General features: G+C 44.2%; 1 protein-coding gene across 2 annotated transcripts; it reads left to right on the top strand.

The window, feature by feature from the left end:
- Positions 1-20946: 20946 nt before the first annotated feature.
- Positions 20947-80900, top strand: SV2B (synaptic vesicle glycoprotein 2B). Of its 2 annotated transcripts, none has more exons than XM_054272945.1 (13): positions 20947-21023; positions 54179-55028; positions 64881-65061; positions 65669-65820; positions 67669-67802; positions 68538-68627; positions 70732-70842; positions 71943-72031; positions 72752-72916; positions 75447-75580; positions 76353-76553; positions 79255-79414; positions 80387-80900. In XM_054272945.1, exons 2-13 carry the CDS (start codon positions 54545-54547, stop codon positions 80568-80570), a joined length of 2085 nt encoding a protein of 694 aa, XP_054128920.1. In that variant the 5' UTR covers positions 20947-21023; positions 54179-54544; the 3' UTR covers positions 80571-80900. The 2 variants fall into 2 exon arrangements, with proteins under 2 accessions (XP_054128920.1, XP_054128919.1); XM_054272944.1 differs by lacking the exon at positions 20947-21023 and adding an exon at positions 26263-26525.
- Positions 80901-105430: the final 24530 nt, after the last annotated feature.

Here is a 105430-nt window from a genome sequence, read left to right as displayed (position 1 = left end):
CTTATGAAAACATAATAAAATATATCAGATGTTCTTTCATTGCCTCTTTCAGGTTATATTTTGTCACAAGCTTTGCTGCAGGGCTCCCTGCTTCTTGCTAGGGAACTGGATTGAAGTGCGAGTTGCGCTCATGAATGAGACTGGAATTTGGTTCTGCACAACATAATCTGGACATTTGTGTGTAGTGGCATGAATTAGCAATATGAGCACATTGTTCCTGTTTGCTGGAAATGAGCTGTCCTTGCAACTGAATAGAAAGCAGAGTGCAGTGCAATGATGGAAGCAGCAGCTATTAGAGATTTGTTTTCATCATATCCAAGCAGCTACAAAACTGAGACACTGAGCATTAATGTGTGATGTTTTCTTTGTGTCCCTGCTTGTTTGAAGCCAGTGCCTGGTAGCTGAGAAAAACAGCAGCTACACCTGTAAGAGATTTTAATATAATTTTCCTTCTTGAAACTCTACTCATTGTAATCTCTAAAGTCCTGTAAGAGGTACAATCTTTGCTGCAAAATTATGGACTGTGGCTGAAAGCTGCCTTCAGGAGAAGTTAACCCATTCCTGTGTACTATATAGCTATCCCAGTTAAAATGTAAAAATGGATGGTAGATAGAGCAGAAGGCGGGATGAAAAGTGACTTGCAGGTTGCAAAAACTGTCTTTAATCCTCCTGGGACAGTTTTCTCTTTCACTTGGACTTCATACTTCTTGCTTTGTCAAAGCACACTGCTTACAACCATCTGCTCTGGCCATCCTGTTCTTTTCAATACACGTTTTAATTTAATACAGTTCTATTTGTCTTCAGCAAGTGTTGTCCAGGTACGTGCAAAGCAAGGGATAGACAAATCTGTGCCAAAAGGTTTTATTGAAGTATCAGAAAACATCCATCAAATCAGTTTATGAAATTGAATTATGTAGGACCCCAGGAGTGAAAAATTACAAATACAGAGAGTTAAGTTGGTAGCAGACTAGGATAAAAGCTTTTATCAACACAGGCTATAAAATTAATCAAATGCAGTATACTCCCAAAAAATTAACCAGTTTCCTCATTCCCTACACTCTACTCAATTTCAGATCTAAATAACATACAAAGTAGATTAAAATTAATCAATACAGCAGATCTCACACTAAAGCAACTAATCAAGAAAGCAACACATGCATTTGCAAACAATTATTTATTGCCACCACCATGTGTGGCCAGGATGTGAATGCATGGAGCACCTCTGGCTTCTCTTGAATCCATGCCAGAGCTGATGGGTGTATTTGTTTATTTGTGTGAGGCACCAAGAGAAACTGTCAACATCTAGGTCACTTGACAATATTTGCTTGAGTCTTGTAAATATAATGAAGGGTGAAACAGGATGAAATTGAATATACAATGTGGATGTGCAATAGTATCTTTCTGTAGGACCGAAGTGCTCCATCCTTGACCTGTACTATTCAGATTTTTTCTGCAGCTGTATATGGACTGGATGAGACCTCCCAAACTACAGAATGTGAGAGGAGAGTCCTCCAGCTGCTGGGAACCATGGCAAATATTTCCAGCTTATCCAAACATGCAAGCACTTACTCCCATTCATATCCTTGCATGAAATACCTGCCCAAACTTTTCCTATGGATCTTCTCAAACCTGCCAAATGAAAACTAATTACCAAGAGAGGTACTTGTGCTTCCTCAGGAAGGCAAAGAGGGATGGTGTGTGATTCACAGAGATTCAAGTGCAGGGTGGAAACTGCCATCACAGACCATCCACTTCAGGCACATGAACAAAACCTATGGGTTGAACATGAGCTGCTTTAAGAACTGCTCTGAATTTCCATCATCAGCCGCCCACCAACTGTTTTGCCAACACCTGTGTGTTACAACATGTACCTGTAGCAGACTGTTGTGGTTGGCTTCATGTCTGGAGAACAAAATAGACTCCTTTTATAGAGATTTCCAGTGCTAGACTGCCAGAAAGTTCCTCAGCTCATCTCATGAAGCCTCATTTTCTCACACACAAGTTCTGTACCCATTGCCAGTCAGCCTAGCTCTGCAAGCTGACATGCACCCACCAGATGGTTCTTGTACTTCTGCACCAGAACTGCTGATGTGCACGAGGGTCAGCAAAAATGCACCGTGGTTTTCTTCAGCTTAACACATTTCCAAGTCACAGAAAAGCACAAAAGGACATTGGGCATCTCTGTTCAGCAGCACGAACAGTTGGCCTGTCAACAAGTGCAGATCTCTTGTAGCAGTAGGTTGAAATAAGCTCAGCTCTCAAGAAGGGAAAAGGATGCTGCTTTGTCATGTGCTGTATAAAAATGCTGTGTGGGTTCTAGGAAATCAAAGGTATGCTGGCACAAATCCTAGTGCCAGGAAGGACAAAAGAGATTTTGGACATTCACTGGAGGTTGTGCATGTGTGTAGTAATGGAATATGGATCAGCATAGCAAGATCTGAAGAGTTAATTCTGAATATGCACATGGCTTTGGCAGGATGGTAGTCCTTAGTGCGAAAGGAGGTTCTCAAGGAGAAACCAAGCTCACAGATACTCATCTCTCCAAATTCCCCAGGCCAGGAGAGCCAGCATAAAAAGATCATTTCTCCATTCCCCTCTCTGCCTCCAGTTGCAATGGCTCTGGCTGCTGAGACAGCATGGGCTTGGCTGGCTATTTGTGGGACGTGCTGTGAGATGGACACGCTGCAGGGCTGGCATTCTGGCCTGTCAGGGTCTCCCCTCACTCTGTAACACTAGATTGCCTCTCAATTATTTCTCAGGAGCTAAGAAGCCCATGTCAAGCATGGGGTATGGCATCTTTGGCATGCCAGGCTGAGCAAGCTGTGTTTTGCAGCACTGATGTGCTTTTGTGTGGAAGGGATCTCTTTCCCACCAAGCAGCCGTCACACGGTATTTTTGATCACCACCTGTAAGCAAATCCAAGCACAGCTCATTCCAAGGTCAGCTGGGTATTTCTGCAGACTTATCTCCAGCCTTGCAGGCTGCAGAACAGGCCACTGCACTGGTCATTTAAACCTCTGATAGATCAAACAGAGACAGAGCTGATCCAGACTGGCAAGAAAGAGATTAGGATCAAACAGCCTCCTCCATCCCTGCAGCTCTTCATTGACAGGTGTCCAGGATGTCATTACAGTCAGCAGACAACTTCAGCTAATGAGGTCTTTGTCTTCACAACTATTTTATAATTTTTTTTGTCAACCCAGAGCAGTTAAGCCATCCTCAGTCATATCTGAGTTTGCTGAGTGAAGTTGAAGCAGTGTACCATGGCATACCTGCCCTGGGTAGCAGGGTGGGCTGTGGCTGCCTTGGGTAACCTGCCCGCCCAGAGAATTCATTTGTGACCAATTAAATGGCCATGGCATCTGAGAACTTCAGCAAAACTGTGTTTCCCTTTTTATTAACTTCTCCCTCCTCCCACTGCCTGCCTGGGTTAGCAGAAAGTCACTTGTGTGCTTGCAGTAACAGATCAGAAAGTTGAGAGGCACCTCATCAAGCAAGATCGCTTAACAAAACAGGAGATTAAATGCCTTACATAATTAAGGTCTTAAATATAAAAAACTACCCTTTGATGCTGCACAGATAGACATAAGATTTGGTTCTCGTCCATAACTATGTCCTTCAAAATCCTTTGCTTTGATTTTGACTCTCTCTTTTGCACTAAGTTTTCAAATGTTGGCATCCATTTTCTCATGTTTGTCACAAGCCAAAGCATTGGTGCATGTATATACTCAACTCCAAACCACATCTGAGGGATTAGTGTTACATGGGCAGAGAATCAAGTTAACATCCCTGAAAATAGCCTCTATTTATTGCACCAAGTTGGGAATAAAGGTGCCCATGGCAAACTTTGTCCTGCAAAGCATTAAGTGTCTTGGAGTGGTGTTAAAGTGACACTGTTTCTCATTGAAGATAGTGAAATTAAACTTTTTTTTTAAATTGGGAACAGTTTATTTGATTGGCTTGTGAAGAATTGTTGAAAGCCTATATGAACATAGACAAACAGACCTCTCCCTCTATCATTAATCTGATTTACCCACTAATCCAAATATCAATAAAACTATTTGCAATTCCTTTACGACTGTGTAATTACTAAAACCACAGACACTCCTGCCACACAAAGTGTCTCATTTCGAAAATGAAACAGGAGGTTCATCCCTCTGTGCCAATGTAAGGCCCCATCAGGTTACTCCTGTAATCACATTCGGTTCCTTTTCTGAGCATCTCTAAAATAAAAAAAAGGAACTGACTTACTCTTTCAGCTGTTGTAGTGGGCAGAAGAATAAAGCAAATATTGCAGCTTATGCTGAAATCACTGGGCAAAGAAAATAGCCCGGGGTCAGAAGTTTACAGCTGTGTATGAAGACATCTTGCTGTGCATATATGAGGCTATTTGGAAAAAAATTCTGTAGCTTTAAAACAGTTTTAAAGCTAAGAATTCATAGGCAGACTTTGCCTGCTCATTAACTGTGACTGTATACACCATCTGATAATTACTTCTGCCAATGTTTGTTTAAATATGTTTATTCTCACACACAATTTAATTGTGCAAGACGTGACAGCTAATGATGGAAGAACAATTGCTTTAAAATATCAGGGCCTTTGCTGATATCTGCATCTTTGCAGGGTGCCAGTTTACTCATCCCTCCTTGCTTTCAGATGAATCGAGGTGATCTCCTCTTATCTGCAGCCATTGCATCCTCTCAGCTACTGACATCAGTCAGTATGGAGAATATTTATCTGGACAATAACCTGTGGTGTTTCCTGCTCCTCAGAGCTGAGCATGCTGCTCTCAGCACCCATTTCTTCTAGCACTGGCAGCAAGAACCTGGAAACTCAATGCCCTGCAGGCCCCTGAGGGGTTTTCCTACCAGCAGCAAACATTAACTACTCACCCTGATATAATTTATCAGGAGTCTAGAAGAGAAGAGGAGAGGCAGAAGCTTAATGGACTATGGAGGGTTTCATTCTTTGTGCATAATGCTTTGCTGTGCATTGGAACAGAGCACTGAGATGGTTGTTATAAAAGTGAAAATGAAAATGTAGGCAATCACCTTCCCTTATCTAGAAAGGATGTTGGTTGTTTTATTGGTGGTTTATTGGTATGGTTTGTGCAGTATGGCAGATGGAGAGTGTGCTGAGAGGCTGAGTGAGGAAGGGAGCTGGTTGTGTTGGACAGGGAGAGGCACATGATGTGTCTCATTACTGTGGCTTTGTAGGATCGCACAAGTTGACATCCATTAGATCACATATCAGGCTTTCCCACACCCTCACACTACTTCTTCTACTTCAGTTAGTTCCCCAGCATTTATTTTTAGTGTTTTATCAGTCGGACTTGAGCTATCTCAAGCAATGAAGATTCCGTTCTCTTTTCCCCTTGGAGATTTCTGCCATCTAACCCCTTGCAGAGCTGTGTCTGACTCTCCTGCCTGAAACCCTTTTCTCTGACAGCCATTTGTGTGTGACCCACACTCACTGGATGGAGGGCAGCACTTTATTTCCTTTGCAGCCATTACTGGGCTCTTGTTTGGCTCTCAGCCCCCCAGGGCCAGTCACGATAAAGCCATTACCTCCACACACATGCACACCACATGCCTTCCCTGGGCAATTTCCACTCTAACTCTGCATCAGCTGCTTAACTCAATGGTTGAAACAAATGCAAGGAATTAAAAAAAGAAGTGTTATTAGTCCCCAGGGGGTTTGCTGCCTCCTGGAGCACTAATTCCTAAAGCTTTTAGAGCAGATCTTGCTGCTGTTGCTTTTTTCTCCTCCTGCTGTCCTAAGGATCCCAACATCTTCTGCACTTTCCCCATCAATTACTTCTTGACCCCTGGACTCCCGTCCAAGCAGCCTTTGTCTCTCCTTGCCCTAGAAGATTCTCTAAACCAAGCTTCCACCCCACATTTGTGCCATCTTTTAGCAGTGCAGGTCAGAGGGGTCCTCACAATAAACTCTGGTTGAGTGTGCAGAGGCAGGATTATCACCTCTGGTGCTTTGATGGAACAGAAGCAAAAGCCAGATCCAGTTCCATTTTATAGGTTAGAAGTAGCATTTTAAGGTTGTCTGAGCATTTCAGGCACAGCACAGAGCATGTAGCATCAGTGATTAATGTTAATTCTTCACCCAATACACCCACACCAGTTCTTGATTCAAACTGGAAAAGCAGAGACTGCAAATACACAAATATTCACAAGGAAAAAAGTGTTGATAGTTCTCTCTGGACCTAATTTCCTGTGGCAGGGGACTGAAAATTTGGACTTATTTGCAACACAGCATGCTGGGGATAAACGAGCTAGAGATCGCTTCCAGAAATGAGCTGCTTACACAAAACAATTGAGCAGATAATGCCTGTGCTGCTGCACATGCCCTTTCTATTTAGGGATGGAAGGGAAAGTGATAATTGAGGATGGTTAGCTTCTGTGCTTGGCAGCACCTTGGCAGCAGGTTGTGAAGTCTCACTTTTGAATTTTCAAACTGGGAATGAGACTATGCAGAGTCATAGATGGGAAATGAACAGTGACCCATGTATATTAACAGCAGTTAATTAATACTTGCATTCAGAAATGTTGGAAGAGCTAATCAAAGAGGCTAGAATTACTGAACAGATTGGTAAACTGACAGAAAGTCATAAACCTTATTCTCATTTAGGTTGTGGCTCTGTCCTACAAGTTTGGTCACAAAACTGAGCCTACTGCAGGCTGGGCTGAATCTACACCCACATCTAACAGCTCCTTCGTTAGGCAACACTGCTAATTCCATGTCTGCATCCCAAAGGGCCCCTTGGGAAGGCATCTCCCCCACACATACACACCCTGTGATGACTACATTTCCACTTGGAGAGCAGAAAGAGGTGTAACATCAGCTGGAACAAAGCTGAATGTGCTCAGCCACATTTCATTATGACCAAGACAGTCTGGGGCACAACATTTCCGCCCAAGTACACTATGAGAGAGCACACTGTTCCCCCTGGTACTGGGAGTAACGATATGATAAAGCACAGGCACAAGGAGCAAGTTTGTCTTCATAAATCTGAAAGGCACACATTGAAAACATGCCAGATTTCTGAAAAATTAACACCCTCTTTTATCCTCTAATGAAAAAGGCCCTCTGTGTCATAAAAAAAAACCAAAACTGTACTTCTTAAACCATTCTAAAATTTATTGAAAGCTCTTTAAAAAAATTAAGCTATTCTAGAAAGAACTCTTGACTTTACTGATGGTGCTCTACTTATTTTTCCACATTGCTGCCTTGTTTAAGAGTAGTTACTGGCATTTACAGTCACCTCTCTGTTCATTTCATTAAAGGCACAGCTCAGCTTTCTTTTCCCAGATCCAAGCCATTTCAAGCATCAAAGGCACCTCACATATTGCTCCATCATCACTGGGTATGTACAAACAGACCTGAGCTGTGGAACTGCAGAAAGGCAGCAGTACTTTTATGGATTTTATTGTTCAACCCAATTTGTATTATTTGTATATCACCTAGAGTAAACACATGGAAGGAAGGTTTAAAGTTTTGACAAGGGTCAGCCCAGAGCAACATCATACCAGGAAGAAGGGCAGGTGCCAGGTACAGCAGACAGGAAGGACAGCAGACCATGCCCTGGTAGAAAGTGGCCATGGTTTTGAGGTTACCGTGTCTGAGAGGCTCCAGATTTCATTTTGCTTTCTTTCTCATTAAAAAAAAAAAAAAAAAAAAAAAAAAAAAACAAAACCCAAAAAAAGGAAATAAAAAACAAGTCTTTCTAAGTCTTTCTATCACACTGCCTTAAAGATATCAGGTTTGGCATGCAGTGGCTCCTTGGGGAGCTGCATTTCCTAGCAGTGGTTTCTGATGGTCTGTCTGGTGACGATGGTGAGTTGTTTGGGGGCGAGGAAAGGAGGGATGCAGACACTGACATCAGCCCTTTGCAGAGAGCAGAAAGCATGGATCTGACCCAGAGCTTTGCAACACGCCTGGGGATCCTGGAGCCAAGACATGACACCACAGAGAGGAGAAAAACACACTCTGGAGTGAGGAGCAAGCCTGGGAGTGAAGGCCACATCAGACGCCTCAGCCTGGGGTTATTTTTGAGCTTACAGCAGTGGCCTCTGCTGGCTCCAGTCAGGACATCAGCTCTGCTTTCCTTTCCTGCTTCTCTCCCTGCTCTAACAGGGATGCCTCAGCAGTGACCAGGGCACAGATCCCCATTTTCCAAACTGACCCTGAGAAGAGTCAGTGTGCAGGATGCACAATAGCACTCATCAGGATCCCAAAACTGGACTGAGAAGGGGTTTTGTGAAACTTGGTCCAAGTTCCTGAGCAGAACCTGTGATGTGCTGCCTTTTGGGGCTGCACAGCCCGAGCTGTGGCTGTACAGTTTTCTGTGTCTGAGCCCAGGCTGAGCTCTCCTCTGAGCCTTGCAAGCCGGCCAGGATCAGCACTGTGCCTCCAGGCAGGGATTAGGGTGCCAGCCCTGCTTCTTCCTTATTGCTCGCCCAGCCCGTCTTTGGTAGGAGAGGCTCAAGTGGAGTGGAGATCAAGGGCTGTCCTCCTTCCATCACTGATGGATGGGGCTGGCAGGACCTGGCTGGTCACACCATGTCTCTGCTGAGCTGCCCATGGGCAGAGTGACAGGCCTGCCTGCTTTCACAGGGCAATGGGATGTGCAGGGAAGTGCTTTCACACACATCTTCAATTTCAACATCCATTTGTACCCAGAATTATCCCTCTGATTCCCAAGTCCTTTGGCTGCTGAATTTCAGATGGCTTTCAAAGCTGCTATCACTGACTGACCTTCCTGGCCTTTTTCTGTGGCCCTCACGGGGAGCACCCTGCACATTGAGGAGAGGTACAGGCAGGCAAACACCAGCTGCATCACCCAGGTTGTGTGGAAACAGCACCCAGAGCTCCCAGACCCCCTTTAGTGCCTTGGCTGCTCCTGCCACCATCCACTGTCACTGCTGTCACCCTTTCAGAAGCACAGAGCTGGCACCTTCAGACAGCAGCTACTCTTAAGCCCAGGTTTCTGCTGCATTTATGTATTTATGATCAAGAGCCCAGAGCTGCTGATAAAGCCCAAATGCAAGGGCTGTGGCAGACAGGCCATCCCGTGTGGAAGGCTGCCTACATCTGCTGCCCAGCTGCTCCCTCCCACAGGCCAGCCAGGAGGATATTGGCTAACGTGGCTAAAGGCTTGTGGGAGAGCTGCAGCAAAGCCTCCCCCTCTATTAAACAGCCTTTAATTTGGCCCTGGCTGGGAGGAAGTGACAAGGACAATGCAGAGATCAGACACTCAAAATTTTTGCGCTCAGTGTGAATATTTTACATGCTTGTCAAGCTGTGCAGTAAAGGATGGAGGGCTGTAGCCAGCTGTAATTTAACACAGTGGGATCAATCCAATATGAAGAGCAACAGACTGTATCTTTTCTCCATATGGACATCTAAACAAATGTTTTATTGATTTAAACATTTCTCATCATTTATGGGAACAATTTTCACTGTGGTCTATTAAAGCATCCCACTTTACACTTAAAGCTATAGATGTATTCAAGGATCATACAAGCTTTTTCAACTTAAAATTATTTAAAATTGCAGCAAAAGAGTGGATGGCCCCATTCTGAGGGCATCTGAGTAATTATTGATCTTAACTAGTTGCTTCACACTGAGGTTGCTTTTGGCAACTTGATAGGACAAAATTTGATGCAGCTCCAGATCCAAATAAGTTGCAATACAAGCAGAAGAGCCAGAGCAGATCCCCCATGTGGGTCTGGGGGCTGCAAGCACTGGGGACATCTGTCCATCCCTCAGACAGTTTTGTAGGACTGCAACACATGGAGCAAGTGCTGCAAAAGAGAAGATGCTGATCCCTCTCTCCTTCTAGAGCACTGATATATCAAAACCATCCACCACTCTCACCTTGGGACAAAAGCTTATCTATTGGGCTTAATTCCCTTTCTAGGGAGGCTCAGTCTTAACATTTTGAAATTTAATGTTGGTTTCTTTACAGAAAATGTGCTTTGCCTTAGCTACTGAACCCACATGTTCTCCCTTGGCTGATCTTTCTGACAGGATAAAGAAATGAAAACTCAAGTCTACTTTCCCCCTGCAGCATCTTCTCAGCTGAGACTAATTTATTTTAGCTCTTTAAGGGTCTCCTTTAGCTGCTGACAAGTTCTGCCCTCCAAAATGTTCAAAACTCTTTCTCCAAATAAAAATTTGTTTTAAAAATACCAGATTTTAAGCAGATACTATTATTTATTGTTTCTGTAGGTTTGAACCTGTCCCAGTCAAAAGCTTTTCTTCTTAACAGTGAGGGATAAAAGCTGCTATTAAAATCAAAAGCTGAGTTGCCTGCTTAATCCCATGACTCCAGGAGTTGGGGCTTTAAGAAAGGAAAGCAAACTCTGTGGTGCTTGTGATAAGATTGCAGGAGTTGGCAGCAGCACTGGTGCTTAACCGTGGGTGTTGCTGGGAATACTGGCTGCCATTCGGCTTTGTGTCTCAGCAGGGGATGGAAAATCCAGCAAAGCTCCTTTTATAAGAAAAAAAAAATAATTTATGCCTCTGTCTGTTGTTGCAGAAACAAAGGCATAAATCACAAGTCCTTGGCACCAAGTGGGATTTTGTGCTGCACTGGGTCCTGGTGCTAAGTTACATTCCCTCAGATCATTTGGTCCCTTGTTCATCAGCCAGCAAGAAACATGAGGCTGTGGAGGGTGTCTGCACATTGGAGTGTGTGTCTGAGTGTGGCTGTGTTTGCCTTTGGTCCCACACCCAACGTGGGCAGGTCCAAAACATGTCAGAGGAGTGTTTAAAAATGGTATTGATCACTCCTTTACAATAACACCAGTGTGAGGGGATGACAGCCTGCCAGTCCAACCAAGAGTTAAAGTGTGATGCTGTGTTGTGCTGAAAATTGGAGATAGGCTGTGACCAGATAGCTGTGACCAGAGCTGGGACCCTTGGTGCTTTTAGCTGGGCTGAACTACATCCAGACTCAACACAGATCACAGAATAATAGAATGGCTTGGGTTGGAAGGGACCCCAAAGATCATCTTAGTCCAAGCCCCCACCATGGGCAGGGACATCTTTCACTAGATCAGGTTGTTCAAAGCTCCCTCCAACCTGGCCTTGGACACTCAGTGATGCTCAAAGAGTGTCTGTGGTGTTCAACTGGTCTCTGTGCCAATTTTTAAAAATTACACTATCTCAATACTTGATGTTTCTCCTACTACAACCTACTACTACAACCCTAGGGAGGTTGATGTCCCCTTGCAGCATCCATGTGACATTTCTGTGGGCAAGCATCCCCCCTGACAGGGACAGGCAGCTCCACACCTGCAGCTCAGCCCTGTCTGGGTGGTGACCAAGCTACAGCTCTGATCCAGCCCCACTTTAACCCTGTTATTCACTGTGCCCTTTTTGCCACTTTTGTGTTTGAGCTGTGCTTTAGTCCCTTTTAACATCTGACCACCAGCCAGAGAAGCTGAAATCTAAAAAGGCTCTGCAAGAACCAAGCCCAAACTGGAAGTCATAGGGCTCCCTGTGCTTGAACCAGGTTTTGAAGCAGCCACATTTCTTAGTCAAATGCCTCTGAATGCCTGAAAGCTGAGGAAGGAGCTGAGTGCAAGTCCCCATTGTGCATCACCTCTGCTCCCCTCTCAGTGCCAGCACACCAGAGCAGCAGGGCAGGGTGAGCAATGTGCAGCAGCACTGAGAGAGCACCCCAAATATCACTGCTGGCTGGGGTGAGCCAGAAAATGCTCATCTGCTGATTTTGGTTGTCATTTTGCTGTTCTTTCAGCTCACAGCCCAGCAGTGCCAGGCATGTACCGTCACTGATGCAGGAGCACTCCCAGCCACAGCAGGGAGCAGAAGAGGAGCTTCCCCATGGGCAGGGAAAAGGCAGGATCAGGGATAGCTGGGTCAGCAGAGAGCAGCCCCCTGCACCTGCATTCTGTGCCCCCAGGAAGAGGCTTTTTCAAACAAGAAAGAGCCATTTTTCCTAGTGCCGTTTGAGCAAAATGAGGGATGAATCCCATGTGTTTGACATCTCTGGTTATTGTACCCTTCAGACACCAGCAAGTTTCAGGAGTTTTGGAGTTTAGGTAGCACAGACACAGCTTGTTGGGAGCTCATTCCAAAGTGATATCATTTAGCAACAATTCCTGAGAAATAGGTCCCAACTAGCAGCGAGAAGTTGTGCCTGCAGGCAAACAGATGCTGGTTCAAGGCTGTTATCAGGTAAAATGAGTGGGTGAAAAACCTCTGAAGCTTGTCTGTTGCCATGAGAAGAAGCAAACAAAGCAGGGACAAGGCTGGACTCACACAAATGAGGCTGCTGACTGGCTGGCACCTGATCCCTGATAGAGATGAGGGTGAGATGCTTCCTTCTGGTGAGGGCTGGGGCTGTGTGGCATCGAAGAGTTTCAGCTCTCAGAAGGCAGCTGCTCCAGAAAGAGGAGCAGATTCAGGGAGCCAGCAGTCCCAGGAAGGTAACTGGTGCTAAGATGCTCGCAGAGGGAGTGAAAAGAGAAAAGAAGTTGAGTTTAGATTTGCTGCATGTTTGTCTTCTCCTCACACTGTGCACATGGAGCAGCAGCAGGAGCACTGGGCACTGCCTGTGGTGGACAGACAGTGTCCCCCATCTCCTCTGTGTCCCTGCTCTGCAGCACCATTCCCACCTCTCTGAGCACTGGATTCATGCACTGGATTGCTGGAAGCTCAAAAGAAGGCCAGAAATTCAATCTGCAGTGCCCTGGCAATCCCACCACACTCAGGTGGTACTCAGGCATCTCTTGGCTACTCAGTTTAGGTTTCTGCATGTTGCTGAACAATTCCAGCTCTGTGTTTTCCACTGAACACAGATCTTGGCTGTTGTTCTGTAGTAGTGCTGCACAGCTGTGTTTAGAGAAGCCATCTATGTGAGCTTGGGCCAGGAACAGCGAGCCATTGGATGCTCCAGGAGCTCAGAGCAGGACTGGGCCCTGTCTCCAATGTGATTTCAGATTATGGGATATGAAACAAACAATCTGGAAATCACAAGAGAGCCAGTTTTCTCGTGGGGCATCCAGTCACTCCTGCTTCCAGCTGGACAGCACAAAAGCATCTTTATTAGCATCAAGCAAGCCTGTGTGCCCATCCCTGCTGAGGATAGCTGACCCTGTGTGTCTTGCCAGGGGTGTTTGAGGTCACATGCTGACCTGTCACACAGCCTGGTGAGACCCTCTGACACTGTGGTTTTACATGTAGCTGCAGAGGACACAAACACAAGTCATGAAACTCACAAAGTGTGTGTTTTCTCCATGAACTCCAATAAAGAGCCATCACACACTTTGCAAAGACAAAAGCTTGGGGGTTTCCTTGTTGTTTTACCCCGGGGGGTGTATGAAAGGGGCTCCATCTAATCCCTTCTAGGGAAATTCCTGTTAGGAGGCACACATGCATGTGCAACTGGCATTCAGCTGGATCCTGAGGAGAGGGGAAAAAACTGGGAAAAGGTCAGTAAATTGTAGGGCTTTGGAGATCAGCAAATGCAGAATTGCACCTCTGACTTCCTGAAGGACCTGCAGGTAACAGGAATAACAATTAACAATTCCATCAGAATTGTTAACAATTAACAGTTCCATTCGAATTTGCAGACACAAATACAGATGTATCATCATTATGTTTGCATGTAACATTGATATTATAGAGCATGGACATTATACCAAAACAGGCTGAAAGTAGGAAAGCAAATCTCCATTTTCTTCTATGAAGTAGTTCATCTGCTCTCCCACACTTGCAGATGATCTCCAGGCAGCTTTGTGAAAGCAAATGCAGATCCTCAGGGGTGAGCCCAGGGGACTGTGACACCTGGGTGCTGGGACAGAACTACTGAAATAACAACAGGATAAAATAACTACTAGAATAAAAGATAACCACTTGTGCCTCTCTGCTGCCTCAGTGGTGTGATGCTGCCAGCACATCAGCCAGCTGCCATCTCACCTCTTTACACCAAGGGCTCTGTAGATTTTGTGACTTCTCTGCATTCTTACTCTCTGCATTCTTTTTGTAACTTTTTGCTGGTAGACAGGAGTTATTAGGAGGCTGCCGAATTTTCCGAAGTCTGCGTGGAGTTCTGGGTGCCCTGGCCACGGCAGGGGCCGTCCGTCTGACCGTCGGTCCGTCCATCTGCCTGTCCATCCATCTGTCCACCCATTCGTCCATCCGTCCGTTCGTCCATCTGTCCATCCGTCTGTCTGTCCATTCGTCCGTCCGTCTTTCCGTCCATTCGTCCATCCGTCCGTCCGCCCGCCCGTCCGTCCATTCTTCCATCCGTCCGTATGTCCGTCTGTCCATTCGTCCGTCTGTCCGTCCGCCCGCCCGTCCGTCCGTCCGTCCGTCCGTCCATTCGTCCATCCGTCCGTGCGTCCGTCTGTCCATTCGTCCGTCCATCCATCCATCCATCCATCCATCCGTACGTCCATCCGCCTATCTTTCCATCCATTCGTCCATCCATTCGTCCGTCTGTCCGTCAGTCCGTCCGTCCGTCCATCCGTCCATTTGTCCATCCGTCCGTACGTCCGTCTGTCCATTCGTCCATCCGTTCGTCCGCCCAGCTCCCTGGCGCCCCCTGCCGCAGGCGGCTCCGCACTGCAGCGCGGCCGTTCGCAGCCGCTGGCTCCTCGCTCTCTCCCTGCGCTTTCAGAGCGATGCTCCTCTCTGCTCCTCCTCCTCCTCCTCCTCTTCACCTCTGCTCAGGGCAATGTTCCCCTTTCTCTCCATTTTCACACCTGATTTCTGCCCAGTGACTTCACACCAAGTCTCATCGAGCCTGATGATACCACAAGGTATCATCACCACCGCCCAGTGGTGCAAATACCTGAGGTGTTTCTAGGATCGTCAGCAATTCTTTATTTTCCCACAGGATTTCCAGTTGCATTCTATGGAAACATCTCCCCATCCCTTTCCCCCTGCAGATGCATTGCTGGAAAGCAGCCTGGCTGTGGTGCCTTCTGTCCTGTGCACATTAAACTCACTAAAGTCCCTTTTGCTACAAGCAACCTTGTGCAGAGGATGAGAAGCAAAGACAGGGAACAGCTAAGGTGACTTTGTTTGAAAATAACAAAGCTTCTTTTTTTTTCTGCTTTTTATTGAAGGAGGGAGAGGCCCCTCTGCTTCCCTCAAGGAAATTCCCCAGAAAGCACAGCTTCAAGAATAAAGGCTCTTCCAGACGAGTAAGAAAAAAGCTGAAACCTGAGCCTTTGCATCTGAAATTACAGCTTGGTATTTAATTTCTCTGTAATGCAATATAGCACATTTTCTTATCCCTTAGATGCCCACATCTATCAGAGTGTTCTGAAAAATCACTCAGATCATATAAGTATTGTACACCAGGCTTAGGCCATTTGCTATAGTTACAGAGTAATCATGGAAATATGGAAAGGTTTTGCTAGTGGAGCATTTATGGGCAATTTAAACTGAAGAACAGGCATAGCTCTGCTATATGGAAAAACCCTGCTGATAATCTGTTCTGTATAGGAGAGCAGGATGGAACCATCTGTAACTGGCAGCTCCATCACAGTGGGCGCAGAGGAAGAACAGATTTAAGATTAATATTTGTTTAATATTATATATAGACTTAATATATTTGCCTGTGTATATAAAAGAGAAGAAGTGCTAATCATGCAGGATTCACATCTTTATTTTACTTTGTTGTCTGACTTGTAGGAAATCTAGATAAAAGATGGGAGATAGACTGCGCTATGAATGTGCAAGGTTAATAAACCTAACAATTAATACCTAGACATAAAGAAATCAGGTAATGCAAAAAGCCCCAGAGTTCCATTGCAGCAGTTCCTTGCATGTATTATACACTATCCAGAAATGCAGTTTCCTGACAATTGGGCTGCCACACATAAAAACATCATCTTTTCTACTTTCCATTTTCCACTCAGAGAAATCCCACAAATAATGCTTATTCAATTCCCAGCAGTTTCTGCTCTCCTGACTCAGCCCTCTCTGAATAACAGCCAGGCTTGTACATAACAAAGGACATGAAATATTAATGCTGAGGGGTTTGCTGATGATTGTGCTATTAACATGTAGGCAACCATTCATCCTTTCCACATAAATAAACTCTGACTAACTCATTAGAGCCCTGCAAAGTCAGAGTTAACCTGACAATATATTCCTTCATTTTGAAAGATGAAAACAGGGGAAGAAAAGAGATATGTGAGCTGCTCTTTAATGGTTCACTGTGCTTGTACTTGGGATTTTCAACCCAGAAGAGAACCATTAGAGAAAGAATGGGGGAAAGGGGGACAAGAAAAATGTGTAGGGTGAACCTGGAGGATGCAGCTCTTAGGTTATGTATTTAGTCCAGTGCTGGGGGTCCTGCTGTGCTCATTAGCTTTGTCCTCACACCTAGACCTGCCAAAATCCCATTGCTTTCTCACTCAGGACTGTCTTACAGAATGGTTTCTGCTGGATTAGAGACATTGATCCACTCACGGGCCACGATGCTGCTGGTGGATGGCAGCTGACGTCACATCCCCATCACATTCTGTCACAGCAGGCACCAGTGGCACCTTTTAAGAACTCTTTTTTTAAGAATTCTTTGGAAAACTGAAGTTTTTATGCCACAAATAGTTCTCAGCAAAGTGTTTACCACGATGTTAATTTCTTGTTTTTCTGGTGTGGTGCAGCCTCTCCAGCTCAGCTTTCCAGCTCAGGCAAGTTGATATCACCACGGTGACTGCACTTTTGCCCTGAAATCTCAGCATCAGTGGTGCCATGTGGGTTTTAGATAGTTCAGGAGCCCCTTTGGCTTGGAGGGCACAAATGCAGGTTGTGTTTTGCATCCTGAACCGCCTCTCTGAGAAGGCAATGGGGGCAGCATTCAGAAGCACAGGTGGTGCTGGCATTTCCTGGTCTTCCAGGAGCTGTGCAGCCCTTTGGGTTGCCATGATAATCAGGAGCTCCTCTCAAGCAGAAAGTAACAGGCTAATTTAAGGAATAAAAGTATTATTATGCTTTGTGGAAACAGAGCCTTAATTAGAAAAGCTCAGAATTTTGGAGGAAAATATGGAATGCATTGAGGTGTTCCCCCCATTTCTCCTATGTTCAGTAATTGATCTCTCCTCTTCTGCAGCTCATTGGGGACAGGGTGGGTGGCAGGGCTGGAGTGACAGCAGCCAGCCAGGGCTGTGCTCCTGAGCAGCACTGAGCAGCAGGGCCCAGCCTGTGGGGGCTGTGTGTGAATATCCACACACCCCACCTGAACTGGGGGATGGAGACCTTCCACAGAGCCAAACCCTGACCTCTGCAGATTTCACATTGCAGTGTATTCAGTGTAAAACTCTTTCTCCCCCACTTCACTTTCCCCCAGACCAGGTAGCAGCCATGTCCCTTTCTGGCAATGTGGCATGGTGTGGCTCTGGCCCTTTGCCCTGTGCTCTCTCCTCCTAATTTGTTTTTGGGTCTTGCCAACACAATCCCTTCGTAGCAAACCCACAGAACAGAGGACATACAGCTATTTTTTTGATAAGACAGCTATTTTTTTGATATCCATATTGATTCCATAAGCATTTTATCTATACCTGCCAGCAATCAGGCAGCAACACCAATAATTACACTTAATACCTGTAGAGCTCTTTACATTGTATTTGTTATGTGCATTACTAATCCTGTTTATCGGGTATAATTGAAGGTGCAATCAAATATTGCACTTTCCCTTCTATTAGGGCCAGATTCTGGCTTTTGTAAGCAAATTTCATTAGCAGAAGTGGTGGAAGGAGGGGGAGGTTAGGGCTGTTTGTGGCTGGCCAGCTGTCACCAGCGGGGAGCAGCAGCCACCAGCCTGCTGTCACTGCACTCCTTGGAGAGGTGGCACTGCCCAGCCAGACTCAATCCTCACCCCTCAGACTTGTTTAACTCCTGACAGACGTTAAAGTAGATCCCTCCTGGCTCCTGCTAGGACATGGACACCTCCATGGACAGATCAGCTGGGGCTCCTCATGCAGACAGTGCAGGAGGGATCAGGGGGACACTCGAGTGTGTGTGAGTGCTGTGTGTGCCCCCCATTCCTGTGTGTCTGTGTGTGGAGGGAGCCCTAAAACCACCCTGAAAGCTCTGAGTGACCCTCCCCTGATCCCACAGCACCCCGTGGTAGCGAGTGCCTCTCACAGTAAGTGCCAGGCGTGTAAGCCTGGCTCTGGCAGAGCCATGAAATATGCATTGTTTGTGTATTTTTAGAGCCCTGCTTTCCCTCTAATTACCTTCCTTTCACTCCAAAGCCTGTGAGCCATCCCAGAGGCTGCTCCTTCACCACCTGACTCCTTGTTTTGCTCTGTGCACCTTCCCCATAGCATCTGAGCACTGCTGAAGGAGGGTACCCTGCTTTTCCCAGCTCTGCACCTCACTGCAAGGGTCCCTGGTGTCTGCTTCATGCAGGGAGGCAAAAGAGAAACTGCTGAGGTGGAATACAAGAGGAAAATGGCTTGATTTTGACTGTGGGGCTCTGCTCCATTCACATGGATTGGCCAGATCTCCCATCCCACCCTGCTTCACAGCAGATCTGTGAGCTTTCCACTGTGCTCAGTGAGTTTGTGGGGTTAGATCAAGCTCTCTTTGCCTGTGAATTCCTGTTGGTTAATACACCTTCATGATCAGCCTTTGCACAGCCCCCTATTTCCCTGGGACATAAGAGCTTATATAATTTTACCCATCTCCATGCCAGGCACTTATTCATTGCAGCTCTGCTTTGTTTTCCATTTGCTCCTTGCGGCTCCGAGGCAGGCGGATTGCTGCAGATTTCATTAATGTGCTCTCCTGAACAGAAAGATGTGAGGCCTCCCCATCCTGCTGCCTTGGATGTCAGGCAGCCCACGAGGGTCCCTGCTGGCACCATCTGGCACCAGGGAAAATGGCTCAGACTGGCTGAGGTACCTGGATACGGGCAGCAGTGATTAACAGAGCGAGCACAGGAGGGTGCAGAGGTAATTAGAAACTCTGATAATCACAATGCATTAGCAAAGAACACCTCCCAGCTTTATTGCCTCCTTCTCTGCCTATTCTGCAGTGAGGTTTAATAGGAGTTTACCTGAATTAGATCTCCGCTGCATGGGAAACAGTAGGAAGATGTAGAGACTTTGGAAGGGAAACAAGCCCCCATTGTCCCTGCCATGTCCCTCCTCTCTTCCAATCCTTCCTGCAAGTGGAAAGGGAGAGCAGCCTTCCTGCAACAAGCCCTGGGATGGATCTGGGACTGCCCCAAGCCCTTTCCACCCCAAGCCATTTCCAGGACTGCCCCAGCCCTTTCCTTCCTGAGCATCACCCAGGCATGGATCTGACGCCTGCAAACAGAGCTCCTGTGATTAGAGGAATTTGAACTATTAATGAGCTGGAGGACCCACAGAAGCAGTGACAGGCAAGCAAGCAGTGCTCAGTGGCATGGTGATAGACGGGCTCTTTTTAGCTCTGCCAAGGCCTTGATACTTGGCCTGTAATGTGCAGGAGTTCTGGTAATAATTTGACTTCTGAAGTGCTCCCACATCAAAGTGATTGGTGTGCTGTACCAAACACAAAATGCAATTAAGCTAATGTACTGTGCAAGGGAGAATAAAGCTGAACCTCAGATTAGAGTTCCAATTTTTATGAGTGGGTGTAAAAAAAAAAAAGGTCTGAATTAATCACCTACTGCTTTTTCCTTATGGAAGCGATGACACCAGTGCAGTCATAGGAATTGTATCAGCAAGCCATCAGATAAACAGAGAATTTACAGGCCCCATTTGGAATGCTGTCAATTAGTACAAGCACAGCTGAGCTGGAGATTCACATCAGGTGGGCTGAGGGGGTGCAGTAACATACAGGTCAGGGAGGAAAGGTGGGATATGTGTCTGGAGGAACCCTGGAAAGAGGCAAGGGAGTGACAGTGTCTAGTGCTTATACAGCCTGGAGGGGCCAGTAGTGCCAGTGCTGGCTTACAGGTGGGGAAATTGAGGCACAGAGTTGGAAATTGGCTGTCGCCTGCTGACAGAGGCAGGGTGGCTGGCTGGGGTTTCACTTCCACTTCTCTGCTCAAGCACAAGGAATTCATGCTGCCCTGTAAATCTGCCCCTGTTTAGTTTCTGAAAAGCCTGTGGAGCCATGCTGCTCTGTAGTTTTAGGTTAGGAGAAGCAGCAATGAAAATCTGTCAGTGAAAAATATTGCTCTTATTATCTGGACTAATTTGGGCACCTCTGCTTGGAGAGATGTTGCTGGGTGTGGACATGCCCCCCATGTGCACTGGGAAGGTTTTCTTAGGAGCTACATGCTTTGCTCCTCAGTAAGACACCTCCTCATGTTACTGCTTATCTCTTTTAATAACACAGAATGGTGGGGATGGATTTCCAGGGCAGACTGTGCTCCATGCTGCTGTGTCCACATGGTCTCTTTCCAGCAGGAAATTGCATGGACAGTTGGATATTTCCCGCTACTCTCCTGACAATGAGCTCACAAATTATAAACACAAGGGAATTTTAAACAGAACAGGCTTTTCTCAGAATTTTGTCTGAATCATGGCCCGGGGAGATGAGAGGGGTCTCAAATGTAGCAATAGTCTAATAATAAATGGAGAGATGAAGGATGCTCAGTCATGCTGGGATTCCCCTCTGCTTCCAGCTAGAAACATTCCTGCATGTCAGCAATTACACACACACAAAAAAAAAAAAAAAAAAAATCCCTCGTGTAATGAAGAACTCTGCTAGAGAGTTGCAACACTTCGACTCTGGGCTGGATTTTATTACCGTGATGAAATTACACAAGCATTGCCTCTCCCTCCCTGCCCGCTGCGCAGCTCCTCGCTCTCTCCGCTGCCTCCCCTCGCTCCGCAGCCGGGCTGGGGAGCCCAGGGAAGCAGGTGGGACACGCTGGGCTCCCTCCCTCCCATCGCTGGGGCTCCTGGGCTGGCATCCCCGCGGCTGCATCATCGGCATGCGGCGCTCGGCAGGACTGCATCAGCGCTAGAGGAGATGCGAGCGCAGAGCCGCGCACCGCCCGCAGCGCCCCGGGGCCGCGCCAGGTGAGGGACAGGAGCTGCTCTGGCCCCCGGAACGCGGGGACAGCCGGGAGAGGGAAAGAAACTCAAACAAAAGGTGAAAAAGAGATGCGCAGGGGCGCGGAGCGGGTGGCTGATTTGGGATGGATCGGTGGGAGCTGCAGGGGCTGGGTCAGTGCGATGGGATCGGTGGGAGCTGCAGGGGCTGAGTTGGGATGGATCGGAGGGAGCTGCAGGGCTGAGTTGGGATGGATTGGAGGGAGCTGCAGGGGATGAGTTGGGATGGATCGGTGGGAGCTGCAGGGGCTGAGTTGGGATGGATCGGAGGGAGCTGCAGGGGCTGAGTTGGGATGGATCGGAGGGAGCCGCAGGGGCTGGGTCAGTGCGATGGGATGGAAGGGTCGGGGCAGCTGGGAATGATTTAAAGCAGCCCCGTTGTGCTGCCTTCGCTCTCTGCCCGGAGCTGCTGCGCTGTAGAGTTTGAACTTGAGCAGTTTGAACCCGAGTGCTCCTGGTGTGTGCTGTGTCCGGGATGCACTGTCAGGGACAGGGAGAAGCTGTTTGCCTGGGGACAGGGCTGTGCTGTCCCCATGGAGCCATGCAGGGCTGTGGTGGTGGTGGTGGCACCCCAGGCTGTGAGTGTGAGTGTGCCACACCTGTGTGCACAACCCGAGCTGTCCTGCACCCACTGCCATCATCCTCCTCCCTTCACCCTCCTCTCCACCAGAGCCCAACTGCAGCTAAAGATAAAAACTGCAGTCAGTCTCCCCTCTTGGGAAGGGTTAAATGGACCCACAGAGAGAAAGCAGGGCTGGCTCTCTGCTCTCTGGCTGTAGTGGGATGCAGGTGCTGTGGTGACAAGTTTCCATGCATGTGTGCATGCCCGCAGCACACCCAGGCACACATCTCTGCAGGGATTGTTTTTCTTTTGGAGGACAAGTGTTGTTCAAGGGAAAATTTTATTACACGTGTCAAGCTGCAGCAATATGATCCGTGACACCAAGATCCCATTAAAATAATGGGCAAAAAGTGGCCCTGCAAGGATATTACTTGTCAGGGATGACCTCATCTGGAGAAAAAAAGGAAAAGAGTAACAGCTTGATGGTGATAATGTTCAGGGGAGGAGCATGCAGTGCTCCGTGTGTGCTGAGGGGGATCCCTGACTGTGGTCAGGTTGGAAACTTGTAAGCACCCACTAGAGCTAAGGGGGGACTCCTGCCATGAGGAGTCAGAGTAGAAGCTTCTGGTAGGCTGAGAGAAAGTCAAGTGTCTGACATGGCATAAAAATTGCTGTTTCATGTCTCCTCTGTGTCCCTGGTGTTATCACTTGGGGGAAGGGAGAGGAAAAGGGTTAATTCTCTGGTTTGCTTACCCAGGTACTGAACATATAACAGCTCTGCACTGATCACACCAGACACTGAGCCCAAGTTCTGCTGCTCATTTGGGAATACACCTTAGTGCCCTACCAGGGCACTAACACTCCATGCAGTGGGATATCTATGGTCAGACTCCTAGAGGACAGCCTGGAGCAAGGAGTGGGAGCAGAGGCAGCATCCATGGCTTCTTCTGATCCACAATAGAAAAGCCTTCTTCCATCAGAAAGAGGAGGGGAATTTTCCCTTCACTGTAAGAGAGCCACCACAGGTAGCAGCACCCACACTGGGGCCCTGGGTCTCAAGAGGTCCTAAATGACTCCTGTTGCTGCTCCTCCTCCTTGTAGCCCTGCTGTCAAAAGCATGTCCACTGTCAGATGGACTCAGCTGGAGATCAGATCTGCAAGGACACCTTGGGTTTTCCTAACACAACTTTGCAGTTGTGCAGTGTGGGTGCTGGGGAACCCTTTGGGAGCATCAAAGCCAGGACCAGAGAGCAGCTGACAGGGGACAGCCTTCCACTTCAGCTTGCCAAATTCTGGGAGGTGTGCCCCGTGAAGCAGCTTTTTGCACCTATTTGTGTTCTGGAACATCTTTAAATGCAAGTCTCTGGTACCTGACAACTTCTGATTGAAGGATCTGAGCTGAGCTGGGGGTGGAAGCCCACTCAGGTTCTGAGGCAGCCCCCAGCCTGCAAGCACAGAGCTGCATGCTTCCCCAAAGTCAGCCTTGCACCTGCAGATGATTCCTGCCAACCTGGCTGTGTGCCTGCAGGCAGGGTGAGGGCCCCAGCTTCTGACAGCACAAAGTGTGAATAATTCCGTGAGGGGAGGAAGAGCACATGAGCAGGTACCTGGTACAGGAGGTGCAAGAGTCTAGTTCAGCCTGTAACTGCAGGGAAAAGGCAGAGGATGCTTGAGATGCATCCCTTCCATGCTCTGAGCTGGGAGCACCGCTTTGGGGAAATGAAGTATGAGAGATGAAAAAAGGCAGGGAAATTCCCCGTGACCCATGGTGATGCTGTCCCACCTGTGCTGCACAATGTTGGGCAAAACCTGGTGGGACAGGGCTGGTTTTGAGGCTCATCCTGCAATTGCTACAGCTCCCTTCCTTCTCTGAGCCAAATGACAGCCCCAGGTGCTGCCACCTCCCCTCAGAGCTGCTGTGGGTGGCCTCTTCCCGGCCACCAAGCCCCAGGGTTGATAACAGTCCTGCTGGGGAAGCCAAAGCCAGCCTTGAAAAATCCTCTTCCTGCATCGTCAAGCTGGCAAATTGATTTTCCAGCTGAACCTCTGAAATTGTTCTCTTCTGAAGAGATTATGGAATTACTCCTGTGCTAATGAATGCTTTAATGTTACGGTGACTAAAGTCCCCATAAGGACTTTAACTGCCAAAAAAGAAAAAAAAAAGGCATTGTAGGAAAGGGGAGCCTGTGGTGGCTGGGTCAGACCTCATTTCACCATCTGGGGGAGAGGAGAGGAGGAAAACGAGAGGCAGGTGAGGAGACACGCTCAGGAAAATGAGGAGAGAGAAAATGAGGAGGGAGGTGAGGCTTACTGTGGTCTCCCAGGAAGCTGCTGAATCCATCAGGAATCTCTCCTGCATCAGTTTATCCCTCCATCTCTGCATGGAGGAAAGGTAACATGTTAAATATTCCCTTTTCACCATCTCTCTGGCTGTACCCTGTGGCAGCAGGGATAACTCAACTCCTGGTGAGCCAGAGCCCAGTCCTGGGGCAGGACCCCACCAAGGAGTTTGCCTTTTATTAGGGAGAGAATGTGCTTCTGGGGATGAGTCTGCACTGATGCTGCTGCTGCTCACAGAGCACAGTCTCACCTCTGGTTACAAAACCCAGTTTTGTTTCACTGTAACTCCATGGGTTGTCCCAGGTTGTCCCAGATTTGAGCAGGAGCAGAGTTAACCCCTAAGATGGATGGGATGGGGAAGCAGTGCAGGGAAAACACCTCCATGCCACAGGAGCTGCAATGCAAGGGGAAGGCTGGTTTCTATTTAGGTTAAGGGCTGTGCACAGAATGGGTAATCCTCTTTTCATGAATTATCCAGGGGATTAGACAGCTCTAAACTCCCTCAGGCCTCTCTGGCTCGGTGGGAGCCAGGGGGGCCATGGCTGGATGGAGGGAGGGAGGGAGGGAGGGAGGGAGGGAGATGCCAGCAGGTTGCTGATGACTCATTTGGCTGCTGCCAGCCTTGCCAAGCACTCCAAGAGGTCACCAGGGGCCCAGACACAGAGTGACACAGGAGTGACGTGCAAGGGGGAAAGGGAACATCCCAATTAGGAAAGAACACGGAGCTTTATAAATAATTGCAGAGACAGGGAGCGTGGCAGCAGGCAGGAGGAGGGACAAGAGACCCGAGGCAGCAGTTTTCCAAAGTGTAATATCCTTGCTAGACTTTTCCAAGCTGTTCCTCTAACCAGAAAAAGGGATGCTTTTGGAGCTGCAGCTGATCCATCCAAAGAGATGCTCCAAACCCTCCTGCTCGGGCTGGCTCAGCAAATGGGAACCTGGGCATGCAAGTCAGGCTCATCTGTTTGGAGGGGGAATGGATCACTGTCAATACTCCATTAAAATGTTGAAGGGAGGCCAACAGCACAGCCCAGGGACAGTGAGGGGGTGGGGAAGAATGGCATGCAAACAGGGAGGCAGGCTAGATTGCACCAAAACCTGAATGTTTCACTCCATTATGGAGCAAGTGCCCATAGCAGATTCTGTTCTTTACCTAATGCACTGACAGCTGCTAGAAAAAAATGGAGTCCTGTCACTAACCTCACCCTGAGAGCCCATTCATGCCACAGAAGAGATGTTCCTGACCCTCTGCATTTGGGTCTAGGGACAAAGTTTTGGTGGGGAGATGAAGGAAAAAGGCTCAGCTGTGCAGGCTGGGCTGTGGCTGACACCCAGCTCTGCAGGGATGACAAGGGGGTTCTTCCTCCTTGTGCCAAAAACAGTGGAAAAAGCCAGCAGGGAGGACCAGCTCATGAAACAGGAACAGAGTCCTTGTGTCCTAGCTGATTTTCTGTCCATGGGTTTGTGGTGGTGACACTCTCTTCCTCCCCTAACCTCTAGAAGCTGGGCTCTAGCTCTAAGCCAGAGTGGTTTGCCTTCCTTCACTTGGTTTTCCAGGCTGTAGCTAAGAAATCAGTGGGCTTTGATTTCCCCAATTCTCTTCACATTTACTGCTGCCTAGACATGTAGCCACCTTGCCCTGGAGTTACTGTGAACCCTCACAGTACAGCTCTTATCCCCCAGACTCAGCCTGGTCACCCTTGTCTGGTCTGTAGAAAAAAATCAAGTTTATTCATGGGGAAGCTGACTGCACCAAGTCACTTTATTTCCCTTGCATTTAAATCAATTTATTCCACTCTCTGCTGCTTATCCTACATAAGCTAAATCAGGATTTTGACCCTGTGTTTTCCCCTGCCCAGAACTGGGACAAACTGAAAGCCTTGTTCTCCTGTTCAGCATTTCCTCTTTTACTCATATCATCTAGAGGATGCTGTTTAAATAATGTCAGGGGAGCTTGAGTTGAAGAGGGAATTAAAGAACAGTCTGGGGAACAGGATGGGGAATTCTGTGTCAACTCCTGCCTTGCCCAGACACACAGGCTGGGTATCAACTGTGGCTTTTTTCTGCCTGGAAACTGGAGAAAGCCTGGGTGAAAGAGAGAAAGCAGAGAAGTGAAAGACCATGGAAAGTCTTTGCCTTTAATGTGAGCTAATGTCTTTCCTCCTGCGTTGAACATCCTCAATTTCCTGTTTAACTTAAAAGTCAACACATCTGTCACGTTAGCATCGCCCGCTGCCTGGTTTCCCCAAGCCACCCCCTCCCATCTGCTCTCCTCTCCTCTCCTCCTCCCTCCCTGCCTGTCTCCCATTGCTCCTCAGAGCCTGGGGGTGTGTGTGTGTGCCTGCACTGGTGTTTTCTGCTGGCTGAGGGGCTTTTCCATCGCTCCTGCCTCAGTCCCTGGGCGTGCTGGCAGCGGGATGATCGGCTTGGCTTGCAGAGCATTCGCTTCTAATCTCCGGCTTGTGGCATCCCAGCAGAGAGGGGCAAAGCTTGCAGGAGCAGCACTGCGGGCTGGGCAGAGGGGAAATGGCTGGTGAATGGATGTGCTGAGAGATTTCCTAGTTCTGGTAAGCAATGATGCTTTTCTCTCTTTGGTCCTGTTCTGGGCGATCAGTGCAGATGCAAAGAAATAGGGTTTAAAGGGGTGGAAAAGCAAAAGGAGGGAGCTGGAAAGAGACAGGAAAAAAATACCAGTGGAGCTCGTTTGGTTTGTAGTGAAGCTTTTCCAGGGGTCAGTGCTAATCAAAGCAAATTAATTACTGTTAAGTGAGAGGCTGGGAATCAAGCACATCAATGTGTGAGCCTGGGCAGTCCAGCTCTTGCTCACAGGCAGATCCATTGCCCACCCTGTATCTTTTTTCCCTTGTGATTTCCAGCTTGGTCTGATATTTTCCATGTAGTCCTATGTGAGCCCCTAGCTGAATGCTGCTTTTTCTGCCCTGTGCTTGTTATTGCAGGAGTTGTGGGAAGCAATTCATAAATTGCTGCCCCTGAGCTGATACATAAATCCTCTCAACTTTCCTAGCTGATCAACTATCTCCATCCTAAAGTCTGCATTTTTCACTGAAGCCAGTCCCTAAATTCTGCCAAGAGGTGCAGATAAAGATGTTTGGAAGGCAGAGGGTCTCACTGGACACTCGGTTGGGACCATGGGCTGTCTGATGTCCTGGACGTGGGATTATTCCAAATGAGAGGTTTGCATGTCAGTGTCTCGCAGGATTCTCAAAATAGGTGTCCTGCATCTCAGCTGAGTGACAGCAGAGCTCTTATACCAGGGATGAATTTAGGGCCCTTGTTTAAAGAGGATCAGGGAATAATAAACCTAAGAGCAGCCTTTGCAATCTGGCTGTATTGAATCTGCAAAGATCTGTACACAACAGAAACAAAAGGAGAAATGTAGCGGGGGAGCTTTAGCAATTTTTCTATCAGGTTCAAAGATATGACCTTCTTGACAGACCTGTGTTTCACACAAAAACTGATGCAGGATTTGGGCATACCAAACCATTTTTTTTCTAGATTTATGTATGACAACCAGAATTAGAACTAGTTCTGGAGAACATTTCAGAGCTGACTTGTTTATAAAAATATTCCTCTCATGATGTATTCATGCAGAAACTTCCACTTGCTGAAAACTCACACATTTCCTACTCTTTGATGTTAGATGCTGTGGCAATGAGAGTAAGTCACTTTGGGGTTTGTGATTATTTTAGAGCAACCTAGACATTTCAAGCACCAGTTTTATTATATTTAAAGAAAAAGATCCTCCTCTCTTCAGCAGCAGGTTTTGACTTGGAGTTTTGTTTCAAGTGTGCAGGGGGACAATCTTTTGAGTAAATCTGTGTGGTTAGCAGAGGGTGAAGAGAACACAGGGAACTGGAAGGGGCTTTGCATGACCAAATCCCAGCACAGGGCAAGAAGGAAAGAGTGCAGGTGCAGAAATTGCCCAATTTGTTGTATTTGGGGGTTGATAATGTGAGGAAATCAGAGAGGGCAGCTTTTGTGTCCTTTAACCAAAATACCATGGTTTGAAATTCCTTCATGTTACCTGGAACATTGCTTCTGAACAACAGTAATGTCTGTAAATTATTTTTCTTGTTGAAATATCTTCTAAAACCTGCAGTAATGTTGATGCCAGAGTGTCTCTGCTGTCAGTTTGGTGTTGTGAGCACTCATTTAGTCTTAGGTGCTGGCCAATGGTGACTGTGCTTTCCTGTCCCTCTGCAGTGCTGCCTGGCACAGTTAATTTCCCCTGTTTAATTAATGGCTCGATAATATTTATGAAGAAAAAAACCTCATACCCATGTGCGATAACTTTGGTGCTCCTGCCAAGATGAAATTCTAGGGCCAAATGAATATTACAATATGCTGGATATAGAGATGTTTATAAAGTTCCAAATTTCCTGAGCCATCCTGATTTGATAATGGGGAAGTGAAGGACTGATCCTAAGCTCTGTCTCTGGACATAAACAGGATGGAATGTGGTACAGAATTAATGAATTTTATGACTTTAATTGAGTTTTAGCCTTTTCTTATGGACATTTGGGTTATAAAGGATGGATTTCCCTTGTGAAAAAAAAAAATCCATTTGGTGAGGGCAGGGAGAAATATGGGATCTTAAATGAAGAATACTCCAGATCACTCCTGTGATGGCACTTGGCATCAGTCATCATCTCTTCAAGACAAGGCAATCAAGAAGATGGAAGATGAAACCTTTCCTTGCCAAGGGAGACTTGCGCATTATTTGATTGAAATTGGAATCCTGTCACCTCATGCTTGTCTCTCCAGGTTTTTCTTACCACATCTGCTAAATTCCCAGCAGCTATTTGTGCTTGAAGTGCACCCTTCCTCCCTCACAGCCCATCTGCTCAGCCTGTGTGTTCTCCCCCTGCAGTCACGACTTAGTGAGCAGGGTTATGGCAGAGGAAACTCACTGGTGTAGGGGAGAAGGAAGGTGGGATTGGCTGAGGTGGCCTTGACTGTGCTGAATTTGAAAGAGGAGCTGGGTTAAAACTGAGGGAAGAACCTGTTATGAATGAGATTTTAGTCAGAGAAAAGGAGCTGAGGAGCTCAGGCCACTTTGAGGACAATTCTTCTCTTTTTCTAGTACTGTCCCAGGGAATCTTTACAAATAGATGTCAGAGAGTCTCCAATATCTAAGGTGACAACTCACCTGGGCATGTTCCTGACTGCTCTAATGCCAAGGAGGGAGAAGAAATTACAGCTTCTCTTGCTTGGAGGAGGTTGAAATGTGAGAGCATTGTAGGTATTCAGAGATGTTTTCTGCTCACCTTCATGTGCCAGAGGAGATACCTTCATATCTGGAGATATGACTGCAGATAGAGAGGGATGCAATCAAGATCTACAAAGTTGTGAAGTGGAAGAGACAGTGTGGCTGCTGACTTCTCTTCTCAAATCCCAGACCCAGGCAATGTCAGAATTGCCTAAGAGAAGCCAGGTACAGCTCCAAGACACCTTTTGGCATGAGGAGGGTGTCAGGTCTGATGCTGGGCAGGCTCCTCCAGGAGCTGCTGCAGGGCTGTGAGGGCTCATTTCTCACTGATCCAGTGTTTCCAGCCAAACTTGGTGTTTTGCTGGGCTTCACAGCAGCTCTTGTGGAAGATGAGTTTGCAGAATCTGGAATTCAGCAGCTCCCAGCTGGGTGTTGGATGGATTTGTCCAAGCCTTTATTCCCAGCACAGCAGCTGCCTCTTTGGCCTCTAGGCTGGGAGTAAGGCATGGTGTGCTCTGAGCAGCACTGCAACGTGGAGATTTTCCCATTCCTGCCCTGGAGATAACCCCTGTGGGGTGTTCTGTAAAATGTGGCAGGTGAACAGATCCCTGCAGGATGTTTTTCACCCTGGGGAAAGGGCTGTGGGAGCCAATCTGCTTGTGCACACGACAGGCTCCACAGTCCTCCTGCTCTCTGCAGGTGAACTGAAGGCAGCTCCTCTGCCAGGACACAAGTGGTGTCTCAGGGTTTGCTCCCACCACATCCCTCCGGCAGCAGGGAAAATCCTGCCTCCTCCACGGGACACTTCTCCTGCCCTCTGTGGCAGGTGGTCAGGCTGCTGCAGATTAACTGCTGTAATTATTGCAGCTTACAGGTTCCTGACCTCCTGAACTCATATCCGAGCCCTTCTCAGGCATGCAGGGCTCTTCTGGTGTCTCCTCTATGCTTTGACACTCAGAGGAGAGCCCATAGAGGAGGTGGTGGTGACATTTTTGAGGAACATCACTTATTTTGCAGTTCTTTAGGCAGTCATGATCCTCCATCCTTGTCCTGCAGCTCCTGTGAGTCACACTCCCATGGGGAGCAGCACATCTGGGGAATCAGGTTAGAGGCAGATCAGATTTGATGCCTCCCAGGGGATGATTGAGCGTTTGGGAGACAAGAATGGAAGCCTGCAAGATTCTTCTCCAGCTGTACTTGGCACAGAGGGTGTGTTGTGCAGAATGGATGAGAGTTCCTACTGAGGGATAAAAGTTCTTTTAGATTTATAAACTATCCTGGGTGAGTGGATCCTGATGTCATTCTCAGGGCTGTAAATCCAGTAAAATAAGTAAAATTTCTCTGGCCTTATACCAGAACAAGACCTAGATGGGCTACTATGAGAGATATAGCACCTTCTAATGCAGTAAAACAAAAAGTGACAATTCTGCTCTGTACACAAAGTCCAGGGCTCTCTCTCACCTGATAGATGGGAAGCAAGAGAAGATGTGTGGCCACAAGAGGTGTGGGCTTTTTACAAAATGGCAATTGGTTCTCAAATGCTTTCAGCACACTACAAAGGAGGAAATCTGACCCAAATTCCTCTGATCTGCTTCCAGTGACAGTGGGAGCCAGTGGGATCTGCCATTTCTTGGGGGGGTTCATTTGTCCTTCTACACCCCCAAACCAATGCACTTGCAACCCAGTGCATTTCAGATGTTTCATCAGGACTGTTTCATTGCAGCAATCTAGTGTGCATTAATTATAAGCCTGTGTAAATGAGGTGTTAAATGATTTATTCCTAGACCCAGATTGAGAAATCCCAGTGGTTTCTTCTCCTGATGTGTAGCTGCTGTTGAAAAAGTCAGACTTGCTGGCATTGAGGAGGAGATGAGGATTGCAATTCAGCCCCAGAATTGCTGGGCTTGGTGCGGGCTGAGCCTCCCTGGTGAGCCAAGGCAGGCTGGGACCAGCATGCAAGGAGCAGGGAGCCCATCTCCAGCACATGCATGAAAATCCTGCTGTCACCCCTTCCAGACCCTGGCTCTTGGGGACTCTGGTGATGCCCTGACGTTGGGACACCCTTGGGAAGATGGGGAATGCCTTTTTACATTCTCAGAGCCAGAGGATGGGAATTAAGAGTCATTTTAATTAATCTTGTACTTACTATTTATCACTAATTTATCAGTAATTTACTATTTATTAATAAATAAATAATAAATTTATTTATTTTATAAATATATTTATAAATATATCTATATATAGCATATAACATATAACATATAATATATAATATAATATATATTATATATAATACATAATATATAATATATAATATATTATATATTATATATTATATATTATATATTATATATTATATATTATATATTATATATTAATGTGTTATGTATTATATACTAATTATATTATATCTAATTATAATATTTAGTTTATATTTATTTATTTTATAAATAAATTTATAAAATTTATTTCTATAAAGCATATAATGCTTTATATGGTGATAAAAAGCATTTATCACCATATGCTTTTGGGGTTTTTTTTCTTCTTCTTTTAAATAAGGGTGTTTAGGATTGGTTATTAGCATCTATTTTATAGTTCTAGCAAGAGAGGATCCTTTGTTCTTAGGAGTTAAGACAGCGCTGGGTACTTGCAGAGATCAGGGGCTCTTGGAAACATTTATAGAACATTTCTGACCAAAAAGCATTTGGTTTTGTGACATGATTTTGTAAAGTCAGGCATGACTACAGCAGGTCACTTTGGAGTCTCTCCTTAAGGCTTTATTTCCAAGCTATCCTCCTAAAGCATCTATAAAATAGACATTAATAACCAATCGTAAACACCCTTATCTAAAAGAAGAAGAAAAACACCACCAAAAGCATATGGTGATAAATGCTTTTTATCACCATATGAAGCATTATGTGCTTTATATAAGTAAATTTTATAAATTTATTTATGCTTCCAACAGAGTCTGTGCTGAATGCTGCACAGCCAAGCCACGACAGATGATGTCCTTTCTACTCCTGTAATCCCTCTGACACACACAGGACAGGCACTAAGGGAATGAGGAAGGATTAGGAAAAGCCTAATTTTACCCCCACACACCCCCTGCAAATTCTGCAAAGCCTTGTCTGTAGCTGAAGTTTACACCCTGCCTGCCTTAAAACCTGAAATAAATGGGAGAGAGCTCAAATCCTGCTGACTCACAATTACAGGGGGCTGAGCACAGCAATTTCCCAGCCATCAGTAGGAAAGGAGGGAATATTTACACCTGGGAAGATTTACATCAGGGAATTTGGAAGGGAGGAATGAAAAATAAGGTGCCTCAAAGCCATGCTGTTTGAAAGCTGTCACAGCTAGAGCAGAGGGCTGAAACAGGGCTCACATTTGGCTTTCTCCAGAGCAAATGTGTAGAGGAGGCAAGTTCTGAGGATGGAGACAGGCTTGGTGAGGATGACAGCCCTCATCCCCCCTCACCCACTCTGTGCCAGGCAGCTGCTGCTGGTCCCTGCTGTTCCAGGACATGCAGCTGATTAAATATTGAAAGGGTTTCCTTGCTGCTGCTTGAAAAGCTTCTGTATGGATGAAAATGAAGTGATGTGAGGACAAGTTTGTGCTGGTGAAATTATCTCTGTTTGAATACATCTGGCCATCCCATACAAACAGACCCAAAACAGCTCTGTGGGTTTCAATGAAAAGGCACCATCAGGACGTGGGTTTGGGCTCCTCATTTCCAGAGCCAAGGTGTGGGCGTGCTCAGGGAGGTGGGGATGCAGGTGGGGGTCAGGCTGAGCTGTCACAGACCTGGTGGCATCCAGAGGCTGTTGCAGGTGCTCCAAGGCTGGCTGTGATGGGAGAAAACACCTGAGGTCTGTGTGAGCACACAGCAGCTCCAGGCTCAGCTCCCAAACCCTGGGACAGACCCAGGGATGGTGGAAATGCAGGCAGAGAGAGGGGAGGGATTTGCGATGGGTTATTGGATAAAGGTAGAGGCAGGAGGAGAGCTGGGATTAGAGGCCAAAAGTGTGAGAGGTTGAGAGGGTTGATCTGTGGGCTGTGACTGCAGGGACTGTCTCTTGGCCTGCAAGACTGCAGCTTGGCCTGAGGCATTCTGTCACTTTATACTGTCAGAAAAGACACATCTCAGCAGGAAAACTGCCCTCATCGTCTGAGTGTCCAAAACAGGCATGCAAATCTGTCCTGTGATCAAAGGAAAACTTTGGGGAAATGTCTCTGATCTCGTTAGTGTAAGTATAAACAGAGAAAAGATATCAACTTGATTAAAATGCTGCTGTAATCTGCAGAGATGGGGGATAATCTGTCCTGAAAGCACCAGGCAGCCCTGGCAGGGAGGACATCCAGCCTGGAGGAGCAGGACAGGATGGGTAAAGGGCTGCTGATCCCTCTGGGTCATGTAGAGGTTCAGACAGGGGAAGAAGACAGGATTTCCATCTTTCCTGCAAAGGGAATTTCGCCCTTGCACTGGACTGAATTTATTTTAATACATAATCATCACTGAGAATTGATTTCTGCTTGTTTTATCTATAAATTAGGTCAGATTTTGTCATCATTTTCTGAAATATTTCGAGAGTTTGATGGTTGCATCCTATGGGAGAGAAATCTAGAAATGCCTGTGAGTAAACATGCCAGCAAAGCTTTGCTTACTCACAGCCTGAGTGCACTGGCCAACATTTGCTACACAAAAGAAGGCATTTAGCAGCTATTTTTTTTTTCCAATGATAATGAAAAAAGAGCTATTTATCTTCCTTGCTCAGACCGAGGTGATATGTCCACAGCAGAATGTGCATTTTCATTATTCTTTGGACCTAATTGAAATTTGATTTCAAAAATTACATGAATCAGTTCAGTTTATGGGAGTCATTAAGCAGTTTGTAAGTGGTTTTTTAGTGTTTCACGACAGTTGTTAATTGCATTTGATTAGAAGAACATAGTCACAGCAGGGCTGATGGATGGGTTCTCATCTGAGCAAATCTGGATTAATCTATAGCCCTAAGGAAGTGGTCCATAACATAATTGAAATCAAATTAAAAATCAAGATTTCTATTAAAATGGGATGTGTGTTCATAGTGCAAGTCGTTTGCTATGATTTTGGCATCTTCTCCATTCTTTCAGAGCAACTAGTGCTTCAATTTCAATTATTTTTTCATAATTATAAGAAAAGTTTTTGCACTGGGAAATATTCCACCTGGAAGATTTCCAAAAGAAAATATTTCTTTTGACATTTAAAAATCAAATTCTGAAATGGTTTTGTATTCCTACTAGATTTAGATAAGCTGTTTGATTAAAAAAACATCCAGAATTTCCATCTCCCAACAGTGTACTGAAAAATGCAGGACCTCACTGTAATTATTTAATTAACTGTTGTCGAGGGGTTTTTCCTCTCCTATGTGCTATGAAATAATACCCTGATTTTTGGCAGGCTCACAGCATCTGAGCCTGTGTGGCTCAGCAGAAATGCACAGTAACTAAGGAAGCAAATGAAGTTTGTGCTGCACAACTTTTCACTCAAATGGGAAGGAATGCCCAGCCTGATGTGATGGAGTTCACAGGGGTCTGAGGATGAGGGAAGAGATGAGGATCTGACTCCATGTTTCAGAAGGCTTGATTTATTATTTTATGATATATATTATATTAAAACTATACTAAAAGAATAGAAGAAAGGATTTCATCAGAAGGCTAGCTAAGAATAGAAAAGGAAAGAATGATAACAAACGTTTGTGGCTTGGACTCTCTGTCCGAGCCAGCTCACTGTGATTGACCATTAATTAGAAACATTCAACATGGGCCAATCACAGATCCACCTGTTGCATTCCACAGCAGCAGGTAATCAATGTTTACATTTTGTTCCTGAGGCCTCTCAGCTTCTCAGGAGGAAAAATCCTAAGGAAAGGATTTTTCATAAAAGATGTCTGCGACAACCCAGGGACACCCAGGGAGCTGCAGGGGCTTCAGTGGCCTCTCACAGCAGCAAAACCAGCAGCTCCTTGCCCTGCCTTTCACAGCAGCTCCTTGCCCTGCCTTAGCAGCACGTGGGAGGTGGCAGCTGGTGGATCCCTGCCCTGTGGGGGCACTGGGGATAATGGAGCTGCTTCCCTGATTAACTCTGGCAGCGGCTGCTGAGTTAATTAGTGGGCAGATATGGGATACTAGGCATTAGTAATTTGTCCACAGATGCAGCTTGGAGCTGAGTGGGTTTGGGAGGAATTTCGTCCCTGCTGAAATAATTAGCAAAAAAATAATTTTCAATATCTGTTTTGAAATGTTTCAAATTCCAGTTTGAGCAGGAGATGCTTCTGCTGTTTCCACTGTGAGACTCCATCATGAGGTTCAATCTACATGAGATTTCAGTTCAGAATCTTCCTGCATGGCTGCATTTCACATCCATCCGGCTCATGCTTGGACTTGTGCCTTGCCCTTGACAGGCATGGTCATTCAGGTTTCATCTTCTCACTAGGAAGGGGAAATCTTGCTTGCTCCAAGTGAGGAAGATCAGTTAAACACAAGAGGCTCCTGAGAGTTGCCTAGAAGTAATTCATTTACTGTGGTTGCAGAAGCAGTGGCTTGTTCTGACCAGTCATGTGTGGATAAAAACATCAAGGCAGAGATCTCCCAGGATCCAGCTGATGTAGAAAGGAGAGGCAGGAGCCTCAATCAAAGCCTTTAGTAATTTCACAGGTTTGCATGAACTCAGGGCATCCCAGTGAGAATTCCTGTCCTTGCAGCTGGAAGAGAGCTGTGACCAAATGTTCATTATGGCAGTGGCCATGGTATGATCTGTGCATCAGCAACTCCATTTCCTGCTGGTTCCAGGTAGGCAGATGTTTTCTTTGGAAGTGTTTTGGATTGGGATTTTGTGTCCCTGCTGCATCTGCTTTCATCAGATTCTTCTTCTATAGGACATCAGAGATAGAATCTTCTGAGTGGATGATAGAATAGGTGGAGTAAAGAGGCAGAAAGGTTGAAAATGCAGTTACCTGTTAGTTACTACTCAGTTAATCATCACAGAGGAGGGGTTTTCTTCCTTTTTTCCTCAGTGATTGCTGGATCAAATGTGCATATCACACTTTACCAAGCAAGCTTGTTTTGCATGCTTATGCAGAACATTTCTTGCTCAAAGATGGAGTCAATTACTGTGCATGTGTTTACCAAGCCCAAGGAGCCTGCCAGGCTCCCATCTATATTTCATCAGCCTCAGCCCTCCCTGAGGCTTGCAGCACTTTGCTCTGCCTGCAGTGAAGGGCTCCTGCACTGCAAAAGCAGCAATGACTCAAGAGAAACACACAGACAGATGAAGTTCCCTGGATTTAACATCTCCTGGCAGCCTTGGCCTTATCCCCTTAATGCTGGGTGGCATTTGGATGCTCTTTTTCAGCAGCCAGGTACCACCTGATGTTTAATTTACCTGCCACTGGGCTGATGCAGAGAACAAGCTGCTCCTCACACCCTGTGCAAGTTGGAAGCCAACAGCAGCACTGACCCCCTCCTGCCATGCTGTGGTGTCTTTTTCATCTTTAATTCATAGAAGGGTTAAAGAAAGGTCTCTTAAAACTTCTGGCTCAGTGGTACATCCAGTGCAGGCTCACACTTGCAGGTTTCTGCCAGCAATTTGATTTTCAGCAGCCCTGCTGGTGAGGTTTCTGTCTATCCCTTCAAGATGCTGCCCTTCAGCCCCAGAATTGTTGTTGTTGGGAAGCTTTGTCTAAACTTAAGCATCAGTTTGAATTTCAGGCTTTAGCATCCGCTGCAAACGTCCCAACAGAGCTGGGTCCGGCTGCAGAGTCCCTTTGTACCACCCAGAGAATCCAATGGGTTCATGGAAAAGAGAAATTCCCCATCTCTCTTTGAAGAACCTGTTCCTTCCCTCTGGTCAAAGAATGTTCATCCAAAAATTTAATTCTCAGAAGAAAAGGGATCTGTTCTGGACAAATTAAAAATGTTTGAGAAGCAAACATTTGCCTTTGTCCATTGACAATAATTACTTGTCCATTGACTAATAATTACTGAAGCCCCACAGAACTCTGAATCAGGGAAAACCAGCCAAATTCTCAAGTATTACTCATGTAAAAAAAAAAAAAGCATTATTAGCACCTGTTTTTTTCATAGGAAACACCTCTTTTTTCATAGAAAACCAGTCTATTTTTTGATGCTTCTTCCTATGTTATTAGCCTGATGAAACAAACAAGCTAAGACTAGAAAACAGATTGATTTTTTTAACCTTCAAAGTTATTCCCCTGATTTCTAATGGATTCCCCATTTTCTGGGCTCTTAGTCAGAATCATGTGGAGGAAACAATATCTGTTCCTCTCACCAGGGATGCAGAAGGGATTGGGGATTTTTGGAAGGGATGCAGAAAAGAGAGGTAAAGTGGTTTTTCTTCAAGTAACACATGGGTTTTCCAATAGTGACCATATTTTTTTATTGTTTTGATTTTACTTTAGGATTGAAATTTGGTGAGTCTTGATGGTATTTGAGCCCATCTGTGTTCATGTGTGATTTCTTTACATTGCTTTTATCAGGGAAAGAATAAATGACACATTAGAGTTAAATTTTTAGTCACTGATAGTGCAGTTGGGCTCAAGCCAAAGGAATAATTGTGTGTATCTATGCACTGCATATCTCTGAAATCTCCACCTCACATTGCTCTGGGATCCCAACAAAGGTGATTTTATTGTAGTTAATACCTGCTGTAATTAGGAACCTAATTAAATATCCTCTGATCTTACCCCTTCACAGAGTCAAACAGCTCAGGGGGCTGACTCAGATTCTCCAACTCTCTCTTTTTCTTCACATGGTCTCCTACAGCCAAGCACAGGTGATTTTTAGCACCCTTTGAATATAGACACTGCTCAGGGGCAAAGAGACCAGCATCATGAGCCAAAGTCGCTGGTAAATTCCTAAAAAGTATATGTAATGTGTAAAAAAAGAAATAAATCCCACAGAATGATTGAGCTAGAAAGGAGCAGGGAGGGCAGGAAAGCTGGAAACCATGGCCATGTTTAGCAGAGAAAGCCAGCAGTGCTGAGCCATCTGTGGCAGCACAGTGGGTGATGGTTAGAGTGGGAACCAGCCTGGGCAGGAGCTCTCTGTGGCTGGGGCAGGTGCTGAGGGTGCTGAGCAGGAGGATCAGCAGCTCTGCCTTCACTTGGCAGCCAGGGTTACTCTACCTGAAGAAATCAGCCCTGTCCCCGAGCCAAGGGAGCTCTGTGCGTGATGTCATGCTGCAGGGGAACCCCTTGCTGCAGAGACCACAGCCAGTGCTTGTGGTGCTGTTTGCAGGGGTCTCAGGATGAGGGAAGAGATGGGAATTTTGACTCTGTGTTTCAGAAGGCTGATTTATTATTTTATGATACATATATTATATTATATTATTATAGATAATATAGTTATAGAAATATATATAATTCATATTATATATAATATATATTTTTATATATAAAGATATATATTTTATTTATAATTATATGTAAAGTATATATAATATAAATATATTATCTATATATCTATATATATATATATTATATATATTATATATATATATAGATATATATATATATATATATTATATATATATATATTATATATATATATATTATATATATATCTATATATATTTATATATAATATAAATATATATAGATATATAATTTATATATTATATTGTATTATATTATATTATATCATATTAATAATATAAACATAATTATATTATATATATAATATAAATTATATATATTATAGATAGAATTTAAACTAAATATATTGCATATTTATTTATAAATGTAATATATAAATATAATTATATCATATATTAAATATATTATATTTATATATAATGTAATTGTATATATTATATTATATTATATTATATTATATTATATTATATTATATTTATATACTAAGACTATACTAAAAGAAAAGAGAAAGGAGACATCAGAAGGCTAGCAAAAGAAAGGAATGGAATGATAATAAAATCTTGAGACTGCTCACAGCCTCGACAGAGGTGGCTGTCATTGGTCATCAAGTAAAGACAATTTCACGTGCTGGGTAAACAATTCTCCAAATCACATTCCAAAGTAGCAAAACATGGAGAAGCTGAAGCTTTCTCCATAGAAGAAAAGATCCTAATGAAAGGATTTTTCATAAAATATGTCTGTGACAAGTGCGTCTGTCCTGCAAAGTGCCACAAATGGGCGAGGGAGAGAGAAAAGTCAGGCAAAACTTCCCTACCTGTGCCAGGGGGGCTCAGACTGGCTTTAGTCTGGCTGGGAGAGGTGGGTGCCCTAAAGAGCAGAGCAGGGGTGGCTGTTGGTTTGTAGGAGCAGCACTGAGGGACCCTTGGGGCTGGACAGGTAAATATCAGGATGAACCTGGGCTCACAAAGCCCTGCTGTGTCTGCAATCCACTGTAGTGAGCGGCACCACTGCTGCCACCCAGCTCTGCCCACAGGGGAGTTCCCCACAGTTTGCAGCACTCGGAGACAGCAACAGATTGGGAACCCTCAGGGAGAGACATTTCCTTTGTTTTCAGCAAGGGAGGAGAGTAATTGCAAAACAATGAGGGGAGTTATTTCCCAGAGAAAATCCTGCCCATCTCACAGTGAATTTTCATAGTACATTGCTTGCATGACAGCAAACCTCACATCTCTGCATCAAACTCTGGCACCCCAAATTCAGGCACTGTGCAGCTGGTGTTGAGCAGAGATCTCTGCAGAATTTTGTAAGGAGAGCCTAAATGAGGACAGCTGGGCAGGGGACACTTAGGAAGCAGGTAAAGCTGTCACCTACACTCTGTAGAGGATGGACAGACCTTTCAGACACCAAATTTTATGAGATAAGGTCTTACTAATTTTTTTTAAAAACTTTGAAGGACCAAATTCCTCACCTGGCAGTCTGTCAGCCATTCCCTGGCTCCCTGACAGGGAAGTTTGAGGTTACACTTTGATAAATAACTTCTGATCATCACCTCCTTGCCACTTTCTTCACCTGGGATATCCTATCCTTTTTCCCCTGAAGAGGCACTAACATTATCTGCCTTGGAGTATTTGTTATCCCCTTGAAGTTTGCCAGCTAATTCCCCCAGGCTTGTCATCTGGAGGACACCTGCTCTCACACTCCACTTCTCCCATATATCATCCAGGATTTCTGCTTCTAGCCTTGGATTTATTTTGTCTTTCCTCCAGGTGTGATAGACTGTAATTCTCTGTTTCCCATGGGGAGCAGAAGCCATTTGCTGAGATATCACTTTATCTCCTGGTGTCATTTCTGTGTCAATAGTCCCAGTGTAGCAGGTGAAGGGAAAAACATTCCACAGCTTTCCTGTTACTGCTACCCAGGACTGAGAGCCCAGGGAAATGTCTAGCTTGAGATGCTGGGACACAGGACAGGACCTCTGCAGCCCTGTGGGGAGGAACAGCAGCAGCAGCAAGTGTGACAACACATCCCAGGCTGCCAAATTCAGGAGCTCCCCTGTGAGGCCTGGGAAAGCAGGGGCTAGAGGAAAGCCCCATGTGTGGTAATGTTTTTCACTTGGGGTCATTAAACGTTGAATTTGCAAACAACTCTAACAAGAGAAGAGACAAGAATCTTGACTCCATGTTTCAGAAAGCTAATTCAGTATTATATTACATATTACATATTACATATTATATATTATATATTGTATATTATATATTACATATTACATATTATATATTATATATTATATATTATATATTATATATTATATATTATATATTATATATTATATATTATATATTATATATTATCTATTGTATGCCATATGTAATATATAATATAATATAATATAATGTAATGTAATATTATATTATATTAATAATACATATTATATATATTATATATGATATATAATATATATTATATATCATATATATTGTATATATTATATATATTGTATATTATATATATTATATATGTTATATTAAAAGAAAATTATATATTAAAACTCTATTAAAATAATAAAAAAATCATAAAAAAAGCTAAAAAATAAATTAAAATCTTGTGACTGCTCACAGCTTCAACACAAGTAGCTGTCATTAGTCATCAAGTAAAAACCATTTCACATGTTAAATAAACAATTCTTCAAATTACATTCTAAAGCAACAAAACGTGGAGAAGCTGAAGCTTCTCAAAAGAAAAAATCTTAGTAAAAAGGGGGACACTTGGACCCCCAATCCTGGCAGCCAGTCCCTGACGTGCTGTTCAAGAGCAGCTCTTTGGGGCCTGTTGTGCCTGGCTCTGCAGCACACAGAGCATGGCCAGCTCTCCTGGAGCTCTGGGCTGTCACAATGGCACTCAAAAGCCAAACCAGCCCTGAGGAGCTTGGCAAGGTTTGGGCTCAGCCTGTCAGGATGTGGGCTGGAAGCTGGGTAATGACACAGGGACAGATGAAATGCTCAGATGAGACCAAATGCAGCAGAGGGTCCACCCCAGACCCTCAGTTCTCCTGCTGACACCAAGAGCTGTGCTCCAGCTGAAGTGTGGAGAGGGCTGAGGGAAACGCTGCCTGGATTTTTACCAAACAAGACTTTGCAGGCAGGCTCAGGGCACGTGGAGACCAGCCAATATGTACATGAGGCCAGTCCCAGACTCTCAGCAGGAAGGAAGATGATGATGATGTCCCTTGCTGCTTGAATTTTGCTGAAAGCCATATTCCTGCACTAAACTCACTTCCAGGGAGTCCAGAGCTGGCATTTCTGTTGTACAGTTCCTTGAGCTGGGTCAAAGAGTCTGGATTTTGGGAGCAGGTAGAGGGATGCCCCTCACTTCAGTATCTGCAGGAAGGAGCACACTTGGACCAGGGACAGTGGGGCAGGTCAAAAAATACCTGCTTCCCCCCCCACTTCTGAAAGCCAGAGTGTTTCCTTTGCATGGGATGCTCGAGCTTCAGCATCTTTCTCAGTTTCCTTCTCGTTTTTAGGGAGTCTGATGACTCTTGGAGTCCTTACATGTCTCCTCTGGCTAGGGCTGAAATGAGAAGAACAGGAGAGCTATGAAACATGCTGCAAATATTCTTGGTTCTGATCAGAAACAGCACACTGAAGGTCATTCACAGGAGACTCTGTCCTTGTGAGCATAATTTCAACATCACAGAGGTCTTGGCAAGGACAATCTGAAGTCCAGAAAGGTGAAATTTTGAGCTCTTCACCAGTGGTACAAGATTCTCTTTGCAGTTATGCCTGTGTTTTCTCTGACAAGTAGAGAAAAGAAGTTATTACAGCTATTTTGCAGACAAAGAACTAAACCTAAGGGTAACTAAATGCCTTGCCTTAGGTTGATTGAGCCATTTGTGGCCTTAGAGAGAACTGTACAGAGTTCTTGATGTTTCCCAAGTCACCAAGCCATCTCTCCTCTAACCAAACCTGTCTGAGTCCTAACAAATACCTGCATAGCCATATATTTTTCAATTTTTTTCTTTACTCTTTTCATATTTTACAGAGAAATTCCAGGTAGAACATAAGCAGAAGTTGCCTGGATTCAACTCTCCTGGCATAAATCCCCCTGCTGGCAGTCTGATTTTAACTCCCATCTGTACCGTCGCGCCCCTGCCCACAGGCATGAGTCACAGTGAGCAATAAATAACAGCTCAATCCTTCTCCTGCCTCGGCAGGTGACGCTGAGGATTTTCTCTCTGCATACACACAGGCTATAGTGCTACAGCCTGATGATGTATTGTGGCTGTTAATTTGGGGAGATGAAGCTTTTTCATCATTAATGTCCAGCCTGAATGCAGGAATTTATTTGTGTGTTAGGGAAGCACATGCAGAACATTGTCACTGCTATGAAGTGCTGAGCCTAACAGGGTTTTTTTGTTTGTTTTCGTTCTTTTTACTGGCTCAAGGCAGCATTAATTTCTGAGACTGATATTGTTATGCCTTTTTCTCTCCCTACCTTTGCAGCCTTCACCATTCCCTGCCTTGTCCTGCCTCCCCCCCAAATCTCATGCTCTGCTTTGCTTTCTCTCATTCTTTGGCTCCTGCAGTATCTTCTTTTTTCAGTTTTTCCTCCTTCCCTTCTCTATTGCACAGAGGCACAAACATCATTTCAGAAGGCTGTGAGACAGCAAATGCCCCATGGCACAGCTGAAAGCCACATGGCTTAGGGTTGTCAGAATATTGGCCAAGCTCAAGGCACTCTGTAAATGCGCTCCTCTTGCAAAGACCCATCCTAAAGGCTCCTGCAGGAGCAAAAAAGGAATGAGGGATGCTTAGGAAAAAACCACTGCCAGGCAATCCAACTTTCCAAAATGTTAAGCGACCCATTACACATGCTCAAATTATCAGTCCTTCACTTCTGCAGGTGCAGAAATACTGCTGGGTGCTCTTTTGAGTCAAAATCCTTCATGAGTATAAAAACATAACTATAAAAGCAGAGTTGCTATGTGTAAATTTGCTGGTAAGTCAATGCCAACATATTTCAGGCCCTATGGCAAATTTTTATGACTTTCTTCAAGATGCTGGTTTCAAAAGCAGGTTCTCCAAAGATCTGAGATATTCAAGGTGCAGCTCGGACAGGCTTTGCAAATTGTCTCCTTGCAGAAGAAGACATCACTCTGTGGGTATTAAAAATTTTGTTTGTGCTGCAGGGATACATGTGGGGCACACAGTGATAATCAAATCTGTTGAATGATCATGGCTGCTACAAGGTTCCGGTCTCCTCAGTAGTATCTCATAGTTAAACAAAAAAAAGGTTAAACTAATCACTAATCAAAATGCCATGAACAGGAATGCAGCAAAAGGCAATGCTCCAGTATTTTCCCTGCCACTTAACCTTGAAAGGAGTCACTTTAAATTTGCTTCTGCTTGCAGTTGTATTTCTCCACAGGCAAGGTGCATAATGAACAGTACATTTGCAATTTCGAAAGCCCTTGAGGCCACAATACAGTTGTTTTGGAGGTCTTATGCAGAATAGAGAGGCTGGATTTGGTCTGAGAACCCCCCTTTTATCTGATGTCATAATAACTGAGCCCCTTTAGCCTTGATCATTGGGCAGCCCCAAAAGGAAACCCAGGGATCAAATATATTAAAGGGCAGGATGGAAGCAGAAGGTTGGCTGTGTTTGTGACAGGCTGCAGGGGAATTTCTGGGAACAGGAGAGAATTCTGGCATGGCCACTGCATTTGTACACTTCACTGGGGCTGGTGAGCAGCTGTGTGAGAGAGTGATGCCTGGGCATCCTGGGCTGGGAAAGAGTTGTTGGGGAAATGTCTCTGCTACAGCCCTTTCTCAACACACTCCAATAGCACAGAAAATAGGAGATAACAGCCCTGCAAAGGCTGCCCTGGGGTGCAGTAAATTATTTTGTCTCCAGGAGTGGGGAGCTTGGTTGGTGCCCCAGCAATGGGAAGGTGATCGTGGGCAATAACTGGTGGGTTTTTATCAGAACCTGAAAGTCACCTCCCATCTGAGATTGGGGAGGATGAGGCACCCTGGCCACAGCAGTGTGGGAGCACAAAGGGTCATTTTGTGGCACAACACTCTGAAAATCTGCATGGATCCAAAGGAAAAGGGGAGCAAAGCAGAAAAGAGGAAAGAACAAGAGCCTGGGAGCAAACAGACACAGAGACCTCAAGGCTGCTCTGTTAGGTAGAGGCAGGAAAAAGAAGGAAAGGGGTATTTAATAAGGATACTTGCTCAAATAAAATCCCTCCTGAAAGAAAGCAGTACTTAGAAATCACTCAGGGCTTTTCTGCTTTCATGGCTCTGTCACTGGAGCAAATCTATTCATCACAGCCATGTATTAATGAATTAGTTAATTAAGCAGCTCATTATTTAATAACTCAGGTTGCAAGTGTGATGAAACAAAAATCCCCTTTGTAGCCAGAGGCACATCTTTGCCAATGAGCTAAGCAGTTTATAGTTAATCAGGGGTGTTTGCTGTCTGACACAGGCAGAATCTGCTGAATTGCAAGCAGTTTCCTTCCAAGGTTATTGCTTACAGCCCTCTCTGGGAGCTTGTCAGGGCCCCCAAGCCCAGTCAGGTTAAACCTAATAAGCTGTCCAAGGGCAAACACACGTAGAAATTCTCAAATTCATGAAAGGGCACCAGGGCACTGTTGTTTCTGAATAAACATCCAATTTCCTATTGGTTTACACTGCCAGGTGCAATGCTGATGAGAGGCTGGTTTATTAATAAGCAGTAAACCCTCAAAGATTCTAGCTCATGATGATATTTAAAAGGACAAGGAAATAGAAACAGGTGCTGTTTGTTTGGCTCTGACATGGCTCCCCCAGGTGATTTTGGGAAAGCTCCTTTATTTACATCTACATTGGGACACCTCTAAGTATTACTTGGTGTCCAAGTTGGGGTTTGTGCCTCAGATCCACATGAAGGAAAATGTTTGTGGGGCAGAAAAGCTTGTCTTTATCTTGGTCATCATTTGAAGGATAGCTGGGTTTGAAGATGGGAATAAATCCTCATCTTGCTTGTCCACAGTGTCCCTGGAATATGGGGGGCAGCACACAGCATTTTCCATTTCCATTTCCATTTCCATTTCCATTTCCATTTCCATTTCCATTTCCATTTCCATGCTCAGACTCTGCTTTAGCCTCTCTCTGCCTCAAGTCATGATGTGAAAAACAAACCTGAGAGTTTTTCCCAGCCTTTGATGGGACTTGGGAGCACTGAAGGCTGCTGAGGTGCTGTGGTAATGGGAGAGGAAGAGAAAAGGAAATAGATATCTAGAAGAAGTTTAGAGAATGCGAGTAATTTCTCAGTAAAATGGCCAAATTCCACCTCAGGCATATGCATTTCTTAGTTTTCTTTGGGTAAATTCTCATTTCCACAAAACTCTGGCACATAAAAGCAGACACTCCTCTCCCTCCAGCCCTCCTGCTGTGACTCTCCTCCATCCTCCCTGGTTTTGTTCTTTTCCCCTTCACCACCTCCCTTCTGACTAAGCTCTCTGCCGTGTCTGCTCCTTGAAGCGAGTCTGTTCATTATTTATTAGCTCCCATACTCTTACACCATCTGTCTCAACTCATTATCCATATTCAGCTTGTCAAATTGACCTTTTATGGCCTTTCTCTGGGATCCTAATGTGGAGTCTGTCCCTCCTTATATAGATATGTGCTGCTGAGCTGCTGCTTTCCAACTCCTACTGTTAAACACTCCTCTCTGTATCTATCTCATGAACACCCAACTTGCCAGTCTGTGTCCCTAACTTCAGAAAAGCTGTTTATTCTGCTTGACTGATGCTTGTTCCTTGTCTCATCTGCTGCATGTCTGCTGTGCCAGCTTGCTGTAGCACACACTGTCTTAGATATGACCTTTAAAGCATCTGCACCAGCACAGTATCAGACTTGAGGGTATAATCTCCTTCTAACAGTCTGGGGGACTTTCTGTCCCTTAGTTCATAACACAACATAGTGGATTACAAGCTGAGTTCTGCCCACAGCCACTTTGCTGTGAGTCACTGCCACCACCACCACAAAAGGCAATGGCATTTTAGTGTGCAATGTGCTGGAAACCAGAAATCTCCCCCAGTGGGATGGGTGAGACTGAAAAAATGTAAAGGCACTGGAGCAGTGCAGCCAGACTCTTACTCAGCATAAATCAGTTCAATCAAACTACAGAACTATTTGTGTTTATATCCCTTCCATCTCTGCTTCCAAATCCAGGGGCTGCTGTAAATGATTCAGCTTCAAAGACAATAGTTTCTCCTCACAGAACATTGTGTAGTGCAGGACTGTAGGATCACATAATGCAATAAATATTTTCTCCTGGTGGAACAAACATACACAGTGCGCACCTGCCTGGGAATGTGTAAAACCCACCACAGATCAATAGAGATTATCCAGAAACTGTAGGAGAACTTCAATGAACTCTGTAGCAGAGAATTTTGAACTAAAATGCTTTCTCTAAATAATTAATCAGGGCTGCTGGTAACTCACTAAATCCTCCAGCTCTGGTTTCCCTGCATTTCTTGATATACCAGGACTGCACATGCACCAATCTTTTCCAACCTACAGTGTGGGAGCAGTGAATAAATGAATCCTGTTCCAGAGACCCTGGCAGCATCTTTGCTCAAATCAATGTTTTTTACACAAAGGACTTTTACCCTACCTGTCCTACCTGTGCTGAAGGGGAGCAATCAGTAGGTGCCATCAGTAGGTGCCATCTGCACTATTGAAAGTCATTTCTTTGAACCAGCTGATTTCAATTCAATGACTTTCAAATATTTTGCTCTCCTTCACAGAATCTGTGGCACAGATAGCTTGCTTAACAAGCCCCGTGGGGAGTTTTTGAACCTGTGTTACATATCTATCTGACAATTTCTTAATAATAAAAAAAAGTTTCAGGAGAAACTAGTTTTCTCCTTAGTTTTCACTTAATACAGTGGCTATCCTCTGAAGCTACAACAAAAGACACCTCTTTCTCCACAGTTCAAAGCAAATTCTTTTAAAAGGTAGGCTCTGCTACAGACTTTGATTTTTGAATCTCTTGCTGCCCAGACCCAGTTAGCCTCCTGTGTTTGCAGCCACAGTTAATTGTTGTGGCCATTAACACATAATTTTACACCTGAAAAACATATATTGGCATGCCCTTCTGTGTAATTTTGTTGTGTTTGATGGCAAAGCAGCTCCTTTTTGCTTCTGGCTACCGTGTCACTGAGTGAGAAAACTAAACTCATATACCCTCCTTGATTATGTCTAAAGCCATACACCTGCCTTGATCATCTTGTCCCTCTGGAACAAGAACAGAAAAGAGACTCAGAAATTATATTGGATCTGATATTTCTCCAGTTGCAATGGGTCTGTGATATAGTTCTCCTTCAAGAATGCTTGATGACCATGATTTCTTTTGGACATTAATTGCAGATAAATCTTACTTCCAGTCTTGTGAGACTGGAGAGGAATCAGAAGGGATTTTTTTTCCTAGTGATACATACAGTGTTCCTTTACCTGTCTAGAGTCCCGTAGAAACTTTCATCCCAAGGGCTGTTCTGTATTTGAAAAACAAGAGACCAGGTCATCAGCTGATTAAATCACACTGATGATTTATTTTGATAAAATCATCCCCTTAAACAATATTTCACCACCATTGGTGTGGGTTGGGTTGGTTTGGGTTGGTTTCTTTTGTCTGAGTGATGTCTTCCACAGCCAAATTCTTCCAAAACTGTTTCAGACTCCTGTGCTCTGAGGCTTTTCTCCTGCTATTTTGGCAATGAAGAGAGATGCAAAAAGTCAAGCAAGAATTAATAAGGCTTAGGGCTGATCTCTAACAGAGATGGCACCAGATGCATTTATAATCCTTGGATATGAAGGCAAGAGCTACTGTTATTACAACAGGGTTTTTTTCCACAGTTTGTGGATCAGTAATGTGCCAGGGCTTCCATCTTTCCCTGGCCATTTCCTCCTTTATTCAGAGCATAGTTTGCACCATTAATCCCTGTTCTTGCTCCTTGACTTCCAATTTCACTTGGTTTCTACCTTTCTGTATTCAAAACCCCCTCATTTCCTGTTTCTACCTTTCCTCACACATAAATTCTCTTCAGATCCATCCTGCTGCTTTTCCCTCTGCAGGATCCTTGCCAAGATCCCAGCCTTGCCATCTGTCCAGGAGAATGATGATATTGCTCAACTCTCTTCTGGATGTTGAATTGTGTGGCTGCAGCACCAATTTTAATGTTAGCCAAAAAAACCCCAAAAAATCCCCAACAATATTCAGAACACTGTAGAAGAAAAGCCCTTTTCTTTTTCACAGAGGTCAGATACTTTTAGTCATATGCATATAAATAGCAGGATTACTTTTCCTATATCATACTTCTCTATATTGTCTTCTTAAAGGTGCACCTGAAATAATTTTACATCCATGAGAGCATAATCAGAGTTCCTGTTACAATTTTTGTTGGTAAAAACAAGCCATTTTTCCAAACCTGAATTATTTAGGGGGAAAAAAATCAGTTTCAATGAATGTTTCTAATAAAATATGGATCAAGCAGTTGACAGGATGGCATTTCTTAAATGAAATATTTTTTTCAGTTTGAAACAAGTCTCCATGCACCTCTTTTTTTTTTTTTTTTAATGCCAACAAAAAGGGCAACTTTCTACAGTGTAAGATGAAGAATTTATAATGCACCTGATCTGAAAGCATTTTTGTTGTGAATTATAGGGTTGCAGTCTAATATTTTAGACTTAAAAATTTATTAATATTATTATTTATGCTAGCTGGAAAGAGGGGAATTTTCAAAGTTACCTTGAGGTAAAATAGCATTTTTCTTAGTTTTAAAAAAATTAAAATGCCGAACTGCAAGTCTTCATTGAAAACCAGACAAAGACCTGGGAGCACTTTTCTTGACTGTGAAGCTGGGAGCACAGAGACCTCTTTCCCCCAAATTCTGGTGTATTTAAGGTTTAAGGTTTTGGGGACACAAGTTGCCCATATATGAATATATTAATATATTAATATATTCATATATTCATATATGGGCAACTTCTGTCCCCAAAAAATGAGTTTCAGTGAACGTTTCTGGAGGGACTGAGGTCTGGAGGGACACAGAGATGCCAAGAAGCAAAGGATGCTCAACCTGCAGCACCTAATCCAGCAGCTCAGTGATCACTCATTGCCACAGTGCTCAGCCTGTCTGATAATTTTGCTATCACTGCTGAAATCCAGGGTGCTGCTTCCCTGGGAGCTGTGATTTCTTAGGCACCTCAAAAATCTGTCCCTTCACGTGTACAAGCAGATCCATTAATTGCAACCTAAGAATCTGAGATTGGAACTTCACAGAAATCTATCTACATGATCATCCTTCTCCTTTCAGTGAGGAAAATTTCTTCTCAGGAATTTTTTTACAGTCAGCTCTGTGACTGCAGAATGTCCTTATGGTCACTGTAGGATCTGGGCACCTTCCCATTGCTGTCAGCAGAAAGCAGCTCTGGGGGTGAGGATGTTCTGCAGGAGGAGTCGTCCTTCAGGCAGAATATTGAACTGCTCTGCCATCTGTTTTACAGGGATTATTCTGGTGAATGCTAAAAATCCCTTGAAAGCATTTTTATGGTGTCCCTGTCATGCTGCTTCTCCTTAGCGCTCAAATAACCTCTCCCTCCTGGTTTTGAGTGTTCTCCCTTTCTGAGCCTGCAGAAAGGCCCTGGGAGGCAGCTCCCAGCCTTGGCTCTCTGTGTCCCTGCTGGATCCTCACCATGGATGTGCATTCATATTGCATTTATGTGTGTGCACCCACGGCTTGTGCTCCCACAGAGCAGCATCCTCACTCTCTTTGCTTTCCCAGAAACTCCATCATGCCCCAAGGTGCAATGTTTCATGGAAAACCCTTCTCATGTCTACCCTGTTCACTAATTTGACATGATTTTTGTCCTCTGAGAGAGCTCAGCTCTCTGACAAGCCCTGGGCTCTCTTCATTTAGTACCAGGCACAAGAAAATCCCCCTTCTCTGCATCCCCTCCAAGCTCTGCTGCCTTCCACCCCAGTTTATCCCCTCAGCACGCCACACTTACCAATATGCCCCCTCAGAGAAGCAAACGCTGGTGTTCATCTCCTTTTTTTAAACATCCCTTTTGCCAGACTAGATACCATTTCTATTATGAGGATATCCAAGGCTTCAGGTTCCTATTTTAAGTTGCAGAGCTCAAATGACTGAATTCCTGGCTAAGTATGCAACATCTGAGCTAACTAAAGAGCTAAAGACTACAAGAAATCTGCATGCTGCATAGTGTATTTTAAAGAAACGAGGAAAGGATCTGAATTCTGATGTATCCCAGGTTTCTGTGTCCGACATTCAGTTTAATGGGCTGATTTGGGCAGACCCAGAATGAGGCTTTTCTTTCCTCTGCCTTCCTGTCCCTGCACACCCTGCCTTATGGAGCCTGACATTTGTTGTGTCTTTAAACCTCATTTGTGTTTCTCAAAGGGATCTGGCAGTTTAGAAGGGCCAAGGGTTGTAATTAGAATAATTTAGATTGGAAAAGAACTGCAGGATCATTAAGTCAAACCACTGAGCCAGCAGCGCCAAGCCAAGCACTAAACCATGTCCCCAAGTGCCACATCTACATTTCTGCTAAATACCTCCAGGGGTGGTGACTCTACCACTGCCCTGGGTAGAGTGTTCCAAGGCTTGACAGCCCTTTTAATGATGCAATTTTCCTAATTTCCTGTCTGAAACTTCCCTGGAACAACTTGAGGCCGTTTCCTGTTGTGCTGTTATCTGGGAGAAGAGGCTGACACCCACCCTGCTACAATGGGCTTGGGGAGATGTGTATATTTGTCTCAAGCCTCATGCATCACTGAGAAGGGTAATTATAGCAACCCAAGCCTGCCATCTTTATGACACATCATGATTTCGCGTCTAAATGCTAAATGGGGCTGTTAATGAGTGAGTGCAGCTCAGCTTGAGTGAAAGGGTGTTAAAGAATCAGGTCTGGAGTGAATCAGCCTGTGCATATGTGGCAAAGAAAGAAAACAAGTGGTGTGAAATATAGAAAGTGTAGCATTCTGAAGTTATAGCCTGCTTCTCTGTACTGCCCCTTCTCCTGGGGTGATCCCAGAAAATATCCATCTACAAACTGAATGGGAAACCAGTCACTATTTTCTGCCATGACCTTTTCTCTGAATTGCTTGTTCTTTCCCACACAGGTGACTCTCACTGGTCTGTGAGACTCATCAGCTCATGTCATTATTTCTTAGGCTGCCCAAGATGTGATTCCATCTGGTGAATGCCAGATTTTGTGTGTCAGTGAAAGAGCATGGATGCTTCAATAGGTCTTTTCTGAGTTTGTGATCTTTGGTCCTGTTGTTGTGGGAGGCAAGGAGCTCAGCTTTAAGCCTCAGCAGCTTTTAAATGAGAACAAAAATATTTCCAGCACTTAAGAACATACTTTTACCTTCTGAAAAGAGAGATAAGGTCTGTGGAGGCTCAGAGTGTGATCAGTTCTGCTATTGATCATTAGTGTTATTGTTACTTTGTTTCATAAAACGAGTTTTGAATTCAGTTCTGTGGCAACCAGAAAGGGACCAACACAGTGAGGTCACTGTGCTTCCTGCTCCAACATTTGAGGTTGCTTTGAAGCATGACCTGTCAGCAGATGATTCTCAAAGACTTCCAAAGCAAGGCCTAATGTTCTTTTGCACATATTGTTCTTTTGTTTTTTCTCTTTAAATAAAAGCTCCTTCCCTTACTTTTCAAAAGAAAATATGTCTCTGTGGAAATATATTTTACCACCTTGGAGAACACGATGTTCAGTCATGACACAGATCTTTGTGTAATCAAGAAAGTTACTTCAGGACTGGGAGAGAGTTCTGAGACTCAAAAGTAATTTTGGACTTTTTTAACCAATAAAGGTAACACTCCAGCACTGAAACAAGAGCTGCAGAACTCACTTAAGTGCTTCTGATGGCTGTCAGAGGTATTAACTCCCCTGCACATTAACAGCTCTGGTGCCTATGCAAATACTTCTCTTTATCCCTCCCTGCACTGTGGACTCCTGATCATTATAACCTGATCAGAATGCATTTGGAATTTTTTTTTCCCTATTACTTTATTGATCACTCTTTTTGAGCCCTGGAAGAATGCCATGTTGCCTTTTTCACTTGACGCAAAATGTACAATGTGATTCAGCATAAAGGAAGGGAAGAGGAAACACATTTAATGTAGTGACAAACAGCAGATAAAAGGAAGAGGTTCTGGCAGGTTCTGCAGAGGCCGTGTTGTAATTATGGTCCACAGATAAACAGGTAGATAAACAGAAGGGCAGAGGAAGCTTTTATGAAGTTCCTTGGAGCAGTTCCATGAGCAGCACAGGCAAGGCATGGCCATTAATCCATACGGAGAAGTCAGGCCTTGGCTCCTTCCTTACCCTGAGCATTTGGGCTGCCAGAAAATCACATCATTTGCAGCAGGAGTGATGCCTCTCTGAGCATTTTATTATAGAGAGTGCTACTGAATGTCTCCTCTGCACTCATTTCAGCTGCATATAGCACTGTTATTTACAGTGCGTGCGTTTGCGTGCGCTTCTATAGGTCAACTGACTGTGTAGGTAACAACACCCACACACCCTCAGGCTTGTGCCTGCCCGTGTCAATCCAAACCTCATTTGCACTTTATTTAGGCAAGTAGCTCAAAGCTTGAAGCAAAGTCCACGTTCTGTGCATGCCCACGCTGTGCTGGCTGCTCTGGCGTGACTCCACTCCCTTCCCCATGTGCTCCTCCTTCCAAGCTCTGTGTCTACAGCTGTGTGAGGCAGGGGAACACTGCAGAGCCAGCTGGCTGGAAACTGCCTGCAAAATAATGGAAATCAGGTGTCCAGAAGGAGTGTGTGTGTTTAGATGTGTCTTGACTTTTCTTGGTTTTCCCTGCAGACAGTGGTGATTCTGTATTAGCTTTGTTTTTTTGCTCTCTGTGAAAATCATCCCCTGTTGATGTTTAGATATGGGGAGAACAGAGCTTGGTGTGACTTTTGGTGACTTGGCAGACTCTTTATGCCAGTTGTGCATCTGGGATACAGATGGAGAGACACTAGGGAAAAGAAGAAGCCAATAAATGAAATTGATGTGGGGATCTGGATGAAAAAAGAAGACCAAGATCATATTTGGTCTCATTATGATGCTAGCCAGTTGTAGGGACCAGGGATGAGTGTACTCTGAGGAGATGGATGGAAACATATTTAGCAACCTTAGAGCTCTGTTCCAGCAACCCAGCCCAGTGCTGTTCTGCTCTCCATGGAAAGCAGGACCACATATGGGAGGCAGGACTTCCAGGAATGACAGAAATTGGGACCACATGGTACTTTACATTCTACTTTGGGTTCCCACTGAACTTGGTACATTTTAACGCTCTGGTTTTTTCTGAGGCTTTGGGTTTTGATGATGCAAAAGCATTCCTGTGTTGCCATATTTTTTCAAAGGAAAAGCACGTATTCCAAATGTTGGGCATTAAACTCAGTGCATGTGTGCTTGCAAGCTTACTGCTGTCTCATTGCTATTGTTTCCTCTTTCTCAGGATATGACCTTCAGCACCACAATGAATCAGGAAAAACCTGTCAAGTCCTCCTAGCTCCCTGGCTGTGCAATTTGTTCTTCCCTCGCTGTTGCCCAGACAGCAGCTTTTCTCACCCAAGGCACAGGAGCCAGCAAGTCACAAATGACAGCTGAAAAGTGAAGTATTACCAAAAGCTGTGTGAGGCTCTGTCAAAGAGAACCTTTATATATAATTCTCCTTCCGAGCCTGGGAAGCTGTGCATCCCATCAGTTCCAAAGAGCGGAGAGAAGATATGTTCAAGTAACCGACACCAGGAGTTGCACAAGCCCACACCCATTTCAGAATATCTCCACAGTGATCTGCAGCATTTAGAACTCTCTGTTCAGAATGGATGATGGATATAGGAACACAAACCAGGTCTCAGATGACTACAGGTACCAGGATGGCAGCTATGACACACCCAACGATGGCTACTACCGGGGCGGGGATGAGCCCGCGCAGGACGAGGACGCCCAGAGTGATGTCACAGAAGGCCACGACGAGGATGATGAGGTCTATGAGGGGGAGTACCAAGGGATCCCACACCCAGATGACATCAAAGAGAAGCAGAAGAAGCGAGCCCCTGCCGTGGATGATGAGTACAGAGACCGTGCTGACCTCATGGCCGAGAGGATGGAGGACGAGGAGCAGCTCGCCCACCAGTACGAGAACATCATTGAGGAGTGTGGCCACGGACGCTTCCAGTGGACTCTCTTCTTTGTTTTAGGGTTGGCACTGATGGCAGATGGGGTGGAGGTGTTTGTGGTTGGATTTGTTCTTCCCAGTGCTGAGAAGGATATGTGCTTGTCCAGTTCCAACAAAGGGATGCTGGGTAAGTGCCACTGGCAAACAGCTCTTCTAATGCAGATAGAAGTAGCTGGACACCTTTTTCAGTGACCAGCTGATTTCAGGATCTTCTGATGACTTTCTTCCTGTATTGTATGTCATGCCTAGTCATGCCTGGGTGGATCTGACTCAGGAGGGGCTCACAAGCTGATGAGCAGCAGAATTGTACCAGAATGTGCTGTGGCCCCAGTGCCAGTCTGGTCAGTGTGGGCTGGATCTGGGCAAGGCAGCTCACAGTCTGCAGGTCCACAGGGCAAAACTTCAAGGGGTGTTCAAGGATAGATAAGTGAAAAGTTAAAGGGTTAAAGGTGGATCTAATGACTCAAAATTCAAAGCTGTTAGGAACCACAAGTTTCCCTTTTCTTCAGGCCAAAGTCCCAACAGGCAAATCAACTGTGCAGTCAGTTCCTTCTGCCTGCTAACTTCTCAGTTTGCTCATATGTCCTGGATCAGATGTAGTCAATGGAGGTTTCTTTTTAGGTCTGTGGAATGCAATTAAAGTGCAGCATGAAGATTAAAGCTGAGGCTACTGGCAACATCCCTTTTGCATCACTACCGGCATCTCCCTGAGGTCAAAATACAAAGCTTAGCTATTTATTGGGACTGAGACTGGGTGGAAAGGTTTGGACAAACTATTTTTCCCCTTGAACAATAGGCAGGCCAAATTCCATCAGCCAAACCAGCAAAGCCTCCCAGATCTCCAAGAATCAGGACAGGATCCAGCAGGGTCTGTAGTGAGAGCCAGCCACACAATAGGACAGAGCATCTGGAAGGGAAATAAAATAACTCTTGGAATAACTGCTTGAGGAGAGTGTGTCTTGATGGACATGTACTGGGATTGCAGGGAATCATCAGGGACTCTAGGTCATACATGCTGGCCCAGGAGCCCTGCCTGGTGCCAGGAAAATGCAGATTTGGGACTAGACCCCAGCCATTGACTTCATTCTATTGACATCATTTGTGTGTGACAAAGGCAATAGATAATTTTCCCTATGTAAACCTCTCCTCTTGGTGTGCTGAGGTCATATTCACTTTTCTGTTTCTCCCTTTTTTCTTTGAACTTGAGGATCGGGATGTTTCTTTCTATAGTTAGCCAGGTCTGTACTGACTTTTGTGCCTTAAAGAATTCAGCAACTTTTTTTTGCTTCACAAACCCATTAAAATTTCTAGCTCTAAATATCTCTGGTCAGATACCTAAAAGCAAATCTCTTACAATTAGATCCTGATTTCAAAGGGACTCTTGAATGCACCAGCTCCCTGTGGGACACAGGGCTTGGTGTCTTTTTAGTGATGAGACCTTTTTTGAAAAGCAGGTCATTTATTTTGGTGACTCTATGAAAGCTGAGATTTTTCTGAAACTCTGACCCCATAAATATCTACCTCTGTATAGCTCAAGCTCTGGCAGGCTCCTGAATGAGAAAACTTCAAATGTCACAAGGAAATCTATCTTTGAAGTATTTCTGGCCCAACCACAGGTAAAAACGAACACGAAATCTCCCCAGAGAGCGCGTTCTGCTTTTTCCAGCTCAGTATTTGCCAGGCTGAAAGTTCAGGGTGTTCTGATAAGCTCTGAATAAGCAAGGAGACATTTGGGTCCGTATCCAATCCCAGCTCCAGCCTCCTGCGCACTACCAGAGCTAATCTGGGACTGCTAATGAGGGGAAGAGAACTCTTCTTGCTGCCTTTCCTGCCCACTTTCAAACACAGCCTGTGAGAACCTGATTTTGCAGAACAATTTCTCCTGTCCTCAGCTTGTTTGTTTGGGGGATCTGCTGTCAGTCTGCTTGTATTCAAACTATTTCGTTACTTTGTTATGGGAGGGAAAAATTTTTTTTTTTCTTAAAACAATAGAAGCTGGTTCATCTTAGTTTGGGGCAGGGAGGAGAGTGGGTGGTTATGGCAGCATGCTGTTGTTATTGACTGGTTGTGTACATGGGGCAGGTCTCTGATTCAGTCCATTCAGTCCAGTTTATTTTTTAAACACCCTTTCTTGTCTGCTGGGCATTTCTCTGCTGCTGAGTCTGAGGTTTGTGAGATGGCTTTGTGAAAATGAATTAAGCATGGCTTGGAAAGCCTCACATTGCCCAGCAGTGCTCTGATGTGAGTAATGAGTACCCAGGGCATCAAGAAAAGAGAGTGTGATGAACCTGGGGTGGGTAGGGGGCTGCTGGAGGGTATAGAAAGGGATCAGTGCAGATATCTGGGTTTGGAGAGGGGAATATACTGCCCCTGCAAGAAGGTTTCATCCCTTTTCTCAGCAGCTGGGGCATAACGACAGCAGATAGCTTCTCAAGAAGAAGGCTGAGGAAGTGCTATTGGTGGAGACAAGAACAACATCATTAAAATCTTTCTTAGGATAGCTGCAGCTCCCATCCACCTGCAGCTAGAAAAAAATCCATCTCCCACAAAGCTCAGTGTCCAAAACAAGCTCATATCCCTCTATGAATCCATTCCCTTGGTGGTTTATGGCAGTGCACACTGATCAGGGTTCAATTACACTTGGAGATCGATTTGGTGGCAATCAAAGAGCCTTCACCTCAATTTCTAATGTGCACTAATAGTCTTGCATGGAAGTGTCTGCCCAGGATGAGCAGAGGGGTGATTAGAGCAGGCACAGCTTTCCCTCAAGTTATCCCAAGGTTTTAGGGAAGCAGGGATATTATCCACACATAAGCTACTGCCCCCTGCCTTATCCCCATGTGCCAATAAACATCCACAGATAAGCTCGTGTTTATTCCCAAGGAAGTGATTATCTCCCCAGTTTTTGCTAAGGAAACACAACCAGGTTTTCCCAGGAGCAGTTAAGGTCACTTCCAGGCAGCTGCTAACTTTTAAACACACAAGGGCTCAGCCATAACAAGAGAGGCCAGGAGGGAAAAAACAAGGAAATAAGTCAGGTGAATAATCAAACTCCAGCAGAAATAGGAAGGGAGAAATAAAAGTGATAAAGCAGATGCCTCCTAAAGACCAATTTAGTGAAGTTCAGCTTCTGTTAAAAGGACATTTTGCATTAAACACTCTGCATATTGCATATTTTTTCTCCCTTGGAAAGCAGTCATGGGAAAATATCAAGCAAACTATGGCCAAATTATGCAAAAATTGCAAATAAACAGATGCCCACGGTGTTTCATGAAATGTGTGAAATGGATATGACACATCTTAGAAAACGTTTACATTTCATTCTGAAAATAAACATCTCACCATCAGATGCAAATTAACAGCTATTTTAGCCCTAAATATCCTGAGTGGGACAAAATACGTATTTGGCATTTTTAATTTATGAGAAATGCTATTTTAAAGATGATTTCAGGGGTATTACAAAAATAAAACCCAACAAAAAAAAAGAAACAACAGTATGGATATTTTAACAGTTTGATTTAATCAACTTATATTATAAGTTATTAAGAATAAGTTTGGTAGCATGTAACAACTTTATTTTTATATATTTATTTGAGAGATTAGCTTTGCTGAGCTTTCATCAGCAGTAGTCAAAATAATAATTCAATTCTTAAATTTACTGAGACAGAATATTCCTTCTCAGTATGATACAGACTATTGGAAACATTTTCTTTTTAATATGCTAAGGATAATCAAAAGAGTAATAAAATTTGTATTTTTATATTTGCTGAAAAGCATGCGGAATCATTATTTGGAGAAATGTCTTATAAATATATATCTTTACATGCTATAAATCACTTCTTAGAGGACTAAATATTATGTTTGCAAGGGTACTAAGTACACAAGTATAAAAGATAATGACATAGTAACGTTTTAAACTTCTGCACATCCTGCATATAAAAAACTCAGGGCACAGTTAAAGCATCAGCCCTCCCAGATCCCAGAGCTGCAGTTGTGTTATCATCATTTCACAGTTCACTAAATTGAGACAAGGAAATTTTTAAGGGCTTTGCCCATAACTGTAAAACAGCTACACCAACGCTGAGAATAAAATTGCTTTTTCAGGCTCCTTTCTCCTTTTTATGATTTATTGATAATTTTTTTAAGGAGAATGTAATATTACAGACTCTTAACCTCCCAATTCCGGATTAAAAAAAAACTAGTAAAAAAGATCCTATAAGTAATTATGCTTTTATGTAGCAACTCAAGCTTGGCTGTGTGAGTCAGGTTAAATAGAATGTGTACAACATGCCTGCTTTTAGTTGTGTGAAAAGGATGTTTTATTATCAGCTGAGATAAAATCTGGTCGCAGCTTCTCATTGCCCTGAATTCACCTGATATGACAGTAAATCCTAATCCCCTCTGCAGAGCTCGATGGCTTTTCTCCACTTCATTTTTTTTTTTATTTCCTCTGTCTGAGCACAGACAAGCCCAGCCATGGCTTCCTTGCTCTGCCATGGTTATTTGCTGCCTTTTTTGCTCCTCCATGGCCATGGGCCTCCAACACACCCTGATGAGACCTGTCCATGTCAGGCATGGATTCCTGGCTGCAAATTTGCTTTTGGTTGAAAATGTTTAGCCCAAGGAGCATCATCACTGTGAGCAATAGGGAAAAAAATAAAGGTGTTTCTGGTTTTGTGCTTTGAGAACACCCCACATTTTGTGTAGGTCTGATTTGGGGATGGATGGCTGCGTCCCCACCTGTAAATACAGAGGGAATTTCATCTTGTGCGTTCCAGCATGAGGAGGTTTTGTTGGACAGAAAAGGATTTGTTTGGCTTCCTCTGCTGAAATCTTTTCCTTTAGCAGAAGGGTTGGGTGGGGAGAGCCAGATGGTGCCACGAATGCTGTGGTGCTGGACAAGTCCCATGGGGAGATGTGGAGCCAGCTGAGCGTAAACACCACCCATGCCTGTGCCTCACCTCACCCGTGCTGTGCCACAGCCCCACGGGCTCACCCACCCACCCCGGCTCCAGCTGCACTGCCCCCTCCATCCCAGCGGCCAGAAATGCCCAAAATCCGCACACAGATCTCCCAAAATGGGGTGCTGCTGCCTTTCCCGTGGCAGAGTCCTTTATCAGTGCTAGAGGTGCAGGCTGTGGAAGGCGTCTCACTGCTTGTATTAACCAACAAGGAGAGTGCAATGGGACAACCCTTTCCTTTGAGTTCCACTTAAAAGGTCAAGCTGATTCATGTGGAATGCATTAATAAAACTTCTAGGAAGAGTAGATTGAATATTACAGGAAGAATGGAAAAAAAGACCACCAGCCTTCAGCTCATCCTCTGTCAGACCCTCCCATCACTATGGTACAATGGTCACGACCTTATTTCTCTCTTTTAATTACTTACAATTGGATCCTCTGCCTTGCCACATCCATCTCCCAGATTGTCCAGACCTGACCCACAAACTTTTCTTTGTGTCCATGAGGTGTATCCCTAATACCAGTAACAGTATTTTAATTTTGGTTTTATTACAATTTGAACTACAAGATATACAAGGTCCTAATAATTTTCTGTTGTCCAAATGCTTTCCCTCTTCAAGAGCCTCATTTTTTTTACCATAGGGCTGTACTGGTATTGGCCTGGGGTTGGAAGGCAGGTAGGAGCTTTCCCATTCCTGTGGTTGCTGGCTCCATGCAAACCAGAGACAACCCTGGCCCAGGCAGCTTCCTCACCTCCCTGACAGACCCAAGGACTCTGGAAGTAATTCTTCCCAGTGAGCTATTTGGCTCAAAAAGCTCAAATTTTATATTTATGCCACAAGTCTTTGTTCTGTCCTTAAAGGGATTATTTTCAGATGTGCCTCTTCTTTAAGGACTTTAATCCCATTAACTAACAATAGGAAAAATTCATGCTTGTGATGCAGATTTAGGTAAACCTTGAAAGTTTTTGGGTTTTTTTTCTGAAACCCTTAGAAGTCTACTTTTAACTATATTGAAGCAGTAAAAATACAGTTTAGTACAACCAGAGCCATATACTGTATCTGCAGTATATTCCTTCCTTATTCCTAGAACTTCAGCTTTTGACTTCAAATTCCCGTCTAATATAGAGCACACAATTTTAGTAAAGGCTAATAAATTTCTTAGTGTGAAAATGCTAAATATGTTACCCCTTTTCTAGTGGGAATAAGCCCAGTCAGTGGTCACATATTTTCCTTATAACTTCAGCAATGGATGAGTCATAACCCAAAATTTATTCATAGAATTTCAGCTCTTTGGTTTTCCACCACTTTTATGGGAAGTTGTTGCAGACTTTCCCACAGGCATTCTTTATGCTCCAGGACTTGTGGAATAGCCTGCAAATAATGGCTTATTCAGAGTTGCCCTTAACATTTCATCTGAGCACCTTATGTGTCAATTGGGAAGCTGATCCCTCCTAGCACAGTCTGAGTCTGTGTGGTTTGAAGCCAAGTTTAGAAGTCAAGGTTCTGGTGCAGACCATTGTAATGTTGTACTGTAGAATATTTGATGGACAAAACTAGCCCAGGAAAAGAAATACCATTTTGTGATCACTTTTTTTTGGTCCAAATTTTAAATTTTAAAATTTAAATTTTAGTTTCCTTGACATGAGCTGGATGTTTTTCAGAGGTAGCAACCATCACTGTTTTCTCTGGAAGATTATCTCCCTGCAAAGAGGCTGTTTGAGTAAATATTCCACTTCTCCCTGGGTCCCTGCCACCTTGTTGTCAATCCAGGGCCCAGCAATCTGCAAGGCAGACCATGTTCTGCACCCTGGGTCCCGAGATCCATCAGCTGACAGAGTGTTCTATAGCAGCTACCCCAAAATTTTAATTACATTGGCCAGAACATGCAGTCTTCACCAAAAAAAGACCTCTCCATCATAAGGAAGTGTTCTGTTGATTTTGTTTCAACCCTGAAGCACATATTTCCATAACCAGGATCCTTCCCTCAAAACCTGGCCAAGTAGACAGTCTCTGGTTGTCCCTGATATTTTCTTTACTACAGATTTTTATTGTTTTAAATTTCTGAGGGACCATGCGTCAATTGATTTATCATACACAATAACTGATTAAAGCAACACCCTCTAGATGAGTTTGTGACATTAACAGCTCTGCTGTGGTTTGTCTGCTCACTGTGTGATGGATGCTGTGTTGCAGAGATCCAATCTTCCTTTCCATCCCAAGTTTGGGCTCCTTAGTCAGAATCTGAGGGGTTTGCTTACAAAAGCATCTCCACTTCTTGATGTTGAGTCTCAAGCACTGCCACATCCCACACTGAGCCCACTCTTCAGGCCAGACAACAGGCTGCCCCTCACCAGTGACTGCAGTGAAACACCAGCTAGAAGACAATCTCCTCCACCTCCTCCTGACCCGGGACATTTTCCATTACTAAGAGGATTTGGATGAACATCTGCCATCCAGGGATTTTCTCCGGAACAAAATAAAAAAGGAAAAAAGAAAAAAAAAAGTTTGGCAGATCATTTTTTCTTCCTCCCCAGGGTCTGGCAGTGCTGGCAGGGCTCACTGTCAGATGGGTGGCTGTGATGCACCAGTGAGTAGATACAGGGCTTGTCATCACTTCCTTCCTCTGGCTGCCATCAGAGTTGCTCCATTAAATGTGGCTCAGGAGCCAGGGTAAAAGCATTAAGCCACCCAGCACTGCATTAAGATCCTTCCTTCAGGAAGTTTTTGGACTGAAACTGTTTTTGCTTTGGCTCACCCTTGCAATTTGCACTTCAGTGAACCTGCTGGAGGTCAAAGTTAATAGAAATAGAGATCCCGGACTGTGAGATGTGTTTGTATCTTCTCTTTAGGTCAGTACCTGAAACCTTTACACACCCTCAGATCTCCTCACCAGGACAGCTTGGATCAGGAAGGTAGGGCAGGGAGTGCAAGGATTGGCTGCACAGAGCCATGTGCTCATGGTGGAGGTACAATTGGCCAAATCCAGCTCCACAGTTCTGGTACAAAGGCTTTTAATATACAAGAACAGATTTTTTGCCTTTGACACACAAATCCTGCCCCTCAGACATCATGTGGATTGGAAAGAATCACTCACAGATAGGTGACCCCACTGTGAAATAGAGAGATTTAAGAAATCCAAACTTTTCCCCATCTGATCAATGTGATGCAAGTGTCCTTCAAATGCTGCAATGGGTCTCTGCTGCATAGCTTTTAATTTTGTAATGCATTTTAAATCAAGTGCAGGCATTTGCAATCAAAAGGAAGACAGGATCAGCTGCCAGATAACTCTGCATTAGCCCTTAGCTGGCTTTGCTGGATGGCACAGAGCTGCCTTCAGCCACCAGACTGATTGTTTTGTTTAAACATTAATAAATTACAAACACATTCATTGCCACCTTGTTTTCCAAGTGTATTTGATAGAACTGGATCTGGGGGAGGCATTGGCTCTCAAGAGAAGCCAAGCTTGGTTCAAGGTGAGGAAAGAACCTCCAAAGAGTCAACCATGCCTGAAAAATGTTTCTTCTAGCTGTATTTCCTCAATCAATGAATAGGAATGTTTCCTATTAAGGCAGTGTATTTACTTGCTTAGCATCCAATGCCTTCACTTGAGGCCAGGGATGCAGGGAGCTCAGCTGGCTCTTGAACCTGACATGTCCCCAGTCTCCAAACATCCTCAAGCATCATCCCTTTCCTTCAAGAACTCCCTGCACTGCAGGGAAAGCAGAAAGTTCTGCTTCCCAGCAAGAAGATGTTCTTCATCCTGAAATAGCTCAGCCCATCTGGATCACATCCAGTGGTGGTCAGGCCCCACCAGGATCTCCACAGCAGGACTGTGCAGCCTATAGACACAGGCCACAATCCTGTCAATGGGGTTTGATATGCTGCAGGAGGGAGCAGCCTCTTGTACCTCTGTGCCCCCCAGGAAAAGCTGTGGTTGCAACCAATTTCTTCTGAACTACATGTGGAAAGTAGATAAAATAAATGAAAAATATATTTCTGAACATTTGAGCATTATGAACTAGTGTTATTTACACTGGTACCTGCATAAAAAAAAAAAGGCAAAAAAAATCTGTGGATCTTCTGCAGCAGTGGCAGTAGAGGAGCAAAGGACAGCTGCCATGTTCTCCAGGCAAGGGGCAAGCACAAACTGAGCAGGGTACAGGGAGACTACCCAAGGTGGAAACCCATTCTCTCCTATTCAGCCTGGCACTAAATGAATAATTGAGACTGTCTTTGAGGACTTCATAGCAGAAATCTAGTGAAGTCAGGTTAAAAAGAAGAATCCCTCTTTCTTAACAATGTTAGAGAGATAACTCTATAGAGCAAACTGTCCAGACGAGCCCTAGATTCTCCCTTCTCCTGAAATTTTCAGATCAAGACTGCACTCTTGAGTAAGCTGTCCTTTAGTTAGACACCAGATCTTGGCTCAGTAACGAGGGAAGTAGCTGAGCTACACGAGGTGAGTCTGGGTAACAGACTGATCCTTTCAGACACAGCTGGGAAAAGCAGAGAGTGAAAGAGATGAAGCACTGCAAAGAGATTTAGCCCTGCTTCATCAGCCCCTCTGCTCTCACAGCTTTCCAAGCATAAACAGCAGCCTGGCAGAGCCTCTCCCTACACATCCTCCATCCCACTGCACTCAGGGGGGTCAGAGGAGTTAAGACATCAGACTTCTGTTGTATTGTTGGTGGCACATAGCTGGGACACGTGCGTCCTAAGCTGCTTATGCCTGGCCATTGCTTACGTGCGGGGGAAATGTGAGCGGCGAGGTTGGGAAGGAAAGATGTGGGGCTGCTCAAATGAGGGTATGTCCACATTGCCTCAAGTGATGCAAGCTCTCAGGCACGAGATGGGAAAATTTGGGCAGAGTTTCTGAGATTTGAGGTGGTTAGGAGTATCTCTATTGCACAGTATGCCAGGACAACATTAGCTGCCACATGGGCGCTTTCAAATTTGCTTCTACCCTGTGTAATATTCCCACCCTGTTAACAAGCTGATTGTCTCTCTCCCTTCCAGGCTTGATAGTCTACTTAGGAATGATGGTGGGAGCTGTCTTGCTGGGCGGCCTCGCTGACAAACTGGGAAGGAAGCAATGCCTCATCATATCACTTGCAATCAATGCTGCCTTTGCGTTCCTCTCCTCCTTCGTCCAGGGATACGGATTCTTCCTCTTCTGCCGCCTTATCTCAGGCCTCGGGTGGGTACCTGGTGAACCTGGCCTGGGGCAGCCCCAGCACAGCTGGGCAGTGTGGCTGTGTGGGGTGGGACAAGGAAAGGTGCTCAGGATGATCCTTGGTGCCCAGCCAGGATGGAATTGCCATTTAGGATGTGTGGCTGTGTTATCTCACTCCTGACCATTAGAGCTGCAATGGTGGGAAAGTTTGGTCATTGATGTTCTTCTGGTACTACCCAAATTGTGCAGAAATATGGGTGAGGTTGAAAAATGCCCACCTCCAAGGCCTCCATTGAGATCCTCAGCAGTTTCCATTGGCTGCCAGTATTTTTCCTCCCTAAAATGAATGATCATGAAATAACAAGAGGAGATGTTTAAGCAAAGAGCAGGGTATTACTCTGGGTTTGTACAAACTACAGAAAATTCAGCTTTTAGAGCATGAGAAGGATCTTGTTCATTTTTGACATCTAAGACCAGTCCAGTCAAAGAGAGATTTGCATTTTTCCTCAGAAGTCTCACTTCTGAGCAGCCCATCTGTGAGTGTGACCTTCCCTCATTAAACATGCAATCCTAACCACAAACACATTGAAGCTGACTCTCATTTTTCTTATATGCTGTTTTTTCTCCTCAGTATTGGGGGCACCCTCCCCATCGTGTTTGCCTATTTCTCTGAATTCCTGTCTCGTGAGAAGAGGGGGGAACACCTGAGCTGGCTTTGCATGTTCTGGATGATTGGTGGCATTTATGCTTCAGCAATGGCTTGGAGCATCATCCCACATTATGGTAATTTGTGCTTTTGAATTTCTACACCACCACATTCCTGCACCCCTACACCACCCCAAACCCTTGCACAGGTAGTGACAGTTCTTACACATCCCAGCATAAATAGCACTGAAAATAATAGATACCTGAAGTGCTCACAGAAGGTCTCATAGATTGACTGCATGATTGACTGATGGATATTGAGGCTGTAGATAGGACTGAATGGGGTTGCTTTCCATCTAAAGTCTCAAATACATCCCTTGAATTACACTGCTGGAGCCTGAGCTCTTCATCTGAATGTCAGCTCATTCGGGGAAAAATATAGACTGAGATTATACAGCAAATATTGATCCAGTTATCAAAAATAAGCAACTTTAATCAGGGAAATATTGGATGCTGTGGATGACAGCAATGAGCACAGCACATGTGCTTTCCCTTAGCCAAGTGTCCACACTGTCAGGGCTGTGTACCTGTGACACATCTGCCCAGCATGAGATGGGTTGAAGTCACTTCTGACTTCACCTAAATGGATGCAGGAGAGGAATGGGTTCCCTGCCCTCAGCTGGAAGTGGGAATGAAAAAGTAGACGGCTGTAAACTGAAATTTACCTGTGCTCTGAGAAGCAAAAGTCTGCATGTAGCATGGAATTCCTTGTAACTTGTGTATATAACTTAGGGAAACACCAGAAGCAAATATCTACTGGAAAAGATTAATTCCCCCAGTATTCAGTGACACCAGCTGTTTGCAAAATCCTGTTTGAGGAAAGTAGGACAGTTCACAAAACCCACAAAGGAAACCACTAACATTTACCTATCCATCATTTCATTTTTAGCACATTTAAAGCACATTCAGTATAAAGAAATATTCATGCTTTTGATTGATGAGACAGAGACTGTTGGAAGAAATAGGTAAACTTACTGTAGTGGTTTCAGATAGAAATAATTCTATTACCTGCAACAACATTGCTTTTAAAAGCCCTTAGATATTTACATTACAATTATTTTTCAGATGACTTTTTGATATTGTGTTTTTGTAGCTTCTTTTTTGATTTCCACTGTTCCACCTACTCTTTTGGAACTTTGTGAAATCATTAGAACACCATGACTGGCTAAGATGAGGCATCTGCAAAACCCATTGCTTGATGACTTCCTTATTATGTGAATAAAATTTTTATAGGAAAAAAAAATTATTTTAACACTCCTTATGAGATTTGAGCCTAGGGAGAGTGAATGGAGCAATGTAAGAGAATGAGGCTGTACTTTCCAGTTCTTAGCAGGGGAACACCTAACTTGGTCAAAAACCAGGAAAAAATCAGGAGAAGGGGTATCTCAAATGCAGGATTAGGATTTTGATGTTTTTAAGTTTAAACCCCAGCTCAGGTTTTTGTAGGTCTGGAAAAAAAATAAGCTTGCTTTTCTTGCTCACTTCCATGAAATGTGAAATACATATGTGATGCAGGAGATGGAAAGAAGTTGTCTGTAAAGTGCCTCTCAGATCAGAGATTTAACCTTTGTAAATCTTCACTAACATCACTGAGAAGCAATCAATTATGGCCCTTATTCCTGTGCCATTTTCCAGCCTTCCTTGCCTACAGCTGCTCTGAGCTGTTCCTATCACTGGGTGATTTCTAAACTGAAAGATAAAAGAGGGTTTTTTAAAGGCAGAGCCTGAGCATGCTCCAATTTCTGTAATGAGCATGAACTTGCTGCAATCCACTGAACACGCTGTAGAGCCTCCAAGAGCCACCAGCACTAAGAATAGCAAACTTTCAACCTGTCCTCATGTCATACAGAGCTGCAAAGTTCTGAGCAGAGGAAAACTCAGAGCTCCTGGTCAGTGTTTTCACTTGTTGGCTCTTGCTGTTTCCAGGCTGGGGGTTCAGTATGGGAACCAAGTACCACTTCCACAGCTGGAGAGTCTTTGTGCTGGTGTGTGCCCTGCCCTGCATCGCCTCCCTGGTGGCGCTGAAATTCATGCCTGAAAGCCCACGGTTTTTGCTGGAGGTAAGGTGATTCATCTCTGATACCTGCAGAGGATGGCAGGTCCCTAACGTGCCACCGTCTGTCTGTCTTTGTCCCATCAAACACACAGAGCACAAGCTCAGAGGCAAAGCCACTCCTGTGTGTCTACCCCAGCTCCACAGACTGCCTGAACCCCAAAGGTTGCAGGCTGTGGGGTCAGTCACTGATGATCAGTGTGTCAGATGGGGTTACAGAAGGAAGGTAGTGAGAGATGGGAATTTTATCTGTCCAACAAAGGCACTTTGAAAACATCTCACAGAGTTTGGGCATGAAACTGCTGAATCCTGGTGGTAGAGCAAAGGGTTAAAGCACATTTTACTGAGTCAAATACTTAAAGCTCAGAAATCTTAAGCAAGTTTCTGTATCTCCACAGATGGGATATGTATCAATACATAGTTCAAGCCTGCAAGTCTTTAGCAGAGTTGGGATGAGAGTCCTGTTCTCTTCATCCATCTCCTCTTCTATATGTTTTTAAAGCTCTCTCCCTGACCCTTTTTCTGACTCAGGCAGTTTTAGGACAATTCCTTTCTCCAGCACAGAGATGCTGCACTCTGTGAATACCCGCCATGCCTTCAGCTCTTGGGGTTTCACGCAGCCCAGGCTGTCTGTGTGCCTCTCTGCTATGCTGGACCACTAGAATTGCTTTCTCTCTGTGCTTTGACAAATTACAGAGCTGGGAGTTTTAACACTTGCTTTCCTTCTCTTTGGTGTTTTCAGATTGGTAAACACGATGAAGCTTGGATGATTCTCAAGCAAGTCCATGACACCAACATGCGGGCCAAGGGCGAGCCAGAGAGGGTGTTTACGGTGAGTTGAGCAAAGCCATTGCTTAAGAAAAGCTGGACAGACCCTCCTTAGAGCAGCACAGCATGACTTTATTTCTCCTCAGGACTCTTTCAATGTAATCTCTCCCCCAGCAACCACAAAATGGATTCTGAGAAACATTTTGTGGGTTTAATCTTAGATGTCAGTCTGTTTTTCCAAGAATTAGACAAATATGTCAATTGCAGCAAGTACTCTTCATTCCTGGTGTTATTCTACATCCTTTAAACCAGTGATTTCTCAATTATGCACGTGTTTAATTAGCTTGCTCTAAGAGACTAAAACAAAATAAGAGACATATTAGCCATGTGGGAGACCTGAGTCACTCCTTTCTCCATTCTGGCTTCTAATCAAAGTCTGATTAAACTTCACGTACTTTCTAATAAGCTTTCCAAACTCCACCTGCCTCATATCCAGTCTTTAATCTCTCCAAGGGAAAGTGGGATGAGTGGCTATTACTCATTGGTCTGCTGCTTGTTGTGAAAAAGGTCACACCAGCAGAGTGGTTAACAGTAAAATCAGAGGAAAGGTTTATGCTGGGGTTAGCTGCAAATTACTATAATTCAGTGTTGAAATCCTGGTGAGCCAGCCAGGGAAGAACTCTTGATTTATTCTTTTAAAGATGAGAGCACAGATGCTTTTAAAGGATGGAAAAAAGGAGATACACTTGTGTGTGAAACATGTATTTTTGATCAAGAAGGAAAGCAACGCTCATGTTCAGAAGGGTTGTCAGGAGACTGTGCCCTTTGGGAGTGATCCTTCAAGGAAAATAAAATTTCCTATCTGAGCATGACAACTGCAAGCAGGTTCATGTGGGATCTTAATGAGCATGTGTTATTTTTAGGCTACCAACCATTTGAGTAATGCAAGCCCTGATAGCAGAGGTGAGAAGTGGTTTTCTTCAAATCCATCACCGGCTTTGCTGTAACGCCGAGCTGGGAAATGAATCTCAAATATAAATATATATAAATATATATATATATATATATATATATATATATCTCACAAAGTAGGGCACTATGAGAGTCTGAGGTGAGTAGGAGAATGGAGGAGCAGCTGTACAGCCCCCATTAGTGCTGGTTACTCCATGCCACAGAGCCGTGACTGCAGTGGAGGAGCTGAGCCGCGATGTGCTGACACCCCTGGCACAGGAGGCTGATCACTGCTCCTGGTGTGGCACAGACTGCCAGGGTTTGTGCTTTTCTGACAGGCCAGAAGCTGTCAGTTTGTGGTGAGTCAGCCTGAACGGGACAGCTCCCAGATCTGACATTTAATCACTGCCAGGAAGAGGAATGCGGAGACTCCAGAGCTGAGCCAAGGCGCTCGTTCACACTCAGAAATTTATTCAGCAGATTTTCGCCTCCTCCATGTGTTTACAAACAGTTCTGTTTTCCTTTAATATGTCCTTTAATTAAATTTGCTAAGCAAATATTTTCTGGTATACATTTGTAAGTTTTCCTGAGCAGTCCAGTTCCTGTATTCAGCAGTGAAAATTCAGATTATTTTGGTGAAGCAAACTCATTGGTTGCATTGTGTGGGCTCACTTGATGGCAGGATACATTTTCAGCTGCAAAGATTCCCATCTACACATTCATTTGTCATAGAAGTTCTGTCAGTGGTATTTAAAAGATGTTGAATGAGAAATGTTCCTGCTAGTTGCCTTAGAAGAATGAAATCCTGAGGATGCAGTTTGGGTACAAGTGGCTGATCTTGTAGATTATTTTTACTCTACTTTCTGAGTCCTGATTTGTAGTGGGAATCTGAAGACAGAGAAATGAGGTAGTATATAGGTACATTAGCCAGCAAATGAAAGATTAAAGTAGACAGGATGTGCTTAAAATATTTCATGGAAGAGGAGAGAGAGAGAGGATGAAGGGATAGATGAAAAGAAGGAAGCAAGGCTTATTTCTGTTAATACTCTCTTGCTGTAATTAAATCAATGAGCTCAATTGCTAATGCTAACTTTCAAGGAAAAAAAATAGGGGTTATTTGGTGGAAACATTGCCCAGAAAACAGTAGAATTTAAATCCACCAAAGATCAATTCTAGAAATTGCAGTCTAATTTTTTTCCTTCTTTTTTTTCCTCCAGGTTTCCTATATCAAAACTCCAAAGCAAGTAGATGAATTTATTGAAATCCAGAGCTCAACAGGGACCTGGTACCAGCGGTGGCTGGTCAGAATCACGACTACATTAAAACAGGTAAAGAGGAGAAAAAAACTTCACACACTGTTCCTGTGCCTCTTTGCTACAGGTCATTTTACCTTGAAATCCTGACTGCCCCCTCAGAAAATCTGGTTTTTGCAAAGAGCTGTAATCTGAGTGCATTTTCTATGCAGATGTGTGCAAGCTGCCATGCTGCCACCCAGGCTCCAAAATGCCCCTGTGAGCATCACTGTGATCCAGCAGTGCAGGGCTTCCAGGAGCAGCCACAGCCCCAAGCACTTGGCTCTCCTCCTGAGCAGATAAATATTGATTCTCTCTCCCCAAGCCTTAAGTGGAATTACCACCTGCAGTGGAGGCAGAAAGTGCTAGCTCTTTGTTCCTGCTGAGACCAAGTTTCTAAGAATATTGCATTGTCTTCTAAGCTAATTTAACCTTTCACACCTGCTATGCTGCTCACCTAATGCCTGTGTAGGACTGTGGAAAACATTGCTAGAACGTCTAGTCTTGAAGGATGAGCTGAAAATAAAGAAAGCCCTTCTTAATAGCAATGCAGATGCTATACTATTACTATACTTATGTGTCAAGATAAGACCTTGAGGAGTTGCATCCCCTCATGTTCTTGGCAGCATTTTCTGCAATGAGTCAAGAGCAGAATTTGGTTTGCCTCCTGCTTGGCTTCATCCCTACCTGATTTCATCTCATACCTCCTAAAGTACCAGCTGTGTTTGGACTTTTGCTCTTCAGAGAGCTTTTTATCTCAGTTTGAAAGCACTCCTGACACTATACATATATTTGAAAAGATAAGGTTGTCAGAGGGTCTGAGAACAATCTCATATCCACATTTGCTGGTATAACCTGAGAGAGACGCTGCCTCATACCCAGCCCTGATCATGCACTCTAGCTCATTACAGAGGGCTCAGATCAAGTACTCTAGCACTGAGCTGAATAAGTGATTTTTTGTAAGCCATTTACTTGATAAATATAATTTTGAAAAAACACTGAATATAAGCCATACATCTGACCTCCCTCCAATGAACCCATTTTTCTGACATTAGGTTTATGATGCACTCAGAAATTAAGCTGTCAAGTGTCTGCTGGGGTGTCCTGGCAGCTAATTCCTTCTTGTGAATTTGTAGGTCTGGGACAATGTGCTATATTGTTTAACAGCCCAGTACAGGATGAACACACTGATGCTGGCTGTGGTTTGGTTTACAATGGCCTTAAGGTAAGGAAGATACTTCTTTATATTTTTCAGGAAGCTAAAGCACTATTCAGAGTCTGAATATTTATTTACACGTGTAAATAAACTATTACAAAATTAATCCTGGTCTTATTTTAAAGAGCCTTTGTGAACTAAGCCTTGCTCTCCTACAAATATTGATCAATCTGACTGCTTTATATGAAGTACAAGGTGCTTTGAACGAATCAGGACTTGAGAAGTGGTTGGTAGCACAGCAATAGATTGACTTTCTCACCTTTAGATCTTTCATTTGATCTTGTCCACACACACAAAAAAAAGACACAACCCTACCAGACTCTCAGCTGTTCCTTAGTCTAGATCAAAACCACTCAGGGGAGTTTTAAATCTAAACTACAGGTAAATTTTACCTAACTCTCACTTGAATTGCACACTTAGAGAAATCAGCCCATTTTGTTTATTCTCTGCTATTTTAATGGGTATCAAGGTTAGCACATTTCTGTATTCCCCAGCCAAGGGGAGCTGAAATGAATTGTCCTGCTTCAAGTGAAGGAGAATGGACCAATTTATTTCTGAGATCAGCAGGGTGCTTAGAGCGTAGAAACACTTTGCTCAGTCCTGTGTCAGACCTGAGCAAGGATTTGTGTCAGACGTGCATTCTTATTTGGAGTTTAACAAGTTTACAAGCTGTGAAGTGGGTCTTTGGAAGAATCTTGTGTCCTGATGTGTCTCCCAATCCTGCTGCAGTTACTATGGCCTTATTGTCTGGTTCCCTGACATGATCCGCTATTTCCAAGACGAGGCATATGATTCCCGGGTGAAGATCTTTGATGAGGAAGAAGTGTCCCATTTCACCTTCAATTTCACCCTGGAAAACCAGATCCATAGAAATGGGGAATACAGGAACGACAAGTAAGTGAAAAGAATTTGCTTTGATGCATTCAAACTGAAATAATTTTCTAGAAAGCTCTTTCTTTCTTTTCCATTTTCCATCATCATGAACTTCTCTGTTGTTCTTTTGGACACTCAATCTAAATCTCTCAAGTCCCAGAGCAGGTTTTGACAGACAAAGAATTTTTTAATCCTTTTTTCCCACCTACTTTGCCTCTGTCACTGACTTCTGCAGAACCCAGGGGATGCCAGGGAGGAGTTCTGCTTCCAGCAGCCCTGAGTTGGGATCAGGGCAGCAAGTGTCCCCCTGGCCATGCTGGGCAGCCCTGCATGCAGAGGTGACTTCTTTTTCCTTAGCCCACACTGACATCTACTGGGCTTGGGCAGCCACTGGTAATGAAATTGCTGCTAGATTGCCAAAATAAAAAGCTATTTCTTCTTGAAGTCTTCTATATGAATTACCCCAGTCTCCATCCTGCTGCCCACTAGTGCAAGCTGGGCTATGGCCATAATGGGGTGCTTCTCCCACTGCAGTCACTGTCTCCCCAAAAATGAATGAATCACCTTCTCTTTTAGTGCTTTGAAGTCAGTGCATTTGCTCCGGCAGAACATCATTGCTTTCCTTCCCTTTTGCCTCCTATTTGGGCTGGCCTTGTTTTTCCTTCTGCATCCAGCCTGGACCCCAATCACACGATGTTCCACAGCAGAGTAAATCCTGGTCATTCCATTACTACCATTCAAAATCCCAATAAAATCCCAATAAAAAGGAAATCCCAATAAAAAGGAAAAATATCCCTCTGTAATTTCTGTGATCTCATTACCCCAGGTAGACCTAACAGGATGCTGCTCCAGCTGCCTTGCTGGAGGCAGCTCCTCCCTATATTCAATGTTACACAAAACACTCATTGTTTTAATCTTCACAGCTGAAACCACATCCCATTGCCCAGCCAGCTTGTTCCAATCTCCTCAGAAATAATTTCCTTGTTATATATTTGATATACATTGGTGGGGGACCCCAATATGTGACCTCATGTCCTTCCATACACCTTCCCTGCAGCAAGGAGCTGAGCTTGATGATGCAAACCTAGCCTTACAATTCCTGTCCCACAAAAGAAAGTGTTTAGAAGTGGATGTTGGTCAAATTTAGAGATTGGGGACATTTTTCTTATGCCTACAGGAGGTGCTGAATTTTCACTAACCTCACTGAGAATTAAGGATACTCAACACTGGCTGGTTGAAGACATAAAACTGATGTAAATCACTATTCTCCCACCTTGGCCCTCTCCATTTCAAATACTCAAAACCTCATCAAGCTATGTTGCAGTAATGCCCAGAAATTATCTCAGAATGGTTTACAGCTGTGTTTGCTGTTAGCTAAAACTCCATGGATGATCAGGCCATTGCTCTCTGAGTCTTCTAAAGTTGGGTGTTAAGAAAGCAAACTGCAGGAGGGAAAATGTTTTTTAACAGCCTTTAGGAGTAAATACATTACAAGGAGTAAATATATCACTGAGAAAATGCAGAACAGCTTAAGTTTTGCTGTAACCTGTGAGACCCTCTACATGGAGCAAAACACTTGAATAATCTTCTCGTGGTATTTGTGCATTAATAATTTCTGTTAGTAGGCTCAGTCAAGAAGCCCTGCAGTGCTCATTTAAAGGTGTAAACAACCATCACGTTATGCTGTGTTAAAAGTGCTCGATTCAATTAAGCTGCAGAGTATATGTTAGGAGGCTTTATTTCACCTGGTGACAGTCATGGCCTCTTTAACTGGAGCAGTAATGCTTGTTCTTAATAGCTCCTTACATCTCCTAAACATGTCTGTGCATTACCTAATACATCTTCTCAGTGTTCCTGCAAAACCTCACAGGTAAATCAATATTGTGTCATCCTTCAGGCAGCCAGGTCAGACATGTCACACTTCCCATCAGAGGAGAAATCAATCACCTGACACAGTTTATTATTTTTAGTGAAATCTGTTTTCGTTACATGGTAAGTAATAAACCTCAAACAGCGATGGTTACAAGCAGAACTCAGATTATCTCCCCACTCTCTCCAGAATCCCTGCTGCATTTTCACTTAAAAAATCACTTTGAGTTTAAACAACTGTCAGAAACCTTTCACCAAATGGCTCAATAGGCTCCTGATAATGTCTGGTTTTATTTATGATGGAGGAAGGGGGAGACTAAGGAAGGCAGCAAGGTCAGCTCATGAAGGAAATGCCCTGCATTGAGTGAAATTCTGTCATCTTCAGACAGATTACGACTGAACACAAGAGGATTTGTGTCCCCTCAGCTTTAGAAGCACATTTTCTCAGATGTGATTATTTTGAGGAAAAGAAAAACTGCACAAATCCCAAAATATCCATGTATCTTTGAAAAAAATACTCTTTAGACCCTTTCCTCCTAATAAAACACAGAAGCAACACCTTTTCTGTAAATGACACTAGAAATTAGAATTAGTGCTCTGTCTCTTGAAACAGCCACTGCACTCTATACAGTGTAGAAAATATCTTATAGCACAGAGTGAAGTTCTGTTTCCTGCCCCACAGATTTATTGGCATGAAATTCAAGGAGGTGAGATTTGAGGATTCATTATTTGAGGATTGCTACTTCGAAGATGTGAGATCCACTGAGACCTTCTTTGAAAACTGCACCATCATCTCTACTGTCTTTTATAACACCGGTAATGGGATTCCTGCTGCAGTGTCATCTCTGAAACTGGGAACATTTTTTTATCAGAAAACTATTTTATTAGAACTATTTTATCTGCTTTCTGGGAGAAAGGATGGTGGGGATCTGTGTGTTTGAGCGTGTGCTGGGTAACGAGAGTGATGCTGGAGGAGAAGAGTGTGATGCGTTTGGAAGGAGACCTCAGGTGGCTCCATCAGTGATTTTTACCCCATGGCTTCTGGTGTCTTTGGGTGCTGCATGGGAAATGCCAAATTCTGTGCTCAGGCAGGTTAAAGTAATGGCAAAATTCTAAGCAATTTACAGCTCTACTCAGTAAAACTGGCTTAGAATATCATTTCAAGCCGCCAGCCGTTGAAGATCATTATCAGTAAAGTAAGTCACTAATTTGTATCAAAAGTCACTAATAAAATTCACTTTAAGAAGTCACTAATTTATACCAAAAAGCTCTTAACTTCTACTCTAATAAAGAACAAATGATAATGCTATGAGAACCAAAGCCTGCATTGCCCTGTCCTTGTGGCATGGGGATACAGTTCAGTATACTGAGTGTACTCCACAAATAAAAGGAGTGTATGAGTTTGCATCTGCCAGGAGCCAAAGGCTCAGCTGGAGTTTGCCACTCTAATAAATTTCCACTGAAATAAATACTCCCTGGCCATTTCCAATGGATGAGAAGCTTCTCTTGGGTCTTTGGTTTGGTGTTTGCTGTTGTACGAGGAGAGTTCAGCCAAGCAGGGTCAAGCTTTTGCCTCTTTCCCTCCCAGATCTCTACGAACACAAATTCATCAACTGCAGGCTCATCAACAGCACGTTCATGAAGGAGAAGGAAGGCTGCCACATCGACTTTGAGGAGGACAATGATTTCCTCATCTACCTGGTCAGCTTCCTGGGCAGCCTGTCCGTGCTGCCAGGCAACATCATCTCTGCTCTGCTCATGGACAAAATCGGGAGGATAAAGATGATTGGTAAGTGGGGATGGTGGTGGTGATGGGGCAGGACAGGGTGGAGCTCAGCCCTGCAAACAGCCCTGCTCCGTGTGAATTTGTCATCCCCAAAACAAAAGGAGCAGAAGGATAAAGACTAGAGGGTCAGGCAGGTGATCCATGGCAGTAAGTGACCTACTCTCCACCTCCTCACCCTGCTTTTCTGTGTGTCTGTCTGTAACTTTTTTTTTTTTAATTTATTTTGCCTTTTGTGTCAAATCCGGCATGTTTTTGCAGTGTTCAGCAAATCAGGGTTAGAGCTAAAAAAGGATTGGGTTGCTGCTGAAGTCCAAAGCCTCTGTATAAATAAATGAACACTTTGCTTGTAGCAATGAATATTCACAATGGTTATTTGATGTGGCAACTTGACAGCCTAGGAGTTCCCTCTTTTGGTTCTTTATCTGATTTTCACATGATTGCACAAGCAGCTTCAGAGACCATATGGTAAATTAACTGACCATGTCACAGCCATGAAAGGAGCCCACTTTAGCATCCTGGGAATAAATTGTCAAGTTATCACCTCATCAGCTTTATGAATACTTTGGGAATTGCTGGTGTTGCAGCCTCCAGGGTTCAGACCTTGCTCTCATCCCATGATATGGGAATCATGCCCTGAGGGACAGCCAAAGGAAGGTAATAAAATCAGGGATGTGGCTCTGGGGTAAGGGATGAATCACTCTCTTGAGCTCCTCTCTCTCCTCTGAGAACAGAGGGAAGATTTAGCCCAGCCTCACCTTCAGACAGGTTAAAGTAGAGCAAGATTACTGTCTCAGGAATTTACACTGAGGGAAAATGAGCATTCATGTGGTGAACTTGAAAAAGACCCAAACAAACCAGAGGGTCTGTGAGAAATAAATTAGAGGAAGCTGAATGAGAATCAGATTGTCCATCCTGCAAACATGTCAGCGTTTCAGCATTTTCATCTGGAATTGAGATGACAGCTGGAGCCCTAAATGCTTATTTCTCCTGCAAAAAGATGAGAACGGGACAAAAATTAGTAATGACATGCTGAAACGCTTCACTATGGAATTTCCAATTGAAAGAGCCTTCTGGCATCCCACCTGTATCACTCTGTGGAACATATCATTTCTGGTCAGCTTAACAGGAAAACTGAATTTCTCCTTTGTGTTATGTGCCTTGCTGGGGCTTCAATTCATTTTTATCACTTTCTGCCAAACTTTATCTTGTGCAAAACAGCAGATCTTTTAGTGCCTTGACCAGTGCTGGGCTGGGCTTTTGCAGCACGGGGAATTTCCACAGCACACTGTGGGGATGTGGTCTGGCCTTGTACCATGGAGGAGAAGGGGACAAGGAGTCCTGCACAGCAGCTTTTCATAGGCAGGCCACTGCAGTGGGGAGATGCAATATAATGTCCAAATTGAAGCATTTTAGTTACACTTCAGCATCCAAATTATTTTGGATGATGTGCTAAATTGACTCCAAAACCACCAAACAGAGAAAATTGTTTGCTTTCCTGGTAATAAATGGAGATATTTCAGTGATAACAGAACATTCTGGTGAAAAATAGTTTGATTTTTCCCAAATTTTATCTTTCTGTTGAAAATTCTCAATGGGGTAGAAAGCAGTGATGTAGCTATTAATATTTCTGAATCTGAACTGTGCCTAACTGAGCATGAATGCTCTCACTTTCTCCCTCGGTGATGTTCATAAAATTATGGTTCCTGTGCAAATGTGCCATGAAATCTAATGATGTTCTTATAATTAAAAGAGACCTCAAGTGCTTCATACAAGTGACTGTAAATTATCCTAATTGGGACTAGAAATGTGTCAAGTGATACGATATGAAACGCACAAGCTTATCCCTAGAAACTCAAGTTGAAAAACCTTCACAATGATGCTTCCTCCTCATTGACTTTCATGTTTACTTGCCTCGGCTCTTCCTGGGTCCATCTGGAAGTCCGAGATGCTGGAAACCTGCCTGGAATTGCCTGTCTTCCCAGTCTTTGTAGAGCAGGACTATCAGCAAGATCAGGTGGACTTTGAGAACATTTCTAGGCTGGTTTCCAGCATCAGAGAATGACAGATAGGCAGCATCAAGGTGTTTTTGGGTGCTCAGAGATTTAATACTTACTGGGATGAAATGCCATCACTTGAAAGCCATCTTTAACAGATGTATTTGCTCAACTGTTGTCGCTATAGGACACAAAACAACACGAGCGCGCACACTGCTGCTCTCAAGGTGAAGGAAAGGGAAGCTTATTTTCTGACTTTAACATTCATAGTTTTCTAAAAGTGACAGTGGATTGGAGGGTGAAAATGCCACCTCTCCAATGACACTGGACAAACCAAGTCTATCAAATTTCTCTTTTTCTATAAAAGAACGCAAAACGATAAGCTATTTGCAGAAAGCGTGTGAGAAAGTTTGCTACAGGAAACTTTCAAGGAAAAGCAAACATCAGAAGGCTTAGAAAATCTTAAAAAATAGTGACAGTGACACCTCTCCAATGACACTGGACAAACCAACAGTCTATCAAATTTGAAGAGAATAAAAGAATGCAGAACAATAAGCGATTTACAGAAAGTGTGCAATAAAGTTTGCTACAAGGATGCGAACGTCAGAAGGCTTAGAAAATCTTGAAAAATCAGGGCGACAAGAGTCAGGGGAAGAGCACAACCAGGCAAGAAGCTGTGCCAGTGTTTTCCTGTTGGTTTCCCCCTGCAGGCGGCTCGATGCTTATCTCAGCCGTGTGCTGCTTCTTCCTGTTCTTCGGGAACAGCGAGTCGGCGATGATCGGCTGGCAGTGCCTCTTCTGCGGGGCCAGCATCGCCGCCTGGAACGCCCTGGATGTCATCACCGTGGAGCTCTACCCCACCGACAAAAGGTGCTCAGATTTCTCCCTCAATCCCCACCCTCTGCCTAGTCCTCTTGGTTCCCAGCAAAAAAAGCTGTGTATTTTTATTTATTTTACTTTCACCAGCCCGTCAGGGCTGTGTAATCTTGGGTCAGAACAGACATTTGCAAGCATAGTTCTGCATGTATGGCAGGTTGAACACAGGGACCACGTGGACATATGGAAATTATGGGCTGATGAATCGAAGAATCAGAGAACCATGATATCACAGAATGGTTTGGGTGGGATGGGACCTTAAAGATCAACGAGTTCTAAAATGAAAGAAGTACTCTGTCATTTGCATGGATGTGCATGGAGGTCTGGCCTTTCACACTGCATCTCCATCCTCTCATCATGCCTCATTACTGGGGCAGCCCTCCCATCCAAAACCTGGAGAAAACCATGTACACAGAGTGATTTGGGACATGGGGAAGAGCAGGAGACTTTGGGACAATGTCCTCTGGATTAAATCTTTCCTCACATTATTATAAGCCCCTTTTTGCCTTTTTCAGACTCTTGGGGCAAGCCAGAAATGAAGGAGAGGGACTGTACATTAAAAGTAGTGGACTTTTAGCTGCTGCGTGAAACAGAATTTAGAGGAAAGCTATGGTCTCTGGTGACAATCCAGTCCAGGCAGCCCTTGGAAGGGCTTTGAGGAGATCTAGAGCAGATTTTGTCCTCCTGTCTTTGGAGAGGGCAAAGGCTGACAGAGTGGGCCATCCTAGAGCTAGGGAGAAGGTGAGATGAAAACGAGAAATGAGTGCACACAGACATTCTCCTCATTCACACAGACACACAAAACAGCTGCATCTATTTATCTACTTATTTATTCCACCCAGTTTTACTTGCTAGAAGCATAGCCTGGGAAGCATAAGAGCATTCACAAAATAACCCATCCAAACCTTCTGTAGCTGTGCCAGAACCTGCCTCCCAACCATTGCTTTCTGCTTTTCCTCCCCACAGGGCAACAGCCTTTGGCATCCTCAACGGGCTTTGCAAGTTTGGTGCCATCCTGGGGAACTCCATCTTCTCCTCCTTCGTAGGGATAACCAAGGTGGTTCCCATCCTCCTGGCCTCCTCCGCCCTGGTTGGGGGTGGCCTGCTGGCTCTGCGCCTGCCAGAGACTCGAGAACAGGTCCTGATGTGAGCAGCAGAGGCCGTGGGGGCTTGCGGGGGGTGGGGGCAGATGTAGGAGAAGAACAAAAAAGAGCCATGTCTGGAAAACCCAAAACGTTCATTCTGTGCTGTTCTGTCGGCACCTCAAAGCGAGACGGAGGAGGGGAAGAAGAACCAAGAACAACCCGCAGGGATTTAAACAAAACCATCGTTCCTGACCTTATTACAGCCACGACTGGTGCATGCAGCCCCCACACACCCCTTGCAGAGCTTGGGAGCCCCCCCTGTCCCTGTCCATCCCCCTGCAAGGACACCAGAGGCAGACAGCAGCTCCGTGCCCGCGTGGAGGACAGACAGGAGGACAGACCCGACCCTCCTGCCCTGCCCAGCTGGAGACCCTGCCCTGCCCAGCCATCCGGCTGTGCTCAGGCACACAGAGCATCCAGGGAGGGCAGGTAACACACCTGCTCCAGGTGAGCTCCAGCCATAGGGCTAACAGTGGCAGATGTGGCCACTGGCCCCAGCTGTCTTGATTTTGGGATTACCACTCCACCCTGGAAGAGTGAGAGTTCTGATTTCTCAAGGATGTGAGGGTGGGTGCTCAGCTGTCTCAGAAGACTCAGAGCTTCAAAGCCGTTTACTGTCTCCACTTGGGCACAGGGAATTACTAGACACTTTCTTGCTGTGGAAGAGAAATATATAAACAATTATATATATATACATATATGTGTGTATTTACACCTACTTGCAAACTTACATACACCCATTGAAGTGGTCAGCTATTAAAATTTAGGATTTCTAATTTCTGCACCCTTTAGAGGATTTTAAGAGTGGCACCAAAACCAAATCCCAGTAATTCAAGGAGGAGTCATGATCAACTCAGTGACACTTTGCTCTTTACATCAAGATACCAAATATTTAAATGTCTTAGTGACTGGGAATATATATTTCTATAATGATTAAGAGGGTTTTTTCCTTACAGCTTTCACAGAGGAGAAATTGATATGATATTGGAGCATTCCACAAACCAAATGTGTACATATTATCCAGTGTAAATAGGGGATTTTTGCCTAATACCTAGAGAATGGTAACTGTGAATTTACCAGCATTTTAGCCATATTATTTGAAGAATATGATGCTTGATTTTCTAATATACTTGGGTCTCATTGAAACACTATAAGCACAGTTACTTAAAGCCATTTAACTTGTTACACAGGGAATGCACACAGCAAGCTTTCACTGTACAGAACATTAAATTCCCCATTAAGTGGCACAGTTTAGCTTGATATCCTGTGGAGAACATTTCTGAAATTTGTGTGCCCTTTTTATCATACCAGTTAAGTCCTGTTGCACCTAGAGGCAAAGTGAGTTGTGTATTTTGGGGTGTGTTTCCCTGGGAAACCAGAAGGAAAAGCACCCTGCTCAATAACACACCAGTGCTCACAATGGATGAGATAACACTAATTATACCCTTGCAACAAGCTCAGCAACAGACCAGAATTGATCTGAAACCACCACATAGTGCAGCTAATTTGTCAAACCAGGATATTCCGTGACACAAAAAATTTATTTTGTACTTTTTCTGGTGATCTTCTCATTTACCTTTTGTTGGATCTTTGTCGGTTTTTGTTTGTTTTCATTTTTTTGGCGATTTTTTTTTTTTTTTTAAAGAAAACCAAGCAAGGCTAGGCTGAGATCCTGCAGGAGTGATGTCTCACAGCCCTGCCTTTGGCTGCACAGGCACAGCCCCTTGCACTTAGCCCAGGCTGCAGCTGTGGGACTCAGCGTGGCGCTGCTGAAGGACACAGCAGGGTCAGATCACAAGCAGCAAATCCCTGCCAATGAGGCAAAAGCCTCTAATGAGCATCACTTTTATCATTGTGTCAATCAGGGATAAACACTCGTGGATCAGCTAGGCTACAATGGGCTGTTTTTGAGAGTTCTGACCTTTATTCTGAGGTTTATGGAATTGATGAAATCACAAGCTGCTATAATAACTGAGCTTATTATGCATCATTTCTTCATTTTATGGGTAGCTTAGGCTTCTTTTATTATTATTTATTTTATTTGTCTTCAAAACAGCAAGGTTCCTTCTCTAAGGTGGGAGTGAATGTAATTATGTCCTTCGACAGCAGTTCACAGCTTCTGTTCAGAATCACAGCCCAGAATGTGAGGTTTTTCTCTGAGAATATCTGGTCCTTTTGCATGATGAGAAACAGTTTAAATATGTATTTTAACACAAAAGGTCACCATGACCTTTAGGCTTCATCCATTTTGTTGGGCTGTGCTTGCCAATTGCCACATTACAACTGGACAGAGGGGGAGAAATTTTGTTTCATTTTCTGGATTATTCATTTGTGTAGCTCTGAGGAACTAGAACCTATTTGTCTAAATATGTATTTTGCATAACATTCCTATTTACATGTCACCCAAAGCTCACAGCAAACCTGTTTGTGTTCTCCTTGACATTTTGCAGTGGCATTAATGACATCATTTATTTTGCAAAACTTCCCTGTTAATTTCCAGAGAAGGAAGAAATTGAAATCATGAGGAGATAGAAATGGCAAGGTAATATTAGGAAATATTATCCAATATTAGAAACCCTCCTTCCTTACAAAATGGCTCTTTCACAGGCTGCTAAACCTTACCCCCCACAGACCAGCTGGGACGAGGTAAAGGGTAATGGGATCTCATTGTCAGTGTCACCTGGAAATTCTTTGTACCCTAAAATCCATGGGTCAGTCACTTAAGGGCTAAGGGATATTGGATGTGTTGGGACAAGGCTCCTACCCCTGGCTTGAGCAGGGAGTTTGTGACCAACAGGAGAGAGCAAACACACAGAGATAAAGGATTGTTGTCCCGAGATAAAGGACAACAGTGAGCAGAGAAGGAAGAAAGGAAAAGCTGAGGAGAGCTCCCATCACCCAGCTCAGACACACAGGGTTGGACTGAATGGATTGCCATGGTTCTCAGCTGAAAGGCAGAGGGAATGTGTGGGACCCTGGGGATGGCTTGTCCAGGACAGTCCTGCTCCTTCAGGGACAGACAGATCTAGGGCAGCAGCTGCAGCTCAGGCATTGCGTTTGTGACACCTGGGCTGGCATCTCCCACCCAGTTCAGTGGGGACAGGCTCAGGCAATATTCCCAATGTGTGTATTTGCAGTCTTTGCCGTGGTGTAAATCAGTGTGGGTGTCACACTGCTGCTCTCCAGGGCAGAACAGCAGCTGGGTGCAGCCTCCTCTGCACTGGCTGGGGTTTGTTTTGGGCTCAGTTTCAAGCCTTGGCCACCTGCAAGGCTTAGCCTCAGTCATGGATCCTTGAGCCTCAAGCAAGGGAAGATTTCTCCTCAGGCACCTCCTCTGATGGCTCAGCTTAATTTCTGCTGTAAAATCAGCATTGTTCCTGCTGTTCAAGGGCCAGCACATCTCCTCCCTCAGTTCCCCTGCCGACATCCGCCACAGGGACTGTCTCTGTCTGGGATACACTGGGCTATCCACAGAGAAACCTGCTGAGCACAGCTCCCCTGATGGCCTCTGCACAGCACCATCCCCATGGATTTGTGAACTTCACTGCAGCAGGGACACAGAGCAAGGACCAAGGCAGGGGGCTTGCCTTAAATCCCAAAGATCTCCTCTAGAGGACAGCTGGACCTCCTCATGCAGTGTGGCACAGCAGGACAGCCACTTAGCCAGGGACACTGTGGCGTGGGGAAGGTGAATTTAGGGAACCCAAACTGGCCTGCTGTGGCTTTGTGATTTCAGCTGGGAGAGATCCACTGCTGAATTTCTGAGCATGCAGACACTGCTTTCATAGGAACACCAAGCACTGTTGATATTATTATTAAAGACCAGTGGTGTTACAATAAGAGTTCTGCCTCCTTGTGTTCCCTGTTGATTTAGCAGGTTGTGGTATTGTGATTTATTTACTCCAGCTGTGCAGGACAGCTCCTGTTGCTGCCTTTGGCTCTGCTACATCCCAGAGGTGGTGGCTGCAGCTTGTGCTGGGTGGGGTGAGCCCCTCCTTGCCCATATCAACATCACTCTTTGAAATTCCTTGAAATGCTGTGGGACTCACAAATGGTGGTGTATGGGATCTTTTGGACTATGAGGAGGGTCAGTCTTGGAAAACCCACATCCAGTGGCAGAGGTTCTGCACACTGGAAAGGGCTCAGGCATCCTGATCATCCTTCAGTGATGCTGGAGAGGCACTGAGGGATGCTCCCCAACCCTGGGAGTGGTCCAGCCCCAAGGCTGCCTTCACACAGGGGCACAGAGCAGGACTGCATGGAGCTGAGCTTTCTGCAGATTCCAGGTCCTGCTTTGAGACCTCCAACAGCAGAGTATTCTCTGATGCACTTAAGGAGTCCTTTTATATTCCCTGCTCATGTCCTTTGACTTTCCAAAGGAGTCACAAAACCTGAGAGGATATTTTTAGGTCTATTTTTAGATTTGAGCCCTATGTATTTTATTTTGCATTAAGTTTCTCCCTCAGTTTCTCACCCTTATATTAGCAAATGCTGCTTTTAGGAAGAATCAAGCCTGGGAACTGTGAAGGAAACAAAATGAAATTAATTTCTTTGCTGTATGTGATGCTAGTGCTGTATAAATGTACACTCACTGCAAGTTCCACTGTAAATAACACCTGGTGTCGTGCTTTAATGGAAAGTTTCATTTAGATGTTCTGTCAACTCTGTGTGTGAAATAGCCAATTCCAGTCCCTTGGTTCCTTTTCTTCATTTTAAACCTTCTTTTATTTTTTTATTTGATCTGTGTCTGGTCCTCACTGGAAATTGCAGCTGTTCCAATGGATTTGTTTTTGTTCTCTCTGTCACATTAAAAGGCTGGAAGAAAAAGAATGGCTCTTGTAGTTTTTGTGTTTAATGAACATTTTGAGCCTTTTCACAAGGGCTCTACTGGGTAACTTTGTACTCTGACACTGTAGGGGCTTTCTTTGATGTTTGCTACTTGTTCATCCTCCTCCTTTCATACAATCCCAACTCAATTAAGTCTGCCTTCCATCACAATCCTTTCACACCATGCACTACCAAACACAGGACACGAGAAAATCTTTACCCTGAGACATTTTCTGATAGGAGGAAGCACAAAATATCTTCAAATGCTGTGCAAGACCAAAAAGCCAAACTCTGCTTTGTGACAGGAATGCCTCCCCAAAGAAGAAGCAATGCTTTTGAGGCTTGGCACACCCTTTGACCACAGTAAATTCTCTTCTCAGATGCATTTCTGGGGATGTGAGCTCTTTCTTTCTATTTGCAGCTCTTTGTATACATCTAACTGTCCAGGCCATGCTTTCAGAGCAATGATACAGACAGCAGCAACTGCACAGGAAAAGGGCTCATGGCACTGCCAGACTGTGGGGCTTATGCAAGAGTTTCTTTATGTAAAACATTAAATGCAGTAATCTCACTTGTCCTAGGCCCACTGCAGGGTTTTGATTTGAGTCAGCTCTGGCTTGTTGTTAAGAAATTTAAGTGCTGAAAAGTTGTTGGGTAAGTCAGGGATTCGTCCTCTCATCACATCCACTGCAACATGCTAAAGGTAATATTAAAGTGAGAGATAGAGAGCCAGAGAGATTGGAAATGTAATAAAGAAACCATGAAGGTATTTCCATCATCAGGGGATGGAACCAGCATTTTCCTTCAGCTTGGGTTCAGCTGATGGGACCTGTCTGGGCTGGGGTTTCACTGGGTGAATCAGAGCCAGCAGCAGAATGGGGTTGGTAAGGGCTGGAGGCAGGTGGGAATTAGTAAGGACTGCTCTCAGGTAGGAACAGGGAAGGACTGGTTTCAGGTTGAAATCAGTAAGGACTGGTCTCAGATGGGAATCAGTAAGGGCTGGTCTCAGGTGGGAGCTGCCAGTTGGGAATTTTGCAATGCTTCTGTCCAACTGCAGAGTTCAGAGCTGTGGAGTCAACCCCTCCTAAGCCCTTCTGTGTGTTCAGCCTGAAGGAAAAACTGCATCAGCAAACACCATCAGAAAGCATTTTCTACAAAGTGAGTTCTTAGATAAAGGTCAGAGATTTGCACTGAAAGCCTTGCAGGTGTTTTTTGAGTTGTTCTTACTCCAGGCTAGTTGACATTCTGCATAAGGCTGAAGTCTCAGTAAGCAGAAAAATCCCATATTTTAATGTTCAGAGAGGGTTGCTGACAAAAACAGTGCAGAAAAACCCCTGACTAATTTTAAAGTAGGGCACAGGGAATTTAAAAGCAGGATTACATGACACATCTGCCTGAGATCACATAGGATGGGCTGGTTGGTAAGAAAACCTTTGCAAATTTGTGTTCCCGCTTTTCCCCATTGATGTTCATGCCCTGACCATCATCATGTGGATTTTCTGGCACGGATTCTCGTTGCTACTAAGAAATGACCCAGATTCCCTGGATGTGCAGGTTCATCCAAGCTGTCACAGAAGGTTACCTGGTGGAGGAAGAAGGCTGGGGATGATGGCATTCCTAGCAGCCACAAAATAAATCCAGCAATAAGTCTTGAGTGATGCTCCTGAATTGTGAAGTGATTTCATATTAGGAATGTGATTTGAGTCAGGTTATGGTAAGATGGCAAATCAGTGCTCCTGTATCTCAGATCCTAATTTGGGGACTTTAAAAATAGACCAAATTTGGTAATCTGAGTTCACATTAGTTGAAAAGACAAAGGAAGGGCAAAACTTGGCCAGGTCCTTGTGGAAGGGAAATGGAGCCCTGTTTTTGCCAGCTTGGGGGAGAAATTGCTGGAAACTGAGCAGCCTGCCAATGCACAAACCATGGAATGATTTTGGGTCTGATACTGAGTGAGTCTGTCCTTATCAGACAAGTTTTTTTGGTGAGCAGGTGATATAAACCAGAAAAAAAAAAAAAAATTTTACCATTCTCAGTGAGCAAGGAGAATTAGCTGCAGAACTTTCAACTACCATGGCCAATGTTAGGGGGATTATATACAATTTTTAACATTTTAAGTGTACAGACTTATTACTGCACTAACCCACACAGTACTATTTGAAAATACTAAAAGTCAGACTTAAATGTATTGTTTAGCATTTCTTTTTTCACCTACAAAAATATGTGTGCATATATATATATATTTGCATATATATGTGTATGTATATATATATATATATATGCATACACATATATGCACAAGTATGCACTTATATGTAAAACTAAATTATTGCACTTGACCTCACTGATGATGCCCGAGCTTTTTGGGGGATTGAAAGACCAGGAGATGGCAGCAGTTGCCCATGACATGGCCTGGTCTCTGCTCACCAGTGACTGCTGGAGGCTGTGCCCAGGACCCCCATCAGACAGACAAGGTGCTGCCATCAGACGCAGCTCACAGGGCTCTGACCCTCAGCGGAATCAGGGAAAAGGAGGTAACAGAAAAAAGCAGTGACTCAAAAGTTTAGGAAACAAACAGGCTCTGAGTAATGCCAAAGCTTTTGGAATGCAAGTCGTGCAAAGCTGAAGCAAAGCAAATGTAATTGTGGGGGAGAAAATAAGGATTTCTGCTTCAGTGGGCTGGTGCAATGGTTTTCAAGCTTTCTCAGCCTGCACATCCTGAGTGTTCTCCAGGGGAGGTGTAGATTCCTTGTGGTAATGTGGAGAGACTGCAGGTAGAGGAGAAAAGCTGTGGACTGGGCAGTGCTTTACCTGCAGGGCTAAACCAGTGTTGCTCCTGGGGCAGCCTGCTGAGATGCTGCAGGGATGGGCTTTGTGCACAAGGTCTCCAGCCCAGCTGATCATGACAACGTGTCACCAACATTGTCTCGTAAGTTCCTCCTTCTCCAGAAGGCAGAATTTTCTGCAGTTAAAATTTGGGCTATGAAAAGGAGAATTCTCGCCATAGAGGGGTTTGGTGAACCCCTCCCACATCTCTGTGTGAGGAATGTAAGGCAGGGGACAACACAGGTATTTCTGTGCTTTGCTTATCACCTCAAAACAACCTGAGGCCACAAACCCTCATGCTTTCCCTATATGGATGACTCAGATCAGAATTCTGATCCTGCTGGGAATTAAGCAACTAAAATCAACGTTGCAGCTGTCCTGCCCACAGCCTCCAGAACCCACAGAGCCCAGCCTGAGCCTTGTGATCCTCTTAAGCAGGGCTTTACCCTTAGGCGCTCACTCCCACCACATCTGGATACAGCTGAGGTCCACCATGGATTTTGTGTTGATGTTTTCCCTCTGAGAACCACAAGTTTAGAATTCCCTGGAAAGGTTTTCCTTCTCTATAGAAAAGAAACCAAAGAGCTACTCATTAAATACAAGCAGAGCTAACAGCAAGGAAACCAAAACCAGATCTCAAGTGGCTTCACTCCTTGCTTTTGTTACCCTGGCATAGCAAAGGGACACTCCAGGGAGCTTGTGACTTCCCAGGGCTGCAGCTTGTCCAGCAGTGGAGAGCCATGGGCAGCACAGGAGCAGGGTGCACTCCTGTCCTGGGGTTTCAGGAGAAGTTTGTAAGGTTTCTCCAGAGGGAGCCCTTTCTTAGCCTTGAAATCGTCTGCTTCAGAATGGGAAAAGAATATTGTGCTCAGCCCTTCAAAACACAACTTTGAATGATAAACTCAGCTCTTTCATCCTTTCTTATTTAGGATAAGGGCTTTGAAATCTTCCCAGGAGCCCTGTTCCTTCCCTTAGAGCCCTGAACAACAAACTGCTCTGAAGGAACCAGCCTCGTACTGAGCCCTTAGGCCTATAAATATTTCAGGACAACTATTTACAGCCCTCTTTTGACCCTATCCAAAGAGGCCATAAGGAGTTCTGAGCAGCCCTGGCTTGGCACAGCTGTGGGACCCTGCTAAGTTACTCTGTCCTCTTTTGGATCCCACCTGGAAGAGGACAGGAACAGTGTCACCTATGTGTGGGTCTCTGGGGCGGATCTCTTGCTCTGTGTGGGATGACCCTGACTTTAGGGGCTTGAGAGACTTTCTCAGACAGATTTTCTGAGGTTTTGGGTTTGAGTGCCATTACTATCCCATGTCCTTGCTGACATTTATATCTGGTATTGCAGAATGCCCTTCCTCCAGGTCACTTAAAGCAGCTTTTCCTTGTAAATGCTACACATTTGCTCCCAAATAACCATTTTCCCTGTCTTCTCAGGTCAAGGTTCAGTATAAAACTTGTGGGAAGAAAATTTTGTTAAAGAGAAAAAAAGAGGTAACCCTGGGTGAAGGCCACATCAACCACAGAAGAGTTCAAGGCTGAAGTTAAGTGTATCCCTAAATCATGAACATGATTATTGCAACCTTCCAGCGTCCACTGGGGATGAAATATTGCCTTGATAGACTTTAGAGACAGGATTTCATAAAAAAGAAGAAATCTAGATGGGAAAATTAAGCAGGGGAATGTTAACCAATCCAACCAAACAAAATGCCCCAAATTCAAATCTAAACCATTTTACCATTTTCTGCCCATTATCTTGTGTTAAACAGGGGTACCTCCCGCTGGAGTAGGCTGTTTAAAGCCCCATCCAGTCCTCTCCCAGTACCACACTGGTCAGGGTGCAAAGGACTCAGCCCAGATCTCTGCTGTGTGTGCAAGCCCCAGGCTCATGGAAGTGTGGGTGGCAAGTTCTCTGAATGAAAATTGGGGTGGTGTTGTGGCTCACTGGAAAGCTGACAGCTCCTTCTCACTTTAGGAGGAGGAGACTCTCTGAACTAGATCTCTGAGGTGTCTCACAGCACAGCAAAATCTGGGAAAATCACCTTCTGTCTCCTTTTCTCTCTGGGCTTTCTTTTTTCTCTTCAGGTATGACTTCCCCAAGCACCCTCCCTTGCTTGATGCAGTTGGAATCTGGTGACATGATGCAAATGAAATGCTGATTTTTTAGCAATATTATGTGTCGCAGACATATTTTATGAAAAATCCTTTTGTTAGGATCTTTTCTCCTGAGAAGCTGGGAGGCCTCAGGAACAAAACGTGAACAATGATTATCTTCTGCTGTGGAATGCAACAGATGGATCTGTGATTGGTCCATGCTGATTGTTTTTAATTAATGGCCAATCACAGTCAGCTGGCTTGGACTCTCTGGTCAGTCACAAGATTTTATTATCGTTCCATTCTATTCTTAGCTAGCCTTCTGATGAAATCCTTTCTCTATTCTTTTAGTAAATTTTAATATATAATTTTCTTTTAATATAATATATATAATAAAACAATAAATCAGCCTTCTGAAACACACAGTCAAGATTCTCATCTCTTCCTTTGTTGAGGTTGCCTGCAAATTCAACAATTATGTAAATCCAATGTGTTCAGCCACTGTAGTCCTGGGAATTCCCTTATCAGCAGCATAATCATTGAGATCCCCCAGTCTGTGAGATAATGGCAGGGGTGAGTGAGGGTTGAGCATTACTCAGCCAGGGCTTCCTCCTGCATGACAAGGAATGAGCGTGAGGTGAAATGTTTGTCCCACAGACATTTCCAGTGCAATGACCCTGCTCTCAATAGGCTCTTGAATAACTGCACGAGGCATTAAACCAGTGTGGAGGACAATCTCCATCTTTCTGTTTGCACATAGGGATCCTGGTCTAGTTTGATGTCTGCCCTTGTGCTCATTAAGGAATAAAGCACTAAAATTTTCTGTCCTGAACTACTCAGTGGTCATAGCCCTGAGCTATTATTTCTTGTGCTCCCCTTTGACTCTGTGGGAAGAATGTGTTGTGTGGCATCACATTTATGAGTAAAGTCCTTGGACGGTGGCCTGATTAATTTGGTTTCAAAATGGGACATGGGGGATAATGCTGCCTATTTATTTTATGTCCTTGCTACCTTCTTACTACCAATCTTTGCCAGCACAACTCACAAGTGACTACTTTGTTTTCCTCTGGGCATGATTTAGCTTTATTTATTGACATTGTTGTTATTACTATTCACAAAAGAAATTATCAAGGTAACCTGCCTGGTGGACTTCCAAGCATTTGGTAATGACTTCTGCAAATCATGAAGAAAAATGTACCTTCAAAACTGAAGACATAAGCAAAAGCAGGGCAAGGGGATGATGAGCTTTAAAGAATAGGTGTCCTTTCAAGCCAAAGATTAATTCCAGATTGAAATTATCAGACAGTAAATAACACACCTGAGTCTTCATCAATAAGAAGCAAATTTACCCTGTTTGCAAATATACTAATCATTAGCCTAGCAACTCACATTATTAGCTGAGAATAATTATTCTCTCCAAGGAAAGTATAGACCTTCAAAGGAGATAACATCTTAAATCACAGTGAATTTTAATTTAAATTCAAAGTGTAGGAATGCACACAATACCCCATCTCTCTCTTATCCATCCAGGATGGTGTCATTACAGTGTTTTAAAGACAGCCCCAATCATTGGCCTAAATACCTGCAGCCCAACACTTTGCAATTTCATTTTCTCCTTGTCAAACAGTGTAATTGATATTTGTACAGGAGGTTACAAAACAGAAATGTGAAGGTGATGGTAACTGTGCCGTTGCTGTCTCTTGAACTGCTGAGAGGCGTGGAGGGCTGGGTGTCAGTGAGGAGCTGGCGCCTTTGTCACTGGGCACAAAACCATTCCCCTGGCCTGAGGTCCCTGCTTGGACTGGGATGGGTGCGAGGTCACTTGGCACAACACCTTGTTTGGAAGCCAATTCCTGCAAAGAACCAAGTTCATTGATTCCAGCAAGACCCCAGCTTGCTGCAGGATGGAACTGGGGATGAGCAGAGTCAGCCCCTGGGAGGCGGCAGGAGACGGAGCTCTGCAGTGCATCTGCAGGGACAGATGGAGGGAGCTGAAATGTTCGCTGGTGACTTTGCTGCCTGACTTTCGTGATTCATGCAGTGTTGAGGACTGACAGCTCCCACATTCAGTCACATCCCGAGATGTGACCAGTTCTGTTCCCCTTGTTCCCAACTCAAGGACAGGGTAATGGGATGTGTGTTCATGGGCTTTTTGCTGAGAGTGACTTCACCAGGTGAATTACAGCGATTTTTCTGCCTGTGTGGGAGTTTGTTTTCTCCTCCAAATGCCTTGGGTTCAGTAAGAGCACTTCTTCTGTAGAAGATAGCTCAGAAGTGTCAAACTATGATGAGGGCCAGGTAATTGCAAAACTTTTCTCTGAACAAGGCTCACAGACTCCTGTCTTTCCAGGTGCCACAGCAACCTTTTCCTTGGCCATCACAGCTGCCCAAATGCCCAAATCTTCTCCACTGATTTCTAATTCTTTTCATGTTTTGCTTTCAACATTGTGCAACACAAGGCACAACGGAGCTGATGGGTTGGGGAAATGTAAATGCCCTGCAGAAGTAACCCTGAGTCTGAAACCTTTGAAAAGCAGGACCTTTGGGTTGAAATTGCTCATCAGGTAAACAAAAGAAAAGAAATCACCATCCCAACACCCTTCAAATGTGAATAATTTCTGGGGAGCATCTTCCGGGGTGATGGATAGTTGTATCTGTGCCACCTCCAAAGCAGCTCAAATCAGCCCAGTGACATTTGTCACAAGTGGAGGCAGTTATTAATAGGCTGCATACTTATAAAACTTCTTTACAATGCAAATTGCTCCTTACTGCCTTTATCCCAGCTTTGGGGATGTTTTATCCATGTATTCCTGACTTCTGACTCCTGAGTCGAATCTAAATATCCTTAAAGGAAAGAGGAGTCAAAGCCCAGTTGACTCCAAAGCTTTGGACAGCACCAGGAGTTCTGGAGATGTGTCCAGGGGGGATGGAGGACACGGGTTCAGCAGGAATAAAAGGCTGTGATGCTTCCCTTCCAAGTAAAAAGCCTACCAGAATGAATCCCAGAATACAGCCAATTTACTTGTTCACCACTGGAGCTGCTTGTACCCATCCACTTGGCAACACTGATTGAATAAGAAGTTTAATTTATTTGGATTTCAGAGATGCTTTGGCAAACATAGAGTGGGGATCACCCTGTCTCCTTTCCAGCATTACATGAAATGTGTATTTTTAGCGCTTGAGCTCAGAACAAATTTTTCAGGAATTTCACAGCTTAAGCCTCTCGTTTTGGAAAATAATCAGTGAAACATTAGGAAAGGCTGAAGGTAATGGGGATGGGGCCAGCTGTGAGGCCTTGCTGATGTCCCATGTTGATTGCTGTTTTTATCCTCAGTGTCAGGAAGAAAAACAGGAGCAAGAAAATACAATGCAACCTCCAAGCAGAATATGTAAATATAAATCATCATATAATAGCAGCAGTGACCCAGGGGCAAGCAGCTGCTGGAGAGGAGAGGCTTTCAGACTCTCAGATGAGATTTAAAATCAAAGTCTTGAGCTCTTCTTGTCAATACCAGATTAATGAAATGAACAGGCACAATGTGCATACTATGGGAAGATGTCAGAAAATTAAGTACTGAAATTCTGGCTGTATTTTTGTGTTATTGAGTTGCTCTAAGAACTGAATTCTTTTTTCTTTGAAAATGTGTCCCCATACTGAAAAAATGCCCATATATTTATACAAAGATGAACTTAGACTTACTGCAATGTGTATATTATATAAACAGATTCCAGTAGCTCTTGGGGTCAGATATGATTTAGAAATGCAGATTACTGTTATTATTAATAATTATGACCATGAGCAGCTGAGGTTTATAACTCAGGACATACTAGCCATGGCAGTCTATTACTAATGTGTGTGTCCTGATCATTATCTTATAGAACAGCCAATCAAAGTGCTATACTGTGTATAGGAAATCATCCCCTCTGCACTGCTAAGTGAGCTAAACACATAGGTACCATTAGTCCTCCATTATATACTCTTCCAAGTACAATTAAGAGCAGACAGGGTCTAAAACTGGGGCCTGCTGTTTTTCCCCTGTGCATCATGTAGGTGGAGTTGGTTTATTACACCCATTTCAGTTCTTGTTTTTTAAAAAAAGAAAAAAAAGCTAAATGGTCCCATTAAAACCTCATAGAGGAAATTTATTCATCCTACTGAAATATTTTTGGGCTCTTCCGAAACCAGTAATCAGTATCTGAAGACAGTCATCTGCCTTGCTAATGGACCACAGTTACATGTGTAATTGATTAATTAAGGAATGAAAATCACTGCTGAGACTAAGGGAGACATCCACAGCTTCAGCAGGCATCGAAGTGAAATAGCAGCTCCTCCTGGGCAAAGCAATGAGATTGTTTCAGGTATTTTTGTCCATTTTAAGCCACTCTATCTTCTCTGTACAGGTTGTTGTTTGGTATCCCAGACTTTTCTGTAGGGGTAAGAAAGAGGGAAAACAAGAAACACTCCAGCCTTCCTTTTCCAGCTGGCAGAAGGAGCAGAGTGTGGTTGGGTTGGAGCATGTGTGTGTTTATCCCCGTGCAGTCACTCATTGGCTTTGTGTGCATGAGCAATCACGTACGTGGAAAAAGGCAGTGCAGGGAACTCAAACAAACCAGCTCTTTGGCAAGCTCTGGGTGAGCAGGGTGGCGTCTGCTGCTCTTCACAAGCTGTGTTGTCATCATTTCCCTCCTGTGGAGGTTGTGCCTCCTGTCTCACCACTCATCTCACCAGTTTGGAGCTCCACCGATGCCTTGCAGCAAGGCTCTTTGCAGGGTCCTGGCTGGGGAGAGGTTTCACGCACAGGCAGAGCCAAATATAAACATCTCAGCAGATATTGTCAACAAGGGAGATGGTGCAGAGTCACCTCTGCGGAGCTCATGGTGAATGTACTGCTAGGCAGAGGAGCTGTGCTCCAATGGAGCTCTTGCAAGGCTTAAATTCCTTTAAGAGCAGGAAAAAGTGGCACCTGAGGGGTTCTGCCTGCAGACAGCATGGCTGGTGCTGAGGTCTTGCTTCTTCCATTTAATACCTGACCTGAGAGATTCCTTGCACTTTGAAAGAACTTCTGGATGCTTCTGGTTGACATTATTTAAAGAAACCCTTTCTAGAGATATCCTTTAGAGATACTGATCCTTTAGAGATCAGTACCAGGGGCTGCATCTAAGAGAAAATGAAAGAGAGGCTTGAATACTTCCCATCACTAAATCTATTGTTTTTCTGTGGCTCTCATTGCCTTAGTTTGATCTTCACAGGGCTCCAGGCAGATCCAAAGATCAGCCAGATTTTGTAGCGGGTTAGAAAGAACCAAAGTGTTGAAATTTGACGAAAAACCCTAAACCTATTTTTAGATGAGCATCTTGAGCCCTCTAATAGCTGAACTTTTGGCAGTTCAGCCAAGCAGCCCAACCAAAGCCAGCTTTTAATAGTCAGAGACTGAGCTGTTTAGCTTGCTCTCTTCATCTGCCCGTTAGACACCTCCCATTAGGCATTGCCACCCCAGTTGTGCACTGGTCCTCAAACTCTTGGAGACCAGATGGCTCAGACATATTTTCTGTAGAGCAGAGTCAGGCAGTTTCAGTGCCTTTGTGTTCTTGATGGTGTAGGTACAGCTTTGGACTCCCCTGTTGTCTGGCATAAATAACCACTGCACACCCTCCAGGGGTTGTTTCTGCTGGTGTTGATGTGCACATGCACTGCTTGTGTTAGTGATGAGTTACCTGAGTTGGTCATGAAAAGTCAGGAACATAACTGAGGTGCTGAATGGTTTCCACTCAAATCATTTTATTAGATGATGAATCTCCAAGTGTTGGAAATTGTAGGTAGGCAGCTACAAGCAAACATCCCTAAGTTACCTTCAGGTTTTGTAACATGAATTTAGGTTTTAGGCAGCTAAAATGAAGCATATGGAAATTTTCTGGCTTTTATGGCAGCTGGGAGTGATTGCTAATCTCAAAATTTTAAAAGCAGCATTTCTGTGCATTTATTCCTCAGAGTTTATGTCACATTTCGAAAACAAAATGAACCTTCTCCTCTCAGCTTCCTTGAGCTTTTGCTTGTGAGTGGCAAAGACCTGAAGCTGGGTACATTTCCTTAACTGCACCTTAAAGCATTTGCCTCTAACTGCTATAAACAGCTATAATGAGCAGCCTTTTGGAGGTCACTTAGGCCTGCATTGCTATGCAGTGCCAAATAATGATTTGGCAGAGCACTACACAACTGGGCTGAATTTTAAGTATGGCATTAACTGTGTTTAACTCTGCTTGGTGTCAGTGAGGCTTACAATGAGTTTTAAATGTTTCACTGAACAAGGATGGATTCAAGCAGGTGCTTATCACAAAAAGCATCACAAAAGCACCTGAGTGATTCAGGACCTAAGAGAGATGAATGGGGAGAGCTACAGAGCAGCTGGTGTCCCTGCCTTCCCAGCAGTGCAATTTCCATCCAGGGAGCAGGTGAAAATAGAAGGGAAAGAGAAAAGCTCTTTTAAATTAAACAAGGGAGAAAAATATGTGTTGGTTCACTGTGGGTATGTTTGGAGTGATGTGTTGACTCTGTCTGACAGACTCCTGGGTATGGATGTGTCCTTTCTTTGTGAGGGGCACTCTGTCTGATGGTTAGGAATGATGGCCAAATGGACGGATCATCAGGACAAGTGCAATCTTATTCACAGTCCATAAAATAGCAGGAGAGAAGCTCCTGGTCTTATTTATGTCAGCTTTGAGACCAAGCCAGAAAACCTGTTATTATGGAACAGCTTTGTATGCGTGTGCATGTACATTGTGTGTCTGTGTATGCAAAACCTGTCATTGTCAGACACAATAATGGCATTTTACTGGACAGAAATGGAACTTTCCTTGTCTTTATGGGTTTTGATTATGAGAGGAACTGAGAGACCTGCTGACCCCTCAGCTTCACTGACTTATGATTGAAGCTTATTTTGTTGTAGATTTTGTTTTCTTACACATTCGGATGATAACATGGTTCAGAAGGGAGAGCATGAGTGACATCCAGAATTCCTCAGTTTTCTTAAGGTTTATGTTGTCTATTGTCTGATCTCTCTCAAACAATTTAATTTCCATCATGGATTTCTACTTTATTTATAAAATAGATATTTCTGTACCTACTTAAGAGGCCCCATATCACTACAGACTGGTTTGGGTTGGAGGGGACATTCTGAGATTATCTAGGCCATGGGCAGGGACATCCAGCCTGACTTTGAACAATTCAAAAGGTCAGGCAGCCACAGCTTCTCTGAGCAACCTGTTCCCATGTTGCACATGGGGCAATTTTGTGGTTTTTCTGTGTCTCCAGGACTATAACAGCAGCTCTGTATTGAATTCTCACTTTGCCTTTATCTGGATGGAAATCTATTTTGCACACACACACACCACTCAGTTCATGTTTTCATCTCTTGGGAATATTTAGCCTTCTAATGAAACCCAACCCAACACAAAGAAATCAATTAATTCCGATGGTGAAGACAACGACCCTGCAGAAGGAAAACAGATGAGCAGCGGATGTTTACTCTAATGGATGATGAAAAGCTAAAGAGTTTTAAACACTGATTTATCACCACTGAGACCAAGAATGGGATTTAGAGAGAAGAAGAACTGCAGCTCCTCATTTTGCTGGCACCTCCATTTTCCAGGTTGGAAGGAAAGTTCTGTCCCAGCTGGATAACAGGGACAGTGCCTGTGAGGCACAGCAGGTATCCTGAGGGGTAGGGTGGCTATTGAAAGCCAGGGGCCACATTCTGCCCTGATCCAGGGAGAAGAAACATGGCAAGAAAATGCTCATGACTGCAGAATAAATCAAGAGAAACCAGAATGGAGGATAAGAGAACATTGAAGTGATAGCAGTGAACAGGACAGGACATCTGCAGTCCTGATTTGCAGAGGGTAACGATGGCAAGCTCTCAGTTCCTCCTCATGCAATTCAGATTTGCTAGGATTGAAGCAGTCTATAGTGTCCTTGGAGCTGTTCCAGCTGTCAGAGACCAGCCTGGTGGCATCTCACATGTGTTTGATCCAATGTGGAATTGTCTGAGTTTCAGGGAAAAGGGAGGGTGAATCCTAGGCTGAACTTGAGGGAAGAGCTTGGTCCTAGCACAGACACAGATGCTGCAGCTTCCCCTGGTAAACTGCACTTTTAGGAGCCTGTCTCCTTCCTCCTCCTCTGCAGTGGCAAATGCAGAGGCTTTCTGGCATCACTCTGTCTCCTGTACAGGGTTATAAAAGTGCAGTTAAGCACTGGACCATTTTACAGCCCTGACCATCCCAGCTACAATGAAATAGATTAACAACGCTCCTTGCGGATCCCTTCCAATGCAGGACATTCTATTATTCTTCCAACCTTCATTTAAGCTCCAAAAAGAACAGAGAACAGTCTGCTTTGTGGCCCTGACTCTGCTCAGTGGATTTAGGGGAGAGATCCACACAAATTGAGCTCCGCAAAGGAACCTGACAAAAGAAGCAGGGACACAGATGACAAAGTTGATGGCTCCAATCACCATTTGATTCTTCATTTGCTGCTGCCAGAGAAATTATGCTGTTGCAGGGTATTTGTATGTTGATGATAACCATCAAAGGCAGAGAGTGTATTAAATAATTAAATTGGTAATTACTTACTGCAGTAAAATGCAGTAAAATGCCCCATTCCCCTCTAAAGAACTTTCTCTCTTCTCTGTAACTTGCTCACCATCCTGCAAGCACAGGAAATTAGCATGCATCATCAGGGACCACAGTCACTGCTGCTGCACCAAAATCAGCTAAATTTGGCTGCTTTACCTCACTGGAGGCTCAGGTCACCTCTCCCATTTGTCCCAAACCAGGCAGGGTTTCTGCATGCATTCTGAATCAACATCTGCCCTCTGAAGTGCACTCAGTGCCTGCAAACTGAGCTCCTGAAGAGGTACATTCATCTGACAAGCATAATATTTAGTGTCTGATAAGACAGAGGCTCACTAGAACAGACCATCCACTTAAGCAGAGAAAATATAAGAGATTGTGTTCAATGTACTGTACACAGGAGTCCCTTTTTCAGCATATACCCTATTAAATTAACTGGAAATGAGTGTTCATCAGTCTCTAAGGGAAAGAGCCGGAAGCCTTTTCTTTTCTCTTCATATCAGACATTCATCAGGCCTTTGATCTTACTGCTCATGACTATGTTGGCTTACAGAAAAGGTCAGGAAACAGCTCTGCAAATACAAGTAGGTTTTCCAAGGGCTAAATCCCTTAGTTCATAGGTGGGAATTTTTCAATAACATAATGGTCAAATGCAGCAGGTCAGTCGTGTTCTTTTTATTCAGTCAGGGTGTTGAGATTGTATGGAGATTACAAATTCCCCATTGCCTCTCTCCAGAAGTAGGATGAATTCAGAGTCAGGGTGAAGTTACATTAGTTTTGCATGCTCAAAACCTTCAGGTCTTTCTACTTACTCCAGGCATCCTCTTCAAGAAAATTCATGCTGATGACTGTCAAATATTCTTCCAGGTTTTGGCAAACAGTTAAGTATTTGGGGAAGATAGCTGGCCTTGGCTATTCTTCTGAATTCTTCTTTTTACTTCTGGTGGAGCATGAATATCTTCTCTGCTTTGGTAAGGAGGTTAGAGATACATCTAAAATCACTTGCTCTCACTCAATCTGCTTAAATGCATGGAGATAAAGCACAGGTTTGTTTTTGTTTGAGTGTCTCATTTAGTGATTCTTGTTATATAATAATAACTACAGGGAACAAAACAGATGGTTTTTGTCATAAAACTCTGCTCTGAGACAAATGAATCAGGTGAATCTCACACAATTCCTTGCTGAAGTGGGTGGCAGAGTCCCTCTGTAGAAAGCAGCCCAACTCTCCCAATTTTCTTCTCTGATTTTATTTCCAAAATACACTAAAACAAACTCCTGAACTCAGGCTCTGGAGAGAAGTTTAAAGCCTCACTTGCAATCTGCCCATCCCCACTTGGGGAGGGAGAGCCATCGTGCAGCTCCCTGACAGATGACATCTCCTGCAGTTATGGCTCCATAAAGGGGCCCTTCTTGGGCTTTGTGAAGCTTTTCCAAGTGACAAATGGTGTTTTCCTGTCTCTCCATATCCATCAAAACCTCTTCATGAATTTGATTGCACTCTGAAAGTGCACCCTTGCCATAGAAATGAATTAATATCAAGGGGAAAAGTCAGTTTTCTGCTAATTCACATCATTTTTTTCATTTGTCACATTGTCTCCTCAGCTTTAAAATCCCTAATGCTCTGGGTATAAGCTACTGATTAATGACACAAACTTTCTCTGCACTTGTGTAAAGCTTGAAAAATGCAGGAGGAAATCTGCCCATCCACAGATCTTCTCTGCCCTGCCCTCACGTCTCTGTGGTGACCTGCTCCAGCAGATGCATTTGGTGGGATGTCACGGGTAAATTAACAAGTCTCAGTGACTTCAAGTGAAAAGCTGTCAGGAGGCTGAAGGAGGGGCACTGCATTGTCAACTCTTCCTTCAGAGTGAGGATGATCTAGCCCAGTTTTCCTTAGAGAACACAATCCTGGTGGTGCAGCACAGGGAGGGAAGGTTGTTGAAGGTTGACTCTTGAGCTGAAGGTTTGCTGTAAAGACCTTGAAATGCCGGAAGCCTTGGCTGGAGATGCAAATCCTCTGGTAAATGCAAATTTGCATGAGCTTTTGCAATGGCTTCTTTATCTCACTAACTTCTTGCACGCAGAAATCTGACCAAATGTTTGCAGAAATCAAATCCAAAGGAATACAAGCACCAAAATGAACACTTCTTCCAAGGGAAGGGAGCAGAATTTCCCAGACCCCATCCAGCAGCAAAAAATCATGTGTAAAATCATCTGTAACAGCCCAAGTTTCTGCTGCTTCTTCATAGTTAATGTGCTCAGAACCAACATCCAGATTTTGAGTCACTGCAGGCCACCTTATTGCAGGGCCCTACTGCTTTTAGGGGAAAACTGAAAGCAGAGATACTTGGTCCCCTTATCAGATGCCTCGGTGCTAAACAGCCCTGTCTTGCTTAACTGCTGTAAATTATACTTCTGTTCTGTCACATTGACTAATGGGCACTATGGCTGCTATTTTCTTTTTTAAACTAGAGCCAAACTGAAGCCTCCGTGGATGAATAAATGAATTAATTTATTTTATTGCAGTACTCAGTCCTCAATAAAATGTCAGAGGTAAAGTGGGGTTATTTTTTTTTATGTTCTTGGATAGGAATATTCTGAGCACATGCTGTACACACGCTTCCTGGGGAAATTAATTATTGTTATTTTATTATTAGAACCGTTGAACATTTGTATGGAGTTTTACATCTTCAAAGCACTTTGCAAACATTTAGCTAATTAATTAAAGTGCATTTCATGCAAACCCATTTCCATCTGGGTTTACAATCAGCCCTCCTTTATGGGGAAATTATGTCACGCATAAAGCGAGCTGAGCTGTGTGCAGGAGCAGCGGGAGGTGGGCAGCACAGCTGCAGGGCCCCTCACTGCTCCAGACAGCCCAGAGACCTGCAGCTCACAGCACCACACACCCACATTTGGCAGGATTTAGAGGCAGCCCAGTGGCCTCGTTTCAGAGCAGAGCTTTGGGAGTGTTGACGGCCGCCTGTTGTTAGCGGCGTTCCTCCATCCTGTTCTCATCGTGGGGTGGACAGGAGTTATTTCAGCCTTACCCCCAGCCAGAGTGATGGCAGTGACATCCTCTAAACGTCTCTGTCCTGCAGAGGAGGATCACATTCGTCACAGAGGCTTTTTTACCCCTGCTGGCGTTCAATGAGGCTTGAAAGGCAGTGAGTGCGAGCGACTAAATGGGAACATTGCCTTTGACAATGTGGCACGGGGGAACCTGTGGCTTCTTGGTCAGCCTTCTCCAGCCCCTGTGACAGGTCTGGCTCTGCCTGCCAGCCCAAATGCCTCCCACATCGAGCTCTCAAAGGCAGAGATGTGCTCAGCCACTTGGATCAGCAGGAAAGAGTCCTGGATGCACTCAGAGACGCCTTTGCTGCCTCACAAAGGATCAGTCTTGGTGCCTCCAGATGATGTTCTGCCAATGATTTTGAAATTATCTACACCATTTACTCAATGACCAGCACAATTCAATAGTACCAGACACAGTCCAGCAGAGGTAAATAGGATCCTAAAATTGAGGAGCTGCTGCTGTCTCAAGTAGATGAGGTCAGAGCCACTCCCCAACAGCCTTGGCTAAGGGAATCTCACTGGCAGCCAGCTACCCAAAACTAAACATATAAAATGTATATCTGTACATTATACATACACACACAGTGGTTCATGTGAAAAATAAGAGGTGAGATCAATCATCCCATCATGAATGGTGAAAAAGTTCTGTGGGAATCAAAAGGGGAGAACCACATCTCTCAGAACTCGAAAATTTTAAAATATATTAGAAGCAAAAAGAAGATTTACAATACTGATGGTTTTGTGTGCGGTTCTGGGGAAAATAGTTAAAAATTAATGTCAAAATGCTAAAAAAAAAATCAATCTTAATGCACGACAAAAACATGTAAACAGGAAGAATGCTTAAGCAGGAAAATAATTAGTGTCATGGTTGTTCCATCTTCCATGTTCTTTAAAAAAACCCTGGATGTTCTATCAGAAGTTTCACATAAACTGAATAGTTTGTACACCCAGTTCAGCTTAACTGGATGAAGCTTAGAGAAGTCTGAAACGAGAAATTTGATGAGAATATTAAATGTTTTATCTTTGAACTCTATAAATAGCAGAGTGAAGGACACCTTCACCTACAAACTGATGTAAAAGCTGCCTTAGAAAGAGATCAGCACTGGTGGGAGGACTCTCAGCTGACAGCACAACAGAGCTGCTGCCCCAAAGCAGCAGCCTCTGGGGCTTTGCCAGGCTCCTGCTGCATCGAGGGACAATGGAGTTAAAACTGCAGAGATGGGAAATTCCAGGGAAAGAGCAGAATTTTGAAGGGATGTCCTAGAGAAGTCAAGAAAAAAAGAAAAAAAAAATGTAGCTTGTAGCAGTAACCTGGTAAAGATGACCCAGAGGAAAAGACTTCACCAAACTTTTTTTTTTCCTATTCTGTATGAAACAAATATTTTCACACTTTGGTCAGTATTTTCCAGCTGAAAATTAAAATAGTCTCCTTTAGGACTCCAAGTATTTTTTATAATATGCCCAGACTTTAAGGAAAACAGATATGTCTTTGACATTTTTCCCTCCAGTGAAAATGAATGTTCTCTTGAAAATGGACTTTAATAAAAAGTGTTGATTGCTGTAAGAATCTGTATAGTCATAGTAACATAAGAAGCATGGTAAATTGTGTCTATAATACTTTAGAGGTATTGCTCTTCTCTGCTTGTGTTACTGCTTTTGGACTGTGTGGTCATACACAGTAAAATTGTGGCCCAAGTCCATGAAAATCCTGATCTTTCACTAAAGCAAGAGCAGAAAACATTGTTGACCCTGGTGCAGTCAAGAGAGCTGTGTTTTCCTTTACAACCTGCTAAAGATGAATAAGGACTAAGAGGAGACAAGCAGGGCTAACAAGATCTCAGAACAAGCAGAAGCTTATGGCTGTGTTTGCTTTCTGAGTTCTAACATGGAAATTGTGACATTAAATTCTAATGCACATTTTTCTGGAAAGGAAGAAGGATCAGGTGAAAGTTAGCTCTGAATAGGCATTTTCTGCACCATGGCTGCATTCCAAAGGGAAGCCTCCCCCTCCTTCTAATGATGCCCTTTGGCTCTTTATGTTATATCTATCTTGGTTTTCCACTTTGATGATCATTTCTAAATTGTTGCTTATTACCGTAATATTGGTTCTTTGCAGAACGCTTCAAGCAAAATGTTTTAAAATACAATGCATAAATACTGTTGTAACTACTACTGATAATCTCTACCATGCCTGCAAGAGCTTTCCCAGGGAGGGGAGGAAATCCCAAAGCTCCTGCCGAGGGTTGAACTCAGAGTTTCTCTTGTTTGAGTATTTTTGAGTGCAGGAAAGACCAAAATTTTATGTTTTCATAGGACGAAATAGAATTCTTCATACTGAGACATGAGCTGCCTCCAAGGGCCACACAGGGACATGGCCTTGGCTCCTGGAGAGCAACAATTATTCCAAGATAGGTGACTGCCCTGGAAATTAAAGCAGCCTGTAGACAATCCCCAGTTTGGCTGGGGTCTATGCCAACACACTGAGAGCTGTTTATCTTCAATCCATTCCCTCTCCAGCCCCAGTGACAAGTGGGCACCTGCCCCTGGTAGGTGAACATCTCCATGGCATCCCACTACCATGCACTGACCATTGCCCTCAGGGTCCTGCTGCGTGAAAATCACGGCCCAGGCTGAGTTTCCTTTCCCCCAAGGAGGGAAGGGCTCCCCCTGCTACCAGAACAGCCAGCAGGATTAGTCATGAAAGAAATTCCTCAGCAATATAGCTCATGTTTGGCTGCCTGGTGCTGGGGTTTCAAAGTCTGGCCCCCGGTGAGTCCCTTTCCAAAGCAAAGGAGGCAGAGCTATGCATGGATTATCTCTTGGCAAACACTGGCTTTAGCTACAGGAATCTAAAGGGAAGTTATTTAAGAAATTATTTTCTTTTCCTTTTATGCCTTGCTGCTTTCTTGCCTTCCTGAGACTCAATTTCAGTAGCTGAGCTTCAATTTTCAGCTCTGTGTCACCTCTCTGAACTAAAGATTGAATTTAGTGCAATCAAATCACTGAAGATATTGACCCATCAAATTCAGATCTAGCTCTACTTTCATGCTTCACACCGCTCATGTGTTTTGGGATAGCTTGATAGTCGAAATGCCTGGTGAATTTTCAGATTGTCAGAGTGCAGTCCAAGAGGCTTCTTTCTCCTTCCTCCTACTTTTCCTGCTTTTCAAGTCAGTGTCTTGCTAAGGAACTTCTCATGCATATTGTTCCATGCCAAATGATCCTAAGGAAGAGGTCTTTTTTTCCCAACAGCATCCTATCTTCCTAATCTGATGGAACCCGCTTGCTCACCTGGAAGGATCAGCTCTGGAGTCTTGAGGTTTTAGCAGGTTTGGAGGGACAGATTAAGCAGGCCATCAACATGATCTTGGTTTGTCCCCATCCCCTTGATCTCTGCTTTATTATTGAATATTATTGA

This window comes from Melozone crissalis, unplaced genomic scaffold (genome assembly GCF_028551555.1).
Source record: "Melozone crissalis strain CALT ecotype California unplaced genomic scaffold, PUWL_Pcris_2 ptg000014l_1, whole genome shotgun sequence".
NCBI classification, from domain to species: domain Eukaryota; kingdom Metazoa; phylum Chordata; class Aves; order Passeriformes; family Passerellidae; genus Melozone; species Melozone crissalis.
This window is presented reverse-complemented; position numbering and strand designations above follow the sequence as displayed.

Coding starts and splice junctions, on each gene's coding strand:
- SV2B (XM_054272945.1), top strand. CDS start 54,545: ATGGATGATGGATATAGGAACACAAACCAGGTCTCAGATGACTACAGG. Junction 76,554..79,254: donor CGGGAGGATAAAGATGATTG/GTAAGTGGGGAT, acceptor TTCCCCCTGCAG/GCGGCTCGATGCTTATCTCA. Junction 79,415..80,386: donor CTCTACCCCACCGACAAAAG/GTGCTCAGATTT, acceptor TCCTCCCCACAG/GGCAACAGCCTTTGGCATCC.